The sequence below is a fragment of the Apteryx mantelli genome, chromosome 21, assembly GCF_036417845.1.
Source record: "Apteryx mantelli isolate bAptMan1 chromosome 21, bAptMan1.hap1, whole genome shotgun sequence".
Taxonomy (NCBI): Eukaryota; Metazoa; Chordata; class Aves; order Apterygiformes; family Apterygidae; genus Apteryx; species Apteryx mantelli.
The window spans coordinates 7443167-7573417 of record NC_089998.1 but is presented as its reverse complement, the minus strand read 5'-3'; the positions used below and the strand labels follow the sequence as shown (position 1 = coordinate 7573417).

The following is a 130251-nucleotide window of genomic DNA, read 5'->3' as shown; positions in this document are numbered from 1 at the left end:
TCCGAGGCATGGCCAGGAATGTGCCCTCCTCTGACACATGTGCGTGCACACTCACACATGCACACACTCGTCCCATTTGGTGAGGAAAGACTTGTAACAGATCACATTGTTGTTCAAATTCTAGTTACTGTAAAGGCTTTTTTAAAAAAAAAAAAAAAGAAAGAAAAAAGAAAAGGATTAATTGTGGTCTCTGTGACCAGAATGCATGCAGATGAGCTACTGGAAAAGGGAATTTGGCAGATTATAAGAAACCAGAAATGAAAGCGCCTTGCTTTCTTGCCCTGCTAGCATGGAGATGGCTGCATGGAGAGGGTGCTAGGCAGTGTAGCAAAGCTATACAGCTGCTTACTCTGTTTTCGTGGTTTCTCTACTCAAGTCAGTAGGTTTCTTTTTGTAGTTGGACAGACCACATATAGGATGTGAATTTTTTCACCCCTTCTCCCTTTCCCCCCAAAGGCAATTAAATTTGGATCAGGGCAAGAAGGGGTATGACAACACTTTGGTTTGGTTTAATGTAGGGAAGCATTATCGGATCTTTTGAGTCTGTGTAAAACAAAAGCTCTTTCACACTTGCTGATGTATTTAACAGTGATTTCTTCCTTCAGTCTGGGTAGGTTTGCCACTTGCTAGCAGGCTGGTGAGTTCCCTGCTTGGTCTGGGTGAGACGGGCGCTGTTCTTGGGATGCTGCGTGTTTGCAGGAGAGGGAGAACTGGCTGCTTTTCTCTCTCCCTGGGCCTCTGCCAGAAAGCTAGGACTGACCTGACCCCTCTGTTCAGGTTGGTGTGAGGGCAGTAGCACGCTCAGACAGTAACGTGCGTTGCTCTGTCTGGAGATAGCCATAGCGGGAGCCGAGGGGCAGGCTGCTCACAAGCACAGAGCACCTGCTGCTCCCCGGGGGCCAGCAAAGCCCTTCTGGAAATCAGGTCCAGCATGCTGTCAGTGTGGCAACAGCAAAAAACAGGCCTTGAAAGGGGCAAAAATAACCCAGGAAAGAGGCCAAGCCCAGCTCAGTTCTGCTGCTTTGCTTCTCTTCCCATGAAAAACAATGATAGTCACTGTCAGAGCAGTTGGGAACCAAGGGCTCTTTTTCTGGGCTCCAACTGGCAAGAGTCTGCTGCTTTGAGACGCTTGCTGCTAAGCACGTCATGAAATCCCCTGTGGGACAGAAGAAGGAATCTCTTTCCAGTGAGGCAAGAGGGGAAGCAGTTGAGCTGTTCGGAAAGTTGGTCTTCATCTTCCCCAGGCTGGTGGAGGCATAACTTGCTCTGTCACGTAGCTGTGGCCAACTTGGACACGTCTCTGGCTTCTCTTCCAGCAGCTTGGCACATCACTGCTTGTGTTTCTGATAACTGTGTCTCATAGGGTATCTCTTTCTTGTCTCCACGTCATTATTGGCTCCACAGATCCTGGTCTGTAAGTAGCTTTTTAGCTCTCCTACCCCTCATTTTGAAGAAGAAAGCAGCCCTAGTCATTCAGCCTAGCACAGCACAGCCAGGGCTGGAGTACCCCGAACAGACGGACCTGTGGAGAGAGGAAGGAGCAGTCTACTTCTATTTCTAGATTTCACGCTGAGCTCCAGCCACGCGTCCCATCGTGAGCGATGCCCGGCAGCTCCCGGCCGGTGGCGGGTGTACCTAGCGGTGCTGGAGGAGGCTGGCGTGGAACTGGGGCCGCTCGGCCAGCCGACTCGCTGCCGTCTCTCGGGAAGCTGCGCTCGCGAGCACTTTTTCCTTGTGGCATCGCTGCCATCTGTTCCTTGTTGGACTTTGAACATTTAAGAAGCGAATCAGTTTCCAGACCCAAACCGCTGGCTAGTTTCCTTTGGGTTTTTTTTTTTTTTGTCTTGAAGTTTATTGAATTTTTTTATAAACCCAGCAGGCTGGTGTTTTTTGACTGCATTATTGTTTCATTGATATTTTATTCCTGAGGGGCTGAGGGGGGACTTTGCTCCCCACGTTGTTTCCCTTCTCAGGGGATTCAGAGGTGAATTAGACAGGTAAAAGGACCTTATTGGCAAGACTCTGCATCCCCTGGGTCTCTGCCACTGGCGAGCAGGGCTGCTCACTCCCGGCTGACCCGAGGAGGGCAGAGCTGGCTCTCTGCTCCAGCCTTGGGGCCAGGTGAAACGTGTGGGCTCTGCTCTCCCAGTTTCTGGACCTCTAGTTGGTGGAAGCCCCTTGCAAAGAGTTGGGAAAATCAGTGTAATTTTTTTACTAACTTTTTTAAGAAACAATATAAAATGAGTGAATGTCAAAAAAAGATAGTCAAGGATCAGTGAAGGAGACGGGCTTCAGTTGGAAATGGTGATGGAGAAAAGGGGGAGAAGGATGTTGCTCCTACATCTTTTTTTGTATGGTTGGCACTTTAAAAGGGGGCCGTCATGCTGTCCTGACCCTAGGTGTAAGGAACAGCCGAATTTGTAATCTCTTCCCCCTCATTGCCACATCGCTCCGACCCTTACGGAAAGTTAAGTCCTTTTAAATGTTTGTTTCAGTTTTTAGAGGGTTCTGAACTGGGCTGAGACCCGCAGAAACAGATTTCATTCAAATCTTAATAGGAGGGGTTGACTTTTATTTATTTTGTTGTTGCTGTTTCTTTTTAAACTGGTGGTTGTGCAGCTGGACTCTGCACGCGTTGTTGTGAACCTCTGGGAAACCTCACTCCAGGTACGCTAGAGCACCTCGGCCGAACGCCCCTCCTGGAGAGGGGCCCCCGTCCTGCCCTCCCCTCGCTCCCCTCCTCGCCGCCTTTACCGCGGGAGCCGCGAATCCATCCTCTGCCCCTCCTTCCCCAACCCGCTGCCACCCCACCTCGTCTCTAGCTGAACGAGTTGTTGCTCTGGTGACTGAAGCCCTGTAGACAGGGCTGGTGCCTGGGGACAAGTTCCTGCAAACACTGCCTGGTAGCAAGTGTTTGTACCGAAAAGCCACTTCCTCGCTGGGGATTCATTGTGCAAAATTCCCCCCCTTCCCTCCCAAGAGCTGCGTTGTCCATCAGCCCACCTTCACCATCCTAACCCGACCTCTTCCATGTCGCGGTCACCCCTACGCGTCGGGAGGGAGCCAACATGGAAACCTGGGAAACAAAAGGAATTTGGATGAAGCTTTGGAGCTGGAGGTGTGGCTGAGCCTCTGAACTTGCCTCAAACATAAGAAATAATGGTAGAGCCCGTATTTTTGTGGGGGGAGGGAGGGGAAGGGGAGATCGTTTTATTTTCTTGAAAGTTATTGAGCTTGGTGATCTTCAGATGAGGTGCGCACTTGATTTATATCAGATTCTATAGAGAGATCACTGATATTTTTGGAAAGGGAATGGGTCTATGCAAACTTCCAAAATTGCTTGAAAGATAGTTTAACATTTTTTTACTTTGAAATCTAAAGAAAAATCTAACTTTTTTCTTAAAAGCAGAAGTGCGTTTAGAAAGAGAAGCTACTTCCACTGCTCTATTTTGATGATGATTCTTGGAAAGTTTGGGCTGGAGGGAATGACTATTTTTCACCATTTTTATCTTGCTCCTCTAGTTTTGTTTCTTTTTCTAATGGAATGCTGTGCCGTCTTTGATTCAACAGATTGTGTTTGTATTTTCTGTATCTGGTTCCTAACGTAGAGAAATAACATATATGAGGAAATCATTATAATGTCAAATGTTGTTATGGTTTGGGGGAAAATAAAGGTTTTTGGTACTTCACACTGATTCTTCTTGGTGGGTTTTTTGGTTTTTGGAGGGCTTTCTTTGTGTGTGTGTACATGTGTCCTTTGGTTTCAAAAATATCTGCTAAGGAAGCAAAGGAGTCAGGCACTGGCTCTTGGCATGCAGGGCCCAGGAACAGGATTTGGCTTCCACCCTCCAGGATTTCCTCGGCAGCCGTGTTGCGATGGGTCCGGAGACCCCTGCCAGCCGTCCCTATCGGCATGAGAAGGGGTTGGGGAGGGGGCACGGCCTGAAATCCAGGGGGGAGGTGAACTGGCACAAAGGCAAGTTGCCAGCAACATCTCGTGTGCCTGAACGCCATGTCCGAGCAGAGGCTGTGCTTGAAGGGCCTCATCCTACCGCAGTCCAGGACCTGCTGCTGGCTGCAAAGGCCGGAGGGGAGCTGTGGCTGGGGAGCGACCCCCAGGCAGAGGCTGGGGCAGTTTCACCAGCCCTGTCAAAGCCTCAGCTGTGTGCTCTGAACATCTGCACCTTTCGATCCTGTTTGGGGTCTCCCCCTTTCCCTCTGCCACCTGCCCTTCCCTGGAGGATCCCTGTTGGCCCTCAGCCGCTTGCTCTTGCAGTGCGTGCGTGGAGGAATCGCTCTGTGATGCAGGATGAAAGGATCTCACATTTTGGAGCTGTTTTTCAGCAAGTTGGCTTCGGGATGAGTCACTTCCATCAAAACTCACAGGCGTCAGGGGTTGGTGGAAATCAAAACCAGATCAACCTGCTGGGAAAGGAAAGGGAGGGCGGCGCTGGGAAACACCTCTGTCCTTTCCTTAAGCCAGGTGACGGCACCGCAGTCGCGCTACACGGGACCCTTCAGCCTCCTGCCACTGGCATTTCCATCCTCCCCCTCGCTCGCGTGCCGGCACGGCTCAGTCTTGCTGGGTGCCTGTGTGGCATTGCGCCTATTCCCGCAGGGCTGCAGAGGCTCGCTGGGTTTTTGCACGGGATTATCGACTGCCAGCACACGCAGGCCTTGGGCTCACTGCTGCCCCAGGCTGGGCTCGGTGGACGCCTGCGGGGAAGAGCTCGCCGCAGGCTGAAGAGCAAACGACAGGAAACGGGTCTCGCTTTTATGGGCCAGAAGCTGAAGTGACAGAGGTTTTCTTGGCTTTGTTCCTGTGGCAAGATGTAACGCAGGCGGCTGCGGAGCTTTTCCAACACATTATCCTCCTGTTTACATGTTCGCTTTCTTCTCATGGCCCTGTGCAACCATGAACCGAGGGGTCATTGGCAAAGTCCACTGCTTAAAGGTTAAAAAAAAGGAAAAAAAAATCTCTAAGTGGTAGTAGTTCAGGGTAGGGTTTTTTGGGGAATTTTTTTTTCCATAAATCCACTCACTTCCTCTGTGGTTGTGATCGCAATCCTGGACATCCCCTTGCTCAATGTATCCCGGCCAGGCCCAGCTCTGCCCGCGGCCGCGCGGGGGAAGCGGCAGGCTCGCGCTTCCCCTCCTCGCTGCGTGGAGGGAGGAGGATGAGCGGATGAGCGCGGCCGCGGCCTTCCCCAGCCTTCCTCAAAGGAAATTGCTAACTATCAAATTAAAAAAAAAAGAAAGAAAATTAAAATTTATATTAAAAGTGTTAATAAATACAATTGTGCTGATATTAAAATTAAAGTATGGTTACTGTACTAAACTGTAAATTCAAATGTTAAAGAACAGTAGCCTAAATGAGCCAAGGCCCTTGGCCAGCCCCCCGGACTACACCTCCCGTGATGCTCCGAGGGAGGCGCGCCTACATTTCCCACAATGCTGCGGGCCGGAGCCCTCCCCCGCTGATTGGCTGTCTGTCGCCGAGCGTGACGGTGGGCTCGCTCCCGTCAGGCCCGGCGGGAGGGCGTGGCTGGATCCCTGCCCGCTGATTGGCTAGCGCCTCCCGGAAGAGCGCTGCTGGCGGGGAGGGAGCCCGGGGCTGCCCGTCGCCATGGTGAGTGGGGGTGGGGGTGTCTGCTCCCCCCGGGCCGTCGTGGGGGGGGGGGGCCGGGGGGAACCCGCCATCTCGGGAGTTGTCGCCTCTTCTCTGGGGGCGTTGGGCGTCTCTGGGGCAGTAGGGGTGGGGGGGAGGTTATTGCCCCGCTGTGGGGGGGGGGTCTGTTTCCCCTCTCTGGGGGGCAGTGAGGGGTTGAGGGCGTTGTTGCCCCCTCTCTGTGGGGCCTCTCGTCCTGTCACTGGGCACCGTGTCCTTTTGTCACCCTCCCGTCAGATACTTGTACATACTGATAAGACTCCCCCTGAGCTTTCTCTTCTCCACGCTGAACAGTCCCTGCTCACTCAGCCCCTCCTCATATGAGAGATACTCCAGTCCCTTAATCATCTCTGTGACCCTTCACCGGACTCACTCCAGTAAACCCGAGTCTGTCTTGTACCGGGGAGCCCAGCCCTGGGCCCGGTGCTCCAGGTGTGGCCTCACCAGGGCTGAGCGGAGAGGAAGGATCACCCTTCTCAGCCTGCTGGCAATGCTCTCTCTAATGCAGCCCAGGATACCATTGGCCTTCTTGGCCACAAGGGTACATTGCTGGCTCATGTCCAACTTGGTGTTCACCAGAATCCCCAGGTCCTTTTCTGCAAAGCTGCTCTCAGGCTTGTTGGCCTCAGCCTGTCCTGGTGCACGGGGTTGTTCCTCCCCAGGAGCTGGGCTCTGCACTTCCCTTTGTTGAACTTCCTAAAGTTGCTCTCTGCCCGTTTCTCCAGCCTGCGGAGGTCCCCCTGACTGGCAGCACAGCCCTCTGGTGTATCAGCCACTCCTCCCAGTTCCTTCCCAGCTCCCTCACTCCTGTAGCTGTAGTGCTTGGCAGCCCAGGGTGACCTGGCTCCATGACGAATGGCCCTTGGATTTCCTTCAGAGGCAGTGAGACTCAGCGTGTCCATGCCTGACCCGCTGGTGTCACAGTGGAGCTGGGTCATGGCTCATCCTCGTAACACTGGGCGTTAAGAATGCACTGGGTGTTAAGGCTGCTCTGGCATTGAGGAGGGAGGCAATTTAGAAGGGGCCAAACTGAAATGTGGCCTGGAGAACCTGCCTCTGACAAGTACTGGGGTTTTCATGGTGTTAAATGTTCAGGCTCTTGACTTTGCTTGTTCCTCAGGAAATAGCCCAAATAGCACAATGCCTTCCTAAGCGTGGTGCTTTCTGCATTGCAGGCTTATGGATAGAGTCTGAACTGCCCCTGGTCCCCTGCAGTCTGTCTGGGCTTTTCCAAGGTTTCCATCTATCTGTTGAAGTGATCAGACCACGTAGCTTGAAGCCTGCTGAAGCTCAGCAGAAGGTTGTGTTGGTGCGGGCTGGGAGTTAGTACTTCAAAGCGCTTGGTCAGAGTTGCTGCAGTGTGCAACTTGTGTGTCTGCTGTAGCAGCAGGACGTGAAATCTCTGACTGCTCCAGAGGAGGAGGGCATGGCTGTTCTCACTGAAGCGTTTGTGATAAATCATTCTTGCTACACAGGTTTCTTCCCTTGCGTTCTTTTTTTCTTTCAAAACTGCAGCCATGCATTCTCATAAGCTGGGGCACAATAAATATCATGTGCCCATTAACTGTTCCTGCTCAGACACCACAAAGTGCTGATCCTGCTCTGACTCTCTCTTACTTCGCAGGCCACGGCAACAGACCAGGTGGTTGGATTTGGCTTGGTAGCCTTCAGCCTTGTTCTCTTTGTTTACTACACCGTCTGGATCGTCATACTGGTATGGGTCTTGCTCTGCCCGTTGCAATCTCAGGAACTTTGCTACTGCGTCTGCCTAGACTTTATTTAGGTGCTGATGTGTCCTCGTGTCTGAAAGAACTCAGCTTTGCCAGCTTCCTGGTGAAAAATGTCAGTGTAGAATTCCCTGTAGTTCACTGGTGCACACCTTGCCCTTTCTAGGTGTGCCTGCCCTTGTCCGGGTAAGATCAAGCTCAGACTCTGCCACCTGCCCTGCTGCTCTGAGTCGGACAGATTTGGCCAATGTAAGAGTTGAGGCTCACCTGAACTGTCATCGAGAGCTAAAGCCAAGCCATTCTGAAGGTGTCAGATAAGGATCGTTGTCATTAGTGTTCACTTTTGCTGTCTTCCGATTCCTGGTTTTGGTGGGAGGTGACAGAGGGAAATATAAAAAGAGATTCTACTTACTAAATCTGGGGCCCACTAGGGAGAAGAGTTTAGGGAATGTGGAGCTCTAGAAAATTGGTTGCGAGCCTGACAGTTTGTCTGCTTCCCTAGACACATCAGCTGGGGTGATGAGTGGTATCTCCCTGGAAATCCTGGAAAGAAATGTCTCCCTGTGAGCTTTCCAGGTGCAAGAGGTCTGGTTCAGCCTTGGGCTGATGTCTGAATTCCTAGCAGCTTCCCCTCTGAGATCTGAGAGTTTTGGATTCCCTTCTGCAGTCTGCTTACTCTGTTGTCTAATATATATTGATATAGTTTGTAATCTTACGAGCTCTATATGTATACTCTCTGCTACCTAGTAATCACTATACTGCTCTCTAGCGTCCAAAGTATTCCACTTTCCTCAGCTAATGAATCCTGGCCGGATCTCCATGAAACAAATCAAGTACTCTCTCTTCCCTTTTACAAACCCTAGAAAGTCCAGGGATTTGATGGGTTCAGCACCAAGCAGGAAGTCAGTCCCTGCCCAGCTTGAAACCCTGAGCTGCGGGGCTCCTATGCCATGTCCTGTGGACATCCCCTCTCAGGCTCTGCACTGCACTACCAACCGCTGAAGTACTTGACTGCCCTTTCATTATCGTGTTGTCTGCAGCTGCAGTGCTGTTGCACGGTGGCCCTAGCCACATGCAGGTCTGGTCACCCTTTTTTTAGGCCTCTTTTCTAGCCTCATGTTTCCATCCTGCTTTTAAAACCACAAGGCTGCAGGTGTTGGTGAGTGGCCCTAGCGCTGTGCCCACCTGCTGATGCGCCTCTGTTTCTGCAGCCGTTCATCGACAGTGACCATGGGATCCATCAGTACTTCTTGCCCAGGGAGTATGCCGTTATTATCCCTGTGGTGGCCGGGCTCCTGCTGCTGCTGTTTATAGGTGAGTGTTATCTCTGAAGTTCTAATTAGAGGTTTCTAAATTAGAAAGAGGGAAGAGGGTTCCTAGGGGGTTAACTGATGCATGACACTTGTGAGACGCTGCCTGTGGCTCTTGCAGCAAGAGCTCAGCGTAGCACTGGGTCTGTGGCATGGGCTCTGGTGGTGTGTGCGTGTGTGCGCGCGCGCATCTGAGACTCCAATTGTTTGAGCTTGTGGACGGTGGAGTTGTTTCTCTCCCACTCTGCTGAGGTTCTGTTTCTCACTACAGTGTGTTTCAAAAGCACCAGTAACTGGAAATTTTCTGATTGAACCTGTCCTCTTTCTCATGGTAGGCATTTTCATAGCGATTGTGATGTGGAAGAACAGGAAACCTGCAAAGAAACTGGACTGAAGGCCCAGCTGAGGGAGTTGAGGAGAAGGCATCCACCCCGCAACATCTTAGCTGGGGAAAGACTTTGCCTGCAGCACCAAGCGGACACCTCTTCCAAAGCTCTCTTCTGCAGTAGAAGTGCTGCTGAGCTGGCTGCTCTCTCTCCAATGTTCCTACCTGGAGAGGTGCGACCTGGTGTAATTTACAGCTTACGGACCAAAGGGAAGCAAAACTCTGACCTACAGGAGCCATCCAGAAAGGGACCATAAGTCCGGCTATGACGGATCTGCTCCTCAGCTGGGGCTACATGTAGCGGCGATGGCTTTAGCCCGTGCTGTGGGGGGGGAGCAGTTGGGGCACAGCGGCTGTAGCCACTGGAGTGTGAGCCTAGCTCTGAACTGTCAGGTGCTCAGCCTCTGGGGAGTTCTTCTCCTCTGCTCTTCCTGTGTCCAGTAGTTTGTTCCTTATGGTTTTTTTTTAACTGTTTGATGAGTTTTTAATTGGATTCAAGATGTAGAGGAAAGAAAGAAGACTCTGGGCTTGCGAAAGGCAGACTTGCATTTTTCCTTTGCCTGCTGGAAGGGCTAATCATGGTCCTGGTGGGCTTATGTTTAGGAAGAGGGACCTCTGTGAGGCTGACCTTGCAGAGGATGCAGCACAGTGCCATTTCTGCTGTTCTCTGGCAGGTCTGCCTGCATCCCAGCTGAGGGGATGGGGAGGAGGGTTGTGCCCTGGACTGCAAAGGAAGCATTTGGCTCCTCCACTAATGAATGCGGTTCCAACCACAGCTGTCAGCCACTGGCTTGGTTCCTGCCCTTGGCAAGGCTCTGCACACCAGCATGGTTGGGGCCGAGCGGACAGGCACTGCAGAGCTCCGTCCTCCCATTATGGGATCTCTTCTCCTGGCAGCAGCTTCTGCCCTTAGGTGTGCAACCCTGGCAGGTCCCTCAGACTGCAGTGAGCTGGAATCGCCCTCAATAAAGGTCTGCAAGATCTTGGTCTCTGTCCTCTTCCTATGTTGAGTGCAGAGGTGCAGTAGGCCTGCAGGGAAGCAGGGATGGATTCTCCTCCCCATCACCAGAGCTGCTGTGCGTGGCCCTGGCAGTGCCTAGTCTTGCTTGGAAAGGTCCTGCCAATGTCCACAGGTTTTCCTTGGCCCTTGTCCCACTGGTGCAGCCCAGCAGTGGGAGAATTGGGGCCACGGGGAGGTGAAGATGCAGCTGGATCGAAAGTACCTGCTGCCTCTCCCCTGCCTTTGCTGTGTCTGGCAGCAGGAGCGGAGACTGGTGCTGTCCCTTGGGAGCAAAGCAGTGGAGTCACGAGAGCCCGTCATAGGGTCTCCCATCCAAACACAATGACTGGGAGCCCCATGGGAGGAAGCGGTAAAACCCCGGTGTGGTGCCAGGCAGGAAGGAGCCAGAGAGAACCTGGCCAGGACCGTGAGTGACGTACGTGGCCTCGTGCGGACTTGCTGGCCCTGCCGCCCTGGGGACGGCTGCTTTACTCCAGCAGCCGTGATGCAACAGGAGGGCAGAGCCGGGGGCACTTGGATCCTTCGTGCCCATACTGTGAACTTCCCCTGTAAGGCAGCAGCGTTTCTTATCACCTCCCATCCTGCTCGGGAGCACTGCCGATTGCTAGGAGACCTCCCTGGGTACTGCAGGTCTTAGGAGCCTGGCTGTGGTTGAACCTGCTGCGGGGCTGGAGCTCGAAGGTGTTAAGCAAGACTCCAGCTGGAGGTTTCTCTTTCGAGCTCATGCGACTTGTGCAGAGGCTGCCAGGCTGCACGGCGGTCGTGCTCGTGTGCTGCCAGTGCCACCTCCCTGAGGCTGAGCACTTCGTTTTCCCTTGTCCGCGTCTTGCCGCTTCCCCTTCTCCCTTTCTGAAATCTCCAGCTCCTCTTCCCAGCCTCTTGGCGCACTGGAAATAGCTCCAGCCAGCCCCGTGCGGATGAGTTCATGCTGACACAGGGGTGCTTCACAGGGAGAGGAAAGCAAAGGGGGAAAAAAATCAGTCATGTCTCTTAGCAGTTTTCCCAGGCTGCCGGGTCCGGAGCTGTGCTGGGGTTAGTCCTCCCTCCTTCCCTCCCTCCTTCCCTCCCCCGCAGCTCTCCTGCCTCCGGCTGCCTCAAGGACTCGGTCCCCGTGCCTGCTCCCCTGGCCCCAGGGAGCCGGCGTGCGTCACCGCGGCCTGCCCAGGGGCACAGTTGGCAGCGCGGTGGGAGGCTCGGAGGAGCCCAGGTGAGAGCTGCCGGAGGGCTGAGGTGCTGGCGGGGCAGAGGCTGGGTCTGGGGCAGGCAGGAGCCCGCCGGGCTCCCGGCACTGGGAGGGTTTGGAGCAGTCGCTTCCCCTTTTTTGGGTAGGGCTGCAGTAACCAGTGGTCGCATTGCGGGGACCCCGCGGGGAGCAGCGGCCACTCGTGCCTGGCTACCCCGGCACCCGAGGGGCTGCAGCCCCAGTCCCCATCCCGGGGAGCACCACTGCCGCGGGCTCCGCTCGGGAGTCTGCCTGTGAGCTCCGGCTGGGGAGCGAGCGGGACCCCGAGCCCCAGGAGCCGCCCTGCCCCAGCCCCTGCGGTGCTGCCGCCCCCTGCCTCAGTTTCCCCGGTGCGGGGTGACGTTCAGGCCAGGCCGGGCTGCAGAGAGGAGGCGTTAGCACCTGCAGGGATGCTGCAGGGGAAGTGCCGCGTCTCCTCCGCGCTGCCCCAGCCCTTAACCCTTGCTTGCCTGCACCGTCCTCCCCCAGGAGCCCCCCCGCGTGGGCCTGGGGACGGGGCCCCCGGGCGGACAGGACAAGGTGCAAAGGGGGAAGGGGCTCCCCGAGGCAAGGCCCGCGGCGTGGGGCAGCGGTACGGGGGTCCATCCCCCCGGTTCAGGCCGTGTGGGCAGCCCTGCCCCCCTGCTGCATTGCTGGCGCTGCGGGGCGCCGAGGCCGGCTGATGTCACCCGCGGGCGCCTGCGGCAGGCAGCGTGCCGGAGCGGGCAGGGTGGGCGCCGGGCGGGAGCTTCGGCGGTCGCGAGGGACCTGCCGCACCCCCGTCCCCCTGCCACCCCCCCCAGTTGCCGGCGGGAGCAAGGAGCCAAGGATGCAGCAGTGAGCGGCCGCAGGAGGAGGAGGAGGAGGAGGAGGAGGAGGATGCGGAGAGGCAGGGAGCTGCCAAGCGGCTCCGGCAGGGAGTAACCCCGCAGGCAGGGGCCCGGGGGAGCGCGGCGGACCCCGCGGGTGAGGGCAGCTGCGGGCAGAGGTAGGTGAGAAGGTGGGGGCCTGCCCTCCCCGGGGTGCGAAATCCTCCCTGCAGGCATGAAAAAGAGAGGGAGCGTGTTCAGCCGCGGGCTGGAGCGGGAGCCGAGTTCCCGGTGGGTCTGATACTGCACAAACTCCGTCCTCGGGGCCTCCCCAGCCCATGGGACCCCGGGCAGCGAGCGGTGCCCCGCGGCGATACCAGGATGCTGCCCATCTCCAGGGTCCCCCTCCGCTGCGGGGGGCCGCCGGCACGGCTTCGCCTCCCCCCACTTTCCGGGGGGTCTCAGGACAGACCCCTGCTTGGAGTCCCCGTTTGGGCAGCGCCTTTCCCGCGGGACCCCCAGGGCTGTGCGAGGCGCCTATGGGTGAGGATGAGGATGGGCACCGGCAGCTCCGGAACGGCCCACGTGTGCACAAAGCCAGGTGGCTCCACGGTTCCGGAGCGCCCCAGTGGGGAGCAGTGGCCGTGAGGGTCCCCCGGGTCACCTCGTGCCCCGGCACAGCTTTGGGGTCCCCGCTTCCCCCCAGCAGCACCGCTGCCCCACGGTGCCCGTGCCCTCCTCACCCCCGTCTCCCACCCGCAGCATCCCCGGCTCCGGTGGTGGGACCTCGCGGGGATGACGGCACCTGGCGCAAGGACTGACGCCACGGAGGCCCGAGGCTGCCCCGGAGCTATGGTGAGCGGGTGCCACGTGGGCCGGGGTGGGCCGTGGGCTCCGCGTGCCCCCCCAAACCCACCCTGGTGCGCGCCCTGGGGGCTCCTCACCGGGACCCCCCCGGCAGGTCCGAGCCCCCAGCCCTGCTCCGGGCTCCGCTCCCGCCTCCAGGCATCGCCAGCACGGACACCCGAATCCCCCCCTCCTCGTCCCCGGGCGGCGAACGCGGCCGCAGGGGGTTTGGGTGCCCCGCTGGGCTGGAAGGGGATCCAGGGCTGGCTCTGGCCAAGCTCCCATGGGATCTGCCCCGCTCCGCCCTCTCCCACCCCGACCCCCCGCCCGGGGCCGCGGCCACCCCGGGCACCGGCGCTCTCGCCCGCAGGCGGCGGCGGAGGCCCCGCGGGAGAGGTGCCCCCGGGCCAGGAGGCGCTGGCTCTTCTGGAGGGTGCACCAGCGCTGGAAGCTCCTGGGCGTCTTCGAGATCGACCCCGAGCACGAGTTTTACGGGCTGACCTGCCACCTGCGAGCGGGGCTCGGCGCCGCCACCCAGGAGGCCATCGACCACCCGCCGGCGGTGAGCGCGCCGGCCGCCGGGGCTGCTTCCCGGGCCGGGGGGACTCGAGCTGCCCCACGGGGAAACTGAGGCACGGCGGGCGGGAGGACAAGCCAAGTCCTGCTGCCACGGCACGGCCACAAGGTCCTGCGCAGCCTGGCCGCACCCTTGGTCATCGTCCGGGGTGGGGGGCAGCAGTGCGGGACCCCCCCCGGGCTTTGCCCCGGTCCCGCGCACCCGGCCGGGCGCTCACCTCGCCGCCCCTCCGCCAGGACGTCCCCGGCGAAGGCGACTGCGTGGCAGTGCTCAAGCAGCCCCACGAGGTAGGAGACTCCGGAGGGGGAGACGGCGGCCGGCCCCGGGCGCCCGCGCGGCTCACGGCACCTCGCCGGTGCCGCCGCAGGGCTTCGAGCTGCGGACGTACGCGGCGCCGGCCTTCGCCCGCCTCCGGCGCTCGCTGGGCCTGGCCGAGGAGGAGTACCAGGCGTCGCTGTCCTCCCGCGGGCCCTACCTCCAGTTCATCAGCAACTCCAAGAGCCCGGCCGACTTCTTCCTGACGTGAGCGGCCGCCGGGAGCGCGGCGCCCCCGGGTAGCTCCCCGCGGCAGCGAGGGCTGCGGGCACCCGGCTCCCGGAGGAGTCCCAAGGGCTCAGGAGCCCCTGAGGCCCCCCGGGGCCATGGAAACCGGCAGCAGCAGGCGATAGCTGGATGGAGCGGACCTGTGTGGCGGCCTGCCGGGGTGCAGGGTGCTGCGGCACCCTGTGCAGCGCAGGGGCCCGCCGGTGCACTCCAGCACCCATCTATAGGTGCCCATGTCCATCCCTGCACAGCCATGCCCACATGCACACCAGCACCCATCTATAGGTGCCCATGCATGTCCCTGCACACATATGCACACCCCTGCACAGCCATGCCCACGCGCACACCAGCACCCACCTATAGACACCCATGCACATCCCTGCACACCCAAGCACAGCCATGCCCACATGCATGCCATTGCCCACCTATGGGTGCCCACACACATCCCTGCACACCAGCACCCATGCCCTAGCCCCAGCGAGAGGCAGTGCCCCGCTGCCTTCCCACCCAAGCCCTGGCAGCAAAGCGGGTGCCGGGGCCACTGTACACGGGGGTTTTGGGACCCCTCGCCCTCCGCCTCCCCCGAGCGCCCTCCACCTCCTCTCACCCCAGGCACGACAAACGCTTCTTCCTGAAGACGCAGAACAAGCGGGAGATCCGGTTCCTCCTCTCCAACCTGCCCCGGTACCTGCGGCACCTCGAGAGATACCCCCACTCGCTCCTGGTCCGCTTCCTGGGTGAGGCGGGGGGACGGAGCGGCGCGGGGGGTGGCGCGGGGGTGCTCGCGGCCGGCTGGCACCCCGCCCCGGGCCAGCGATGCCCCGAGCGGCGCTGAGTCCCTGCCCGGCCCCTCACCGCGTCCTGCCTCCCTGCCAGGGGTTCACAGCATCATCCTGCCCCGACGGAGGAAGGTAGGTGCCGCCGGCCGGCGCCGCGCGGCCCCGGCGCTGCCTGCGCCCGCCTCACGCCCGCCCTCGCCCCTCTCCGCCAGAAATACTTCATCATCATGCAGAGCGTCTTCTACCCCGACGAGAGGATCCTGGAACGGTGAGGCCTGTCCTGGGCGCCCGGTGTCCGTCTGTCCTGGGGCAACCGGCGTCCATCTGTCCTGGTGTGCCCCATGTCCGTCTGGCCAGTGGTGCCTGTTATTCACCTGTCCCGGTGTGCCTGCGTCTGCCTGCCCCAGGGTGCCCCGTGTCCCTCTGTCCCAGTGTGTCCAGTGTCCATCTGTCCTTCGTGCCCAGTGTCCATCTGTCTGTCCTGGTGTACCAGGTGCCTCTCTGTCCCAGGACACCCAGTGTCCATCTGTCCTAGGCTACCCAGTGTCCATCTGTCCCAGTGTGCCCAGCGCCTGCCTGTCCCAGGCCACCCAGTGTCCATCTGTCCTTGGTGCAAAGTGTCCATCTGTTCCAGGGTAGCTCGTGTCCATCTGTCCTTGGTGCCCAGTGTCCATCTGTCCTCAGTGCCCGGTGTCTGCCTGTCCTGGGACAGCCCGTGCCTGCTCCGTGCGGCGCCACGCTCCGGGGCAGGGGGCCGGGGTGGCCCCGGGGGGGGGTCGGGGGGTCCGAGCCGCTCGCCTGCCGCGCAGGTACGACATCAAGGGCTGCTGGGTGAACCGCCGGGCCGAGCCGGCCGCCGAGGGCAGCCCGGCCGTCGTCGTGCTGAAGGATTGCAACTTCGAGGGGAAAACCATCGCCCTGGGTAAGGCGGGCGGCGGCGGGGATGGGGGCGGGGGGGGAGCGCGGCACCGTCCCCCCCCCCCGGGCCGGGCGCTGAGGGTGCCCCCGCGCGCGCCCGCAGGTGCCCAGCGGGCCTGGCTGCTGCGGCAGCTGGAGCTGGACAGCCGCTTCCTGGAGGAGCTGCGGGTGCTCGACTACAGCCTGCTGCTGGCCCTGCAGCCGCTGCACGCCGACGAGAGGCGGCCGCCCGGCCTCGCCTTGGCCGGCCTCGTCGCCCGCGCCGCCCAGTAGGTGCCCGGCCTCCCCCCGGCCCCCCGCCGCCGCCGGGGGCCCGCGGGCACGGCGAGGCGCCGCAGCCCGCCGCTGACGCCCCGCCGCCGGCCGTCGCCCGCGCAGGTCCGTGGAGCAGAGCGGCAGCTCGTGGAGCGCGGCCGGCGCCGCGGGGAGCACGGACCCGGCATGTGAGCCGGGCGCCCGCGCCGCGGCCCAGCACCGGCGCCTGCTGCCGGCCAGCAGGAACCCGCTGCACGTGCTGGACGGGCCGCAGCTGCGCTACTTCGTGGGCATCATCGACCTCTTCACCGTCTACGGCTGCCGCAAGCGGCTCGAGCACCTCTGGAAGAGCATCCGCTACCGGGGCCAGTCCTTCTCCACCGTCTGCCCCGCCGAGTACGCCCGGCGGCTCTGCCGCTGGGTGGAAACGCACACGCTGTGACGGCGCCCGCCGCCCGCCGAGAGCCACCGCCGCGGCCCGGTGCCTGGGCGGGAGCCGCCGCGCTGCTGGTCCCCACCACCAGCCGGCACGGCCCGGGCTGCCATCGATCGCCCCCAAACCCTTCGGTTCCCGCGCCAGAAACCCTAAGAGCTTTCTCCTAAGAGCCGCACGGACCGGGACGGAGGGCCGCCCGCTGCTCTGGCATGCATCGAGAGGGCCAGGTCTCAGCAGCACCAGGAGTGCTCCTCCGGACCCAGCCGGCACCGCCAGGGACTATCGCGAGCCCTGCGCCGCAGCAGCCCGCGGGGACGTCCCCGTCCTGCCCCCAGGCTGCCGGCAGGGGAGCCCCCCCGAGCCTCTGCAGGGTCTCCAGCCCTCGTCCCCCGGCCCCCCAGCAGGAGGGTGCCAGGGAGGCCACACGGGGATCCAGTTGCCACTATCGGATAAGGCAGAGCGATGCCTGGGGCCTCGGCCAGCAGGGAAACGCCACGTCAGAGACGGTAGCACCCACGCACCTAAAAATAACGCTGTACCCGAGCAGCCCGCGGGGGTCACGTGATAACGCCGTGCCGCCGGCTGCGGCTGAAGGTCAGGACTCCTCGGCTCTTCCTCCACAAGCGTCCCGCACGACCCGCCGCACCGTCACCACCCTTCATGCCTCAGTTTCCCCCCGCCGACTGCCTCACCTGGCCGCAGGAGGGCCCGTCCCGCGTGGCCAGCGCCGGCCACATCCGTGCCATTCCCGGGTGCAGCCTCCGGCACCGGGCAGCGTTTCAGCCACCCCACCGTGTCCCTTCCCCGCTCGCCGTGCCCGCCCGGGAGGCCGGTCGTGCCGGGTGGGAAAGCAGGGACAAGGCGCCACGGAGAAGCTAAGCAGCCCCCCACGGCCTCGCTCCCGGCGCAGCACCGCTCCCGGCAGCCGCAAATATTTACCCCCAGAGCTGGGGCGCCCCGGGGCGAGAAAGCACCGGGTCTGGCTTTAAGTGACCTTATGGATTAAAAAAGATCTGCTGCGGAGGGGTTGCACGAGTGGCTGCTTATTTACTGTCTTGGCAGCCCAGCGGGCGAAGCGACGCTCCTCCTGCCGTGCAATGGCTCCCAGCTGCTGCCGCTGGCCGTGCTCCCGGGGGCGCGTTTCCTCCTCGCGGCACGTTCGTTCGGGGCGCGGTGGGAGCCGGGCGCAGGGACGCCCGGGCTTCGCCGCCTGCTCGGGGTGCGTCGCTCCGTGCCTCAGTTTCCCCATCCGTGGAAGGAAGCGCTCCACCCGCTCGCCTTGCCCGCAGCTGCCACCCACGAGCAGACGCTGCGGGCACCCAGCCCCAGCGAGATGCAAATGGCCGGGATTAAAAAAAGACGCTCGCGGCCCAGGCGGGAAGCAACGTGCCTTCGCCGGCCGGAGGGGCCCCGTCCCTCGCCCGGGGCCGAGCGCTGCCCGTCGCGCTGCCGTGCTCCGCACCCCAGCACCCACAGCCGGTCAAAACCACCCCTAAAGAGCTCAAAGGCCGCTGCCTTATTAAGCCGCTCGAGCACCCTGGGCACGGTTCCCCGGGCCCGCGGGGGCAGGAGGAGCCTGGCCGTGCCCCCGTCACCTCCTCTTTTTCAGCTGCTGGGCGCAGGGTGGGGACCGGTTTCAGGGTTGTTTCTAATATTTCTTTGGCAACAGCTAGGGAAAACATTGAGTGCTGTGCCGGCCCCGGGGCACTTGGAGAGGAAGCCAGCTCGCTGCGGGGACGTTTCTCGCAGGTGCTCTGCTGCCTGGCCCCGCCGTGACGGGACGCCGAGCAGCGGGGGCCAGCAAGGGGGTGGGGAGCAGGGTGCCGAAAGGCCACCCTGCCCCGGCCCCGCTCCGGAGCCGAAAGAGCTCCCGGGCTGTCACCGCCGTGTCCGTGCTCGCTGCCATGGGCTAGTCGGGGCGAAGTGACGCAAGGAGGTGAGAGAGGGGCATGGAGGGTCACGGCCGGGCAGGGCTGGCTGCCAGGGCGCCGGGCCCAGGGAAGCCAGGGAGGGCGGAGGAGGGTGCTGCCGGGACGGAGCGGGGGAAATGGGGGCTGCTGCTACCAGGGGCACGTGGGACGGCTGCAGGGTCGGTCCGGGGGGTGCCGGTACCAGGGGCACTCGGGATGGGTGCAGGGTCGGTCCTGGGGGTGCCGGTACCGGGGCACTCGGGATGGGTGCAGGGTCGGTCCGGGGGGTGCCGGTACCGGGGCACTCGGGATGGGTGCAGGGTCGGTCCTGGGGGTGCCGGTACCGGGGCACTCGGGATGGGTGCAGGGTCGGTCCGGGGGGTGCCGGTACCGGGGCACTCGGGATGGGTGCAGGCTCGGTCCGGGGTGCCGGTGCCGGGGCTCGGTGCCGGGGCTCGGTGCGGGCGCGGGTGCCGGGGCAGGGCAGGCCGGGCGCCGGGGCCCCGTCCCGCAGGCACGTGGCCGGGGCCGGGCGGTGCCGCTGCGCGGCGGGCGGGGGCGGTGCCGGTTCCGCTCCGCCCCGCTCCGCTCCGCCCCGGTGCGGCCCCGGCGGCGCAGCCCGGCGCGGGCCCGGCCGCGATGCGGGGCGCGGGGGCCGCGGGGGCCGCGGGGGCCGCGGAGCGGCGCCTCTGCGCTCGCCGCCGCCGCCACGGGGGCTCCCGGCGCGGTAGGTGGCGCCGGGCACCGGGGCCGCCGCTTGGCGCGGCTCTGCGCCCCCCTCCGGACCCGGGGCCCGGCCCGGCGAGGGGGAGGCCCCGGGGGGTCCCGGGCACGGGAGGGGGGGGGTTCCGGGAATGGGGAGGCCACGGGGGGGGCTCGGGCACGGGGGGTCCCGAGGGGTCCTGGATACGGGGGGTCCCGGGAATGGGGAGGCCACGGGGCAGGAGGCTCGGGCACGGGGGGTCGCAGGGGGTCCCGGACATGGGGGTCCCGGGCACGGGGGGACCCCGGAGGGGTCCTGGCTGGGGGGGCAGCCCCAGGCGTGGGGGTGCCATGGGCGCAGGGGAGACCCAGCTGGGGGCGGGGGGGTCCCGGCCAGGGCAGTTCCCCCAGGCACGGGGGTTTCCCTGTGCCCCGGGATTCAGCACGGCCGGCTGATCCTGCTCTGTGCACAGGGTGCGAGCCCGGACGCTCCGGATAACCCTCCGCTCCCGAAGGATGAGGACACTTGTGAGTAGCCTTCACCAGCCGGCAGCCCCCGGCACCCCGGGGATGGGGAGAGCAGGGCCAGGGCGGCGAGGGGCCGGGGTGACCCTGTAAGCGTTGCGGGGTCGCTCGCCCCAAAAATGATGCTGGGAGAGGGCCCGGCCCGGCAGCCGCCCCGCTGGGGCCGGCACCAGCCCTCCTGCCTCTGCCGCTCGCTCCCGCGGGCCGAGGCCGGTACCCGCAGCCGGGAGGGAAACCCAACCCCACCGGGTTTCCGCGCGGTGCCGGACAGCACCCGAGCACGGAGCCGGAAATGAGTCACGGCACCGGCAACGAGCGCCTCTGCACCACTCTCCGGCACCGCGGGCGCCTCCGGCATCGCTCCCGCGGCGGGACCTCAGCGCCTCTCCCCGCAGGTCCGGCTCTTCCTTGCCCTGGTGTCCCTGGCCGCGCTCTCCGTGCTCTACGTCCTGCTCTGCTCCCACGGCTGCCTGGGGATGCGCTGCCAGCCGGCCGGCGAGCCAGGGAGCCCCTCGTACGCGGCGCCCCGCGTGCTCTGCTTCCATGGGTACAGCCGCGTCCCCGACGGGAAGGTGCGTGGGGACGGGCCTGCGACCCACCCGTGCCTCAGTTTCCCCTCCTTAAAGAAGGGTAAACCGGGCCATGGTGACTCCCGCCGTTCCGGGAGGGAAGGGGAAAGCGTTAAACGCGGCTGGGGAGAGAAGAGGGGCTGCGGAGGGTTGCGGGGGCAGGACCCGGCGCTCCCCGGCCAACAGCCCGTCCCGTCTGCCCGCAGCCGCTGGTCAGAGCACCGTGCCGCCGCTGCGCCCTCGTCTCCAGCTCGGGGCAGATGCTGGGCTCGCGCCTGGGGAAGGCCATCGACGGCGAGGAGTGCGTGCTGCGCATGAACCACGCGCCCACGAGGGGCTACGAGGAGGACGTGGGCGTGCGCAGCACCATCCGGGTGGTGTCGCACACCAGCGTCCCGCTGCTGCTGAGGAACCAGCCCTACTTCTTCAAGCAGTCCCAGGAGACCGTCTACATCGTCTGGGGGCCCACGAAGAAGATGAGCCGGGAGAAGGCGGGCCCGACCTACCGGGCGCTGCTGAAGGTGATGGAGAAGTATCCCAGCCTGCAGATCTACACGCTCACCGAGCAGAAGATGGCCTATTGCGACGACATCTTCCAGAACGAGACCGGCAAGAACAGGTACGCGGGGTCCTGCTCCTTGCCCTGCCCCTGGGCCTCCCGGCAGGCATCTCCCCAACCTTAGGGCCGTTGCTGCTGGCCCTGCAGGTTTTCTTGGAGTGGGAAACAGCACTAAAACGGAGGTTCGGGCTGTCCTGCTCCGTCAGAGCCGCCGGTGCTGTGCCGCGGCTCAGGGCAGCTCTCGCCTGCTTCCCCGGTCCAGCACGGCGGTCGCGGGCTGCCCCGGAGATGCCTCCAGCGCCGTCACTGTGCTTTGCAGGATGAAATCCGGCTCCTTCCTGAGCACGGGCTGGTTCACCATGATCCTGGCCATGGAGCTGTGCGAGCAGATCTTGGTCTTCGGCATGGTCAACGATAACTACTGCAGGTGCGGCGGGGGGAGGCAGGGCCGTGCCGGGGGCCGGCGCCGCGGGACACCTCGGAGCCGCAGGGCATGGGCCCGGCCGGGCGCCCCGCTGAGCTTTGTGCTGCGCCCGGCAGGGAGAAGAACCACTCCAGCGTGCCTTACCACTACTTCGAAAAGGGCCGGCTGGACGAGTGCAAAACCTACCTGGCGCACGAGCGAGCGCCCCGCGCCGGGCACCGCTTCATCACCGAGAAAGCCGTCTTCTCCCGCTGGGCCAAGAAGAGGAATATTGTCTTCACCCACCCGTCCTGGGCAGGCGGGTAGGGGGCCCCGGCCGCGGCGCTGGCGGCGCTGGACCGGCGTGGCGAGCGGCGGGGCCCATCGCCACCGCTTTCTGCCTGCTCTCGTTCTTCTAAGACCCGTCTCGGCTCTGCCAGGGCCGTGGTTTAAAGCCTTTTTCCCTCCCCCGGAGCGGGGAGTTTTGGTCGCAGCCTCCGCGGGGCTGGGAGCGACGGAGGCCCCGAGCGTCGCTCCACGCTGCCGTCGGCTCCGAGCGTCTCCCCTCACCTCCGGCCAGGCTGGCTCGCGCCCAAGGCGATCGCGGAGGCTTTCCGCCTTCGACGCCAGGATGAATGTTTAATATGGGATTAAACATTTACGCTGTTAGGCCCCGGCGCGACGCAGGGCGGGCAAGGTTGGCCTCCTCCTGGGGCCTAAACCGGTGCCTCTTGCAGGGATGAAATTTCAGCGCGGTCAGTGCCCGTGGGGCCGGGGCGAGCAGGGAGCCTCCGCCTCCCGAATCCTGCCCTCCGGGAAGGGCCTCCAACTGATGCGTTTTGCCAGCAGGGAGGCAAACCCGGTGCTCGCTGAGCTTCCCGCTGGGGGACGAAGGGGACATTTCCCGCTGGAGATGGCGTTTCCCCGTCTCGGCCCGTCTTTCGGCCCATCCTGGGACCGCGCAGCTGGGAAGGGGACCCGCAGCTCCTGCCGCGGGCAGCGCTCTCTGCGGTTTTGGGTAGCCCTCTGCACCCGCCCAGCCAGGAGAGGCCGGGGCCGTGCGTGCCGGGAAAGCGCCGCGTTGCCTTTGTCACAAGTGCCCTTGGATTCAGACCAAAGCAAACGTGTCCATTAAAAGCATTTTTAACTCTGCGCGGGGCCTGTTTGTGCAAACGGGGTGTCTGAAAGCCCGGGGGCGCGAGGAGGTTATGGCCGAGCCGGTGGCGGGGGCTCCGCAGGATGGACCGCGGCCCCCCCCGCACGGCTTTTGGGCCGGGCACGGGGTACCCCTCGCTCCCGTGCAGCGCCGCCAACCTGGGCGGCAGCCAGGTTTCGCTAGCGGCTCCCGCGCGCTGCCGGGGCCTCCCGTGCCCGGCACCAAGGCAGCGTTTAAACGGGTAAAATATGCCAGGCATCCGGGTGGGCCGGGCGCTGCGGAGCCAGCACTCCCACGGGGGCCGCATCCGATTCGGAAGAGCTCCCAGTCAGGGAAGGGCAACGAGGATGCCAGGGCCGGGCTCCTAATTCTTTACCCAAAAGCTCGTGCCTCCTGCTCGCGCCCCGAGGTCCCCTTGCCCCACAGGGCCGACATAGCAAATTCCCACGGGGGCAGGGGAGCAGGTTCCCGATGAGGTGGCAACGGCAGCGAGAGCGGCCGGCAGCGAGGGGAAGAGAGGTTTATATTGGCTCCGTCTTTAGTTGAAGTCAAGTGACCGAGACGGACGATTCGGGTCTCCGCGCAGGGCTGTTTCTTGGGCTGATGCCAGAAAAACCTTCCTGTAGGCAAAAGCAAACTAAAACTTCTTTGCTCCCCTCTGCTGCTGCCAGGACGTCAGGCAGCAACGGGGATCTTTAATGCAATGGAGCCGAAAGCCCTCCAGACAGCCGTCAGCCGCCGAGGAGGGCGCGCGGGCTCCCATTAACACCGGCAGCGGAGCTTCCCGCACCCTGAGAAATCAGTGACGGGGCCCTCGGAGCAGCCAGGCACAGGCCATGTTGCCGGTGCCCAGAGGGCATGTGGCTGTGGGCTGTCAATGGGATGCTCGGGGGGAGGCACTGGCTTCCGAGAAACGTGCCCCTGCTCCCTGGCAGCAGGTTGGTGTGCCGGCGGCCTCAGCATGTGCCGTTTCGGGCTGCCGGGGTACGCTGGGCTGGGTGTGCCGCCGACGTTCCCGCGCGCTGCTTTTCCCCAGAGGAGCTCGAAGGTCCCTTGTGGGTGCTGAGCACCAAAGGGATGGTCCAGCCGGGAATAGCCGGCACCGGAGCACCCTGGAGCTGTCTTGCCCCGCGTGCCGCCGCCCAGGCCTCCCCGGCGCCGCCGTCCTTGCACGAGTAACCCGGGTTCTCCCCCCGGGAAAGCACCCTGGTGCAGCCGGGGAGCCGCCACGCCGGGGCTGGGGCCTGGGCGCGCTGGGCCGGGCGGCGGCGGCGCTGCGCGGGGGCGGCGGGGCCCGGCGCGGCCCCGAGCGGGCGGTGCCGCGGGCGGCGCTAGGACCCCCCGCACCCCGGCGGCGGCGGCCGGGCAGGCAGCGCGGCGCAGTGCGGGGCGGCGCGCAGGGGCCGCGGTGAGAGCGCGCGGGGCGGCCGGCGGCGGAGGGGCCGGGCCGGGGCCGGGGCCGGGGCTGCCCCGGGCCGGGGCGCCGCGAAGGGGCCGCGCGGCCCCGCTCTCCCCGCTGCGCGGGCGCGGCCTGCCCGGCGCTGCCGAGCGGGAGGCCGGGCGGAGGCGCCGGGGAGGACTGCGCCCGGGCTGCGGGGGGGGTTGCGTTCCGGAGGTGGGGGACGTTTGCACCCTGGGGTGCAGGAAGGTTTGCATGCAGGAGGCCCGGGGAAGGATTGCACCCCGGGGTGCAGGGGAATTGCGTGCAGGGGGTCCGGGGGAGGGTTGCACGCCGGGGTGCAGGGGGGTTTGCATCCCGGGGGTGGGGGAGGATTGCACCCGGGGTGCCTGGGGTTTGTATCCCGGGGGTGGGGGAGGATTGCACCCTGGCGTGCAGGAGCGTTTGCATCCCAGGGATCCGGGGGAGGGTTTCCGCTTCCAAGGAGGCAGGAGGATTTGCACGTAGGGGTGCAGGAGGGTTTGCAGCCCCAGGGCAGCACCCCCAGGGAGCGGGAGAATTCGCATGAAGGGGGAGCTGCACCAGGCCCTGGATCCGTTTGGATTTGCATGCCGGGGGCCTGGGGGAGGATTGCACCCTGGGGTGCAGGAGGGTTTGCATCCTGGGCGTCCGGGGGAGGGTTTGCACTTCCGAGGATGCAGGAGGATTTGCATCCGGGGGTGGGACTTGCACGTAGCGGGGGTGCAGGAGGGTTTGCACCCCAGGGGAGCAGGAGGGTTTGCAGGGAAGGGGCAGCTGCACCAGGCCCGCCCCGGTTTGCCGAGCTGCGAGCGTTGTTGGGAGCATCGGCAGTCAGCAGGCTGGGGGGAGCCGGCAGGGTTACACACGGCGGGGGGGCTTGCAGCAGGGGGACCCAGCCTGGACCAACTGTCCCGGCCTGGCAGGGGCCTGGCGGAGCAGCGATGTGACCCCCGGGGAGCCGCGATGGCCATGCCACCCGCGGGAGGGGCCTGGGACCACCACGCAGCGCCCGCGACGCGCGAGGAGGAGGAGGAGGAGGAGACGGTCCCCACCGTGCCGCTCGCCGCGCTCTGCAGATGAGACCCCTCGCCCAGGTAGGGCCCGCGGGGTCCCCGTTGCAGCGGGGGCTGGCTCTGCGTTTGGGGGGGGGCAGCCGATAGCCTGAACGCTGCTGAGCGATGGGGATGGAGCGAAGCCTGGGTGCGGGGCCATCCGGCGCCCACCCCGCGGTGCTGGGCGGTCGTGCGTTGCGCGCGTGCCCCGTGTGCTCTCTGCAGGGAGCTGCTGCCCTGGGGGGGCATGCGGAGGCCCCTTGGCACCTAAAAAATTCGCTTTTGCTTGGGCTGTCCGGGGCAGGTCTGCATCTGTCCGGCCAGCGGCACCTGCTTTGAGATAGCTGCCGCCTCCATGGTCCCCCGTCCCCTCCCGACGTGGGAGAGTTAAATCCAGGTTGCTGTGATATTTTCCATCCTGGCTCCTCCCCAGTCAATTAGTACAGAGGCCTTTTTTTTTTATTATTATTAATTTCCAATTGCTCTGAGTTCTACAGCAGAGAAACAGCAGCGACTCGCTAACGAGGACTTCAAAAAATAAAGTGGGTCGGCCTGTCTGCTGCGAGCCCGGGGGGAGCAGGTGGGGGCAGCGGGACGAGCATCCGTGGGCGTATTCGGGCAGTGAGGGGAGAAGAGGTTTCCTGGCAGCTTCTGGTTGGATCTGAGCCCACATGTGAGCTGAGCTGGGCAGGTCTCAGCTATGCCCGGGGGTGACAGGACACTGGGACGCGGCTGGCGGGCGGCCGTGTCGCCCACCCTCTCCCCGGATCCGTCTCCCCCGCATTTGTTTTAATGGGATTTTGCTTCGAGAGCCCGATCGACTTAGGAAGGTGGGGTTGAGGCGACAGCGGTGTCTCTTGGCACGTTTACTCCCGGATCAGGTATTTGTTTGAGTGGCTTTTGCTCGCGCCAGCGATGGGATAAGCTGTCCCTGGAGCTGAGCCCGGCTCCGGGATTTCCCCGCGACGGGCCGCACGGGCCGGCCGCGGTGGCTTTTCCCAGCCCTTTTGCCTCGCCGGCACCGCGGGTTTGACCTTCTCTTCCTTCCCCGTGAAAACGGGGGCCCCGAGCACCCCGCAGCCCCGCGGTGGCCGCCGGCGGACCCGGGAGCCCTGGCCGTGACAGCGCTCTCGCGTAACCCTCACTTTAATAAGCCGATCTGCCGGAGCTAATCCCATTTCGCAGCCGGCACCGGCTTTGCTGGCTCCCGGCGAACCGGTGCCCGTGCAGCCGTGGCGCGGGCGGCTCGGTGCACCGCGGCGAGGCCCCGTCCCCGCCGGCTTTAATTAACGGTGGAGGCGGGTGAGGGCGAGCGGGAGGAAATTCGGACAAGCCCAGCCCTCCTGGGAGCGAGGAGAGGGGGCCGGGGAGCCCCAGGCTAAGCGGGCACCCCTGCCGGGGAGGGGTGGCGATTTGGGGACGGGACGCCGCGGGCCGGCGTTTGGGTGGCGGGGAGGACGGCGCGTGGGAGGGCGCGCGCGGAGTGACCCCCTGCCGCCGTCCGTTGCAGGTGCTCGCGTTACGCCGGCGATCGCTCCGCACTGAGGTCGGCAGAGAGACATGAGTAGCAACACGGTGAGTCCTGGTGGGCGCCGGGCGGCAGCGAGCTGCCGGCTCTGGGGCTCGACGGAGGCACCAGGGTCCCGCCGGCTTTAGCTCGGGTCTTAAAAGCAAGACTCGAGTTTGAGGGTTTAACTGGTTTCTGTTCTGGCTCATCATATGAACCCCACACTGCAGGAGGGCATGTGCAGACCTGGTTAATGAGTTGTGTCCGTGCTCAGCCTCGGCAGCAATGTGGGGCAGCCCCTGCAGCTGCCGCTTCACCTTGCACGGACTCGGAAGCAAATCCTCCGGGGCTGTCGGGATCGCGGCAGCCAGGGCCGGTTTGGCCACACGGCGCTCCAGCGGCGATGCCAGCCGCAGCCTGTGCCTGCCGCGGGAGCCGCTGCGAAAGCAGGGACAGGGCTCCCGAGCCGTCCGCCCTGGCAGCTCCCGCGCGAGGACAGCGTTTCCCGCGCCAGCGGCAGCACTGCCGGCATGCCGAGCCGATTCCCCTCGTGCTGGAGGGGCGCCGGGGGGGCTCTTCGCGGCAACGAGCACTTTCCTCGCGCTTTCTTTTCTTTCTCTGCTCTGCTCCTCTCCGGAGTGGCCGTTTTGTCCGGCGCCTTTAACGGGCCTCCCTGAGCTGGGCCCTGGCGGGGGACGGCTGGGAGCTGAGTCACACGCGCCTGAATCCTCGGATGTGCGAAAACGGCCTCCGAGTGTCTCCGGGGTCTGGGAGGGGACGGGCAGAGCCGGCTCAGTCCGCGCTGGAGCCTCCCCCTGTCCTGTGCCAGGCTCCCAGTTCCCAGGAACGGCCGCTCCGGGTGCGGCAGTGCTCGGCCCGCCGTGCTCCGTGCGGGACAGCGCCCGGCGCGGCAGGAGCAAGCCCCTCTCCGTGGGGGAGGCAGCGAGGCCGGTTTGCTTTCGGGGAGGGTACGTGCCATTTGGTGCCGCCTCGGGGCTCTGGGCCGCGTCCAGTGTTATTTTTTAATATCCCGAATCAGCTGAGCACGGGCAGAGGAAGGATTCGAGGAGCTGAGCGTCGGAGGCGAAGGGCCAGCTGAGCTGCCGTCCCCCCGCCGCCGCTGCTGCTGGGAGCAGCCGGGTTTTGGCGGGGAAACTCCCGTTTGCAGTAAAATCCGCTTCTGGCAAAGCGGGCGCGCGGGCCGCTGCCGGGGGCGAGAGGGTTTGGGTGCCGATCCGCCCCCTTTCCAGGGCGCTCTGCGGAGCAGGCCGATGCCGGGGGTGCCTGGGCAAACCTGGCGCGAAAGGAAAGCCCCGCGGCGCGGAAAGCGGTGACGGGGCACGGGCCGTGGCCGCGCGGAGGGGTCCCCCGCGGCGTGGCGGCTCTCCCCTTGCGGAGCCGGGAGGCAGCCGGGCCGGACGCCGCTCTCGGCACACGGCTGGGCTCGGTGCTCCCCGTGCTCCCCCTTCCCGAGCAGCTACAAGACGTGAGATGGCGGCGGGGCGCCGGGTCGCGGCTCCTGACGCTCTGCCTCCGTGCCCGCAGGGCCAGCGCGCTGCCGTCTTCGTGGTCCTCTTTGCCCTGATCATGTTGCTGATCATCTACAGCTCCAGCAGCGGGAACGAGGTCTTCCGCTACGGCACGCTGCGGGGGAAAGCCCGCCGCCCCCCCAACCTCAAGAAATGGGGGGTCAAAACCGGGTACCTGCCCGTCTGCGGGAACAAGGTGCGAGACGGGGCTCCGGGCTGGCGGTTCGGGGCTCCCTGCCGGGGCTTTGGCCTCGGCCGAGGGTGCAGAGCGGCAGCGGCGCTGGTGCCGGAGCGGAGCTCGCACCGGGACGGGGGATCCGGCCAAGCCGGGGCACTTGCGGGCCAGCGCCTGGGAGGGGGTGTCGGCCGTGTGCGCTTTGCTGCCCTCCGCCGATGGCCAGCCGAACTGTCACACATCCCTGTGTCCCCTCTGACGCTGCTGGCGCCTGGCCGGGATGGCAGATCTGCAGGGGAAGGTGGTGCCGTCTCTCCCCAGCACCCTGTCCCACCTCCATCCCTCCCCGTCCCACGGCAGCGGTGGCCTGAGCACAGCCTGGCCTTAGGGACACCAAATTCACGTGTTTTTTCCGCGTCCTGGGATGCAGATGTAAAGTAGCCCTCGGTCGTGCAGGGGGTGGCCCAAGGATGCTTTGGATCAGGAGACTCCTGCAACGCTGGGGAAGGGTGGTGACAACCCACAGCCGCCGAGCCAGGGCTCACGGCACTCGTCTTCCCCAGACCCTGACTTCCCACTGCCACCAGTGCGTCATCGTCACCAGCTCCAGCCATCTCCTGGGCACCCGCCTGGGCTCGGAGATCGACCAAGCCGAGTGCACCATCCGCATGAACGATGCCCCAACCACCGGCTACGAGGCGGACGTGGGCAACAAGACCAGCTTCCGGGTGGTGGCTCACTCCAGCGTCTACCGGGTGCTGAAGAGGCCGCAGGAGTTCGTCAACAAGACCCCAGAGACCATCTTCATCTTCTGGGGGCCTCCCGCCAAGATGCAGAAGAGCCTGCTGAAAATCATCCAGCGCGTCAGCATGTCCTTCCCCAACATGACGGCCTACGTTGTCTCCCCGGGGCGCATGAAGCAGTTTGACGACTTGTTCCGGGGAGAGACGGGGAAGGACAGGTACCTCGGAGAGGCTCTCTGGACCTCGCCGCCTGCTTTTCCGGGGCCGGCAGGTCTCCGTGGTGGAGCCAGCTGCTTGGATTGCTCCGCGGGGCGGCTGGCCACGAGCTGGCAGTAGCTGGCCTGGGGGTCCTAGGGCGGGTGAGGGACCTGGAGGGGTCACCCGTAATAACGTAGCTCCATCTCTGCCGCTCCTTCCCCCGTTTCCTCTCTCCGCCGGGCTCCAGGGAGAAGTCGCGGTCGTGGCTCAGCACCGGCTGGTTCACCATGGTGATCGCGGTGGAGCTGTGCGACAACGTCCACGTTTACGGCATGGTGCCGCCCAACTACTGCAGGTAAGGCCAGCCCGGCGGCGGTGGCACCCGGCAGCGGCGCGGGCTCCGCCGGCCTCACGCTGCGCTCCGTGCCCCCGCAGCAACCGGCCGCAGCCGCGGCGCATGGCGTACCACTACTACGAGCCGAAGGGCCCCGACGAGTGCACCACCTACATCCACAACGAGCGGAGCCGCAAGGGCAACCACCACCGCTTCATCACGGAGAAGCGGGTCTTCGCCAGCTGGGCCGGCCTCTACAACATCAGCTTCTCGCACCCGGCCTGGGCGTAGGGGCCGCCCCGGCGGAGCGGCGCCGACGCCGCGAGCCGCGCCGGCCTTGGGCGGAGAGGAGGTCCCCGCCGGAGCCGCGTGGGGGGCCGGGCTCCGGGGCGCAGCCGGACGGGACGGCCCGCAGCCCTGCCGGACTCCCCGAATCGCAGCCCCGCGGCGCCCGCCTCGCTCACTGCCGGCGCCGGGCTCCCCGGAAACAGCCGACCCCTTCCAGCAGCCGGGCTGCAGCGCTGCTCTCCCCCGTCGCTTCCGCGGGGAGGCACACTGCCAAAACCTTTTCTAACCAAGTAGTGGAAGTTTTAATCGTTTGGGGTTTTTTTCTTTTTTCTGCCCGCTGGTCCTTGTGTTTGTACCGCTTTTTTCCTACGGAAACCTCAACTTGCCGTGTTAATAGATGGAAAGCGAGCGAGCGCTGCGGGCAGGTGGGATCCCCGGTGCCGGGAAGGAGCAGTAAGCGCGGGGCAACCAAGTGGGGTCGGCAGCAGCCCGCCGGAGCGGGTGGCTTTTTCCTGCTGGGAGAAGCCGTTAATCATTTATGAGCCGCTTATAAAGTATTTAGCTCGCGCGAGCGGCGAGGGCTGCGGAGGAAGCGCGGCAGAGCTGCTGGCCCCGCTCCCGGCGCGAGCGCTGCCGCCTTCAGCCCTCCCCAGCCGGCGAGCAGGGACCTTTTCCATCCAAATCCCTGGATTTGGGGCTGAGATGGGTGCTGCTCTCCGTAGTGCCCTCTCCTTGCCCTGACCCCCACGTTTGCACCCCGGCGTCGGGAAGGGGCTCGGCCCCACCGCTGCCCGGGCTGGGTGCCGGCAGGGGGGCGGTCGGAGACTTTTTATATTATTATTAATTTCTCAGCAGCGGAGAGGTGGATTTGGGGAAAATTAAGCTATACGGCACCTCTCGGGCGGTGAGGCTCCCCGCAGAGCTGGTGCGAGCGCAGCCTTGCTGCCGGCGGGCAGCTCCGTGCCTCAGTTTCCCCACGTTAGATAAGGACCCGCTGCGAGGCCAAGGAGCGCCGTGCGGCTGCCCCAGCCCCGGCGGGCGGCTGTTCGGGGCCGTCGGCTGCCAGGACTCAGAGGCAGGTCCGTGCCCCTTCCAAGCCGGAGGCAGCGGAGGATCACCAGGGCCGGGGCCTGGTTGCAGGGGGCCGGGGCCTGCAGGATGCCTCTGCCCTCCGCCGGGCCGGCAAGGCGCCCGCGTTTTGTAATGATTTGTACGGGAATAAATATTGCTACAGTCTGTCACCTTGGGCCAGGCCTCCGGGCTGGGTTTTTGGGCTGGGAGCAGGGCTGGCGTGGCCGAGCGGTGCCGGGGGGCTCCATCCCACCACGGCCCCGGCGGGAGAGGGGGCTGGGGGGGTCGATGCCAGCTGGGCTCCCTGAACACAAGCGATATCCTCCAGCAGCCTTGCGGCACAGCGTGCCGCCGCGGCCGGGTGTCAGCCCGGAGCGTGGCTGAGGCCGCCCCAGCTCGTGTCACCCGCCACGAGGGTGACGCTGGGGTCTGCCAGTCCTGCGGGTGCCTCCGCTGCGCCCCGGGGAGCGCCGGCGCCGCGGGGCAGGCCCTCCGCAGCCGGCCCCTGTACTCGCCTGACAGCGCAGCCACCGCCAAGGGAGGAGGAAGAGGAGGAGGAGGAGGAAGGGCAGGTAAGGCCACACCATGGCTGCCGGGCTTTGCCCACCTCCCCGTCGGGTTTTGCAGGGCAGGGGCGGAAAGGGGAGCTGGGGGAAAAGGGGGGCAGCCCAGGGGCGCTGCAGGGGCAGAGGGTGCAAGAGCCCCGGGAGGGGGGAGGCGTCGGGATCCCCGGAGGTACGGGGGTGTCTTATAGACCCCCAAAGCCAGCGGGGCTCAACACCTCCCCGAAGGTCCGGAATACCCTGGAGCCCCTGCAGCGTCTCCCTGCCTTATCCTCGCCCTGGGATCCCGGTGTCACCCGCGCAGATGTCACCTGCCCGGCTCCCCCGCCTTGGCTCCGGGCGGCTTGGTGCCGGGGAAACCGAGTCGCGGAGGGCAGGGGGTGGCCGTGGGGCACCCGTGCAGCGGGGACCCTCAGCCCTGCCCCGTGCTGGGCACCCCCAAGAGGGGTCTGCACCCTTCCGGCCATGTGAGAGTTAACTGCCCCCCCCATGGCCTTAATTTGGGGTTCAGCCCCCCCTGCGGCAATGAGAGCACGTTGGGGCCGCTCCAAGGAGAACCGGCGACTTTGCCCCCCTTCAGTGGGGGAAGCGATGCGCTTTGGAGGGGGGCTCGGCGGGGGGGCAAGGGAAAGGGTGACGGGGCTGCGAGGCGGCGGTCGAGCCCCCCCCCCGGCTCGCGCACGCGCCAGGCCGCAGCGGCAGCAGGATGCAGCCCCCAGCCGTGCCGCTCGCCGCCGCTCCTCTCCCCCCCCCGCCGAAGCCGTTGCCATGCAGCTCACATCCCGGGAGTCGGGTGTCTCCGCTGCCCGCTCGGCGGCTGCGAGAAATCCCCCTCCCGGCATGCACCGCGACGGCAGCATTATATATATAGCGGTAAAAATAGCCGGGCAGGACATGCAGGACGGGCGGCTGCGGCGAGCCCGGCCCGCCGCTCGCTGACCCCCGGCGCGGCTCCAGCCCAGCACCCAGAGGTCAGTGGCCAGGCCGTGCCGTGCCGCCCGGCCCGGGCGCGGGGGGCTGCGGCGGCGTGCCGGGGCCTGCGGAGCCCTCCCCTCCTCCCCGCGCCGCCCCCTGCTCCCCGGCGGCCGGTGCGGCCCCCCGCGGCTGCTTCGGCCTCGGCTGCCGCATCCCCGTCCTCCTCGGGCGGCCGCGGGGCTGGGGGCGCCGGGCCGGGCCGGGCTGGCTGCCGGGGCAGTGTCGCGGCCCACCGGGCCCTGCGTCGCCGCCGGCACCGCTCCGGCTGCCCCCCGCGTGGCGACGGGTCGTTGCTCCCTCGCATCGAGTGTTTGCTCCGGCCACTGCGCTTGCCGGCTCCGGGGCCGGCTCCAGGCCAGCTCCGGGCACCCCCGGCGGGGGATTTGGGATTGCCAGCCTTGGGCCTGGGCCGGGGTACGGGCGCCCGTAACCTTGGGGAGGTCATTTGAGCATCCCTGCCTCAGTTTCCCCATGCGCAGAAGGGCGGCTGCCCCCTGCCTCCCTCCCTGCAGGCCCCATCTCCAGGGAAGCACTCGTTCCTCCACCCTAATTTCGGTGGGGGGGGACGGCACGGGTTGGGGTCCCCGCGCCTGGCAGCTGGCCCGGCCGGGGGGCAGTGCTGGGGGTGCTGGGGGCCGCCCCATCCAGGGTGCACTGGGGGGGCTGGCACAGGGTCGGGGATGGGGGTCCCGGCCGGAGCCGGTGTGAGCTCGCAGGACCCACACCAGGCCGGGATGGCGTTTGCTGGGAGCACCGACCCACCGGCCTTCGGTGCGGCTTCTCCCGCCAAACCCACCCGGGGGGGGCACCCGCCTGCCCCCGCACCCCTCCCCGAGCACGGCGCCCTCGCCGTCACCACCGCCGCCTTCGGGGCGAGCCCGGGGCCGGCGCAGGGGGGGACGTGACCCGGCCAAGATTTACGCCGGGCCAAACTTAGCCCCCTGCCCTTTGCAGGCTGTAAGGCGAGCTGGGCCGCGGCGGTGGCGGGGCAGGAGGCCGCGGCGGCGGGGCAGGAGGCCGCGGCGGCGGGGCAGGAGGCCGCGCGGGCCGGTCGGGCTGGTTTGGGGAGGCTGGGGCGACGCGGGGCGGCTGCCGCAGGGCTGGGCGTGGGCACGGGCACGGCGGCCAAAGCGCGGCCGAGCAGAAGGGGTGCGAGCGCGGCAGGGACGGCGCTCCGGTAGAGCCGGCCCGGGGAGCCCTCGCCGCAGGCCGAGCCACCGAGCCAGGTAGGAGCCGCGGGGTTCAGGGTCCACGGCAGCATGGCGGACGCGAGCAGGGGACGCCGGGCGGCATCGCGCCTTCCCTTTACATTTCGGGGCCGAGGCAGGGTGCCCCGGAGCGGGCGCAGGGGTCCCGGCCATGCAGCAGGGCCGAGGCCGAGCAGGTGCAGCCGGGGCGGGCGAGAGCTGCGTGCGGGCGGCACCGTGCTGCACCCGTCCCGTGGGCCCGGCACGCGCCGACGCGCACGGGGAGGCAGCGCCGTCGTCCCAGCGACGTGCCCCCGGGGAGCCGCGCCGCACCGCTCACCCCGCTCCCCTTCCCTTGCAGCGCGCAGCTCTCCGTCACCCGGACCGCGGCACCATGTCGGCAGGTGAGCGGGGCCCGCGCCGCCGGCCCTCCCCCGGGTCCCTCCGGCCCCCCCCGCGCCCCACGTCCCCCGGCCGGTGCCTCGGCTCCCGCCCAGCCCCGGGGATCACCGGCTGCCCGAGGAGCTGAAATTTCAGAAGGCTGAAACCGGGAGAGGGGCAGAGCAGCGCCGAGGCGCCGCCGCCTTATTTTTAGCTCTCCTCCTTCGGCCTCGCTGCGGCCGGGAGTTGCCCCCGCGCCGCGGCCAGACGGACCCTGCCAGGTGGGAAAGTGCCATTCCAGTGCTGGGACGCTCCGGCTCTGGGATGCTCCAGCACTGGGATGCTCAAGCGGTGGGATGCTCCAATGCTGGGACACTCCAGCACTGGGATGCTCCGGCGGGGACAGGGCTTTTAGTGCTCCCCGTCCCCCGTCCGTGTGTCCGCCCCCAGGCCCGCAGACCAATTTTGGGGACGATCAGGGTGTCGAGGCAGCGTGCCAGCTTGCACCATGCTATGCCCAGCGTGCCACTGTGCCGGGCAGGATGGCCCTGGGAAGTCCTGCTGGCCCCTGGCCCCGCAGCACCCCTCGGCACGAAGCCACCAGTGGTGACCGTCACTGCGGCGCCGGGGCGGCGGCAGGATTCCACCTTGGCACGGCCAAGCCGGCAGGGCCGGCGGGGACACGGGCCAGGGCGCCATGGGGGCAGTGTGCTCCTGCCTGGGCAGCTCGGCTGCTCAGGCTGCCCGAGGTGACGGGGCCAAGGGGGGCACGCGGCTGCTTCCCGCCCCGCTCTCTCCGCGGGGGCTTGGCGCCGGCCCCGCCATCCCGGGGGGACACCCGCCGGCCGGTTCGGCAGCTCGCTCCCCCCGTCGGTCCTGGCGTCTGCTTGACTGAGTCTGGTTTTTCTATTTTCTTTTTTCCCCAGAAAAACTCAAGCATCACAAAATCATCTTCGTGGTGGGTAAGTCGGCGGCCGGTCAGTGTGGGGAGCCAGGCTGGCTGCGGAGCCCCGGCCTCCTGCTGCGGGGATTTCGGGACCGAGGGGAGCAGCCCGCTTTGCAGGGGGTGCTCGAAAATTTGGGACCTGCAGAAACCACCGGTGGCCTCTGTAGCCCCATGGGCTCCAGGGTGGCCACGGTGCTCCCAGACCGGCTTCCTGGGGCGGCCATGGGGTGGCAGCAGCTGGGGCGCCATGGGGTGGGGATGCCCTGGGTGCCAGGGCTCAGGGACCTCATCTCGCCGGGTGCCGGAGGCTTCCTGCAGGTCTGCGCTGCTTTTTCCAGCCTCCCCCCCCAGCTCTTTCACCCTGGGCTGGGGAGTGAACGTGGCCCTGGTGTGACTTGCAGGTGGCCCCGGCTCGGGGAAGGGGACCCAGTGTGAGAAGATCGTGCAGAAGTATGGGTACACCCACCTCTCCACCGGAGACCTGCTGCGCGCCGAGGTCAGCTCCGGCTCCGAGCGGGGCAAGAAGCTGAAGGTCATCATGGAGAAAGGCGAGCTGGTGCCCCTGGTGAGCCTGCACGGCGGAGGGGCCCACCAAGGCACCCCAAAACGGAGGGGCAGGCCCACAGGTGCTGGTGGTGGGAACGCTGGTGGTGCAGACGCCGGTGGTGGGGACGCTGGTGGTGCTGGTGATGGTCAGCACTTGGCCTGGGGATGCCTTGGTCCCCGTCGCCCCAGAGCCCTGGGTTAGCAGCAGGGATTGAGGGGTGCTGGGTGATTGGGACATGTCACTCCTCCTGATGTCTTGTCCCCCCCCCCCGGCTCCCAGGACACGGTGCTGGACATGCTGCGGGATGCCATGTTGGCCAAAGCAGATGTGTCCAAGGGCTTCCTGATCGACGGCTACCCCCGCGAGGTGAAGCAGGGAGAGGAGTTTGAAAAGAAGGTGAGGGGCTGGGGACGGGTACCTGGGTGGCCCTGCTTGTGGGGACACCACCACGGACCCGTGCGGAGGGGGACATCCATGCCCGCAGCAGTGTCCCAGCCCCCGGTGACACCCGCCTCCCCCCTGCCCCCAGATCGCCCCCCCGACGCTGCTGCTCTACGTGGACGCGGGGAAGGAGACCATGGTCAAGCGGCTGCTGAAGCGGGGCGAGACCAGTGGGCGGGTGGACGACAACGAGGAGACCATCAAGAAGCGCCTGGAGACGTACTACAAGGCCACGGAGCCCGTCATCACCTTCTACAAGAGCAGGGGCATCGTCCGCCAGGTGAGCGGGGCCCGGGGTGCCGCGGCCCCCGTCACCCCATGGCTGGGTTCCCCACCACGGCGTGGGCTCCCCGCCTCCTTTGGAGGTCCCTCACCACATGCTTGGCCCCCCAGCTGGGGCCATCAGCACCCCTATGGCTCCTGGCGCCGAGACATCCTTTGGGAGATGTCCGCACCGCCCCGTTGCCTTAGCTGCACCCTAGCTGTCCGTAAGCCGAACTTGGTCCCCGAAAGAGATGCCCCGTCGGCAGGCGGCTCGCCGGGGCCGGGCACCGCGGCGTCCCCGAGCCTGACCCCGCTGTCCCCCCCGCGCAGCTCAATGCCGAGGGCACCGTGGACGAGGTTTTCCAGCAGGTCTGCTCCCACCTGGACGCCCTGTAGCGGGGCCCCGCGGCCGGGCTCCCCGCACCGCCCCGGCCCGCGGCCCCACACGCGCACGCACTCCGGCTCGGCGGCAGAGACAGCGGAAGTGGCTTTATCCTGTTTTCGTGGACAGAGCCGCGCGGAGGAAATTTCAAGGACATTGTGTTTGGCTCTTTCCCGTCTCTCCCCAGTAAAGTTCACTTTAATGAGCCCAGACTTTATCTTTTTTCTTCTGCTGCAGGAAATGAGTTTTTCTTTCCAGAAATTTTTTTATCCCCCCCCCCTTCCCTCCGCACACCCCTTTCTGAGGCTGATTAAGGGCAGGAAACGGGCTGTTTATCCCGCCCGGTGGCATCGCGGCCGGGGGGAGTGGGATGCTGCGCTCAGAGGAAGGGAGGGGAGCATCCCGGCTGCCGGCTGCCTCGGCCGAGCCCCGGGGCTGCGGGGGGCCCGCGGCTGCCTCCTCGCAGCCGAAGCCCCTAGCCGAGCCCCCGTACCGCTCGCTGAAATCCCAACCCACATCCCCATGTGCATCCCGTCAGCCGACAGCCCTGGCTCCCCCCCCTCCCGAGGCCAAGGGAGCCGGGTTCAGGCCAACGCCGGGGGTCCCAGGGGCCCTGGCGTGCACCCCCCTCCCTCCAGCCCTGCCGCTCCCCAGGATGGGGATTTCCACCACTTTCACACCCCCAGCTTCTGCCCGCACCTCCACCTCAATGCTCCCTTGCATCTCGCCGTCGGGAGCCGTTTGGGGGAACCAGGGCTCCGCTTCGGGTGCACGGACCCATGGGGAGAGTTCAGGGGGTGCCGACGTGGGAGACGGGGGCGTTTCGGTTGCAGGCTGCCCGGCCTCCCTGGGGTGCAACAGCGGCACCGCGGCTGCAGGGGGGCTCTGGGGCCGGGGGGTTTGCCCGGATGCTCTCCAGGCGGGTGGCTTTCCCGGACGCGGCGCGGGGCTGCTGCCTGCCAGGTTATGGTGAGGGCAGGAGGCGGCAGAGCCGTGACCTCGGCCTGCCCCGGCTCCCCCGGCACTGCTCGCGTTCGGGCTGCCGTAAATCAGGCGAAGAGCAAAGCGAAGATCGGGAGAGAGGAGGCTGTTTGGAAGCAGCCGAAGCTGCTGAGATGGTGTCGAGGAAGGAAGCTACCCGGGGAAAAAAAAATCCCAAAGGAAAAAACTAACCCTGCCGGGTGCCCGGGGGCGAAGGAGCCTGGTTGCAAACAGGGACGGCCACAGGGCCACCCCGTGCAGGGGGGCAGGGGGTTTGGGGAGCCGCCGGGGGCTCTCGGCAGGCTGCGCCGTGGGACACAAGCCCTCTCCCTTGTGCCTCCATCCCGCTTTCGTGGCCTCAGGCAAGGCGTGAGCGTGCCTCAGTTTCCCCTCTTGGAGAGCAGGGCCGGGGCAGTGGGGCTGGGATGCTCTGCCCTGCTCCCCAACGCAGCTCCAGCCCCGGCGGCATTTGGGCACATTCACCCCCGAGCTCTCCCCGGGGCCCGTCACCCCGAGCCGCGGCCACCCCACGCTCCGTCACCAGGGGCCTCCGCTGGACCCCGCACCACGGCGCCGCGGGGAACAGGGCGCAGGAGGGCAAGGGGGTGCGGGGTGCTGGTCGCCGGCCCCGTCCCACCGCACCCGTCCCCGCCGTCCCCAGGAGATGGCAGTGCTCCGTCACGGGAGCCATCCGCCTGCTCGCTCCAGCCTGGGGGACGTGTCCCAGGGGACATCCCGGCTGGCCGGCACAGGCCTCGCCGTCTTGCTCCCTGCCGCTCTTGCTGCCCGGGCTCCCTCCGGCCCCGCTGCCAGTGTCACCCTCCCGGCGCCCGATCCCTCCCCGGCCCCTGGGCAGGTTTCCTTGCAACGGGTCTCACGTCGGGGAGCAGCTCCAGGGGGCTCAAGCCCAGCTGCCCGGCTGCCTCCGTACTGCGCGGGGAGCAGGGTGGAAACGGCCCCCGTGCCACCCAAGTGCCCGCCGTGCTCCCAGCCACCTGCTCGGACCCCCTCCCCGGCTCGGCGGGCGCCTTCCCGGGCGGCAGCAGGCCATGCTGCCGGGCCCGTTCCGGGGCGAGCGTCCTGCCGGGCAGCGGGGCCCTGGGGTCTTCCCAGCTGTGCCCACGCCAGCACCTAGGTGGATGGGGAAACTGAGGCACGGCGCTGGGCCGCGGCTCGCCCCAAGTCGCCCGGCCGGGGGAAGGGGGTCCCAGCCGGCAACGCGGCCCCGAATCGGTGCGCGGTGGGCAGCCCTCGGCCCTGCGGCGGCGGCGGCGCGGCTCCCCGCCGGCCGGCCCTCCCTGACCTCCCGGCAAGGCTCCAGGCCTCCGCGAAGCGGCATTTCCTCCCCGGTCTTGGCAGGCGTTCGGCTCCGCGGACCCTCCTCTAAAAGGGAGTTGATTTCCTGCCGCCGCAGGTCATCAGCCCGAGCGCGGCGCCGGGCTCGCACACTCGGGCGCTGCCGCCGCTGCCGCCGCCGCTGCCGCCACCACTGCCGCCGCCGCCGCCGCCGCCGCCGCCACCGCCGCGCACCCCGGCCGCCGCCGAGCCCCCCCGGACGCCGCCGAGGCTGGAGCGGGGAGACCTCCGCTGCCTCCGCCTCCGCGTCCTCGGCCCCAGCGCCAGGCCGCGCGGCCCCCCGGGGACGCCCGCGGCCCAGCCCTCGCTTTTGGACACGGGCTAAGGGGAGCGCCGGCATGGGCGCCCCGAGGCGCCGCGTCCCCCCGCCGCCGCCGCTGCTGCCGCTGCTGCTGCTGCCGGCGCTGCTGTGCTGCGCGCCCGGCCGCGCCGGTGAGTCCTGCCGCGCGCCGGGGGGACGGGGCCGCCGGGGGGGGGACGGTGGCATCTGTCCTCGGCCCCCCTCTCCCTGCGTTTTCTTGCCGGCGCCCCGGCTCTGGGTGCGCCCCACCGTCCCCCCTTCCCGGGTGCTCCCAGGCGCCGGCGAGCCCCCGGAGACACCGCCACGGGACAGGATGGGAGGGGACGGGACGGGACGGGACGGGGTGGAACGGGGCAGGTGGCAAGCGCCTCCCCCACGGCCGAGGTGCCCCGGGGTGGGGACATCGCGGGCGAGCAGGGCCTCCGCGAGGTCCCGGCACTTTGGGGGCGGAAAGCCCGCTTTTGGAGCCGTCGGTAAATCTGTGCTGCCGGAGCCAGGCCGCCGAGAGCCGGAGTTTCACAGCGGAAACGGCATTGTGCAATGCCGGGAATAGGAGGGAGGCAGGCAGAAGGCGCCGAGCGCGGCGCCCCGGCCCCCGTCCCCACCCCAGCGCCGGAAAGGTCCCCGGCAGCGCCGCGGCGGAAGGGGAATGGAAACTCGCCGCGGCCCAAGGCGCCCGGCCGCGCAAAGCCCCGGGGGTCGGGGTGGCGCCGCGGCGGCTCCCTCGCCCAGCGCCAAGGCGCCGGGGCGTTTCGCGGCCCGCGAGGCACCGCAGGGGTGCCGAAACCCGGAGCCGAGGAATGAGACCCCCCACACACACCCCGAAAACCCCGTGGTTGCAAACAGCCGTGGGGCTGGGGGCTTCTCTGCTGGGGGAGAGCCAAAGCCACCGCGGTGCCCCCGGTCCCACGACCCCAGGAGCTGTGGGGACGCGGGGCAGGGGACAGGCCGGTGCCACCCTGCTGGCAGGTGGGGAGATGCGCCGGGAAGGGAGCGGCAGCCGGGGCCAGCGGCAGCAGGGTTGCGGCTTGGCGATCTGCCCCACGGGGAGCCGGGCACCACGCTGGCGTCGGGCCCCGGCCGGGACAGCCCTGCTGCCAGGCTTGGCGCACCGTCCCCGCCGGCTGCGAGCCCCGGGAGCGGCTACGTGTTGACCCGCAGTGGGGCCATACGGTCTCTGTCCTACATAGCTGTGCCGTATGGACCCCATCCTATGTAGCTGTGCCATACAGTCCTTGTCTATGTAGCTATGCCGTACGGTCCCTGTCCTACGTAGCTGGGCCACACAGTCCCTGTGCTGTAAGGTCCCTGTCCTATATAGCTGCACCATACAGGTCCCATCCTATGTAGCTGGGCCACACAGTCCCTGTCCCATATAGCTGTGCCATGCAGTCCCCATCCTGCACAGCTGTGCCTGCAGACCCTGTCCTGCACAGCCGTGCCACAGCCTTTGCTGTACATCATAGCTGTGCTATACAGTCCCTATCCTACGTACCTCTGCCGTACTGTCCCTGTCCTATGTTGCTGTGCCGTATGGTCCCCACCCTATGTAGCTGTGCCATACAGACCCTGTCCTACGTAGCTGTGCCATACAGACCCTGTCCTATGTGGCTGTGCCATAAGGTCCCTGTCCTATATAGCTGCACCATACAGGCCCCATCCCACGTAGCTGTGCCGTATGTAACAGAGCCATACAGGCCCTGTCCTGCATAGCTGAGCCATATGGGCCCTGCTGTATGTATCCGTGCCATGCCATCCCTGCCCTACGTAGCTGTGCCGTATGACCCCCACGCTACATAGCTGTGCCATACAGTGCCCATCTTATGTGACTGTGCCATATGGTCCCTGTCCTGCGTAGCTGTGCCATACGGGCCACGTGCAGCCTGGCTCGTGCCTTTGAGCGGCTTTGCCCATCGGGAAGCCTCTGAGCTGAGGATCCCCAGCCCGGGAAAGGCAGCAGCGCCTCCGGGGGGCTGGGGGGGTTCGGCACGCAGCGCGCTCCCCCCGGCAGCCCCTTCCTTCCCCGCACTGGGACACGTGGGCTGGGATCACGGTGCGGACACCCCCCCCCCCCCCGTCTCCTTTGCATCCCGGGGTCAGGATGCCCGGGGGGGGGGGGGGGGGACCCTGCTGATTTACAGAGGGGCCAAAAAGATACTGAAGGGTAAAGGGAGGGTTTTTCCCCTTTATTTGGGCCTGGGGGTAGGCTGCCACGGGACAGCGGTTCCCCGAGCAGCAGGTCCCTTGGGGACCCCCCTGCCCTAATGATGGGGATGGGGATGGCGCCTGCAGCCACCCTGTCCCCTGCCAGCTTGGGGCATGGGGACAGCAGGGCTGGCGGTGACAGCCAGGTGCCCCTGCGGCTTCGTGCTCTTGGTCTGTCCGCCCGGCATCTCCCCTCCACCCGTCGCGGTCGTCCCTCCAAAACCAAAGCGCTGGGTGAAGCGGAGGGGAAGGGGCCGCTGGGACGTGGCCACCCCAGCCCCAAAGCGCGGGAACCCCAGCGAAGGGTTTCCCAGGATCGAACTGGTGGAGTATTTTTCCCCCATAGTGATGAGTTCCTTACGTCAGAGTCTCACTGGGTGCAAATAGGGTCAGGGATCCCCGACAGGCACGCTGGATCTGCCGGAAACCCTGGTGCCGGCTGGGTGCGTGCCGGTGACGGCACGTCTGCCGGGTTCAGGAGAGCCCCAACGCCACCTCCGGGCAAGACAGCGCCGGCTCCGGCGCGGGGCGACAAACCCCCCACGCCGGGTTGCAGTGCTCAGCCCATCCCTGCTCTGACACGGGCCGGGCTGAGGCCTGCCAGCTCGTGTCACAAGTGTGCCGCAGCAGGACCCCGAGCTGCGTGGGGAGGCGGCCGGTGCCGGAGCTGCGCTGCCTGGCCCGCAGGGCATCCTGCGCCGCCGGAGCCAGCCCGGGCGCCTGCCGCGGCGCGCCACCCCGGCCACACAGCCGCCCGGCCTGCGCCCCACGGGCATTGTTCTCCCTCCCCTTTGTTTGCGCAGGGGCCCTTTGATGTGGTGCAAAAAACAGGAATTTCCCCCCCCTGCACCCCCCCCCCGCGCCCCGGTCCCGTCTCGCCAGCCCCGCAGCCACGCGCCGGGGAGACGCGGCAGGACCTTCCCAGGTCCCTATTCTCGTCTGGGCAGCAACGAGGCGGGGAAGGAGACTGGAAAAAAAATAATGTGGAATTTCTTTTTTTCTTTTCTTTTCTTTTTTTTTTTTTTCCTCTCGAGTACAAAAATAAACGCGCCCTTATCTGATTGACCCCAGGGCCGCAGGCTGGGCCCAGCTGAGCGCTGTTATCTGATCATTACATAATGCTGGAGACGGGCTGCCTCCCCGGGCGACGGGGACGGGGACGGGGACGGGGACGGGGACGGGTGCCCCAGGGCCCTCCGCCAGCATCGCCGCCCCGCGCGAGGGGCGAGCCCGGCCGCGGCCCCCGCCGCGCACCCCCGTGGCGCCCCGCGGCAGGCGTGACGAGTTGCGCCTTCTCTGCGCGGCTGACGCTGCGACTTGCCACCGGCGAGAGGGGGGCGAAGGGGCGGCTGAACGCGGCGAGGCGCCTCCGTTTCGGGGCGCCTGGGGGCCACGGCCGCAGCACCCCGGGGTGCCGAGCGCGGGGCTGTGCCTGGTGCCCACGGCGCTGCCCTGCCGGGCCGGAGCGGAGGGGAAGAGGGACGCTGCCTGCGGCGCCCAGATAAGCGGCTGTTTATCTTCCTCCCGATGCTGCCGGCCGCGCGGCCGCTCTCCGTGGAGCCGGAGGAAGCGCGGGACAATAGGTGGGCAAGAGGCAGCGTCACCGAGGACGCCTGCGCCGTGACCCGGCCGCAGAGGCCTCGCCACCGGCGGGGATGCCACAACGGGCACGGACGCACGCGGCCACCCCGGCTCCTGGTGCGGGAAGATCCCGCGGGTGGGAGCTCGGGCTGAGCCGGCGGGCGGGCGGCTGTGCCAGGCTTCGCCTGCCCTCGGTGCCACTCAGCCCTTCCCGGGCTGCTCTGCAGCACGCTGGGGACACACGGGGACGTGTCCAGGGCTCTGCCCAGTGCCGCGGGCGCTCGGGGGGCAACAGCATCTCCGGAGGTGGCTGGGAAGGGCAGGAACCACGTCGGAGCAGCATTGCCAGGGCTCGAGCGGGGCCACGCACAGCGCTGAGGGCCAGCAGGGCTGAGCCCTTCCCAAACCCGTGGGGGTTCGTCCAGGGGGGCCCCCGTTTCCACCACCCGCGCGGGCCGTCTGTCCCCATGGCCGAGGACAGTGGCATGCTGGGTGGCACCAGTGCCCCGCGCGGATGCGGCTGGGTGCCCCGGCGCTGGCACATGGCCCGCCGGCCTTGCCGATGCCTGGAGCCGCCGGCGAGGCTCCGGGGAAGGGACGGGACGGGAAAGGAAGGGAAGACGCTCAATGGCAGGCCACCTCTAAAGCAAACACGGCGCGCCGAGCCGGAGCCCCCGGATGCCTCCGCCGCCCCCGGGCACCGGGTGCATCCCGGCGGCGACGCGGTGGTGGCGCCGGCTGCTCCCTCCTCTCCCCGCCACCCTGCAAGGGAGCACCCACGGGTGGCAATTCCCCCCCACCGGCACGGCGCTTTGCCCCCACAGGTGCAGACAGCATCCGCGCCGCCACCGCCTCCCGGCGGAGGGTCCGGCCCGGCCGCGGCAGGGGAAACGGCCGAGGCGAAGGAGGCATTTGCAGGCTCGGGGCTTCAAACGGCTCCCTGCATTCAGGATTTCCCTTGGCAGCGGCGCGCGCGGCCGCATCGCCGGGCCCTGCTCGCTCACCGGCACGGGGGGGGGGGGGCGGCTCCGCGGCACGTCGCCGTCACCACCCGCCGCCGACCTCGCGCCTCGGCGGGCTCCAAAGGGGATTTTTAGCGCCGTTTAAACACCCGACGGCTGCAGCTTCCTGCCGCCGCGGTGCGGAGCCGGGGGCGCGCGGGGGAGCAGCCGCCTCCGCCGGCCGATTGTTCGGGGACGGCCGAGCGTGAGGTTTGGCACGAGGCGGTGCCGAGCGGGGACAGTGGATTTTTCCAAACCGGATTCGAGGTTCATTAGCGCGCGCTCCTGCCGGGGGGGGGGGGGGGGGGGGGGGAGGATCTGGCCTCCCGACACCTCTGCGGAAGCGGCAAAAAAATCCCCAAGCAAACAAACGCCAGATCATCCCAGGGCAGCTGCGACACTCCAGCCGGGATGGGGGGGGCAGAGGGGGCCCGGATGGCGGAGCAGGGCGGGGGGGCAAGACAGCCGCCAGCGCTGGCGTTGCAGGGGTGCATCCGCCTGGATGCCACCTCCAATTTGGCACCCCGCATCCCGGCCCCCCGGCCCCTCCCAACCACGCCGATAGTGACGGTCGCTTGTTTTCCCGCAGATCCCGGGAGAGCCACGGGCTGTGACCTGCAGCCAGTGACGGCGGAGCCGCTCGTCACCCTGTCCTACGCCACGGGCACGGTGCCCAGGGGCTGCGTGAGCAGCAGCTCGCTGAAGACGGCCCAGGAGGTGCACATCCTCAGCGTCACCGCGGCCAAGGTGAGCGAGCGGGGCCGGCGGCGGCAGGGCTCGGGGCGCGTCACCCCGGTGCCACCCCGGTCCTACGGGAATGCGTCACCCCGGGCTCTTTGCATCCTTCCTTCCCGGGCCAGTGCTGCTGAGTCCTGGTGCAGTGCAGAGCTGGGGAGCACCATGCACCCGGACACAGTGCCGTGCTGAGCCGGGGAGCACCGTGCACCCGGACACGGTGCGGCATGGAGCCGGGGAGCACTGTGCACCTGGATATGGTGTCGTGCAGAGCCAGGGAGTGCCGTGCACCTGGACATAGCACCATGCGGAGCTGGGGAGCACCGTGCACCTGGACATGGTGCGGCACAGAGCCAGGGAGCGCCGTGCACCTGGACACAGCGCCATGTGGAGCCAGCAAGCGCCGTGCGCCCGGACACGGCGCAGTCCGACCTGGCTGTCAAAACTGCAACCGTTTCCTCTAAACGAGGAGCAGCACGGGAAAACAGATTGACCTTTTTCTTAATGCTTTTCCCTTGCATTGCTGCACTTCCCTCGCAGCTGAAGCTGGGGGTGGTGGCGGGGGGGGGGGGTTGTCACTCAAGCAGGGGATTTTGCTTTTTCAAGGCCACTTTTCTATCAGCCCCCGCTGCAGGGCCTGTCCCCTGCCCTGGGCATCGCGGGAACCCCCATTTCAAGGGCCCCGAGATGGTGCAGCAGAGCCCGGGGCTGGCGGCGTTCACCCGCCGCGGGGCGATAACCGCTGCGGCGTCGCGGCCGCGCCGGCGGCTGGCAGGCGAGGGAGGTGCGCGGCGGCGGGCCGGGGCTGGCACGTGGTGCAGCCAGCAAGAGGGGCTGTTGGTGGGGAGGGAGCCGAGGGCTTCGCGGCACCCCCGCGGCAGAAGCCCGGGTCGGGGGCGGCACGAAGCCCCGGCGAGCGCCCGAGCGGCGGGGAGGCAGCACGGCTGCAGCGCCGCGGTCCTTCCCTCCGAGCGATGGCCGCGGCGCGTTTGGCCCGGCCCCGAGGCCGCCAGGCGCCGGGAGCTCCCGGTTCTGCTTTTCGGGGCCGGGGGAGGATGGGAAGCAGGACGAGAGGTCGTTGCCCGCGGGGCCAGGGGCGCTGCTGCGGAGGGGCCATGCTGCGCACGGCTCTTTCGGCACGGCGGAGGCGCGCCGGGTGCTTCCCGCAGCGCCGCGTCCCCCGCAGCATCGCCTCCTGCCGTCCCCAGGGCTCGGCATCACCCCGGCTCTGAGGTGCAGCATCTCCACGTGCTCCCCAGATAACCAACCTCTTCCTCTTCTCTTACCCCATTTTCCAACCCCGCTTGGCCTTTCCAGGCCGGGCCGGAGCACCGGGCAGCACTGTCCCCCAGGAAGAGCCGAACGCCCCGTGCCCAGGCTGGCTTTGTCCCTGGCATTGCGCCCAGCCTGGGGCGAGACCCCCTGCGCCGCGCGCGCTGGGGGCAAGGTTGGCCCATGCAACGCAGCCCCTATCGCCTGATTTTTACCGTTTCCTGCTCCCTGCACCCCAGGGAAGGGGTCCTGCCCAGAGGCCGCCGGTGCAGCGAAACCTCGGTCGGAGGCAGTGGCATGGAAATAAGCAGCGGGGCCGGGGTCCCCCCGCGGCGGCGGGGGACGAGGACTGATGTCAGGGCTGTGGCATTCAGACAGCCGGCACCGAGCCCTGCCGCGCGCGGGGGGAGCCGGCCGCGACCAGGCTCCGCTTATAGAAGAATTACTGGAAGCCGGTTTCTATAAGCAGATATTGCCGCGAAGCGAAAAAAAAAAAAAAATACAAAATAAAGGCCGCACCGGGCTAAAAGAAAACCTCCCTCCGCTCGGCGGGCGCGAAACAATGGAGCCGCAAAACACGCGGCGGTAAAATAGCCGCCGGCTCCTCCTCGCGGGCCGCCGGGGCCGCCCGGGGTCCCCGGCCACCCACGCGGTGACGTTCGGCCGGGCCGGCCCGAGTGGGGCCGCTGGTGGCCAGCGTGCCGGCCCCGTCCCGCATCACGGCCGGCTGGGCCACTGCAGGGGCCGCACGCGGGAAGCGCGGAGCCCACCGGCCCCACGGGAAGGCAGTGGGCACCGGCGCTGGCGGCCGGCACCGGCGCTCCCTCCCGGCTCATTGTTCGGCCCCGGGTAGTTTTCCATGCCCGCCGCCTTGCTCAGCACTTTGCGAGCGGTGATTCAGGCGGCCGTTTCCAAACTTAGCGCCTGGCGCTTCGGCTCCCAGCCCGGATATCCGGCTCGAGGCGGCCGGGCAGCCACGGCCCCGCCAAGCTGCGGGCGCTGCGGCTGCACCGCGCGGCCTCCCCGCGGCTCCAGCAAAGGCGGCACCGAGCCCTGCGGGGGGTCCCGGGGGCCAGGAGCAGCCGCGCGATGCTGGGTGGGAGCGTCGAAACCCGCAGGGGGATGGGACAGCAGGGATGTCCCTGTCACTGCTGTTGGGATGCTCCAGTCCCCATGAGGATGAGCCAGTCCCCAGTGTGGGATGGCCTGATCCCTGGAGTGGGGATGCTCTGGTCCCTGGTGTGGGGATGCTCCGGTCCCTGGTGTGGGGATGTCCAGATCCCTGGTGTAGGGATGCTCTGGTCCCTGGTGTGGGGATTCTCTGGTTCCCGGTGTGGGAGATGCTCCAGTCCCCATGAGGACGCTCTGGTCCCTGATGTGGGATGTGGGCCTGCGCCTCGTTCCCCGCCGTGCCGCAGCGATAACCCTCTCCTCGTCCTCCCCCGCAGGCCTCCGCATTCACGCTCAACGTGTCGGTGGTGCCGCGAGCCGGCGGCTGCACGCGGCGAGCGGTGCTCGTGCTCCACTGCGCGCGGTGCTCGGCCACCGTGACCTCGCCGTGCCCGAACCTGCTCATCCGCACGGTGAGCGCAGCCCCGCCGGGGGCCGGCAAGGAGCAGGCAGCAGGGCTGGCGTAAGGGTGCTGGGGGGGGGGGGGGGGGCCGGGGTGCAAAGAATCCTCCATCCTGTGGGTGCTTTCCTGGTGGGAAGAGGCTGGAAGGGGTGCAGGATGGGGCTGAAGCAAGCGGCATCCCTGGAGATGTTCAGGGCACCCACGGGGGGAGAGGTGGTCCCGAAAACGCAGGGGCGGTCGCCAGTGCCGGGCCGGGGGAGGGGGGGGGGGGATGCTCTCGGCAAAGACGCTTCCTCTGTCGCCGGCGGGGGGCGAGGGGACGGCAGACGCCGCCTTCCCCTTTCTCGCCGCTCGCCGCCCCCCGGCACGGCCGGGCCCGGGGGACGAGGGGCCGCGCCGGGCGCTGGCCGCGGATCTGAGCGCGGGCAGGCTGGGCGGCCAATGACGCACAGCACTTGAAAAAGCTCCCGTTTCCTCCGGCTGCCGGGAGGAAGGTCAGGGATGGGATTTGGCTCCAGCGAGCGGAGCCGGGGCCGGCGCTTTGTTAGCAAAATAAACCTCCGGCTTTGTCTGCGGCTAATAATAAAGCGGGGCCGAGCTCCCGCGTGCCGCCGGCCTCCCACGCTGCGCCCAACCCGCAGCCACCCCCAAATCCCCGCTCATCCGGGTTGGGGGGGGGGGGCCCCCCCCGCGCCTCCCTTTGCAGGAGGCTGCCCAAAGCTCCGGAGCCACCTGGTTGCTTTGACCTCAAAACAGCATCCGTTGTGCAAGGGAAAAAAGAAATGCATGGCGTTCGCGCGCGCAGGTCCCCCGGCACCAGGGTGGGTGGCCCCACGCCCCCCCCCCCCCCCCCCGGCTCACGTTGCCCCTCGCTTTGCAGAACGCCAACCTGAACCCGGCGGCCAACGCGTCCTCGCTGGGCCCTGAGCTCCCCGAGGATGCTGGAGAGCAGGAGCTGCTGCGGTGGGCCTGGGGCACCTACGGGGGTGTCACATCCTACAGCGAGCTGCAGGACCCCCGCTGGGTCCTCCTGCGCCTGGGCGAAGGTGCGTGGGGGCCGGGAAGGGGGGGTGGGAATGAGCAGCCGGGCTTTTTCTGGTCCCAAATGATGAAAAGCTGCCGCAGTGCAATGCAGTCAGCGGGGAAGGGGCTCAAGGGAGCTGCCGCGGGCATCCCCGGCATCGGCCAGCGCGGCACCTCCGTCTCCATGGCTGGCCGGAGCAGCCCCCTCCGCCGCCGGCCCCGCTCCGGCTTCGCCAGCCGCCAGCGCCGCTCTTTCCCCCGCAGACAGCGGCAGCCCCGAGGAGTGCGTCCCCCAGGAGCGCTTCAACGCCACGCAGCACCTCGAGACCGAGGTCTTCTTCCGCGGGGTGAAGGGCTGCTCGAGCGGCACCGCCGAGAGCACCAGGGCCGCCCACATCGTCCGGCTGCAGCCCGAGCGCAGGTGCGGCACCGCCGGCAGCGCCCCGGCAGCCCCGCGAGGCAGCGCTCTCCCGGCTGACACTGGGGCTCTCTTGGTTTCGCAGCTCTGCCATCACGGAGGTGAACCTGTCGCTGAGCTGCGCGGAGGTGGCCGTGAGCAACCAGATCCTCATCCTGCAGAGCCAGGCCAACCTCACCTGGTCCCTGTCCGTGAACAACTGCCACATACAGTTCCTGGTATGGCCGAGCTGCACGCGCCTCTTCGGCCCCCGTTGCCTCGCAATCCCCCCCCACCAGCCTCTGGGAAGGGTGTTGCAAGATGCCAAGAAGATGCTTGCAGCAGGGAGGGTGGTAGGACAGGACATGACAGCACCCTTGGGAGACAGGGCACAGGGATGCGGCAGCGTCCTGGGGAGCATCCTGCTCTGCATGGGGCCAGCACGGAGCCCGAGGAGGGGGCAGTGCCGTGGGCGAGCTCTGTGCCGCACACCCGCATGGTGGTGATGCTGGCTGCCCCCGAGGCCTGTTTCTGCTGGAGGTTTCCAGCCCCATGGTGTGGCTGCCCCAGGCTCTCTGGGGCGCACCAGCTGGGTTTCCTCCTCGGTCCCTGCCTCTTCCACCCTCTCCCTCCCCAAATCCTCCATGCACCAGTTCGTCCCCTGCCTTGGCAGCTATTTCTGCCCCATGGTGGAGAGGAACCAGATGAAATCCTTGCCATGGTCCAGCTCCAGCCATGGCAGCTACTCATGGCCTGATGCAACTTCAGCATGGTCCCCATCCCTCCTGAATCCCCACTGCTCTGTCCCCTGCAGGTATCCGGCACCTACAAGATCGCAGCCATGTCCACGGAGCTGCTGAAGGGGGAGGTGCTGCCGGACACGGAGCAGGGCCTCATTGCCAAGGCCTTCGAGAAGAACTACAGAGTCATCGCCTCCTACTCCACCATCCCCGTCAGCACCCGCGTGACCCTGGAGATCCAGGAGCACGGTGAGCCCACTGGCGCGCCGGCCAGGGTGTGGGGTGGCCCGCTGCCGCAGCTCCCTCCTGCTCAGCCCCCCCCGTCCCCTTCCCACAGAGGTGGCCCAGGAGCCCCCCGCGACGCCGACCCCCACGTCGCCCCCCTCCGACATGCTGTCCCACACCCTGCTGCTCATGCTCCAGCCCTGGAAGTGCACGGACGACACCATGGAGATCGTCATCGCCCGGTCCCACCTGGAGGTGAGGGGGGAGAGGGCCTCCCCACCCCTGCGCGTCACCCTAGGGCATGGCCCGTGCACGGCTGCTGCAGACCACCTTTAAGCTGCTGCTTGTTGTGGTCGCTGGGGCAAGAGGAGCATCCCAGCACCTCTCCAACGCAGCAGTCACAGGGATGCATCCAGCATAGTGCTGGCACATTGGTTGGTCATGGCGATGTGGTGGCCAGGCACGGGGCCACCCTGAGCCGGTGGGAAGCTGCCAGCCCCAGGCGAGAGCTGGAGCTGGGGCATGGCCAGGGCTGCTAACGTGCCCCCGGTGCTTTGCCCTCAGCCCATCAAGGACGTGGTGAACATCACCCTGCGGGACATCAGCTGCCAAGCGGAGAAGAACGCCACTCACTTCATGCTGAGGACGCCCCTCAGCCACTGCGGCACCTCCCTGGAGAGCAAGGGCCATGCTAAGAACGAGGTGAGCGGAGCCCCGCCACGGTGCGGCCGGAGGCCCGCCCCGCCCCGCGCAGCGCCCGGCGGAAGCCGCCCTTGACGCCTTCTCCCTTCCCTCGCAGCTCATCCTCAGCCTGTCCAAGGGCTCGTCCCTGCGGAGCGTGCCGGTAAGAGCGGAGCGCGCGGTTGGGTTTGGGGGGGGGGACGACATCCCCGGCGGGGGCTCAGCGCCCGTCTCTGCCCGCAGGTGCCCTTCCAGTGCAAGATCCCCCGGGAGCTCTTCCTGCGCCTCTTCCCCACGGCCGCCTTCGAGGCGCCGCAGACGGAGCTGGAGGTCAACAAGGAGGCCTACCTGCAGGTAACGGGGCGCCGGGGCGCCGGGGCCGCCGGCGGGCCTCACTGCTGGCGGGCCTCGCTGACGGCGCCCCGGTGCCCGCCGCAGGCCTCCGTGCGCTGGGAGGACTACCCCGGCCGACCTGCAGCTCAAGGAGTGCTGGCTGGCGGCGCCGGGCGCCGAGCCGCTGCTGCTGGTGCTGGCCAACAAGGCGCAGGGCTCCGGCGTGGCCGCCCTGGACGGCTCCCCCAGCAGCCGGGTGCGGAAAGTCTGGCGCTTCCGCTTCACCTACGCCGTGCCCGAGGGCGGCCCGCGCGCCCTTCTCCGCCAGCCTCACGTGCAAAGCCGGCTTGCAGGTGAGGGCGAGCACACCGCCGCGCGCCTCCGTTTCCCCAGCGGCGGCGGGACCTCCCCTCCCAAATCCCCTTGCCCCGCGCTGGCCCGCCGTGGGGACAGCCCTCGGCCCGGCTCTCACGGTGCCCCTCCACCTCCGCAGAACAACACCATCTTCGAGAAGGTCTTGGAGGTGACGGTGAAGGACGTCTGGCGGCCGCCGAACAGTGAGTTTGGGGCGGGAAGGGGGGGACGGGCGAGCGCCGAACGGGGAGCCCTCCCCGGGGGCACGGGGCCCCCGTTCGGCCCTGACGGCGCCCGTCCTCCCTGCAGACCGGGGCCTGGGGCTGGCCGCCGTCCTGGGCATCACCTTCGGGGCCTTCCTCATCGGGGCGCTCCTCACCGCCGGGCTCTGGTACATCTACTCGCACACCCGTGAGTATCCGCCCCGGCGCCCCTGGGCTCCCCGTGCTGGCGGGGTGGAGGGGGGGTGAAGGGGGACCTGGCGGGGGGGCGGGGGGGGGGACATTTTCCCCGCTGGGAAGCTGATCCTCCCTCCCCGGCTTGAATACGCCCACGTGTCCGGCCGGCGTCGCCGGGCCGTCACATCCTCATCGTCCGCGCCGCCTGAGAACGGCGCCGCTCGGCGCATCCCCCGAGCCCGCCTCGGTGCCAGAGGGGGCGCGAGGTCGGCGCGCCGCTGCTTTGGACACGGAGCGACAGCCTCGCGCCAGGGAAAACACAGGGACGGGGCTGCAAAGGTCACGTCCAGGATGCGCCGGCACCGGCCCCGCCGGCACCAGCTGCTTGGTGCCATGGTTCTTCTTTTTTTTTTTTTTTTTTCCCCCCCTTCATGGTTTCTTTTCCCCCCCCGGCCCCGCTCTGACTTGCGACATAATCCAGGTCCCATCTCCAAAATGCAGCCGGTTTCCACCACGGCGCCAGCCTCGGAGAGCAGCAGCACCAACCACAGCATCGGCAGCACCCAGAGCACCCCCTGCTCCACCAGCAGCATGGCGTAGCGCCCGCCGCGCTCCCCCTCGCCCGCCTGCCCGCCGCCGACGGCTGAGCGCCCCGCCGGGCCCCCGCGGTTTCGGCAAAGCCCCGCCGCCGGCGGGAAGACGCGCGGCTCCCGGGCACGGGACTTTGGAGCACGGCGGCGCTGCCCGGAGCCCGCCAGCCCCGTTAAGGCTTTTTTCTCCCCCAAAACTCAGGGGCCGAGACCGGAGGGGGCCCCGCCGCCGCCGTCCCCGCCGTTATTCATTCAGTGAATGGTTTGGCTCCGCCAGGGCGGCAGGCGCCGGCGGCCCCCCACCCCGCCGAAGCGCCCGGGGCCCCTCCGGGGAGGCGGATGGGGAAGAGAGGGGCAAACGGGCCCCTCGGTGGCGGCCGGGCAAGGGGGGCCGGCCCGCCCCGTTATCGCGCCCCAGGCACCGGCGCGCTCCTCCGGGGGGTTTCCCAGCTCCGGCGATGCCAAGTGCCCCCCCCCCCCCCCCATGAAGGCACCGGCCCCGCGCTCGGAGCAGCACAAGGTTTATTGGTTTTGGACAGCAGCAGGGCAGGCGTCACGTCGCGCCCCGCCGCCCCTCTCCAAACTAGGCCATTCGTAGAAAATAAAATATATATATATTAAAAAAAACAACAACTAGGCCTCCCACCCAATCCATCTTCTGGTCAAGGTTGCAAACTCTTAATAATAATAAAAATCTACCCCACGTTAAATTAGTCACGGCTCCGTAAGGTTTAAACCTCGAAGCATCGTCTGCGATTCCTGCCTACCGCTGCCGGCGGCCTCCCCCCAGCCCCACAAGCGGGGCTCGAGCACCGCCGCGGCCCCCCCAAAACCTGCCCCAGCCCTCCTCGGGCACCGGGACCCCAGCAAGGAGCAGTGGGGGCAATACGGTCCCCCCCCATCGCCCCCGCAGCTCCTGCCGCCCCCATGCTGGGCTCTGCCCCGGGACCACCAGGCCTGGGACCCCCCCTGAGCCGAGCTCACCCCAAAAACCCGGCTGGAGAGCAGTCGTGGCAAAGCCAGCACGGCGCGCCGGCGACGAAAGGCACTGGGTGAAAGGGGGTGCAGAGACCCCCCCGGGGGGCGCGGAGGAGAGGGAGGAGCAGCCGGAAGGCTGAGCCCAGCCGCGGCGGTGCTCCCACAGGGCTCCTTCCCGGAATGCCCCCCAGCCGCCTCCGTGCTTCATCCAGGGAAGCGGCGGCTATTCAAGTAAAAGGAGGTGCAAAAAAGCCCCGGCCCCCCGCTACTGGGAGAGCGCCGGGTCGAGCAGCTTGAGGACGCCGCCGACGAGGTGCAGGCTGCCCGTGACGAGGACGCGGATGACGGCGGCCTCCTGCAGCAGCACGGCCCCGCTGCTGGCCACGGGGTGCGGGTGGGCCCCCTTGGCGGCGGGCGCCGGCACGCAGGGGTCCCGGCCCTGCGCGATCCACTGCAGCGCGTGGGAGATGCAGGGGAAGACGAGCGAGTTGGAGTTGAGCGGCCGCTCCGCGGAGGGCACGAGGAGCAGGGCGCCCCGCACGGGGTCCGGCTTCAGCAGGCTGCCCACCTCGAGCGGGGCCGAGAGCCAGAGGTCCTGGCCCACCTTCTCCTCCATGAGCTGGGTCCACGTCTTCTGGTTCTCCAGGCAGCGGGTCAGGGCATTCTCCAGCGTCACGTTGAAGTTCTGCTGGTCTGCACGAGGCGGAGAGGGTCAGGGCCTCCTCGTCCCAGCAACGAAGCCAGGCGACTGCCACGGGGGGCCGGGAAGCGCCAAGGTCCCTGGCTCTGCCCACGCAACGTGCCCCACCACCGGCCTCCTCTGCAGCGGCCCCAGCTGGCTCCAAGCACGGCGCCCCGCAGACCCGGACACTCACCCGCGTTGCCCACCACCGACACCTCCGCGAAGTTGGGGCAGAAGACGGCGTAGTCGAACTGGCAGGGCTGGGGCGGGAGAGAGGGCGGTCAGCACGGCGCGGCAGCAAAAGGGAGGGAGCCGCAGCGGAGCGGGGGGCTCGGCTTGTGCTCCCAGTGCCGTCCGCCGGGATTTGCGCCAGGAACGATCTGAGCCCAGCAGGGTTTCTCAAAAAGTTTGGTCTGGAGCGGGCAGCCGGGACACCAGGGCTTTCCAAGCGTGGTGGAGAGCAACCCGTCCGCAAGCCCCTGCGGTGCCGGACATGCGGCCGGGGTCTCCTGCTGCACCCAGGTCCAGGGTGCCCAGGGAAGGGCAGAGGGTGCAGGGGCAGCACCAAGCACGGCAGGGGACAGCCGGACGGAGCGATGGACAGACGGACAGCGCAGGGCGTCAGCTCCACCTCGTGGCGCCAAGCAGGAGGAAAGCGGGTCCCGGTGGCACTCGGGGCCACGCGCTGTCCCGGCGCCGCCGCCGGAGACGCAGGCAGCCAGCACGGAGCACGCCGCCGCCAGCGCAGCCCCTCTCCGAGCCCCCTTTCCGCCCCGCGCGCTCACCAGCAGCAGCTTCAGCAGCGCCGCCGTGTCCCGATCCCCCGTGGCGTTGAAGAGCAGCACGCGCACCTCGGAGCCGCTGCGGAGGACGACGGTCTGCTGGGCGCCGGCCTCCCGCCGGGGCCCCGCCAGCCGCCAAAAGCAGCCCCGCGGGGCCCCCCGGGCGCCGGCGCCCCGCTCCCCCTCGCCCTCCGCCTCCTTACTCCTGGGGCTTGTCCTCGTTGAGGGCGGCCTGGCGGAACCAGCGGACGCAGGCCTGCACGCTGCTGGTGGTGTGGGCGCCGTCGATGTACCAGGTGACGGGGCCGTGGGGCAGCACCTGTGTGCGGCCCAGCCACTCGGCCTCCCGCAGCCCTGGCGGCAGAGGAGCAGGGCTGGGCGGCCGCGGAGCCCCCGCCGCCGGGGGGGGGACCCGGGCCGGCGCCAACCTCAGCCCCGGCAAGACGCAACGAGGCAGCGGCGCCGGGCCGGCGGAGGGGCCGTTTCCCACCGCGCGCGCGCACCGCAAACCCGCCGGCAGCTCCCGGCGCCCCCGGGCCACGCGCCGCCCGCGCTCTACCTTGGACCATGGCAACACTGGGGCGAAACGCAGGCGCCAGGGGCACCGGCCGGCCGGCCTCGGCGCTCGGCGGCAAATCCTTCGGCTCCCCGACACCTGCCGGGGAAGGGCGCCCCGCTGAGACGCGGCCCCGGCGCTCCCCGCCGGCGTTTTTTTGGGGACGCGGGGCGACGTCTTACCCTCGCGGCCGCGGCGCTGCAGCCAGGCCCGCGCGAGCTGCAGGGCCAGCGCGGCGTTGGAGCGCTGGTGGTCGCCCGCCAGCCCCAGCGCCAGCGCTCGGCCACCCTCCTCGAAGGCGTCCAGCTCCGGGCACAGGTAGAGCGGGCACTGCGGGGAGCGGAGGCTGAGCGCGGCCCGCCGAGGCGCCGAGCGGGGCCGCCCCGAGCGCGCCGCCCGCCCGCCGCACTCACCGCGCGCTCGCGGGCACGGTCCCTCAGCACCTCCAGCGGCCGCTCGGGCTGCGCCACCGTGAACGCCGGCACGCCAGGCTGCAAAGGACACGCGTGCACGGTCAGGGCCGCCGGGGCCCGGGAGCGAAGCCCGCGGGTGGGGGTATCGGGGCTGGCTACCTTGAAGATGCCCCCTTTCTGCCAGGCGATCTTCTCCAGGGTGTCCCCCAGGATGCTGGTGTGGTCGATGCCCAGGGAGGAGACCCCGCACACCACCGGCTTCCTGCGGACGGGCAGCGCCTGAGCCGCCGGGCTCCAGCCCCGCTCCGCAGGAGGCGGACACCAGGCTCGGGTGCCCCCGGGGACGCGCGGGAACCGGGCTCGGCTCCCCGCGGCGCTCCTACCTGATGATATTGGTGCAATCATAGGCGCCACCGATGCCGACCTCCACCACCGCCAGGTCCACCTGGAGACAGACAGACACAGGAGCGGTTACGGGGCCACCAAGATCTCGGAGTGGAGAGATCTCAGCTGGATTCGGCCTTGGCATCCCGCTCCATGGTCAAACCAGCTCTGCCCCGCGCCACGGCCGGACCTGGACCCCCAAGGTCCTGGCCCACATGAGGTCCGTGTTGCGATGCAGCCCCTCACCACCTACCTTCTCCTGCAGGAAGACGTGAAAGGCCATGATGGTGAGGAAGCGGAAGTAGGCTGGCATGCTGGCACGCGCCGGGTCCTGCGGGAAACGGGGGTGTGAAGGAGAGACACGTGGTGGCAGCGACCCCAGCTCCGCTTCCAAACCAGAGATGCACGGCGAGCTGGGGATCACCCCAACGCCCCTTCTCCCAGCCTGCGTGGGGAAACCGAGGCACGGGCCACGAAGCGGCTGCAAGCAACAACTTGGCCAAAGCTGACGCTGGGAGCAAACAGGGCCGGGATGCTCCCAAAGGACTGGAAACCCCGAAGCAGCCAGCGCAGGGCACCTATTTCCCCCAAAACGACGTCCCCACCTTGGTCTCCTCCAGCCGGTTGTAGACGAGCCAGAAGTACTTGCTGAAGAGCTCCTTGCTGATGGGCTGCCCGTTGATGCGGATCCTCTCGCGCACTTGCACCAGGTGGGGGGAGCTGGGGGGAGCGAGGACATGGTCAGGCCCGGCCCCCGGCGCCCCCCGGCCCCCCCGGCCGCTGCTGCCCACCTGTAAAAGCCCGTCTTGAGCCCGTAGCTGCGGAGGACGCGCTCCGCGAAGGCGCACACCGAGCCCTGCAGGAGACGGCAGCGTCAGCCCTTCCCAGCGCCGCCGGGGCCCCGAGCGCCCGCGCCGCCGAGCCCCCACCGGGGCGCCGGAGCCAGAGCCCGTCCCGGCTCAGCCCGGAGCGCCCGCCGGCCTCACCTTGCCCTTCGTCCCCGTGACGTGGATGATGTTCAGTCGATCCAGGTCCTCGACCTGCCGGAGGTCAACGAACCCGTGAGACCCCCCTTTGCAGCCGGGGCCGGGGCGCGCCGGAGCGGCACACACCGCGGGACGGGGACGCGGCGGCCGCTCTCACCTTCAGCCCGCTGCGCTCCAAGAAGCCCTTCATGGCCTCCAGCTGGGCCCGGGGGTCGCCGCGCTCCCGCTTCACCTGCTCCAGGTAGCTGGCGTTGGTCTGCAGCGTGTTGAGGGTCCGGATGGCGTCCTGAAACGGCGCCGGGCGGTCAGGCATGCGCGACGGTGGCACCGCGGCCGCTCGGGCCATGCCACGCAGCTCGGCCCCGGCGTCCGGCCCCGGCGGCAGCACTGTCGCCTCAGCCATGGCTCCTCTCGCCGCCCCGCGAGCGCTCCCAGGGCCGGGCTACTTATCTCGGCGGGCAGGCGGGCGGGCGCTCGCCCCTCCTCCGGGTGCCCGGCGCGGGGGGGCCCGCGGGGGCAACGGGCAGCGCTGGGGCCGCACCGCGCAAGCGCCGCCGACGCCGGGGCGAGACGCCCCGTCCTGCCCCCGGGGCCAGGCGGCGGGTGGGAAGCGGCGGCGCTCAGCCCAAGCCCCCCGCACCCCGCGATCGGATGCTCCCGCCAGGCAACTTGGCTGCACATTGCAGCTGCTTTCAGACACGCAGCAAAAAATCATCCGTGCAGCAACACCGCAGCACGTGCTCAGCCCACGAGACCCAGAGCGAGGGCTAAAAGCGACACAGAGAACGAGGGGGGACCCAGGCATGGACCAGACATGACCCGGCATGGGGCAAGCCCGCGCGCCAAGCCCAGCTCAACGGCACGGAGCGGCGCTGCCGGGCGGCTGCGAACAGGACAAGCCGGGACGCGGCAGCCTCCCCCAGTCCCTCCCAGCCTGTCCAGCGAACGGCAGCGCTTGCACTGGCTGCGCTTCCGGCTCCAGCGAGCCGCAGAGGTAGAGAAGCCTCTTTTCCCCTTGGCTCGCCTTGCAGTCCCTCGCGGCCGGAGGACAGCCAGCGTCCCGGAGATCCGCGTGCGTGCGGCCCGTGAGGCTACGTGCAAACGGCCCCAACCCCTGAGGACGCCCTGGACTCCATAAGGGATTTGCAAGCGCAACCTGTTGCTGGCGAGCCACCTTACGTGCCAAGGCTTGAGTCACCACAAGCAACAGAGGTTTGCGGGGTGAGAGTCAAGCACTAGCTCTCGCCAGCGGAAACAAGTGAAAAATTAAAAGCACTGGTTTGCACAATGCCAGGAGCTCAGGGTTCTCGCGGCAGCCCCGGAGCAGGCAGTCCTGGGAGAGGGGCATTCCCAGAGGCAAAAACGCAACGGGCGCATTCCCAGCCAGGCCTCCTGTGCCAGGCGGCGTGCAGGGACACACGCTGCACGCGAGCTGCTGACACCGGAGCCACCCGCCAGTCCCCCACCGCCGGTCCCACAGCCACCGCCTGTCCCAGAGCTGGCCGTCCAGCCCCCCATCCACCCCATGACCATCAGCTGCTCACAGGCCTTCAGTCTGGGAGCAGATTCCCCCCCTATCCTGGCATCGCAGGGACCTTTCTGAGGGGTACAGAGCTACATGGACCCTGAGGAGGGGCCCTGGGGAGCCCCGTGGCCTGGCCCTACCTGCCAGCCCCTGCAGCACTGCAGGGCAGAGATGGGGCGGTGCCCTGGGGAGTGAAGCCTGCCAACCCCTTCCAACAGCAGCAGCAGCCCCCTGTGAGGGCCTGCACGCTCTCTGCACTACACCAGCCTGCAGGACGGCCCTGCCCCATGCAATGCTCCTGTCCCCCATTGCACAACCCTGCCCCATGCAACACCCCTGTCCCCCACTGCACAGCCCTGCACCATGCAGTGCTCCTGTCCCCCACTGCACAGCCCTGCCCCATGCAACACCCCTGTCCCCCACTGCACGTCCCTGCACCATGCAATGCTCCTGTCCCCCACTGCACAGCCCTGCACCATGCAATGCTCCTGTCCCCCATTGCACGTCCCTGCACCATGCAATGCTCCTGTCCCGCACTGCACAGCCCTGCACCATGCAATGCTCCTGTCCCCCACTACACGTCCCTGCACCATGCAGTGCTCCTGTCCCCCACTGCACAGCCCTGCCCCATGCAATGCTCCTGTCCCCCACTGCACGTCCCTGCACCATGCAGTGCTCCTGTCCCCCATTGCACGGTTCTGCCCCATGCAGTGCTCCTGTCCCCCACTGCACGTCCCTGCACCATGCAATGCTCCTGTCCCCCACTGCACAGCCCTGCACCATGCAATGCTCCTGTCCCCCATTGCACGTCCCTGCACCATGCAATGCTCCTGTCCCGCACTGCACAGCCCTGCACCATGCAATGCTCCTGTCCCCCACTACACGTCCCTGCACCATGCAGTGCTCCTGTCCCCCACTGCACAGCCCTGCCCCATGCAATGCTCCTGTCCCCCACTGCACGTCCCTGCACCATGCAATGCTCCTGTCCCCCACTGCACGTCCCTGCACCATGCAGTGCTCCTGTCCCCCATTGCACGGTTCTGCCCCATGCAGTGCTCCTGTCCCCCACTGCACGGCCCTGCCCCATGCAACACCCCTGTCCCCCACTGCACAGCTTGGTGCAATGCCCCCGTCCCCATTGCTCATCCCCTACCTGCAGAACAACCCTGCTCCGTGCAGCGCTCCCGCCCCCCATTGCACATCCCTGCCCCACGCAATGCCCGCGGCCCCCGGAACGGTCCTGCCCGGTGCATTGCTCCCGGCCCTCACTGCCCAGCCCGGTGCAAGGCCCCGGTCCGGTGCGACCCCCCCCCCGCCCGGTGCACTGACCCAGGACCCCCGCCGCCCGGCCCCGGCACCTGGTAGTCCATGGCGGGGGCGCGCGCCGGCCTCGTGCTGTAGCGGCGCCCGCCCGCCGCCGCCGCCCGCAGCGCCCAGCGCAGCGCGCGGAGCCCCCGCGCGACCATCGCGCCGCGCGCGTCCTGCCGGGAGGCGCCGCGCGGCCGCACGGCCCCACGTGGAGCGGGGGGCGTGGCTGCCCCGGGGCCATCTTTGAGCGGGGCCGGGAGGGGCGGGGCCGGTCCCCGCGGCCACGTAGGAGGAGGGGGGCGGCAGCCAGGCGGCCGCCATCTTTGAGAGGGGCAGGGGCGTGAGGGGGACGGAGGGAGACGGGGGCTGCGGCCCTCGCCCCCTTCCCGCGCCCCCCCTCCGCCCCGGGGCCGCAGAGCCAGCAGGAGCCGGCCGCAGGGCGTGTGTAGCGCCGGGAGCCAAGGCTGCGCCCCGCCGAGGAGATGGAAACACCCCCGGGCTGAGCCCGGAGCAGGGAAAGCGCCTTGGCTGCGGGAGTTGAAGGCGCGGATACAAATGGAGGCCACAGCTCCCGCCACAGCCACGGCCCGGGCAGCGCCACCACGCCTGCGGCGCTGACAGGCGCCAGACTCCCCTCCAAGCGCCAGCAGAGATGCTCCAAAACAACCAGGGCTAGGGGGAGGGCTCCCAGGTGGGCACAGAGCACATTTAGAGACACAAACTGGTTTTTCTCACACACACCCCCTCACAAAGGTGCATTGAAAATGCAATGCTTAGACTGTGCAAGCACGGGATAGCGAAGGGAAGGCATCGCAAACAGCCTCCCGGAACCGCAGCGGGGAAGCGCCTGAACCCTACGCTCTCGAAACACTGCTGCAGCTTTAGTCACATCAGCAAACAGCTCCAAAATTAAAAAAAAAGTCACCACCATCCTTATTTTTGCAATGAAAGAGCAGCTGAGCTACACTGAGACGGAGATTCAAGAAGCAATCCCAACTGACTGTTTTTCTGTCTCAGAAGCTTTGGTCCCTACCCGGTAATCCGTATTTACGCTGTGCTCGCCCGTAAAGGCCAGCTGCAGACCAGTGCCACCTTCTCCCACTTGATGGGAGACAAGCCAGTTTTCCAAGGGAGACAATTCTTCCTCCGAGGAGCTTTCACGGAAAATGAGTTGCAGGCTCAGGCCAACAGCCACCCCACCGCAGTCACAGGGCAGTCCTGGACATAGTGCCAAGCTCGCCCTGGTTTTCGGTGCTTCGGAGCACGAGTGCAAAGGGCCCAGGAGAACCAAGACCCCAGCTCTGCCCCTCGAATTTCTTTCCTGAGGTGCCACAGTTAAACATTCGGGCTCTGGAAGAGCAAAGCAAGCTGCCCCACGGCGGCAGAGCCCATCCCACGCCGACCCACCTCGCAGCCCAAGGGTGACGTTACTGGCGTTCAACCTCACTCCTGCGGTGAGCGGGGGCACAGGGGAAGCACGAGGGGAATTCTGGCTGCCTGGTCTGCTGTGCCAACAGGGGTAGCAGCTCTTAATGCTCAATTCAAGCTCTGGGACACACAAGACACAGGAGCTCTCAAACCCAGAGCTAACACGGGCACTCACAGCGCTACCTTTACCCAAGCCAGGCACACATGGCAGACCAGCTGGGCTGCTTTAACAAAAGAAATACTTCAGTTAATGCTACCTTTGCTGCTGTATTAATCCGCTGCAACACCTGCACTATTCACAGCTAATTGCAGTAAGCCTCCCACCCATTAAAGCCATTTTCTGTGTCAGCGCAAGAGCAGACAGAGTCAGGCAACTCATAAAAGGGAGCCCTGTCAAGGGGAGTTATGCTTGTCTGAATTTGAATCTGCTTGCCTGTCTCAGCAGATCAAAGATGTGCTGTTTCACAGCACTCTAGCTGTCTTCTCCATTTAGGGGGAAAAAAAAGAATTACACAAGGGAAAAATAATGATTTGGAGCAGGAGCGTGTTTATTCATAACTGGCAGAAGTAATCTGGCTTATTGCTTGCAACCAACTTCATTTTTCCAAACAGAATGTGTCCCCCCAGCTGGACACTATTTCAGAGCCCCACATCAAGAGAGATTTACCTTATATACGTCCTTTATCATCTTCACTTTCTGTTCTGAAAACAGTCCGCTCACCACCGCTTCCTGCCCCAAGATCTCATGCAAGCAACGTGGCTTTTGCCATTAGTCTAGTTAACGGACAACCTATCAAATGCCAAAGGTTATCGTCCACTGCGTTTTGGACACGTTACTCATTTAAAAGACTTGGGACCCATGTGGCTCACAGAGAAGATACCCAGCTGCAGCTGACAACTATGGAAGACTAAGTGTTCAGAGTGAATTCACTGGCCGCAGCAGTCTGAAGGAGCACTTGCTACCTACACATCAGTCTTAACAAGCTCTGGCAGGACACGGTGTACACACACCATCACAGTGTGCCTGTCTAACCTCTGCATCGGGGGAGGCAGTGATCTTACTCTAGACTCACGTAAAGAGCTCCAGGACAGAGGAGTGGACACGCGAGCATTTGTAAGAACGGCTGCGCTCTCCTGGCCTGGCTTTGCCAGCACTATCACACCATCCTAAAACATCTACAGGCAGCTGGAGAGCAGACCTGCGCCCCTGGAGCACCCATCCCCAGACCGAGGGCAGCACTTCCAACTCCCTTCTGGATCTCACCTCCTGCCACAGTTAGCGCTGTGGGAAAAGCATGCGGAAGGCTGGGTGTGCTGGACAAGAATCTTAATTGCAGTTTACAACCAAGAAAGCATGGCTACTGAGTGCTGTTACTGAGACTGATGATCCCACCCTAAATCCTGGCTGTATGGAGCAACCAGCTCTGTTACCCACCGCTCTGGTTTGCCCAATAAGTCCCTTTCTGGTCTAGAGCCCAGACTCCAGTGAGAGTTAGTCCTACTGTCTAGAGTGACTCTGCCCACCCCATCCACATTAGTCAGAGGCACCTGCCTCGTCCTACATCAACCCTTCAAACAGTGCTCAAAGGATATGCCATGAAGAAACTATAACCAACTCGGAGATCTGAGACAGTCCCCAACAGGGCCCCGTCTGGTCCATGGCAGCTCTTCCCCCAGTCCTGCTGGCCACAGCACCATTTGCTGAGAGCCTCAGCGCTCCGGCAATGACTGAGCCACCTTCTCCATCACTGGGTCCATAACAATTGATCCACAAAATTCACGTAACCAATGCACAGATTGTTTCAAGGGGGCCAAGGCTCTGTGCCAAAGCAGCAGAGAAACAACCCTGGGCTTGCACGCTTCACCTCCCCACTCACACACACAATCACACAGCTCGCCTGCCGCAGCTCCTCTGCGACAGAGCTGCTGTGCAAGGAGAGGAGACAACAGAGCTTGGTTAAAACCAGCAGGCACTTTGCCTTGAAGTAAGTCCTTTCCCTGACAGACCCTGCTGGGACGTCCCCGTTCAACGCACCCCATAGGGGAGCCCCACCAGGACCCCGCTGAGGAAGTCCCCACTCAAAACACCCTGTCAAATTCGGTCTGGTTGGTGGCAGCAGGGTTCCTGCCCTGGTTAGCTGGCTGCTGGGGCATGTGCCCGCCCCTCCTGCGCGGTGGGGCCAGGTACTCAAACATGGACTGGTTGTGGGTGGACAGCATGTTTTTGAGGTCCGAGGGCATAGGGTCCGACCAGAAGAAGTCATGGTTCAGTGCGTCGTCACTGTCAATCCTCTGGGCGGGATCCAGCACCAGCAGCTTGTCGATGAGGTCGAGCGCATAGGGGTCTTTGACGTAGGCTTTCAGGCGATCCTTGACCTTGCGCTTCTGGCCCTTGGGGAGTTCCAGCTTCTGGTACAGCTCGTATTTGTCCACGTTCGGCCAAACCTGGGGCAGGGGGTGTGGGAGTGGGAGGGTCAGGGAGAATTAGTTACAGAGAGGACAAGCTGGTTTTGATGCTAATGCCCTCAGGCAAACTGGGGCAAGCTCTGCTGAGAGAACAATACTATTTTATAACCTCCAAGCCAGCAGACTTTGTTCCCACAGCGTGAAGGAGGCACTTTACTGCCAAGGGAGAGGGCAATGCACTCTGCTAAAGCCTGGAGGCACGTGGACAAGAACGAACAGAGTCCTGCCACTGCGGGAACAGTGTACAGCACAGCACTTCTGAGGACGTTCCAGAATTTCCCGATTCTCACACCACAGAGCTACTAGAGAACGTGGTTTAGGCCAACTACGACATCCAGAAAGGTCAAGGGACAATACCTATTGCTAAATAACAACCTTTTATGTGGCACCTATTGCTAAATAACAAGCTATATGTGTGTGGCACCTTTAATCCTTCAAAAGGAAAGCCTGCTGCAGTCACCACTATTTATCTCAACCCACTCTGAACACAGGAAGTATTTAAATACAAAAGAAAGCATCTTAAATGCATGTAACAGTGGCATCAGGCCTCTGCAGCTGGATGCGCATCAAGGCCTGCCTACAGCAGCCCACTTGATTACAGCCCTGGCCAAGAGGTCTCTTTAGGCTCGATCTCCCACAAGAGGGCAGGACTAGCTACCACTAAATAAAGAGCTGTTCCAAGAAAGGGCTGACCACCAGGACCAAGCTGATGCCACGTATCACAAGTTAGAATTACAGAGGTGACTGTTGCAAAATACGTCAGACAGACCCCTCAACACAAAACAAAAACCCCCTTCTTTATCTAACACGAAATACTGAGGGTGTTTATCTAAGAGACAACCCCCAAACACAGATTAGAACAGATTCCTGCACCTAATCTTCTGTTCCTTCACGCTCTGAGGGGCCAACATCCTCTCTGTATCCTGATCCCTCCCCGCTCTAAAACAAGGACACCACTTCCCCATCTCAAAGGAGGTCTGGGAGGCCAAATTCACCTTTTTACGCCTGGGAGGTGGAATACAAGTAACAGCACAGTGGGAGTTTACACACAGCAGCAAGCAGAGTGCAGTGTCCGGCCAGGCACTCGGCTCACAGGAATAAACAGTATTTGTGGGAGGAGACGCCCCGGCCTCCAAGCCAGCAGCAGGCACACGCCAGCGCTGGGTTCACACAGCGGCCAGCGCACAGGGCAGGAAAGAGGACCAGGAACACCAGATCCCAACCCCTGCCCACACCACTACTTCACAGCTTCTTCCTCCTCCCTCCCCTGGCCCCCAAATTCCCCCTGCTGTCGCCCTCGCCTCCGGCATGATGGATCCGCAGAGCTGGCTGATGAGGGCGAGCTGGTGCTGCTCCGTGTTCCCCTGCATGATGGGGCTGCGGGTCCACATCTCTGCCATGATGCAGCCTCCGCCCCAGAGGTCAATGGGGGGGCCATAGTCTCGCTCCCCTAAACAGAGACGCTGCGTTAAGTCACTTGCGGGAAGAGAAGGGGAGAGAAGCCGGTAGAGCCCATCACCTCCTACCTAGGAGCAGCTCTGGCGGGCGGTACCACAGAGTCACTACCCGGTTGGTGTAGCGGTTTGGCTGGCTGTTTTTAGCCAGGCTGAAAGCTCGAGCCAGCCCAAAGTCTGCTAGCTTCAGGACTCCATCCCGCGTGATCAGGACATTCGCAGCTTTCATGTCCCGATGCAAGATCTGTATGAGAACAGACACGGGAAGGTTAAGGCATTAAGGTATCCTCCTGGGGCACCCCAGTGCCAGCAGGACATTCAAACTGTAGAGGCGAAGGACAAGGAAGGATCGCCCTCCAGCCTGAGCCAAGACACCTGCTCCTTGGAGGCCACATGGAGAGCGGGGTGGACCTCAGACCACGGCACAGATCTGGCCCATTACCTTGTTCCTGTGGATGTAGTAAAGTCCATTCAATAGCATCTGCATAACTTTCTTGATCTCTGAGAGTGTGAACTTGACGTGGGCGTTGCTGAGAAGGCCAGCCAGGTCATGCTCACAGAAATCAAACACAAGGTAGATACTTCCCTTACAGCGGTTGTATGGAGAGGCTACAAGAGAGGCAAGGAAGGACTATCAGTGAGGGACCCTTGTTCCCATCACAGCTCCTCCTGACCTCCATCCATCCTCAGCGCTCAAGCAACGCTCACTAGATAAAACCTCAGGGCACAGGAGCAGAGAGGAACAGAGACACCCCACATGCCTTGAGGATCCTTTATAAGGAACCACTAAGACAGCAGAAGCAGCAATGAAAGAACAGGGGATAAGGATCAGAGTACTCAATGGCATGAGGCAGGCAAGGGTATGAAAACCCTGCAGCCTCATACAGTATAACAATGGAGTGATAGAGATCAGAATGATTTAGATCTCCAATTTCAATTTCAATTTAAAGTCAATAACAGGAAACCTCAAATAAAGCAATCAATTTCAGTCTTGTTCCTAGAGCACATGTGCAAAAGATTATGAAAAAAAGGCTGATTTTCATCAGCTGTAACCAGCAAAACATGCTGATCAGCAACTAAAACCGGAAAATGAGAGCCAAGTTTAGCCTTCACAGTAAACACAGTGCTTTCCTCTGCTAACCAGGAGCGTGCACAGTAGATGAGATATGTAGTTCTTTACACAGGTAAGGTGTACCTTAATACACCTTTCCAACATAAAAAAGAAAAGCCTGAAGTTTGATAACAGTAAATATAACATTTCTATTTTACTTGAAACTGAGGTCAAGGTAGATTTGGAAGGAAACTGGAATTCAAACCAAAAGCAAACAATTAACATGTCTACAAAATATATTTATCTTAGGCAGGTCAGACACACTATCAACTGCTTTAATCACACAGCAAATAAAACAAAAAAAACCCAAACACTGTTAATGGTGAATGATGTTTCTGCTCATATATGTTAGCTCCCAAATCTCAGCCAGTAATCTACACGCGATGGAGTACTGGAGTGACTTCAGGCCAGTGACTTTTACCAGTTCAGTGACTGGACTTTTTAAAAAAATGGCATCAGCAGACTCACACCATTTTAATTTTTATTTAACTGAAATGACTGACTAGAGCATCTCAGCCTTTAGCATCAGCTATCACTTTCAAAACTATTTTTCCAATTCAAACCGTGTAAGAAAATGATATATAAAAATTTGCAATTTTTTTTTTAATACCAATTTCATTAGAAATCAAGCAAGGCCAGGTGCACTAAGCACACCAGTCACACAGAGGAGGCACGCTGCTTCCCTCAGGGACAGCCTGTAATGCAGGGGGTGGAAGAACAGCTCAGCATGCAGTGACTGAGCTGCTCCGCGTTGAATCAGAGTGCTTTGAACGCAGCCCTCAGAGTATGAGCAGTTACTGTCACGCACAAAAGGAGAGCAAGAAAGTCTCCAGCTGGTGCTGTGTCATCAGCTCAAAGCTATCAAGAAGTGTCACATGCAAACTCAGAGAGGGACGGCTCCAGCTCCTGGCAGGGCATCAGCTACGCACAGCCACAAAACCAGCTCCAGGCCGAGGACCCTGCGCTTCACATTTCTCTCCAGCGCTAGTTTATTTAAAGCCTCTCAAACAGGAGTTTCCCAACGCGCACTGCATTCACTGCCACAGCACAGGCATATTCTCACAGGACTGACAATAGTTTATTCCAGCCAAGCTGCGGCACAATCCTCTCTTAACTCATTCGGAAACACTGTTTTCAAAGACAGGTGTACCGTCACCCTAAATCACAGATGGGGAAAGAGGCCCACGCTCAGCCAAAGGACTCCACTCCCCCCAAAACACCAGTTTGCTCAGCGAAAGAAAGCCAACAGCCACTTCAGCAAGAAGTCAGTGCAAGAAAGACTGCTGCGCGCTACCTTTGGTCCTGCAGATTTCTATGAGGTTCACCACATTCTCGTGTTTGAGCAGCTGGAGGATTTTAATCTCTCGCAGGGCTGTGATGGGGAACTGGAAAGGAGAAATACAGAACACAGGTTAGGAGCGTAGAAGAACAGGAGGAGAGATGTGATCACAGCAGCACAGCAGGGGACCTGCTTGAGCAGCACCCTGATAAGTCCTTTAAGGGCAAGCAGATCTTTAAAAGACAAAGCCAACATTGGGATTGTCATAATTTATTCCCCATCACACCAGATTCTGTTCTCTGAAGAGTATTTCAGAAGGCTGAGCCTGCTGGGTACAACTGCTTTCAGCACCCAGAGGCTGCAGCACACCAAGTCCCCGGAGGACAGGGCCATCGCATTACAAACACCACAAGACTAAAAGATAGACACCTGCCTGAATGCTGCGTCTCAGAAATTTGGCCACAAGACCGAGGTTTCTGGGTGACACCAGAGTGAGATCAGCATGCAGACACCCCTCCTCTCCTCACTTTGCATTTCCGTAACAGGTTGCTGCGTACAGCCCCACACGACCCGTGCAGCGGCCGCCCTAGCCCGGGCCGTTCGCTCAGTTACTGTCTCCCCAGTTTGCCCCATCTCTCTGCACACTCTCAGCACGTGCCTCTTGCGTGGTCCCTAGCACGGCTGCGACAGTCGGTGCCTTAGCCAGTTCCTCCACGAACAACAGCCAGCACAAAGCCCCGAGCTGGGGGTGACCAGGTTTCGTACAGGTGTATGAGTGCGTGCGGAGGCGTCACCTCCCAGCAGCCATCGGGGGCAGCTCAGCCACCCTGCAGCTACCACGTCGTGCCCGGTGTCACGCAGCTTTGTGGCCAACAAGACGATAACAGGACCTACCCTTCAGGGACAGGGCAGCCACGAGACGCAGTGTTATCGCACTATCAGCATGAGAGGAAAAAGGCCACAGGGCTGAGATCCTGCCCACATCCTTAAGGGTTCAACATCTGGCACGTTAGAGCAGAAAACATTGCTAAAGAAGTACAAGAGGCGCTGATGTCCTACAGAGCGACCACGCATCTCTGCCATCCCAAAGATTAGCCTTCAGCTATGAGCTCTCCAGTCCTTCCCCAAATACAGCACAGCTGTGCTCCCCACACTTACCCCCTCCTTCTCATTTTCCATCAACACTTTCTTCAGTGCTACTTTCTTGCCTGTTTGACGATGTTTTGCTTTGAAAACTTCCCTGTAAAAACAGGAAGAAATATATGAGCAGCATAGCGAGAAGAGAAGGAGCCAGGTGCTACCTACAGGGAACAAGACCAGACAAAACACTTTATAGCTCCCCGGAGACAGCTCTGTGCTGAGCCACCATCCCACCCAGCCAGGTCCCCTTCAGGCCAAGGGCCACCAAAACTGCCTGGGACGATGCAGAGCCCAGAGCAAGGGCATGCACAGCTCCCACGTCCCCAGGAGAACGGCGGGCAAAGTGTCTCATATCCCCAGGCCAGTGGGAGAAACAGATGAATGTTGAAAAGAGATTTTTCACACTCCAGGCAAAAGAGATCTCAGATATCGTGGCAAAAAAATTAGGTGTGATGCTGGACTCTCTCAGAAACTGCAGGAGAGTGCTCAAAACAGCACCACAGCAAAATGAGGAAAAAGTCTCTGCTCCTCCCTGCCCTAGGCGTCTCCGAGGCCAACTCTCTTCTGCCACCAGCAGGCCAAAGCCTAGGACAGAGAGGGGACCTGGGGTGGGAGAAGGGGGCTCAGGGGCCACACTGCTTCCCTGGGGCCAGAAGGGTGACCGGGGAAAGGACACCCCAGCTGGGGGCACTCGGAGCCCAGCTTCCCCAAGAGAGAGCGGGGGAAGACCCTGCTCCCCGGAGCAGCTGGGCCGCAGAGGGGAGCACAGGCAGCAGCCCCGACCCCAGAGCCGGGGGGGAGGGGGCACAGCCCTGCGCGGCGTCCGGGGGAGAAGCGCTGGGGGGAAAAAAGAGATGAGGACCGGGGGGGGGGGGGGGAGGGGGGGACAGGCCGGGAGAGGGGGCCTGGTTCCGGGAGAGGCTGGTCCCGAAGGGGGGGTGCCGGGGAGGCAATGCCGGGGGCAGCTGGGGCTAGGGGGAGCCGGCCCGGGGGAGGACGAAACTGCCGGGCCCGGGGGAACGGGGGGGGGGGGGGGGGGGGGAGGAAGAAGCGGCCGCGGCCGGGGCCCGCAGGCCCGGGGCCGGCGGCGGGGGCGGGCAGGCAGGGCGCGGCGGCGGAGGGCGGCGGCGCTCACCCGAAGGTGCCCTGCCCGATCTTGGCCAGCTTCTCGTACTTGGACACCTCGTCGCAGAAGGGGCACTCCACCATGTCGTACTGCTTGGCCATGCCGGCCGCCCCCCGCCACCGCTCCCCTCCGGCTTCCGCTTCCGGCCCGCCCATAAGCCACGCCCCTTCCGCCCGCCGCCGCCGCGCGGGCCCCTGGGACTTGTAGTCCGCGGGGGGCCCGCCATGTTGCGGGGGAGGCCTAGCCCCCTCCACCTTACCTAGGGAAAGTCACACCCAAGCAGCCCAGCCCAGTCCAATCTGCCCCGCTGCGGGGCTTCTCCGTGACGGTGCTCGCCTGAGGGGTGTCGCAGCCCCATGGCCACTTCGGTCCCACCCCATCTTCTCAAAGATGGGGGCCATGGCGCTGATGAAGCCGCACACGTCAGACTGTGCCCAAGTGCCCCGGCCCGGGGGCGGTGGGATCCCCCTCGTCCTCCCCGCGGGTTTTCCAGCGGGCGGTTGCTGCTGGGCCCACGCCAACGCCATCCTGCTGTATCATTTCCCCCACGCCACCAGGGCCGGGGCGCCGTGGTGCTGGGCAGGCACGAGCTGGGCACGTTGTGGCGCCGGTGGCATCATCCCCCTCGGGCAGGCGGCCCCAGGTCTGCCCGTGTCTTCCATCCCAACCAGCGTCACCGCACCCCCATGGAGTCAGGGCCACGGCACTGCCCTGGGCCACCCCCCCCGAGCAGGGCGCACCCCTTTGCCTCGCCGTGTCCCCATTTCGGAGCGTTTCCTCCCGTTTCAGGACCTGCCAGGGAGCAGCGTCCCCTCCACCAAGGCAGGGGACCGAGCCCCGGCGCCGCGGCAGGGCAGGCCGCTCTGAGCAGCGCCCGGCGGCACTGCGGGTGCGCAGCGCCTCCAAGTTCCTCCGGACAGACGGTTTTACTCTAACAACGGTGTTGTCTCATCCTCCAGGATCCCACTTCGCCTCCGAGAAGCACCTCCCTGGTTCGGCCGCCATCACGCGCTGCCCCAGGAGCGGCCGCGTCGCAGCTCAGCTCCCTCAGCCCGAGCGGCGACACAGAAATGCCGGCAGAAAAGGGAATCGGTTCGGGCCCATGGTTTTGCGTGTCGTGATCTGGTGGGAAAGTGTGTTAAAGAGCTTAGAGACAGCCCGGCCTTTCTGATTTTGCCATGCAAAGCATGATGGCAGAAGCAGACGGGCTTCGTCTCCCGGCTGCGGGGCCGGCACCTAGCCGAAGGGACGGAGCGGCCGCGGAGGCATCCTTCCCCCGGATGTGCCAGCAAAAATATACGGGGGAAACCACAATCCTGCCTCTGGGACCTCTGCCCGTGGTGATGCCCTCATTCGGGTGCAGAACAAATTACTCTGGGGTTATTTTAAACTGCTCCCAAAGGTGGGGAAGCACAACAGGAAGCATCCGGGCCGGCGGGAGCGGAGACATGGAGATGGCTCCTGGCGTGCCCAGCGGCGGGAGTCCATGTGCTGCCTCCCAGAGAGAAGCGGGAAGCCGGGAAAAGGCTCCGGTGGGTCCTTGCCAGGCCCGGGACCGCCCTGCGCCACGCAGAAATGCTTGCGTGTCCCCAAAGGGGCACCCAAAGGTCCCCCGAGGTGGGAGAGCGGCCAGTGGCTGGGGGGCTCCCGCCACCGGTGACACCAGTGACGCCGGCCATCACCCGGGGGGCCCAGCCAAGGGCCCTCACCCGGGGCCAGCATCCTTGTCCGGGACAGCATCCTCGGCCGGGGCTTTTTTGGGTGGCCGCCACTCGCTTGCGTGCCAGGTGGGCACGAGCGGGGGCCGCAGGGCGCGCGGGGGCCGGGAGCAGCCGGCAGCGGTGGGGAGGAAACGCTGAGTGATCGAGAGAGCGAGCGGGAGGCGGAGGGGACAGGAAGGGAGGAGCGGGGCAGGGAAGGGCTTGAAGTTTACAAACTTGTCCCTCCCGGTCCCCGCCGCCGCTGCCGGCCGCCGCTGCCATGGCCGAGAGCCAGAAACGAGGGGGCTTCAAGAAATTCAGTGAGTGGCCGCGGGGAGGTGCGGGCGGCCGTCGGGGCGCTCACCGTGACGGCCCGGCAGGGATGGGGCATGCAAGTGAGGGCGAGTGCGAGTGCGAGTGTGAGTGTGTGCTCACGCTCCCATGGGTCACCATGGCTCCGGGACTTTCGGAGGCCAGGCAGGCTCCGGTTTCATCCAGACTCGGGTGGGGGCGAGAGGATTTGGGGATTTCCATCCCCATGGTGGAGAGCACCTCTGGGGGCTGCTTGCTCGGGAACTGGGTGCTGGGACTGGGACCAGTCTGCCACTGCCCAGCCCCACACTGGGACGTGGCGGGGGCAAGGCTGGCTCCGGTCCCCCATCCCGCCGTATTCACTCCCCAGATAGCACGTCTCTGGGAATATTTACCCCCGGGTGCAGGGGTGCGGGTGCAGCAGGGGGGTGAGAGTGGACGAGCTGGGCTTCGGAGGCTGGGGGCGAATCCTCGCGGATTTAGCAAGGATCCCACCCGGAGCCGCACACGGGGCCAAAATGCTCTCGGAGGAAGCTGCTCGGTGCCCTTCGGGAGCGAACTTTGCTCTTTCTCACAGACCTCGGGTTTTCCCCAGAGCCCTCGGAGGCGGCTCCCGCGAGCTGTCAGCCCGCCGGCCCCATGCGCTCCCTCCCCAGCGCGGGGCGGGCGCCGGAGCCGGCCCTCACTGCTGCTCCCTGCATTCCTGCCGGCTCCACATGCTGGGAGCCGCGCAGGAGCTTCTCTCTGCCGCTCTCCTGGCCTCTTCCCACGGCCCGTCCGAGCTGGGATTTACCTTGGCGGCGGGAGACGGGGGGAGCAATTCTCTCTTCATATTTTTTAATGGCGAGGCCGTATTGTTTCTGCCGTGCAGACGTGCCTGCGCTGCCCCCTTCCCCCCCATCGAGGCAGGGGCACCCGCAGGGCGACGGAGGCCGCGGCACGGCTCCGGCGGCCCAACGGGCCCCTGGGGCACCTGGGCAACTTGCGCGGCTTTGCTGCCGCTTACGGCTTCCTGTCTTGACAAATTCGACTTTCCTGGAGGGGAAGAGGCTTTGCAGAGCCCTGCCGGGTAAACGTTGCAAAATCCCCAGAGGCACCCAGAAAACCAAGGCTCCAGGCGTAAAAGCCCGGCCCGGCAAAGCTGTGGCCGGGAATGTGGCCCGGAGCACCTCCTCCGGCTCCGGCTCCCCCGGCCACCAGCCTGCGGAGGGTCCCCGAGTCGCAGGGGCCGGCGCCAGCCGCAGGGTTGCAGCTCGCCAGCCCGCGCAGCCGAGCCGGGGAGCGGGGCCAAGGTGTGAAACGCGAAGGCAGCCCGCCGCGGTTATAAATACATCTCCAGCTGCGCGCTCAGCTCTTGCAGGCGGCTGCTGGGAGCCGCAGAGAGGCTGCGAGGGGCTCGGCACGCGCTCGGCTGAGGAAGCGGGGAGGTCGTCTCCCACCCGCCATGCCAGCGCCGGCTGCAGCGGCGCGGCGCCGCGGGGCCTCGCACCGGCCCTGGCGCCAACCTGCCCGCGAGAGCTCGCCCGCGCCGGGATGGACCTGTGCCTGCGGGCAGCATGGACCCCCCGTGCCTGGGGAGACGCTGCACGGCCCCGCACTTTGTCCGGGGTGGGGTATCGCCGGGGGCACCCTGCCCTGCCACCCTAGCTGCCCCCGTGCCGGCGAGGCAAGCAACCCCCTGGGGATGGGAGAGGTCCAGGTCTGGTCCCGCCACCCGGTGCTCCGAGGGCTGGGATTTCCCAGCCGCGCCGCCGCCGGGGCTTCCCGAGCACAGGGCTCTTCCTCCCCCCGGGCAGCTGCAGCAGGGAAACGCCACCGCCAGATTTGCCGGGCTACGGGGGGACGTTTGCTCCCAGGGTTGCCAGCAACGATGCCCCGTGCAGCACCCCTCGCAGCGAGGACGGCCCCGGCCGTGGGACCGCGGCCGTGCCGGCTCCTCTCCGCTTCCTCTGCTTCACAGCAGGCAGAGCAGGGCCCGACCGCAGGGGGAAACTGAGGCACGGTGGGGAGAGCGAAGCGGCACTCAGCAGTGAATCACCAGCAGCGCCGGGAACGGACCCACGGCCACAAGGCGGTGCAATGAATGGCGCTGCCTTCGCCTTCACGCGGGGGCTCCCAGGGGTTTTGGGTGACGCAGGGTGCAACGGGGCTGCCCCACGCCGGCGCTAACCCCATTTCCACCTCTCCTCTCTCCGTGCCAGAGTTCTTCAAGTTCAAGGGCTTCGGGAGCCTGAGCAGCATCCCCCGAACCTTCACCCTGCGGCGCGTGTCCGTCGCCCCCAGCTCCCCCGAGAGCCTGGGCCCGGAGCTCCCCGCCGCCCACGGCTTCCTGGAGGAGCCCTTCGACGGCACGCAGGATGATCTCCACGCGATGCCCAAGAGCCCCGCGCCCTACGCCAGGTCGTCGGACATGTACAGCCACATGGGCACCATGCCCAGGCTGAACCCGGGCAAGGCGGGCAAGAGCCCGGGCAGGGCCAGGGGCTGCCGGGAGAAAGGCACCGCAGGCAGCAACCCCCCCGGCACCTCCGCGCTCCCCATCCCCGAGTCCCCCGAGACGCCCAGCGCCCCCAGCACGGACCCGCGCCTGGCGGTTGGGAAAGCGCAGCGGGAGGAGGAAGAGGCTCTGCCCTCGGACGCGTCGGGGGCAGCCACGGCCAGGTGCGACCAGGAGCTTTTGGGGACCATCTCCCACCCCGGGCCGGTGGCCCAGAGCTCCAGCCCGGCCCCGAGCCCCGCCGCAGCGCCTGGAGCGGAGACAGCCGGAGGCGACCTGCCGGAAAAGGGGCACGAGCATCCCCGCGAGGGCACCCCGCGCAGGTAAGGGGTGCTCAGCTCCTGGCCACGGTCCTGCCCGGTGGCACACGGCTCTCAGCCCCCCGCCGTGGCCCCGCTCGGGCGCCCGGGGCAGGAGCGGGGGGGATTGGCAGGGCTCGAGCTGCTGCCGGGGAGCGCGGGGTCCCCGTCCCCCCCTCGCCTGCGGGATGCACCTGGCAGACGCGCCGCGGCCCGGGTCGGAGGCTCCATGAGAACAAGGTTTCCTGTGGGATTTCTGCTCCCGCCCGTTTCCGGCCAGGGGGGAAACAGCTCGCAGCCTCGCTTGGTCTGGGCTTCCCGTTGTCCTGCCGGCAGCTCCCTTCCAGCTCCGGTTTCGCCGGGGGTCTGGTAGCGACACGTACCAGTGCGGAGAGCTCCAGTTTGCACCCTCCGCTCTCCCTCCATCTCATTCTCCTCTTTTTCCTTCCTCCCATCCTTCTTCCCCCCCCGAGCAGCACTGGAGCAAACCCCAGAAACCACCCGCCATTCCCACTTCTCTCCCCGGCCATAAAACCCCTCTCCAGCTCAGCCCAGGGAGGAGGCATCCCAGCGGGCGCAGGGGAGCCCTCCTTCCCCGGCCCGGCTCTGTGGCCAGCGTGTGGCCCCCGGGCTTTGCGAGAGGAGGAAACTGCCCCCCCAGAGCCGGGACCCGGCACCGCGTGGGGGCAAAGTGCGAGTGTGGAAAGAGGAGCAGAACCGAGGGCCGTGGGACTCTGCCCCTCACGTCTCTGAGACGGGCTGGCTCGTTCGGAGGGTTTCATCCTCAGGCTCAGTGGAAGGGTTTTAACGCCCTGCCCATCACCTGGGCGTCTGGGCATGAGGGGTCCAACCCGTCCCCAGCGCAGCAGCACGTGTGAGACCACACTGGGGGCCGACCTGCCTTTCCACCCCCAACGAGGGCCCTTTGCCCTGACCCGTCTCTCCCGTAAGCCGCTTTCCCCCCGCCGCGGCCCAGGCGCCCCGTTCCCACGGCTCCCCGCGCCGCAGCCGCTCGGGTGGCTTGCGCTGGGGAGGCTCCGCGCGGTGCCAGGAGCAGGGGGATGGAAAGGAATTTCTCCCGGCGGTGGGAGCCGGCATTCCTCGCCGGGCGCGAAGGGAGGGCCGGAGGAGGGCCGGGCCGGGAAGGAGGAGGGTCCGCTGCCGCCGCTGCCGCCTTGCGCGCCCCGAAGTCCGGCGCTCAGAGCTGGGCAGGAGCGCGCCCGCGAGAGTTTCTCCCCGTCTAGCGCGGAGGCGTCCGCGGCGCTCGGCAGGGCAGATGACAGAGGTGGGCAGGAGGTTTTGCCCCCTGGGCCACGGCAGGTAAGCCGCCCGGCCCGCGGCAACGGGGCCGCGTCGCCCCCGCGCACAGCGGAGGTGCCGGGGGGGCTGCGCCGGGGGGCAGCGGGGACGGGGCAGAGGGGCTGCGGGAAGGCGGGCAGGGGCTTTGCTTGGGGCATGCACAAACCCGGGGGACGGCTCGCAAAGCCGCGGGGGGGCTGCGATGCCGCCGGCGCCGCCGCTCGGCCCCCCGGCCCGCGGCGAGCATTCGCTCATGGAAAGAACAAGCGCATCGGCTGCGGCCGCCGAAACCGCAGGCAGCCGGGCCCCGGCGCCAGGGCCGAGCGGGCTGCGAGGAGGGGGGACGAGCGCAGAGGCCGGGCAGCTCCGCGGGAGCAGGGAGCCCCCGAAAGTCCGGGGCCAGGCGCCCCTTTGCGTTGCCCGGGGCTGCCCCGAGGAGGAGCACGGCCAAGCCCCTTGCTGGGGAAACCGAGGCACAAGAGCGTGCGGGGCAGGGCTCGGGGTCGGGGGCTTTCTGCCCCCCCGCCCTGCGCGGAGCCCTCCGCCGCGGTGCCCCGGAGCCGCCCGGAGCCAGGCTGGGGCGAGGGCGCAGCGACACGGAAAGCGTCGGCAGACGGAGACACTCGCGGGGCGGCCCGCTCGCAGGGCAGGGCAGGGCAGGACAGGGAGCGGACGTGACTCGACTTCCCTCCGGGCGAGGGCTGCGCACGGGATATCCCGCTTCCCGCGGGGTGCAGGCAGCGCGCCCGCGGCCCCGTGCCGCTGCGGGGGCCCTCGGCAGCATTTTCGCCCGGGGAGCCCCAGCGAGGCGGCTCCGGCCTCCCGGTGCGGGGGGAAACTGAGGCACCACGTGGCCCAGCTTGGCTCCCCTGGGCGCAGCGGCGCTGGCGTGCGAAGGGCAGCGGAGCCGGAGCCTGGAGCAAGAGCCGGGGCTCTGGACCACGCGAGCACCCCAGGACCATCCCCCCAAGCCGGCCTGGTGCTTAGCACGGACGGGAGCACTTGCAAGTCCCCGCGATGCCTCTCCGAGCCCAAAAGCCGCTGGCTGTAACCCCGAGCCCCGGTGCCATGCCGGCAGCGCAGGTCCCCAGCGGCTCTCTGTCCCCTCGGCCGTGTCCCCGGCAGAGCAGCACGGCTGCGCTCCAAAGGCAGCCCTGGAATTTCTCCCCGGCGCTCAGCTGCCCCCAAAAATGCCGTTTTCTCCAGGAATGCACCGAGCCAGGGGCCCGGGCGCCCCTGCCCTCGCGCCACAGCTGCTCCCCTCGGCCGGCGAGGGCCCCGTCCCCAGCAGGGCCTCTCCTCCGCGCCGCCACGCAGGGCGCTCAGCGCCGCTTCCCAGCTGCTCTCATGCTCCCGATTTCCTGCCCGGAGGCCCCCCGGCCTCCTGCCCCTTTTTTCTCACGGGTTTCCCGTGTGAAATGCAGGCAGGCTGGAGAGGCAGCGCCGGGGCCGGCCATGCCGCCGCGGGGAGCCCACGGGCTGCCTGCGCCCCCCGCGCTCCCTCGGGTCCCCCCCAAACCCCCCTGTGTCTCTTCCACCCTAAATGAGCAACTTCCAGCCCCGCTTTTCCCCTTCCGAGCGGGACCGTGAGGGAAACCCTCGCTGCAGCATGGGCTCGGGGAGGGAGAGCGGGATTTGCCGGGGGCCGGGCAGACGCCCTGGGCACCACGGCTCCTGCCGGCGCGGCGCGGGCAGCGGGCACCCGCTGCAGTGCCCCAGGGGATGCCCAGCGGGGTCACGTCTAGCAGCCGTCACCTTGGTGGTCCTGTTCCCCCTCGGGCCCGGGATCTCCGACGCCATCCGCAACCCTGAGGGAGCCTGCAGAGGAGCCGTTTGGATCCCCAGAGATCCCGCCACCCCAGCAGGGCTTGGTCCCCTGCGCTCCCGCCGGCCCCACCAAGCCAAGAGTTTCCCCATTCCAGCCCCGGAGCATCTCCCCAGGGCCGGCGGACAACGCGGGAGGAGCACCCTGCGCCGGGCTCCTGCGCACGGGGCGCGCAGGCTGGCTTTGCACGCGGGGCTCCCAGTGACTCCCAGTATAACGCGGGTGCCCGGTGCTGGTGCGGCCACGGCTGCACTGGTGGCTGTAAGCACTAGGTGGAGCGAGGCAGCTCCTGGCAGGGACGGGACGTCCCGGAGCGGTGACGCCGGTTGGATTCGGTTATTTCTTAGCCGCAGCTGCCTGCTCTTGCGCTGGCGTCCTGCCATCGAAGGGCCGTTGCGGTGGCCCCGTGCTGGGGTAGGGGACAGGGTTCTGGTTAAAGAAGTCTGGATTTTTGTGTTTCATTCTTAAAGTTGAGACCTCAGGGGAAAACATCAGCTTGTTTGCAAATCCCAGCTCCGAGTGTTACCACCTTTCTCCCCTTGAATTCTGTTTTTCCCTTTGGACTCATCCGTACTGAGACATACCTGGAGCCACGAGGGGTTAAAAAGCAGTAGCAGCATTGCTACGTCATCGGGAAAGAGCAGCAGTCTTCTGTGGCCCCCATAAAGTAACGGCAAAGAAGCTGCCAGATCAGTTGGACCTCAAAGCTGTTGGGTTAGTTGTCAGTAGGGCTAAGAGTGAACATGTCACTGAGGAGAACAGGGGTTTCTGTTGCATGTATGCTGGGGAGAGCGAATCTACTTGCAAACTCAACCAGGATGCCGCAGTTCTCCCCAGCTTCAGTGAAAGTTTGATTTCTGCAGGGTTGCGCGAGGCTGTAGAGAAACAGCCAGAAACCTGATGCTCCGCGCGACCCCGATCCGCACCCTCCCCGCGGCTCGTGGCGCCCGGCGGGACGTCCGGGGAAGCAGAAACATTTTCCTGGACAGTGTGTCCCAAAACACCCTGTGCCTGGAAGGGCCATGGGAACGCAGGGCTGCCGGGAACGGGGCCAGGTCCTCCCCGCCTCTGTGCGCCCCCCCGGGACCGGGACCCGTGTGCTCCCTGCCTGGCCGCTGGGTCTCCCGCCTCGGCTCACATGGTTCCAAGCCGATTTGAGGCGAGATCCTCAGAAAAGGCCTCATTCTTCCCTGATCGCATTAGGGAGGCTAAGCGCTGCCCTGAGAGCAGGCGTGCAGCAGCCAGGGAAGGTGCTGGGGCTCCGGGAGCCTCTCCCAAGAACATGGAGCAAAGCCCACCTTGCTCACCCCCCGCTGTGCCACCGCCTCCTTAACCCGGCCTGCACAAGTTACTGCCATTTACTTACTTGTTTTTATTTTTCCTCCTTTTCTAGCCCTCATGACGGCCTGGAGTCCGGCAGCGAATACGTGAAGGTAAGACACCGTGTGGGGCCACAGCCTCTCCCAGCCGGGGGGGCCCTTCTCCATGGGTGTCAGCGGTGGTGGCACACACCCCAGGGACAGCCAGGTCCTGGTGGCTCTCCATGGGTGTCAGCGGTGGTGGCACACACCCCAGGGACAGCCAGGTCCCGGTGGCTCTCCATGGGTGTCAGTGGTGGTGGCACATGCCCCGGGGACAGCCAGGTCCTAGGTCAGCTCTGCTCACTTGGTCCCACCATGCCACCACGTGCCTGAGCCCCGCGCGGCGCCCAGGTGTCAGCACAGAGCAGCTTCGCAGCCAGAGCAAAGCCCAGGCAAGATGCGGGGCCGGAGCCGGCACGCAATCCAGGCCTGCCTGTACCCCCAGAGCCAGGCTCTCTTTGGCCATGGAAAAAATTTCCTGCTAGAAACAGCAACACGGGGGGAGGCAGGGGAAACACAAGCCACGCGTGGTCCCGTCCAGCCCGACGTCGCTCCCGCAGGAGCTGCCCGTGTTTCGCGCTATGACTTGCTACGGCAGCAGACGCCGGGGCTGCCTCCCGCTGCCACCCCCATGTAGGAAAGGAAGGGTCTGGGCCACTTTCGTAGCCGTCCCATGAAAGTCGGCGTAAATCTCTCCAAATCTCTTGCTTATCCTCCAGCAAACTATTAACATTCCTGAGGACTCTTCATGTCTGGCCAGAAATTCATTAGCGAGGCGCCTGGCTCCGGAGGAGAGCAAGCCTCTCGCAGGAGGCTGCTGGCACGTTGGTGCGGGCAGGCGCGGCGTGGTGGTCACAGGGACACGGAGCATTTCGGGGATGGACTGTTTAAATCCTGCCAGCTCGGTGTGGCACTGCCATGTGATGGTCTTTTGGGGGTCTGTTCGAAAAGAGCTGGCGCCTCTTGTGTCCAGTTCCCTGGTGGGGACGTGTTTCCTTCACACAAAGCCACCGGCCAAACAGTTTGGCTGTTGACTGGACATGCCCTGCTTGGGTGGCCAAGTCGTCACAGAGCCCATCTCTGGGACGTGGGTCCCTTGAAGATGGCTGCAGCAGGACATCGAAGGGTGGAAACCCACAGTGCTGGCACCAAACAGCAGGCTCAGGAGAGCCTTGACTGGACCCTGAGCCCATCTGCTTCTGCTAAGGGTGGTCAACCCCAGCCCAGGTCCAGCCCCGTTACTGATGAACCTGGGAGCGCCCACGTTCTAGGTCTGTCAACCTGCAGCCACTGGCAACAGGTCAGATGTGGTGGCTTTTTGACGTGGTAGTGGGACCTCGTAGTACAGCGATCCCCCAGGCTGGGGTGTCCCTCCTCTCTGATGCAGCCTTCAGGGAGGTGGGAACGGCGGGCCATCACTGGGAGCTCACGTGGCTGGAAATGAGGCGCCTGGGTGAGAGGAGGCTCCGACCGTACTCTGCTGGCTGGTGGCCTGGTGTGGGGCACTCTGGGATGTGTGGGGAAGCCCCCGTTCACGTGGGCAGGTCCTGCGAGGGCAGGGGGGTTGAGCTGCACCTTTCGGTGTGGTTCCCCTTGTTCTATCAGTGTGTGCACCCAGAGACGGGCGCGTTTTACGGCTCATGAGTTAATGGACTAAAACAGCGCAGGTGTGGAGCAAAGGGACTTTAGGATCAAGCTGTCTTGGTGAGCCAGGAGAAGTCCCTGCTGTCCAGGCAGATGCCAGCTGAGCGGAGGCACTAGTGGACGTGCTCCTATAGCTCCTGGAAGAGGAGCTGAAAAGGCAACTCCGCTCAGTAGTGGCAGACAATATAACGAAAGGCAGCGGCCAGAAACTGCAGCCTGCGAGGTTCACAGCAGGCATTAGAAGAAACTTTCACACTAGGAGGGCAGGGCAGCACCCTACGGTCACCCAGCGGTTGGGGCATCCCATCCTTGGAGGTTTCCAAAATTTACCTCACCTAGCGTGGGATAGTCCTGCTTCGAGCAGGGTGGCAAGAGGGACCTCCAGCGCTCCCTTCCCACCGCCAGCACGGTGGCCCTGTGCTGGGCCACGACCCGCTCGACAGGACCCTCAACACAGGGCTCCCATCTCCAGCAAACAGATCAGAGGGTTCCTCCAAGGTGGGAGTCAAAACCCCGGCACTCTGGCACTGGCCTCCATTTCTCACCCGTCCCGGTGGTGTCCGGACACCTGTGGACACCGCGTGTGATTTATCCCCCCCTTCCCTTCAGCGCTGGGAGCAACTGACGGCTGCCGCGACAGCAGCTATTTTAGTCAAATAAATAAGTGATTATTTAGAGTGCGAGCAATCGAGATGATGGGGGCACTCGGGCTGATTGCAGGCGCTGTGCTTGGCCGGGAGCCCATGTCCTAGTGTGGCCAGGGGTGCTCAGCACCTGGCAGCCTCCGGCCTGGGGGCCCGCGGGATCGGGGTGGGAAGGTCTCTGCTGGCTGCGATGCACGGGGTGGCGTGGGAGCAAAGGGGGAGGTGGGCTGTCCCGGGGCCCGGCCCTGGAAGAGCTGCCGGGAATTGCTGTCTGCTAGGAGGGAAACGAGCCGAGTGCTTAATTCACAGCCCTGTTTGCTCTCCTTGTGGTCTCCTCCTGCCGCGGGTACCACCGGCTCCGTGCGGCACGCGGAGCAGCGCAGGGAGAGCAAAGTGGGCACAAGGACCTGGCAGCTAGGAGCCAGGGACACGGGGCAGCCGGTGCCCAAACCGAACCCCACCGCGCGCCCCCGCGTGCCCTCTCTGGCAGCGGCACTACGGCTGCGGTTCGGCGCGCCCGGCCCCAGTTGTTTAAGCCCCAGTTGGGTGCAGATTTGCCGCAGCTCCGGCCAGCCTAGCCTTGGCGCTCATGGACACAACGGCAGGGAGCTGTAAAACCACGTTACCTTCGGGAGGGCTGCGGCCGGTAAAGCCGACGCGCGTCGCAGTGAGAAACCTATGGAAGGTGGCCGGCTTCCCTTGCGCCCATGACATCTCGCGCTTCTGGCCAGCCCCAGACCGGCCCGAGAGGTGCGGGCAGCCGGCAAGGCTCCCGCTTGGGCCGTCAGTGGGAAGCCTCCGAGCTGCTGCGGGAGGGAAGCAACCAAACCCATTGCGGAGGAGAAGCCTCTGCAGGAATATGATTCACAGGCAGCTTCGTTCGGAGCGGCCGTTCCCAGCACGCTGCCATCTGCTCCGTCCCTCGGCCCCGCGCCAGGCGAGAGGAGAGCCGGGGCTCTCCGCTCCTGTCCCGACTGGGCTGGAGATGCTGGTGGGGATGCGCCAGCATCTGCCGTCGTGTTCACGCTCCCTTCCCAACTGCTTTCTCCTTGCCCGGGGATGCGAGGGGCTCATTTAAATGAATTGACGGGGAGACTTTCCGCTTCCGTGGGTTGCAGCAGGTGAAATACCTCCGAGCTTGCAGCATCTTCCAGGGCAGGGGCTCACCAGGGAAGAGGGAGGCATTGGTACCTTCGGGCCAGGGCTGTGCTTTGCAGATGGCTCTCGCTAGCAGTTACCGGAGTTTTTCTCCGCTGGGAGTGGGGATTAATCCTCCTGCCTTCTTTGGGAGCTATTGGGTTGAGTGCGACAGTCCAGGATCGTCCTGTGCTCCCCAAGGCCAGCGCAGCAGATGGGTTCGCTCTTGGGCGCGGAAGAGCTGGGAGCGCAGGGAGACGGGATGGGGCATGCAGAGAGGTGACCCTCGGGGACACTGCTAGATCTTTGCTCCGCCGAGTCCCATCCCGAAGGGCCGGCCGGGGAGGCTGACCTTGCAGGCAGTCCCATGGAGACCCCAGTCTCCCAGGAAAGAGGGCAAACCCGAGCTGGAGACAAGCAAAGGAAGGACACAGCAAAGAGACTGCCTTTGCCAGGGCCGAGGAGCGATATCGGTGCGCTGGAGCCAGCGTGGACAAAGCCATCGCAGGCAGGCGTCCCCAGTCCTGCTCCCACCGTGACGTGGGCAAAACCACCATTCCTAGAGCCAGGGCTCCCTGCCGAAACCAGACCAGAACAGAAAGGCCAACAGGGACGAGGGGTCTGATGGCAGCGACGCCAGCCTGCGCCTGCCCGGGCAGCGTTTGCAGAACTGCGCCCTCAGCAGGCAGAGGTGCTCAGAGGGGGTCTGCGGAGATCTGGGAGCGTGGAGACATGCGTCACCTAGAGCAGGTCTAAATCCAAACAGTGCTGGTGCAGGATAGACCGCACAACTGAGCGGAGACCATCCGGATGTGGGCAGGGACACGTGAAGCTCATTGCTGGGCGCTGGAGGATCCCCCGGCCCTAGCGCATCCCTGCCCTCACCTCCTTGCTGCCAGCGCCTGAGCTAGGTGTGGGCAGACGGGCGCTGGGCGGATGGAGCCGACCCCGCGGGGCTCTTCTTACGGTCGCTAAATCCAAGCCCAGGCCAAGTGGGGCTGCGATTTCGGGTTAGGGAGCCGGGCGAGCACGTCGACGTTTTCCCACCCCCCCACGCTCCGCCGCAGCCTGCTGGGCGCGAGCAATGCTTTGAGTCATCGGCACTGCCGTGTGCATCCCCTATCGTGAAACCGTGGCCTTAATTAAACCAAAGCGGAGCCTTAATTAAACGCAACTTAGACGTGGCCTACGTGGGAAGCAGACAGGTGGCCCCCTGCCGCGCATCCGGGGTCTCCCTCCCCCAAAATGCTGCCGGGGGGTGAGCAGGACGGGGACATCCCCGGGGAGAGCAAGGAAGGGGAGAGGGACGAGGAGGGCGAAAGGGGCCGGGGCAACGAAGGAGGCCAAGGCAGGCAAGAGGGGACAAGGCAGGGCGTCCCCTACCCTGCGCGTGCCGAGGGGGGAGAGCGGGCAGATGCGGGATGGGGCGATGAGGCGTGCTGGAGCACCTCGGGGGCGTGCAGGGGAGCCGGGGGTGCCGGCTCCCTTCAGGGGTGTGGGGAGATGTGGGGTGCCAGGACCCCCCAGGGTTGGGGGGGCCGGGGTGCCGGTTCCCCCCGGGGTGCGTGCGGGGCCGGGGGTGCCGGTTCCCCCCGGGGGTGCCGGGGGTGCCGGTGTCCCCGGTGCCCCCGGGCGGCGGCGGCGGCGGCGCGGGGCGCCGGGCCCGGCGGGGCGGGGAGGGGGCCGGGCCGGGGCGGTGCTGCGGCCGCCGGCGCCGCCCGCCGCTCCCGACAAGGGATGAGGTAATCGGGGAAGCGGCTGAAATTGAAGCCCGGCGGCGGCGGCGGCGGCGGCGGCGGCTGGGCAGCCCGGGCCGGGGCAGCCCGGGCCGGCGAGGCCGCGCCATGACGGAGCGCTGCAGCCTCTGGAGCGCCCTGTCGGCGGCCGCCTGCTGCTTCTACCGCGGCTCCTTCATGCAGGTGCAGGTGAGCGGGGCGCGGGGCCGGGGGGGCCCGGGGGGGCGGCCCCGCCGCCGCCGCCGCCGCCGCCGCTCGCTGCGGGCATCCCCGCCGCCGCTGTCCCCGCAGGGATGCGGACGGAGCCGCGCGGCGGCGGCGGCGGCGGCGGCGGCTCGGCGAGGGGGCTCCGGGGCCGCCCGCGCCTCGCAGCGGCGCGCGGCCCCCGCGAGTCGCCCCCACGCGCCCCGGGGGGGGGGGGTGTCGCGCCGGGCCGCGGTGCCGTCCGACCCCCCCCCCCCCCCCCCCCCGGGCAGCGGCTGCGGCGGGGCAGCGCTGACCTTGGCCGGGCCGCGGCCGGACTGCGGAGCCGGCGGCGTGCGGGAGCCCGGTGCGAGCGGGGCAGCTCTGCCGGCGCCCGCGCCGCTCCGCGGGGCTGCGCCCTGCCGCTTTCCGAGCTCCCCTGAAAGCCCAGCAGAGGCTCGGAGCCTGCGGTGACCCCGCTGCTGTCCCCTGCTGTGAGCACTCCCTTGCTCAGGTGCTTTGCCCTCCGCTCAAACGTCGCCGCTGGCATTCAGGCGCTTGCCGATCACGCAGCTGGACGGGAGGAGACGGCCCGGGTGTATTTATAAATGCAAAGTGAGGGTGCATGGGATTAGCCAGGCAGCTGGGTCGGAGGGCAGAGATGAGCCCCCTCCAGAGCCAGCAAGGGCCACCGCCTGGGGCAGAGGCCACCGGAGCCCGCCTGGACCTGCGCGTCTCACCAGGGTGATGGGAAGCACAAGCGTCTCCGAAGGGAGCCCTTTCACCCACAGGAGAGCACGTGCAGGGAAGCGTTTAGCTTCCTCTGAAAGCCACAGTGCAGCTCCAGGGTGTTCTGGGAGCATCCGCCAGGCACAGAGGAGGGACTCGGACCAAAGGAAAACACGGGTCCTTGCCTCTTCAGTACGTGTGCTGCACTGCACAGGTTTGACTTTGGTTCGAAAAAGCCAGCATCTAGTCCTGTGACGCTGTGGCACCTGTCCTGTGACACTTCCAGCACTGGTACTGTCTAGGCACAAGTCTAGGTGTCCTATTTTTGGACTCCTGCATTTGCACAGGTTGAGGAAGAGCAAAACACCAGGAACTGGTTGCTTCGTTCCCACGCGCACCAAGTTAGAGCGAAGGCTGAGCAGAGCTGTTGAGGATTGCAAGAGCCAAGCAGGCTCCGGTCTGAAGCAAGAGCTATCAGCATGCTGCAAGTTAAGTGGGTGAGAAGAGCCCAGAGCAGACAGCCAAGCGAGCTGGCACTCTCGTTCAGTACTCCTGCTCAGTGCTGTAGGTGCGGAGCTTTAGAGATTATGCCGGGTAGGACGGAGCCCAGAAGCAGCATTTCAAGTCTTGTCATGATTGTTGCTGATCTCAGGGTAAAGCCGGGCACTTTGATCACTAGCGGGGGGGAGGAGAAAAGCAGAAGAGCTGCTTCTGGTTGTCCAAAGGCCACCGAGCAGCAGAGGGGGAACGTGCCCTAAGACAGCAGCGCCGGGGCTCAGCGGCATGGGGGTTAGAAGGGTGTTTTGAGCGAGCTGCTGCCAGAACAACGGAGAGACAGGTGGGCGCCTGATTCTCGCGCAGGGATGCTAGAGGGGATGACAGGCGCCCCATCCCGGCCACAGAAAGAGTCCAAAGCGAAGCCCTACATGCTCACCTGGCTCCGCCACATCTTTTGCCATCTATTTGTGTCCAAGCGTGCACAGCAAACACACACTGAAGTCCCCATGAATGACTGGAGCGCTTCCAGCTGACAGCCGCATCCCTGCTCGCCGCCAATGGCAGTGCACCCAGCCTGGGAAGCACTGACATCATTTCTGGCCAATAGCAGCTCTGAAAAGGGATGCAGCAGCCGCGGCCGCCGTCTTGGAGTGAGATAACTAATATATAGATGGATGGAAATGTGTGTACACACACGCCCCATCGCTGCACCAGAGACCTGCTCCCCCAGGGCAGCCTCAGCACCGCACGCTCCACTGGCCAGCCGCACTCCCTAGGGGCGCTCGTCCCACCTTACAGCACCCAGATGCTTCCGGCCACCAGCACCCAGCTGCACCCCTCCCCTGCCAGCCTGGCAAAACTGCCCCAGAGCTGCCGCAAAGGATCAAGGTGGGGGGAGAGGAGACCCATGGGGTAGCCAGGACCAGCCCTGGGAAGGGGTTTGAGTGCCAGGACAAAGCCCTTGAACCAGGGTCCGCCTTCACCAGGGAGCAGTGGAGATGTGGCAGGCGCAGGAGGTGCATTCGGTGACCCACAGCAGGGACAGATGGGTTGGTGCCACCTTAGAGGCCATTGAGATGCCCCGAGTCATTGTGAAACAGGACAGAAGAACAAGCTATTTCTTTCTCCTGTAGGCACCGAGAGAAGTAGGACTGACTAGTTCACGTGGCCCAAGAGCGAGCCCGTACCAACTAGAGGTTTCACGGCGGCTGCTTCGCGGTGGGGTTTCCTTGTCATGGTCTCTAGGGATGGACTAGCGGTCCTTGGGCACACGGAGAGGTCGGACAGTGCCTAGCGGGTGGCTTGGTGAGCACGGCGCTCCTGCACCGGGCAGCACGTGGACCGGTCGCTGGGTTTGCCGTGACGCCAGTGGTCTCTCAGCGAGGAGGTTTTGCTGTAAGACGCGTCAGAACGAAGTAGCCTGTCACCAAGGGCAGAGCGAGGGGGAAAAGCGGGACCCTCGGCCCGATTCTGGCGCTTTCCCCACGCGCCTGCTCCAAATGGCTTCTTCCTCTTCTTCCTCTTGATTCTGCTTTCTAGGCCCTGTATCTGCTGTCAGCAACAAGTTGGGGGGGAAAAACTACAGAAGGGGCCAGGATTTCCCTAGCGAGGGTCCCCGCAAGGGCAGGCGCGAGAGCAGGAGGGAAAGCAGAGGCATTTTGCGCCTTTAGGTTAGCGAGGAGACGCGAGCAGCGGCCGGGCTCGGGGCAGGGAGCAGAGGGGGGGTGAGGTGCACCTTGCTCTCCCAGCCGACTTCAGCTGGGGCCGTGACTCCAAGATTTGGGAGAGGAGAGCAAGAAAGCAGACTGCAAATCCCTGCTCTTTCATAACAGCACTTTTATAAGGCCGGTGCTGGCCTTCGAAGCTGTCCTTGTACCAGCCAGAGCCACAGCTGCCGTTTTAGCCAGACCGCCGCTGCTAGCATGCCCCGGCCCCCAACTCGCGCCCTCTGATGAGCAGAGGGATTTGCCTCCTCGCGCGGGCTGCCCCCGTCGCACGGCAGCGCGGGAGGATTCCCCGGCCCCGGCACTGCAAAAGAGCCCGTCGGGGCGCCGAGCACGACGGAGGAGCTCTCCTTTCTCAGCCAAGCCATCTTGGCTGCTGGTTGGGATTCCTCAAGCGGCGCTTGGCATGGTCTCTGGCAGCTTGTGAGCTGGTTTGTCTAGTGCGGCTGGTTCGGAGAACTGCTCTAATCTCCAGTTCTTCCCACTCAGCTGGAAGAGGCCTTGGGGCTCTGCGCAGGCTGAGCGAGGGCCCAGTACCACGCACTCGATCTAGGTGCTGAAGGCAGCTGAGTCTTTTCGCCCGCATCCACCCCGCTATCATGCAGGACCCCACATCGGGCCGTGCGTCTTTTGATGTCCTCTTGGCGCAGCCACGAGTGCCAAGTGGTGCCCTTTTCAGCTCGGCACTCGAACATCCGGTTACACGCTCCCGCCAGCGCTCGGCTGGCCCGGACCGCCTTGCCTCGCTGCTGCCCGCGTGTCGGCTCCCGGCCAGCTGGCACGTCGGCCCCCTCCGCGGCTCGCTACCGAGCCGAGCGGAATAAAGTCGATTGCTGCCGAAGGGCTCGGAGGCTGGAATAACGGAGCATCCATCCATAGCGCACGGGTTATTCATACCGGTGGCTTTGGGCGAGCTCAACTCCTGCACGGAGCGGGGAGCAGCCAGGCAACTTGGGCAGCAACCGGTGTGCGTTGGCAGAGCGCTAGAAACGCGCCACGAGCGGCAGCCCCCGGACCGGCATCGCACCCAGCGTCTCTCAGGGCTCCAAGCAGTGGCTTTTCGGTGGCCTTGTGAGTCAGCTGGGGCTCTCGTCCCCCAGCCGCAGGGCTGAAGGGCCGGTGCCTTCCATATGGCTGGAGAAGGTGGCTCACGGCGCCGTCTGCTCACGGCTGTCCTCCCTGCCCGGCGGTGAGATGTGGCGTCTCCTGCGCCTCTCCCCAGCCTCCTGCTAGCTTAGCACCTGGCTGCTGGCACCAACGCCAGCCGGCTGCTGCCCAAATCCTGGCTTGGAGACGCCGGGCACCGCTCAGCTGGTTTTGTTTGTTATCCTGCATATTTGCATGGGGAGGATTTGGGGAAAACCCAGCTGTACAACGTGGTGGAGCGGGCGCTAATCCCCTCTCCAGGGGCGGCAAGGGGGAACAGCAGCTCAAAACTGCCCCGGGCTCAGCTCGGGCGGCTTTTGCCAGCTCGTTACCCGGAGCAGACCGAGGGCACGAGCACAGGCTCTCCCGGAGGCAAGAGGGAACTAAAGCGACAGTAGCCGTCCCCCGTGCTCAGAAACACGGCGGCACCTTCAGGGTCAGGGACCCTTCCCAGCTCAGAGCCGGGGCCAGGCCTGAGCCAGCATCTGCCCCCGGAGATGCTCTGGGGTGGAGCGGAGGCTCCCTCCGCCGCCGGAGCTCACGCCGCAGGGGAGCGGGTACCTGCTGGGGGGGCCGAGCGGGGGATTGCCACAGCAACAGCATCTGCTCAGCCCCGGCCCCCCGGGAGGCAGCTGGACCTCGGCTGCAGCCACCGGCACCACTTGTTTTTAGTGGGGTTCAGTGCGCGGTGGCAAGTGCACGGGTGCCTGCAGGCCCCGGGGCTCTCGTTCAGCGGGAGACACCCTGGTCTCTCCCGTTTCAGGCCCCCTCGGGTGCAGGCGGGGGGACGCTCTCGCGGGGAGAGCGGCGGAGGTCCCCGCTGCAGGGGAGCGCGTCCAAGCCGGCGGCTGGTCGCTACCTCTGCCTGGGCAGCCTGGCGGCAGGTAGCCAAAGTCAGAGGAGCAAGTCTGAATCCGGTCCTTAGCGCTTCCGAGGGCTGCTACCACCATCCCGCACCCCGAGACTCTTTGGGTGGGAAGAGAGAGTGGCAGAGCGGATCCAGGCTGGCAAGGGCAAGCCCGGGAGAGCTCGGCTGCATCCGCGGCCGCTCGCAGCCTGCTTCCCCATCCCCAGGGAGGCATCGCTGTAGCAGCTTTCCCCAGCCGAGCCAGACAACGGGGAGCACTGCGTCCCTGGGGTCCTCTCTAGCTGGGGGAGAGCCAGACGTCCGAGACCTCCAGGGTCAGCAGCTGCCCCGTGGAGGTGGATAGTGGGGAGAGAAACCTGCTGAGGGACTTTGTTGAACTCCTGGGAAGAGGAACAGCCTCTGCACGGCAAGCAGCTGAGTACAGGGTAGGGGACAAGTCTGAGGGTGGAGACCCTTGTGCCTTCCCTGGCCTTGCTCTGCTCCCCACTGCTAGAGGAGTGGGGGAAGGCAGCGTGGGGTGGAGAGGAGGAGGAGGAGCAGCCAGCTCCGAGGCAGGTCCCCAGGCCCTGTTTGCACAGGGGTCTGCAGCCCCTGATGCTCCAGGGGACCAGCCGCCGCACAAGGCTGGCCACAAGCACCAGCCTGTGCCTTTGGCAGCACCGGAGCAGTGTCATCAGGCATCGGTTTCAAGCCCGCGCCCATCCTCAGAGAGGTCGGCTTGATCCTGCCTTAATGGGGAGCCGAGGAGTTGGGCCAGCACGTGGTCCCTCCTCGTGCTGGCACCACCACCAGAGGTGGGGCCTGGCCACAGCCTGCCCAGACCCACAGGATCCTGGCCACGCACCCTATGAAGTGGTTGGTGGACACGTGCCTTGGAGGGCTTATGGGCCACCAGCACAACGGGGCACCCCGGGAGCCCCACTGAGCTGCCCTGGCCCGTGGTAGCACCGTGGTCCTCCTCCCAGGCCAGCAAGCACGCGCCAGGACACGAGTGGATCCCAGGCGTCCTGGCTCCACCGCGCAACGTGGCGCTGCCAAGGCATTAGCGTTCGCAAGCCTTGGCAGGGCCCGTTTCAAGGCTGGCCCTCCCAGAGCGGTGGCCTAACAGCGAGCTCAGGGCTGGTGCCTGGCTTGGAGCAGCCCCGGGTGACCCACATGCCCGGGAGGAAGCACGAGCCCCATACGTTGCGCTGGGCGATGGCACTGCATGGGGAGCATGCAGCCCACCTGCCCGCGCGCAGGGACCCCAGGCTGATGCTCGTGGCCCCGGACAAGCATCTGGGGACTTGCCATCCTCGGCTGCCTTCTGGGAATCTTCTCCCCTCTCCTTGGTGGAGAGAGGGCAGCAGCCTGGCCCCAGCCGATGGGGACATGACGCCATCCCTTCTCCCTCTGGGGAAGGGAGGGGGCAGATCGCATCCTTTAGGCTCAGGTGCACCAGCGCCGGTAAAAGCTCATTTTGATGCAGAAGGTTCCCTTTACATTTGTCATTACTATTCATGCCACCATCAGGCTAAACACAGCCGAGTTAACCCTTTGGAGGAGGGACCGTGGCAGATGTTTCCAGGAGGAAGAAGATTTCCTCCTGGAAGAGCGTTCCCCGCAGTGGCTCTGCCCTAGGGATGTGCATGTACGACAAGCAGCTGGGCAGGCTTGCTAGCTGCTACCACCAGTGCTCAGGTTCGGGACAGGCAGCATAGGGAAGGGGTCTGGACGTGATCGTGAGCATGTGGTTTCACCTGCAAAACGGGGACCACACTCAGCTCCAAGCTGGGGCTGAGGGAAAAGCTTGTGAGGGACGCAGTGGTCAGGCACGATGGGGACACACTGACAGATCCCCTAGAGCCACAGGGGGAAGCTCCAAGTGCTCCTGGTAGCGGGACCCAACCTTCCACAGTCACATCACCACCCACCCTCCTCCTTCGCCGTGAGCGAGCAGGCGCGTGGGCAGAGATCCCTGCACGGCTCCGAGTCACCCGTCCCCCGGGGGACACATCTGCACCCGTCTCCAGGCAGGTGGCATCACCAGTCCCTGTGCAAGAGAGGATGCCCGCGGTCCCAACGCGGGAACCTGCCTCCTCGCTGCTCCCTGCTCACCCCGGCTCGTTGCCAGCCCCATCCCGGCGGACGGAAATAGCCCGTGACGGCAGCCCGCCGCAGCCTCGGTGGCAGAGCTGCCAGCGGTCGCGCCGCGGGGGAGTGCCAGGTGGGGGGGACTCAGGGGACATGTGCTGGCACCGAGGAGGGAGGGAGGGAGGGAGGGAGGAAGGGGAGCGCTGGCGCATCGCTCCTTCCCGAGCGCCCTCCAGGGAAGCGGCTGCCTGGCTTCGCTCGCCGACGGCTCTGCTGTCCCAGCCAGGCTGGTCTCAGCCCTGATGCTGCCTCTCGCCGCCTTCCTGCAGGGGAAGGGTCTCACAGGGATGGTGATGTCCCTCAGGGAGGGCAAGGACCCCACCTGACACTCTCTCCTCCTCTGCAGTTCTCCAAGGAGAAATACATCCTCGACTCATCACCGGAGAAGCTGCACAAGGAGCTGGAAGAGGAGCTGAAGCTGAGCAGCACCGACCTGCGCAGCCACGCTTGGTACCATGGCCGCATCCCCCGAGAGGTGAGGGCAGGAGGACGGGTTGCTTCGGGCTCCCCTGGCTTGGGCTGCTCTCCAGGAGAGCGCCCCGAGGCCGTGCTGAGCCACCACCCCTCCCAGGCACCTTCCTGCTAGGGGCCTGGGGGACACAACACCAGCCCGACCTCCCAGAGAGGATGCGGGAGATGGGCCATGAGGTGAGCAGCAGTTTGGTACACTTGCTCATGTGCCACCAGAAGAGCAGACCACACAGATGCCAAGCCCAAAGGCCTCTGGCCCCTCATAGAGAGACAAGCCAATGCTCCAAGTTGCAACAGCGTATTCCTTGGTGGAATATCCACCTTACCTCCCGCCCAGTCCCTACACCACAGCCCCACACAACCCCAGGGTCCCAAGAGCAGAGTCACGCCTGAGCTGCTGTGCCTTGCCCCTGCCAGGTGTCGGAGAGCCTGGTGCAGAGGAACGGGGACTTCCTCATCCGTGACTCGCTCACCAGCCTGGGCGACTACGTGCTGACGTGCCGCTGGCGCAACGAGCCCCTCCACTTCAAGATCAACAAGGTGACGGTGAAGTCCAGCGATGGCCATACCCGTATCCAGTACCTCTTTGAGCAGGAGAGCTTCGACAATGTGCCTGCCCTCGTCCGCTTCTACGTGGGCAACCGCAGGGCCATCTCAGAGCAGAGCGGGGCCATCGTCTACTGCCCCATCAACCGCACCTTCCCGCTGCGCTACCTGGAAGCCAGCTACGGACTCGCCAACGGGAAACATGGGGGGTCCCACAGCCCCACCACCCAGAAAGGGGGGCACATAAAGCGCAGGAGCATCACCATGACGGACGGCCTGACGGCAGACAAGATCACCAGGGCTGAGGGGTGCCCAACCAGGTGAGGACACGGTCTCACCCCAGCTCAGCTGGGCTGAGGATCAGCCCCTGGGGAAGAGGCAGAGCCACCAGCTGGTGCCATGCAGCGACTTAGGGCTTGGGCATGGAGGTTGTGTCGCAGCTCAGGCACAGAGGACCAGGAGAGGCAAGGAGGAGGAACTAGTGCCCAGCTGGACCCGGGGGGGTTCTCCCAGGCCAGCCACACTGAGCTACCACAGCAGACACCCAGCAAGCAGATGTGACTTTAGCATCCCAGGCCATAAGCCAGAGAGTTTTTACAGTCACCCAGTCCAGAACTAGCAGCGTGTCGGGGCTTGTCGAAGCGAGGCAGTAGCGCTTTCCCAGGCAGATGCGAGGGGAGCCAGCCCCAGCCACCCAGGCACTTCGCTGGGCTGTTTTTGAAGGGTCCTTTTAGTTTTAAGGCCCTCAGTTCAGCCTGGAGCATTTGCCAAGAGTTACTAAGCAGAGCTGAAAGCCTACAGGCAGGAGGAACCTGGCTGAGCTGCACCGACAGGGGTCTGCGTAGCCCACCGGAGCCTCCCGCGGGGCGGTCACCAGCCCACCGCCCTCCAGGAGGTTCAGGCAGTCCAAGCGTGCTGCACCCAAGGGCCGTGTTTTTTCAGCTCGGCTGTCACTAGTACAAAGTTTTCTTTAGAGCAGCCCTCTCCAAGTGCCTCTCAGATCTGCTCGTGTTAACCCTGAGGCAGTTTGGGCTTCTCCTGAGCTGGAGGAAGACACTACCTGTGCATGGCTTCCTTTCAGCAGCCCAGATCCCCCCAAAAGGAAGGGGAAGGCAGAGAACCACAAGTACATAGCTGCAGAGAGGCCAAGGAGGGTCTCCCACATCCATCCTGCATCCCCATCCCAGGGCCAGCTATGGGAGCAGGCCCTCAGCCTCTCCTTGAATCAAGCTGCTTTTTTCACCCCTGCCCCAACCTTCTCAGTCCAAGCGCAGGGTAAAAAACAACAGCAGGAGACAATCAACCAGTACAGGAGGGAAAAGAAGAACACTTAGGTTTCCAGAGAAGTGCATGTATTTCCAGCAGGAGAGCCCAGTTCCGTCAGTCTTTCCTCATCACTCATTTTTCCCCAAACCTCTTATTGCCACGGCTGCTCCCCTGGCATCCTCCCACCGCGGGGGTGCAGCGCTCAAGACCCAACACATCACGGCAGCCCAGGCCTCACCCACGCCGGGGAGGGCAGCGTAATTACCCGCCGTGCCGCCTTGCAACACTGCTCTTGCTCAGCCCACCGTGGCAGCAGCCTCTTTTGCAACAGCCCCGGCATTGACTCACGGTGCCTGTGCCAGGCCACGGCCGCAGCCCTCCCCGCAGGGCTGCTGCGGGCCCGCGGCGCCCCGTTCGCGCCACGGCTGCCCGAGCTCACGCTCTGCCCCGTGCCACGCTGCAGCTCAACGCCACGAGCTGCCTCTTGGGAGCCGACCAGGTCACGAGCATTTTCCACCTCTCCCAAAATTTGGGTCACGGCAGCAGCGCTAGCCTAGTGCCTCACACAGATCCCAGGTGGAAACACAGAGCAGCACATCCCCTGTCAGACACCACCTCAGAAAGAGGACTGTCCACAGCTGCTTCTCTCCCCAACCCATGTCCCCACAGCACCCCAGAAAGCAGGGAGCCCCTACCCACCGCCAGCTCTCCCACAGCAGTACCTTTGCCTGAGGGCACCTCTTCCCTCCTGCTGCCCTCCAGCCTTCAACCTCCTCCCCCTAGGGCTGGGTCATCTCCAGTTTATACAGACACAGACCCCTTCCTCTCCCAGCTGCCCAGAGGGCCCCGTTCATTGCTCCAGCTGAACTCGTTACTGGTTCCCAGTGCAAACAGCCCCCCAGCCCAGGCCGCCAGCACCGCCAAGGCGTCAGGACCATTTGGAGTCAAGCACCAGTTCCCGTCTTGTTGCAGGAGCACTTTGACTCAGAGAACCCGTGTCAGGTCCCACAGCTGCGGTAGTGGGAGGAGGGAGACCCGTGATGCCCCCAGGGGGGTGGAGAGGCAGCGAGCCCCCGCGCCAGCCCCTCGGCGCGCGTCCGGTCCCTGCTTGCAGTGACTAACCCATCCTGTCTCCCCCCGATCCCCAGCGTGTCCCTGCCGCACCACCGAGACATCATTCGCAACTGCGCCGTCAGCGTGGACCAGATCCAAGACCTCCACTCCCCGATGTCCCCCATCTCCGAGAACCCAGCGTCGCCCGCCTACAGCACGGGTAGGAAGCGCCGCTGCGTCCTCCCGGGGGGACGGCGGGGACGGAGGTCGGGCAGGGCTGGGCGTTGGTGTGACGCCAGGGGCCTGGGGAGCGGATGGAGCTGCCTGGCAAAGACAAGCCCCTGGGCATGGAGCGCTGGGCTAAACACCTGCTCCGTAGCGCTCCCCGGCCTGCCTCGCTCCGAAATGCCATCCAGCTCTTTGCACAGACCGGCTGAAAGTCCTGCCGCAAGGACCGTTCGGACAGCAGGGCTTTCCCTGCGCGCCCCATCCCCGGGCTGCTGCATCCTTGGGTCCTGACCTGCTCCCCCATGCGCGTGCCTAGCTCCAAGCTCTGCTAACAGGGTCTCTCCCGCTCCTTCCAGTTACACGGCTAAAGCCGCATACCTGCCAAGCAGCCGGGATCGCCCCAGCCTCTCCGGTCATAAGAAGATCCAGCGAGCCCCAGCTGTGCCCAGGGACCAACAGCAAACCTCTGCCAGACCCTGCCCACAGCACCCACTCCACTCCCTGCCACGGGTACGCCCGCGCCTCCCCCTCACCCTCCGTGAACAGCTACAGCGACCCGGACACGGGGCACTACTGCCAGCTCCACCCCACCTCGCCCATCAGCAGAGAATGGCCAGCTCACGACACCAAGCAGCTCCCAGCAAAGAGCTACGTGGAGAGGCTAAAGGTGGAGGAAGGACAGAGAGGGACTGTGGAGAACGGCTCTGGCGAAGCAGAGGCAGGGCAGCGGCTGAAGGGAGAGCTGGACTTCATGGGCTTTGTGCCGCCCACCATGGAGAAGAGCTCGTCCTTCAACCCCGCAGCCTTCCAGTCCCTGCTCATCCCGCTGGAGAACAAGCCCCTGGAGATGGCTGTGCTCAAGAAGGTCAAAGAGCTGCTGGCAGAGGTGGACGCGAAGACGCTCGCCAAACACATCACCAAAGTGGACTGCCAGGTACGGCCAGGGCCAGGCAGGAGGGACGGGCACCGCTGCCCGCCGTTTGCTCCATCCCTGCCAGGGGCTCAGACACCTGGAGCCGGCGGCAGGGTTGGCGTGGGACCGGAGCATCCCCTGAGCCTCGAGCATCCCCCAGCATCGAGCTTCCCCCAGCATCGAGCATCCCAGCGCGGCTCTGCCAGCCCTGCGGCAGGCGGAGGCCAGGCTGGGGGTGAAGCGGGGGCCGGGAGGGGGGCAGACTGCCCGAGGCCCCTCCGGCCTCTCCTTAATTAGCAGAGGCCTAATCTGCTCTCCTCGTTCTTGCCAGGTCGCTAGGATACTGGGTGTTACCACGGAGATGCAGCGGCTCATGGGGGTGAGCTCCGGCATGGAGCTGCTCACCCTGCCCCACGGCCACCAGCTCCGGCTCGACCTGCTGGAACGGTACGGCACAAGGGACGCCGGCCCCGGGGCCCCCGCACGGCACGGCACGGCCCTGCCAGGGCTCGCGGGGGTCCCACTGCGCGTCCCGGGGTGCAGGACCCCCCCGCCGCGCGGGGCACCGGCGCCGGGACGCAGCTCGGAGTCGGACCCAGCCCCTCCACGCGCCGGCGCTGACTCTCGGTCTCTCCCCGCGGCAGGTTCCACACCATGTCCATCATGATCGCCGTGGACATCCTGGGCTGCACGGGCAGCACGGAGGAGAGGGCAGCCCTGCTGCACAAGACCATCCAGCTGGCCGCCGAGCTGAAGAGCACCATGGGGAACATGTTCAGTTTTGCTGCTGTGATGAACGCCCTGGAAATGACGCAGGTACCGGCACGCTTTCATCCCCCATGACCTGGGCTCAGCCCCCTTCTCCCAAAATACATCCCTGTCCCGGTGTCCCGCAGGCTCCAACACCTTCCCGCCGGGGTGGGGGAAGGGAGAAAATGTCAAGGGAAAGGCGTGGGGCCACATCCGCTGGGCTGTAAGCAGAGAAGGGAAAGCGCTGTCCCCTCCTCGGAGCACGTCCCTGTCCCGCCGGGACCCAATTGTTTTTTGGCGGTTGGGTTTTTTGTTCTGGGCTGGGCTCTGTTCCTGGGAGGAAATGAATCTGCCCTCCGGTACAATACAAATCAGTCTCAAGGCTGCGGCGGCGGCAGCATCTCCGGGCCACACTGCTCCCTTTGGAAGATGAAAGGAGATTAAAATCCAATTTTAAAAGGAGCCCAGCTGGGAAGTCTTGCTTCCTGCCCGCACAGAGGAGGTGGAAGGGCTGCCCTGGCCCGCTCCCTCCCAGCGGCTCATCCTCAAGGCCGCTGCGGTGCAGGGAAGCTGCCGTCCTGGGCTGTTGAGGGGCAGAAATACTGAGCCCAACCTCCGTGCCAGGGACGTGCGAGTCTCTGGCCACGAGGCTTCCAGTGCCGGTGGGAAGAGGCTGGTTTGGGCCCTGCTGCGTACGCCGTTGGGGAGACCCCTGGCAGCCGAGGGCCGTGCCGCCCGCTGAGCGCTCTCCGTCCGTGCCGCTTTCAGATCGCCCGGCTGGAGCAGACCTGGATGGTGCTGCGGCAGCGGCACACGGAGGGGGCCATCCTCTACGAGAAGAAGCTCAAGCCGTTCCTGAAAAGCCTGAACGAAGGGAAAGGTAACGGGAGCAACTCCCTGCCTCTCGCCCGCCTGCTCCTCCCCGGTGCTGCCGCCGGTGGGGCACGGCCTCGGTGGAGGGGGACACATTCAGATGTTCTGACCTTCTCCCGGCCAGAGCCAGGTGCTTCCCTCTGGGCCGCAAACCAGCCTGGCACGCTGGGCCCCCCATCCCCACCGGAGCAGGGGCCGACTGCCTGCGTCCGCAGCAAGCCTGGTCCCAACCGCGGCAAGCGCCACCCGGGCTGGGACGGGAGCGTTGCAGCAGGCCAGGCTGGGAGGATCCGGTGTCGCATGAGGTGACGGCCCCGGGCACAGAGCGATCGCCAGATCGCCGGGCCTCTCTCGGGAGCGCGATGGCAGGGCCGGAGGCAGATGGGGAGGGAAGCACGGGGGGCACGGACCAGCCCTCCCACCTCGCTGGGACATGGGCCAGCGAGGGGACTGCGACCGGCGCTCAGCGCGTCTCTCTCCGCAGAAGGGCCGCCGCTGACCAACACCACCTTTCCTCACGTCCTGCCCCTCATCACTCTCCTGGAGCGGGACGACGCTCTCTCGAACAGCCCCGAGCCCTGGGAGAACACGGACAACGGCGTGGAGGTGGTCATGGCCCACCTGGAGGCGGCGCGGATGGTGGCTCACCACGGGGGCCTCTACCACACCAACGCCGAGGTGAAGCTGCAGGGTAAGCGAGCATGGGGATGGGTCGGCAGCTGCGGCCGGGCATCACCTGGGAGCCCCTTCTTCACCGCATCCCTCGGGCAGGCGAGGAAGATGAGGGAGCATGGGGTTCACGCTGCCCTGGGTGCTTCTGCCCCACGCCACGCACTGGCCCACAGACCAACTGGTGGGGATGGAGTGGGTGCTGCGCAGCTCTGCTCCGGCTGTGTGGTTTATCAGGGTAATTTGGGAACGGATGCAAGGGCAGCAGCCCCCTACTAGCCCCAGGACAAGGACACAGTCAGGTCTGTGCTGTCCCTCTCCCTCCCGGCTAGCTGCGGTCTGACAGGCAGGTCCTGCAGGGGTGTTCGATCTGTGTTTCAGGCCGTGACGCCTCAGTGTCTTTTTCTGAGTGAGGCCAAACTGAATCGCAGAGCAGTTGGGGTGGGCAGGGACCTCTGGAGATCACTTGGTCCAACCCCTGCTCCAGCAAAGTCACCTAGAGCAGGTTGCCCAGGGCCACGTCCAGTTGGGTTTTGAATATCTCCAAAGATGGAGACTCCACAGCCTCTCTGGGCAACTGGTTCCAGCGTTCAACCACCCCATGGGGTTGAGCCTCATTCAAATCCCTGACAAACCCGTCTTACTTCACGCGCCCGGTCCCAAGCGCTTCACTCCCTGCCCACCCACTTGGGCGCGGGTCCCCGGCCCGTCCCCGCCGCGCGTGGGCCTGACTCGTGCCCTCCGCAGGTTTCCAGGGCAAAGCCGAGCTCCTGGAGATCTTCAGCACCGAGTTCCAGCTGCGGCTGCTGTGGGGCAGCCGTGGGGCCGAGAGCAGCCAGGCCGAGCGCTACGAGAAGTTCGACAAGGTCCTCACGGCGTTGTCCCACAAACTGGAGCCTGCCGTGCGCTTCAGCGAGCTGTAGCCCCCCACCACCACCCCGGGGACAGGGGAGAGACTGGGGCGCCGTGGGGAGCACCGCAGGCCATGGCTCCATCCCTGCCACAGCTGTGGGGAAGGGCCCGGGGACCGCACGCCCCGCGAGGCGCGAGGAGGACGAGGGGTGTCCGCGGAGGGCGGTGGGACACGGAGCAGCGGGTGGGGGGTGAAGCGGAGGGTGACTCCGGAAAGGCGTTTCACACCGGCGGCCCCCTCCGCTCCGCAGCCCGCCGGGCCGGCGGGGACGGGCCGCCTCGGGAGCGCTGCAGCTCCTGGACAGGATCCACGTGGTGCCCCTCACCGCACGCAGCCCCCTGCCCTTTGGTTTCGGTTCTTTTGAATCTCCGTCTTGGTCAAGGCCTCCGAATCCTGCTTGTAAATACGTTTCCACGACCGCTTCGCGATGTACAGACTTGTGCGGGACGTTCCTTGTTGTAAATAATTAGGCTCATTCGTTTTGTCATGTAAATACGTGTACATACCTCATGGGTTTGGTTCTTACATACAATAAACTTTTATGCTCTTCCTCAAGAGGATTTCCTCTCCTGGTGGGGGGGGGTTAATTTAAAGGGGGGGCCGGAGCCGCCTCAGCCCAGAGGTGTCGCCCCGGGGGGCTGGGGGCTGGGAGGAGTGGGCAGACCCCCAGGGTGCCCCCATGGCCCCCCCCGGGCCCCCCCAGACCCCCGCAGAGCCCAGGCCCCACTGCTGGGGGGGCAAGCAAGATGGGCCCCTCCCGGCCAAGCCCAAGGGCGTGGCCACGCCCCTTGTCTCTTGGCCACGCCCCATTCACTCCGCCCTCTCCCTAATTGGCCGCCTCAGCCCCGCCTCCCCGAGCGCTGCCCTCTGCCTTTATGCGCCGGGCGTTTGCCGACTCGGCCTCCCTGGCCACGCCCCCTGCTGCCTGACCACGCCCCTTTCGCGCCGAACCCGCTCCTCGGCACCTCCCTAGCCCCGCCCCGGTCACGCCCCGCGCGGGGCACGCCGGGAGCTGTAGTGCGGGCGGTGCCGGAGCGGGGCGGCCGCCATGGCCCCCGCCGTGGGCCCGGGCGCGGCGGCCGCGCTGGCGCTGGCGCTGTTGGCGGCCGCCGCCGGCCCCGCCGCCGCCGCCTGGGACCTGCGGGCGTTGCGCTGCAGCTTCTCGGCGGCCTGCGAGTGCGGCTTCGAGCCCGACCTGCGCGGTCAGCGGGGACGCCGGGCCCTGAGGGCACGGGATGGGGGGACGACCGTGGGTGGGGGGTCCCTCGGGTGGGGGGAGTCCCTGAGGCGCAGGGGATGGGGGCCCTCGGAGCGGGGGGCGGTGAGTCCCCGGGGTGGGGGAGTCCCTGGGGTCCAGGGGATGGGGGTCCCTAGGGGTTGGGGGTCCCTGGGGATGGGGATCCCTAGGGGATGGGGTTCCCTAGGGACCAGGGAGTCTCTGGTGTCCAGGGGATGGGGGTCCCTAGGGGATGGGGGTCCCTGGGGTGGGGAAGTCCCTGGGGTCCCAGGGATGGGGGTCCTCAGGAGCAGGGGGTCCCCAGGAGCAGGGGGCCCCTGGGGTGGGGGTCCTTGGGGTCCAGGGGATAGGGGTACCTGAGGTGAGGACGATGGCAGCTGGGGGGATCCCCGCGGGGGGGGGGGGGGGGGTGTGAGATGGGACAGGGCGTCTCTCAAGGAGACCCTTCCCAGGGGGGCACCTGCAGAGGCTCCTGGGCAGGGGACGCCCCCAGCCCTGGTGGGGATGGGGAGTGGGCATGAAGTGCTGCACAGAGAAGGACTCAGGGCCTGGCCCCCCGCAGAGGGGCGCATCCAGCCCGGTGCAAAGGGGTGCCAAGGCATGGAGCAGGGCAGGGTGCCGAGGAAGGGTTTGACAACTGCCCTGCTCTCCGGGGGGCTCCCAGAGGGGCAGTGCCCATGGATTAGCACCCTCGGCCTGGGGTAATGTCCAATTTCTGCCCTTTTGTGAGGCAGTTCTCCAGCCTGGTTCAGAGATGGAACTAAGGAAGCACCCCTCAGAGACAGGGAGAGCCGCATTACTGCGGCCACAGTTTGAGGCAAGAGCTATTAAACCTGCATTTTCTAAATCTTGGATTTCTTCCAGGTCTGGAGTGTGATTTGGCGATGAATCTGGTGGGGCAGCCCCTGGTGAAGCAGCAGGTGATGAAAGGAGTGAGGGAGTTTCTGGAGAACCAGAACCCCATGAAACCCCTTGTGATGTCCTTCCACGGCTGGACCGGGACTGGCAAAACTTACGTGAGCTCCATGCTCATCCGCCACCTCTTCCGGGATGGGCTCCGGAGCCCATATGTGCACCAGTTCTCTCCCATAGCACACTTCCCTCATCATGAGCAGATAGAGCAGTACAAGGTAAAGGTTGCCTCTCAACACCATACTACTTGATTTTCTCTGGCCGTGTCTATCATGATCATCAGTACAGATGCATTAAACCTGTTTCCTGAAGTGCAATAGGAATAAAGCTCTTTGTCTCACTCTCTCAAACAGACATGGTAAAGTGAGTGGCTCCATGAACCAGCTGAAGGATTCACTAATAACTGTGATGCACTCTGGCACTCAGTTATCACTTCCATCTTCCCAGCAGCAGTCCTCACCGTGATCATGGTCTCATTCTTTAAATATTTACACAGCCCTTTGAACACACATACACACAAATGTGCTTCATGCAGTGGCTTTCATCTAAAGTTTTCCCATTGCTTTCCAAACAGCTCAATAGCTGTGAATACCCATGCATCACTAGCCTTTTAATTCTCTCCTCACACAGCAAGCAGGTTCCTAAATACAATACCAGCTCTACGCTCTTAACCATTCCACTATACGTCTCTTAATCCTGAGAAAGGCCAGAAATCAAACCATGAAGGTTGGCTGATGAACTCTTAACAGAGTGGGGAATCAGTGTACCTGGACATTTTCTTTTCTGGGCATTAGGAGAATTTATTTGTTCTTTTGAGCCTGTAAAAGAAATGCATTCAGTAAGGTAAACATCACACTGAGAAAAGTCCTTCAATTAAGACTTACACAAGCCTCCAGGAAACTTGAGTATTTATGCACGGGTTGGCATCTGTACTGGAATAGCTTCAGCCATGATAAAGAGAGCCAGGGCTCTTCTGGTTCAGTGGAGGCACATGTTTTTGCACCAGAAGAGGAACTGGCAGAAAGCACGACTCCCCAGTAGCACTCAGTAGCTGGGAGCTGTGCAGATACACAGGGAAAGAGAAAAGAACATGTGGAACTGTGGGAGTCTAAATATTCAACTTTAGTTTGCTGCCTCCTTCATACTGCTTCTTTAAATCTGTAATAAAAGATCTATAATCAGCTGATAAAGCAGGTAACAGTTACCGTGCCAAATCTAAAATAGAGGAGGTCTCCTCAGTCCTAGTTGTTCCTGCTCCAAGTAGGTGGTGCTGTGCAGGGACAAGCTGCTCTCGGCAATTACTGTTTTCAGCACCATCAACTCAGCTTGAGCTCATGTCTCAGCTTTTGCTCTGTGGTAGTTCAAGTCTCCCTCACTCCCAGGTACATCAATGCCTTATGGCTTGGTGGATATTTTTCCTAGGAGAACCTGAAGCACTGGATCCAAGGGAACCTGACAAAGTGTGGACGATCTGCTTTTCTCTTTGATGAGATGGACAAGATGCACCCGGGTCTGATTGATGTGATCATGCCATTCCTGGGACCCTCGTGGGTTGTTTACGGGACCAACTACCGCAAAGCAATTTTCATTTTCATAAGGTAAGAGAGGCCCCTCTGTGTCAAGCATAGCAAAGGCCCGGGGTATCCCAGCACAATGCTTCTAATTTGTGCAGAGGTTGGTAAGTACTTCAGAGCACACTTTTGTTTTGCTTTTCCTTCCCCAAGCCTTGAGCCTCTGCAAATGGCAAGAGACCCTGTTTCGTTGTAAATAAGCAAAAAGCAGAGAGTCTGAAAGCACTCCGCTGTTCCTGTTATTTGGCTACCTGTACGGGAGTTGCTTTAGGCCAGGCAGCTGCGAGTACCTAGATTGCACACACAGCTGCTGGAAAGAGTCAGACACTGCCTCTGTCCTGCAACACCATTTTCCTGGATATGTCAAATAAGCATCTTATTCTTTTGCAGTAATGCAGGAGGAGAACAGATTAAGGAAATGACACTGGATCTCTGGCATGCCCACAAGGATCGTGAGGAGATCAGCCTGCAGGACATGGAATCAGCCATCTCAAAAGCCATTTTTGAAAATCCTCAGAGTGAGTGTCTCAAAGAGATGTTTTCTGCAGGGAGCAGAGCCCAGCAGAGGGAGCCAGGCCCCATTCCACACAGCCACTGACACTGTCTGGCATATCCCAAGCAGGGAGAAAGGGCTGGGGGTTGAGGAGAGGGAACTGTGATCACCTCAAGGTTTCTTGATGGAGGGAAGGAACAGCCCAGATTCCCAAGCCAGCAGACCTGTTACCACGCTTAGCTAAGTTCTTTGGACAGAAGGTGCCTTCACAACCAACAGATGGCAAAGTGTGCTCACTGAAAAAGTACCAAGTACCACCAATACCCACTGCCTACCTAGATCTCCTTGCTTCGCCCTTGTCTAGGCAGGGTCCTATCACAGGGAGAGGAGCTTGAAGTCTGACTGGTCAGGCTAAAACCCACCATTTCTGGAGAACAACAAATCTCTAGTTTGCAGCGGGGGGCAACAGATGGGTACAGCTCTTGCCTTAGACAAAACTGGAGCAGCAGATCTGCCTTCAGCTGAGTATTTTGGCTTCACACAAAGCAGCTCTTTGAATTCCAAGGACTGCAAAGACTCTCTGGTAAAACCTTTTGTCTGTTCCTTTGCTTTTGCAGGTGGATTCTGGAAATCTGGGATCATTAATGAACATCTCATTGATTTTGTTGTGCCCTTCCTCCCACTGAAGCACCACCATGTAAAGCAATGCGTCATCAACGAACTCATACAGCAAGGCCTAGAAGTACGTCAGGATGTCGTCGAGGAAGTGGCTGACAGCATCCCCTACTTCCCAGAGGAAGAGAAAATATTTTCATCAACAGGCTGCAAAACAGTAGCCTCTCGGATCAGTTTTTTCTTGTAGCCACTGGCAAGGACTCTCCTCTGAAGCAGCATGTGGAGTCTATAGCAGATCAGACATGACCAGCCCTCAGGAGACAACGTACCTGCGGCCTTGCTCAGATTCATAGGATTTAGGATGTATATCGAGCTGTAAAGCTGCAGAGCCCAGGACTGGAGGGATAAGCATGAGGAGCTACATGTTACCTCCCAGTAGCATGAGTGCTCTCCCTGCTGAACTCACCTCTCCAGCCCCAAGGTGGCAGCTGCAGGATACAGTTGTGGGAACAAATGCAAGTGATGTGACTTAAAGCACTTTATTGATTTATTCTTTGGCCAAGTCAAGGTGGATACTGAACAGCCCAGTGCACCACCCAAGACATGCTGTGACAAAGAAGGGAAGATGCCAAGAGGGACAGTAGTGACAGGGAGGTTTCTCACCTGTTCCCTCTCAGAGGCATTCATCTGTGGCTCTCCCCTCTCCTGGCAGCTATTGAGATCTAATCCATCAAGGTTCTGAGCCCAGAAAAGGCTTTTTTTTTTTTTTTTATATCTACAGCATTTTAACAATATTTATTTTTTTTTTTTAGTGTGACTGTCTGCCTCAGTTCCTTCACACAATGTGAAAATGCTGGTGTTCTGACACCTGCAACACTGGCCCATGAAGACCTTCAAAAATACAGTGAAATGTGCTTTTCAAGGAAGTTTTAGAGCCAACTTCTTTCCAGTTTCCTTTCACTGTGATTAGGTGCTGGTAAAGTCCAGCTTCAGCATCAACCAGAGTGCAGGTGTAATGAGGGAGATGGCAACATCTGACCTGCCGAGAGCCCAGCTCTTCCCACCTTCCCACCATCCCCTTGTCCATCTTCCCCCATAAGGCCTAAAGGATTTCCCTGCAACCAACTGGGGGACGAGGGGGTGAGACATCTTGCTGTCTTCCCAGCTACAAAAAATTTGAGTCCTACCTCTGGAGGAGACTGCAGTGTCGCTAAAGGTTTTGAAAATTCTTTTTATTCAGTGATGATTTCTCCAGCAGGCTGAGAAGTTCTTGCTGTGGTGAACTGCTGAGCCTCTTGCACATCCTTCTGCTGGCCAGATCCCACAGGCTTTGGCTGAGCCAGGATCCATTCAGCTTCTGGAAAGTGCCACTTACAATGAGGGCACCTGGGGATAACTCGGAGAAGATATTAGTGCTGTTGAGCACTGGGCACACAGCACTGCTGGCCTTTGTCCCCTGTTTTAATCCCCCCATGTAAACGGTTACTGGGGTACAGGTCAGAGGAAACAGAATCATTCACTCTCTGGGACCAAACTGCCCGATGGATGGGTGAACAGGCACATTTATGAAAGTCACCAATGCTCCTCTTGGGCCCTGGGTCTCTGCCCTACTCTGAAACAAGCTGCCAGCATTTGGGACTGTTCCAGCCTCCCTCCAGGGCCTGAGCTTGGGGACAGCAATGTCAGACACTATCCAAATGCTGCCTGGGAGCCAAGCCACGGACAGATTCAAATATCCTGCCTCTTTCAAAAATGTGACGCATTTCTAATTTTAAAATAAATCCTTTATGAAATAAGTGGTTGGGGAACAGTCATTGACTTGGACTGTAGCTAGTGCAGAAGGACTTAAAAGACATGCAGTTGCCCGGAAACAGCTGCCCAATGCGCTAGGATTTGGGGGATTTAGGGGAGAGTTGGTCTCTAATTAGGTAACTAGAAACAAGCCCTTTCCCTGGGGAGGAAAGGAAATTGCAGTAACTGTCAGCTGTACTCTGCAGAGGAGCCAGTGTAGGTACAGGAAAGCTGCTGGGTCTCTGCCACAGCTGCACAGAGCCCCTTTTCCCCTGCAGAGTACACATCTGGGTGTCACAGAGCAGCAGGAGGCAGGAGCTGTGGCATCTCCTTCCCAGGGAGAGGCCCTTCGTGGAGCCTGCCCCGCGGCTGCCGCCTAGCAGCCCCGCACCCTCTGCGCGGGGAGCCGAGGTGAGGTACTGGGGAGCCCCGCGGGCAGAGCAGCTTTGCGCAGCAGCTACTGCTGTCACTCCAGAAGCTCTCTGGGCGCTAGATCAAAGCTGTGGCCAGGCTCACGCACTGAGCGGAGCCCGTTTGCGGCCCGGTGCAGAACGCAGCAGGTTCGATTTCAGCCCTGTGCCAGTCTCCTGCTAGAAATGAAGGGCCAAAGGCTGAAGAAGGCCATTCATTTACCACTGGCTTCCAGTGGAGCAGAAGCTGACTGGAATAACCCCCAGGCAAATGGTTTTTGCCAGAACTGGCTTGCTTTCTCTGGAAAACAGCACTAGGCCAGGGCTACACCAGGCAGGAGTAGACCCTCACCTCCATCCTCGCAGGCAAGGCACAAAAAGGTGTACGAATGCATCCGTCTCCCACTGAGCCCCCTGCCTGATACCCCGATAGCCTGTACCCCCCTGCCACCACAGCTCCCCGCGTGCTTGCTCACTCACACGGGTCGCTACCCCTCCACAGGTGACCAGCTCCTCATACAGCTCGTAGTCCGACATGCAGCGGCTGATGCTCTTCTCACAGCCCTGCCAGGCTCCCCTGGCCTCCTCTAGCTCTACTGCTTCCTTCAGATCATCCTCTAGTGTGATCAGGGGCCTGGGGACAAGTATCAATGCAGAAGTAACACCATAGCCCAATGGCAAATACCCAAACAGACACTTTGTATAGAAGGACTCAGTAGAAATGAGACTCCTGCTTGGAACAAATTTCCAAGGCCACATGTAGATGTCCAGCAAGCCACTGTCACCTTTTAGGAGCAAAAAGGGGCAAAACCAGCTTTTGACAAGACAAATTCATCAGTTGACTCTGAAGGCAGCAGAAACATGTCACTTCATTCCAAAATAAACAAAACCTTCACTCTCAGGGGTTGAGCAACCCCCTCTTGGAGTCAGCAGCATTAGCAGACTAATGCCCAAGACGAACTACCTCCCTCTGGCACGCACCTACTGCGTCTGTTGCACTGGGTGAGATCAGCCAAAACGGGGGGGTTCTGGAGGGCAATGAAGCTTTTTCTCCAAGGTTTCTTTAGCGAGGCGTCCAGTCTCACTCCTAAGCACAGCCTGGATAGTCTTTCTTGGAAGGAGGTAGTGTACGAGGGAAAGGACCTGCAGTGGCAACAAGACAAGACCTGGATCTCCTCCCAACATGCCTGCACTCATGGAAAAACTCTTCTCCACAGTCAGTGCTAAGCACTGAGCCCTTGGGTTTCCACTGCCACAGCCAACCACCTGCCTTACGCCATCAGCAATGGACTTGCCAGCCTCACCGGGACCTGCCCGGCCAACACCTGCCCAAACGGGGAGCCTGGGTTTCATTGCAAAAAAATACCGAATCTATCAAAACCAGCCGGGGAAAACCATGCTGCTGCCCTCAGCTGTGCCGCAGTTGGCAACAGCAGTGTGGGGACATGCTCCTCTTATCACAGCCAGCTGCAGGAGGGCTTCTGCCCTGAATTAGGTTCAAAGAAACAGGAAAGTGAAAACAAGCAGCAGGAAAAATGCCTTCCTGATGGCTTTAACACATTAATGTTGTAAAACTCAAGCTATAAACATTATTGCTTGACTTGGACCTGTACCCTGGTAGGACCCTTGACTCCAGCTGCCGATTCCTGATGCAGAACAGAAATGCCACGCTTGCCCCAAACTGCCTAACAGATAGCCAAGGCAACAGGCTGGGAGGGCATCGGGAAGCGGTGCCAGGGTTGTACCTCGCTGTCAGTGGGGTCAAGCCACAGACTTAGCGCAATATCCTCCTTCACACCCTCCACGCCGCCTCGGCACACACGGGTCCTGGCCCAGCACAGGTAGTACAGCGGTTTGTGGGGGTCATGCTCGATGGCCGCAGAGAAGCAAGCTTCTGCCTGCTGGTACTGCCTGCGAGGGGACAGGGGAGCGCGCTCCGCAGCCTGGCACACCACGAGCCCCCCAGCGCCATGGGAGACCGCACCGACCCTCTGCTCACCTCGCCGCTAAGTCCTGCTGGCCCTGCTCATGCAGTACCATCGCAACCCGTCTCCGCACACCCCAGTCCCCTGGGCTCAGCTCCAGCGCCTGCTGGTAATCTGCTAGTGCATAGGCCAGCTCCCCCAGGCAAAGGAAGCAGTCTGGAGCGAAGCAATGTCAGCATCTCAGGAGATGGGAGCAGCTGGGATCCAGCTGCCTGCCCCGGGCTTTGTCTAGAGCTCTCTGCACCCGTGGGAAGCATGAGCACCTTGTGTCCAGCCCGCCCCAGCCACAAAGGTTGCAGAGTCATTAGACAAATGCTCAGTGCTCCAACAGTCGGGAGACGCAGCCCAGTCTGGAAGCGAGCAGCCGTTCTCGGCTGCACCCTGGCAGAGACCACGCGGAGAGTGAGCAGAACCACCAGTGGCAAATCCCAGCACACACGGCGGGAGGCAGAGGGATGGGGGCGTAGCAGAGCCACACCAGGGCTCCCACACGCAGCACAGGGCTCTCCCTGGTTGAGCGCGGCCACCCCAACTCCCCTCATTCTGGAGTTCATCAGCTCTGCCCGCAGCTCCTGGTAGCTCTCCCCACTGCTCACAGGAAAGGTATGTCCAAGGGCACACGGCTGTTATCTGCAGCCACTTCCCTGAGCCGGGAACAGGACCAAGGGAAAACCCAGGGGTCCTAGTTCCCATTTCAGCTGCTGTTCCCCAACGCAGGGCCACAGAGCGGGGCCTTCCCCTGCGGACACTCACTGCCTGAGTGCCAGGTGCTGCTGTTTGACACTGCACAACTGCACAGCCCTCATCCTCGGGACCCTGCTCCAACCCCCGGACACACTCAGCCCTGGCCCAGCCACCTGCCTCCTCTGTTGACGTAGAGGCCCTTCTCCCTCTTCTCGTCTCGCAGAGCCTCGCCAAGGAGCCTCACAGCCTCATCGAAGAGGCCCAGGGCGTAGCAGCGCACAGCGCAGTCGTTGTGGGTGAGCACCAGCTGCCGCCAAGCCTCCCGGGCCTCAGGGCCCCCCTCAGCACCCAGCTCCCTCGCCCTGGCAAAATCCTCACAAGCCACGCTGAAGTTCTTCAGCCGTCGGAGGAGGGTCCCTCTGCGAGAGAGGGACAAAACCAGCAGAGCTAAGAAGCCAGTGGCGCCAACCAGCTGCAGCCAGGACCAGGGCAACGCACTCACTACCTCAGGATGAAGAAGTCGGCAGTCAAGGGATCGTTCTCGATGGCAAAGCTGATCTTGAGCAGGGCTCCTCGCAGGTCCCCGCACAGGGCCTTGGTCACCGCCTCAGCCTTGGCCTCCTGGCCTCATCTCAGCAGCCTCTGCTTCAGAGCTTGGGCAGCTCCATGCTGTGGCTCCAGCTCCAGGGCCCACTGGATGTCCTGGTGACACAGGGCCAGCTGCCCAGGAGATCAGGTACCATCAGGGCCTGGCACTCTCCAGAGCATCTCCAGTCACCAGGAGGTTACCCAGGGTCCCTCACACAGATCTGGCCAGTCCAGAGTTCAGTGTGACCCAAGTCCACCAGGGCTTTCTGACAGAGACAGCTCTAAACCCCAATCTCAGCAGGGCAGGAACCACCTCACCCAACAGGCCATGAGGGGACACCATTGCTGACAGAGCATGGGTCAGACCAGAGTCTTCCCAGGTCTCCTGCTTCCCTGGCGCATCACAGCTCCCTGCATGAAGGCATCCCATAACTCCAAATCCAAACAGCTGCTCCAGATGCCCCAGCGGAGGGGAGCAATGCCCCCTGGCAGAGAGTCCCTGAGCAAGGCTGACACAGCATCACATCCCCTTGCCACACAGGGTGGGAGGGACCAGAAGGGCCGTACCTGCCCAAAGCGCTCATAGAACGAGGCACGCAGCACGTACAGATCAGGGTTCCTCACATCTTCCTCCAGATCTCTGTTAACCATCTGGAGGCACTCCGGGAACTTGTTGAGGGCAGCAAGACACATGATGCTGCAAGACAAGATGGGCAAGGCTGGAGGGGAACCCACAGCAGCACCAGCCCAGATAAACGGCTTTGTGCCACCTCTGTTTTACCTCCTCTGGCAAAACACCCTGCAGTGAGGCTGCAGCTCAGCTGCCCTTGTGAAGGCCTCCAGGGCCTCACAGTAGAGCTCCTGGTCCAGCAGACATCGACCCTGCAGAAACACCCCACCAGTTGGCCACGGGACAGGACCACGGATGGGGATAGGGAAGTGGTGGCTCACTTGTAGGTCAAGGACCAGGGCCAGGCGTTCCAGGCAGGGCTGCTGCTGTGCAGGAGACAGCGTAAGCACCTTCCTGAAGATCAGCATAGCCGACTGGAAGTCACAGAGCTGGAGGAAGGCCTCTGCCCGCTGCTGGTACAGCTCTGCCTGCACCATGGACACCCTCAGTGCATGCTGCCCCCAGCCTAGCCCTGCTCAAGCTACCCAGGACCAGCCCAGCGAGAGGATAACACCACAGCGAACAGCATCCTGGAGCCAGACACTGGCGTCACAGCTGGCCTGAGCCGTGCTGCCTCCCATCCCCTGCTCCCAGCCTGAGGAGTCTGTCCCCCGGCCCGGTGGGGATCCTTTACCCTCTGTGGATCCAAGCTGATGGCTTTCGAATAGCAGGTGATGGCTTCCTCCCACTGGCCATGTGAGGAGAAGTCCAGCCCTTTCTGCCAGCTGCAGAGAAGAAAAAAGTCATAAGCTAGGTCCAGCCACGTGCTAACAGGCTGGGGGAGCATCATGCAGCCTCCACCAGGAGCTGAATCAAGCCCTGCTCCATAGGCAGAGCCAGGGCCCACCCAGGCCTGGGGGTGGCCAGGGGACCACATGACCTCACTGCCCAGATGTCCCCTCAGGACCTGACCACTGCCAAGGACAGTTTGAGAGTGGGACATAACAGGTACAAACAAGGGAAACATGGGGACTTACTGCTCCTGCATCCTGTCCCGCACAATCACAGGGAGGTATCTCGCCTCCCTGGGGCCCTCAATGCTGCGCAGACACTGGCTGGGCCTGAAGATCCTCTCCAAGGACTTCTCCCAGCCTTCCTGTAGCTGCTCTTCTGGCACCGCAGTTGCAAACAGCCCCCCTGCTTCCATCTCTGTCCCACCTGGAGGGACAGTGCTGCTGCTCACACACTCTCCCCAGGTGACCTCGGTCCCCAGCCCCACTCTCAGGCCCCAGTAACCCCCCCACAGCTCACTCTGGCTTTGCTCCTTCCACTTTGCCCCCCACCCCCGGGCCCCAAAACTCCTCAAACCTCCCTGTTACCAGGCTGGCTCTCAGCAGCCCCCGGGGCTGGGGAAGGAGAGGTCTCACCTCGCTCTGCCCAGGCAGGGCCAGCCGCCTGGGGCCCCCCTGCTCCGAGCCTCTCCCAGCCGGCCACCTCCCGGCATTGCTAGGCAGGAACGCGGCGGGTGCAGCCCGGGCAGGAGCCAGGGCAACCCGGGAGGGGGGCAGCACACGCCCCGCCACCCCCCAGGCTCACCCACATCTCAGAGAGCATTCCAGTGACCCCCAGGATAGGGGAGAAGGGGCAAGGGAAAGGCCACAACACCCCTGACAAGGGCAGATTCACAGTCGAGGTGCTGCAGCACCACCTGCTCCCGTTTCTACCCCCCACCCCAACCCGAGGCCCCACGGGGCGTCCCGCGGCCGGGCCCCGCCAGCAGGCCCGGGCACCTAGAAGGCGGCTGGATGTATTTGCCCAGTGCCACAACGTGCGGGGTGGCCGCTTCGGGGCGGCCCAGGGCCGGGAAGGGGCCGAGCAAAGCGAGGTAGCAGCGGTTGGCTTGACCTCGACACAGGCTGCCCCAACAGTTGGGCCTCAACCACCGGAGAGGGGATGCGGGGCACCCCGGGGCAGGGGGACAAGGCGCTGGACACCGAGGAGCCATCGCAGAGCAGGGACGGGACGACCCTCACCCCCATCTCGCCCGCAGACTAGCCCCAACCCCGCCCGCCCTTAAGCAAGATGGCGGCTCTGCCCTTAAGCAAGATGGCGACAGCGCGCGGGGCGGAGCGGCGCTCGGCCATTGGCGGCGAGGGGCGTGACGTATGGGCGGCGGGCGGCGCGGCATGCAGGCGGCGCGGCTGGCGGGGCGCGCGCGGCCCCTCGTGAGCCGGGCGGGGCCGCGCGTCCTGGTGGGGCCGCGGGCGGGGGCGGGGCTGGGGGCGCCGGGGGGGCGGGCGCGGGGGGAGCGAGGGCGGGGGGAGCTCTGCGGGATCGGGGCTGGAGGGATTGGGGCAGGGGGAGCCCCGAGGGATCGGGGCTGGAGGGGATCGGGGCAGAGGGAACCCTGGGGGATCGGGGCTGGAGGGATCGGGCCTGGGGGAACCCTGGGGGATCGGGGCTGGAGGGATCGGGGCGGGGGGAGCCCCGAGGGATCGGGGCTGGAGGGATCGGGGCAGGGGGAGCCCCGAGGGATCGGGGCTGGAGGGATCGGGGCAGGGGGAGCTCTGGGGGATCGGGGCTGGAGGGGATCAGGGTGGGGGGAGCTCTGGGGGATTGGGGCTGGAGGGGATCGGGCCTGGGGGAACCCTGGGGGATTGGGGCTGGAGGGGATCAGGGTGGGGGGAGCTCTGGGAGATCGGGGCTGGAGGGGATCAGGTCTGCAGAGGATTGGGGCTGAAGGGAGTGGATCTGGGGGAGCCCTGGGGGATCGGGTCTGCAGGCGATCTGGTCTGGAGAGCAAATGGGTCTGGGGAAGCACCTGGGGGATCTGGTCTAGAGGGGATCGGGTCTAATGGGAAGCAGATCTGGGGGATCGGATCTGGAGGGGAGCAGGTCTAATGGGAAGCAGATCTGGGGGAGCACTGGGGGATCGGGTCTGAGGGAGAGCGGGTCTGAGGGAGAGCAGGTCTGGGGAAGCACCTGGGGGACGGAGCCGGGGGGAGCCCGGCTGACGGCGCGGCGGTGGCACGGGGCAGGTGGCAGGCCTGGGCAACTACGGGCTGCGAGGGACGCGGCACAGCGTGGGCATGGCCGTGCTGGACCGGCTGGCCGGGCGGCTGGCGGTGGCCGACCGGTGGCGAGCGGACGGGCGGTGCTGCGCTGACGTGGCCGTGGCCGCGGCGCACGGCGTGGAGCTGGTGCTGCTCAAGCCGCGGAGGCTGATGAACCTCAACGGGCTCAGCGTCGCCAGCGCCGGTGAGCGGCTCGGCAGCGTCCCCGGGACCAGCCCGAGGGGGCTCGCAGATCCCTGGGATCTTGTGGGGCTTCTGCTACCTTAGCCCAGGGCCCCGCTTTCTGCCCTGGGTCTGCCGTGCCCCTCAGACGCCCCTTGCAGGGGTTTTCTCTGTACGGCCACCTCCCCTCGGCTCGTAGCTCCTCCTGGACACGGTCCCCAGCTAGCTGCTGGGTGGCCCCGGCAGTGCAGGGGAACCGGCCGGTTGCAGAGCAGCCCAGGCTCCTCCACGCACCACCACGCCACCAGCCCCCGTGACAGCCCTGCCGTGTCCCCTGCCCTGCGGCACAGGGTCCCTGCAGCCCCACTCTGTGGGCCTGGGGCGCAGTGAACCAGTGTCCCCCCTCACTTTTTGGGCTGTATTTGTGTTTCTAAAGCCAAGATGTACAACCTGAGCCCAGAAGACATTTACCTGGTTCACGACGACCTGGACAAGGCGCTGGGGAAGGTGGCCATCAAGCTGGGAGGCAGCGCAAGGTATGGGGGGAGAGGGAGGGGAGAACAGCAGCGTCCCAGCGGCTCTAAGCCACTCCGGGTGGCCCAGGCTCTGCCTGTGCGAGCTGCTTTGGGGCCTTGCCCTGCCCCTATGGGCACCAGGGCAGTTCCTGGCCCCATACCACCAGCCCGCCAGTGCTTGCAGCCCCCCCAGCGCCAAGCCCTGGGCCTGATCCCAGCTACAGAGGCAACAGCTGGCTGTTTGGGCAGCCTCTCAATTCCTGCCCTGGCAGAGAAAAGGCAGGAAGCCTCCTGGAGACGGCTGTGAGCTGGATCCAGCCCATCAGCTGCACCACATGGACTTTATATAGTACTCCAGGGCCCGATGCCTCCACTCCGCCAGCCCAGCGTCAGCTCCTGAATCAGCCCCGAGACGTTTAACTTAGGAACTCTTCAGCTGTGGGCTGGGGTGCCGATGGTGCTGGAAACTGCTCCTATCCTGGTTGCAGCAGGATTGCTCAAATTCAGCAGCTGCTGCCCAGAAGGATGCTGGGCCACGGCGCTCAGTCGCACGTGCACCAGCTGCAGTAAGAGCCGAGATGCCCAGAACATGCTGTCCCAACCCTGCTTCCCCTCGTTCCCCCCACAGCCGGCCCCTCTCAGCCCCAGGGAGCTCAGATGTGCCTGCAGAGTTAGGGCACAGGAGCTGCACCCCCAGGTTGGGACAGACCACGGCCCAGAGTCCCTGCAGCGAGGGATCCCAAGCACTATCCCGTGGCGGGGGGGTCTCTCACAGACTAACGGTGGGTTTTGTTCTTCCCTCCCCAGGGGACACAACGGGGTCCGATCCTGCATCAGTGCTCTGCGCTCTGACGTGAGTGGGCTCCTGGGGAAGGGGATCTGTCCTGCCCCTGCCTTGGTGCTGGCTTGCCACCCCCCGCGCCCCTCGGACGAGCCCCAGCCCCCTTCCCTCCACCCCTGTGCTCGCCCCCCCCTTCCCTCTGCCCCTGCTTCCCAGAGGGCCTGATGTTGGCTTGGCCCCAGTCGAGGACATGGAAACAATTAGCTCAAGTGGATCCGCCTGGCCTGGCAGGAGCCTGGGGCCCAGCCGAGCCCGACAAAAGCCTCTTCCCAAACTCCTGGTTTTTGGAACAGGGCCTGAAACCACCCCAGGGGAAGGTGGGGAGGCCCGTTTCCCTCACTGTCACCCAGGCCATCGCCCCCATGCAGCACTGTCCCTCGTCCCCTCAAGCTGCTCAGAGCTAGCTCCAGGGCCTCCGGGCTCCGCTCCCGACCTCTGTGCCAAGGGCCCACAAGCCTCTGCCATGCTGATGTGCCTGGGGGCAGCTCCCCTCTCAGCCTGGCCCCTTCAGGTGCCTGCTGGTGGGGACCAGCCACCAGCAGCTCCTCCAGTCGCTCCTTCTTCCTCAACAGGAGATGACACGGCTCAGGGTCGGCATCGGGCGGCCGGAGGGCGGAACGACAGTGACCTGCTACGTCCTGGGCCCATTCAGCAGCAGGGAGCAGGAGATGCTGCAGCAGGTCCTGGCCCAGGCAGCCACTTGCCTGCTAGAGCACATCCTGCAGAGGAGAGCACCCAGGGGAGAGCCAGGGGACAGGGGGTGACGCTAACCCTGGAGGACCTGTGTGGCTGATGGCTAGAGCACTCTGGGCTCTCCTGGGTGACCATGGTGCTGAGCAGAGCGGGGTTTGCCAGGCGTCCTGGCAGGACACTAGGACAGTCCCAGTCCAGCCCCATTCTCTTCACCTGTACGGATCCAGGCAGCTCCTCTCCTGCACAAACCTCTGCGATGGCTTTATAAGGCGGTTTTGCACAGACGTGAAATAAACCCACAGCCCCAGCTCTGCCCTGCTCCTTCTCCTGCAGGGCTGGGTCCCGTTGTGCTCTCCCCTGCGCCACCAGCTGAACTCCGGCTGTCCCTGACTGCTGGGCTGGTCCTGGCTGGAACTCTGGGCATCGTCCTGTCCATCTCATGGACTAGAAGTTGTCATTGGCTGTAGACACAGTTCAAATGTGACAGATAGCCTTAGAGAGCCCAACCGCGTCCCCTCAAATCCATGTTCCTGTCCCTGTTCCCCCAGCCCAGGCTGGAGGGAAACTTGCAGAGGGGAACGGATGAGTAGCAGGAGCCAGACTCTGAGGGCTCTTCCTGGTGTCTCACCATCAGGCTGCGGCAGGGGCATGGGTGGTTCCAGAAGGGGTAGCTTGTGAAGGTGGCCGGAGCCTCTCAGTCTAGGCATGAGGTGGGTCACAAGTAGCTGCATCTTGAAGGGCACCTTGCTAGAGATCCCAGAGGAGTCTCTTGGGGGCAAGACTGGATGCACCTGGCTAGAGCTGCAGGGCCAGAGGGGAGAGGAGGCGCTCAGGGAGGGAGGGGATGGAGGCAATGTGGCCCCAGTGTGCAGGATTTGACCCCTGCAGAAGGGGCCTGAGCAGGGCCCTGCTGAACGTGCCAGGAGGAGGAAGGCTGCATGCATGCGGGAGAGGGATGCAGTGTACCTCCTTTTGGGTGCGTTTAGCTCATGGGTCTTGCTATCCTTCAAAGCCAGCAGCTCCTGCATCATCAGCCTGTTCCGCAGCATGGCCCAGTGCTGGGATTTTCCCCTCTTCTCCAACGGCCTCTGCACAGGAACAAGAGGGAAATGGCTGGGTGCCTGCTGCGATAACCCTTGGGCTCCAACCCAGCAGGCTACAAGGCAAAGTCACTGGTTCCATTGGGATCCTGGGGGCTATTTCCTGCTCAGGAAGATGGGATCGCTGCCATACAGAGAGGGAAGAGATGCAGGGTAGGGCACAGCTCTGCGACCGCAACTGCTGTGGCTGGGGAGGGAACATCATGTCCTGGGGCTCAGCCCCAGGGGCTGCAGCCTCTCACCTCCCTGAGGTCCCTGCTGCTAGCGCTGCTTTTGCTCAGAATACTCTCCATGCTCCCCATGTGCTCCATCTCTTTTGAGGTCCTGGGCTGGCGCTGCTGTTCAGACATCATCTTCCCCACCTTTGCCCGTGAGTCCTCCTCCTCCTCACAGCTGTGGGAGCAGAAAGGACAGGCACATGCATGGCCTGGAGCAAGGGAGCCACCAGCACCCCATGTCACATCTAGCTTTGAGGTGGGCAATACCATGGAGGTGCTGAGCCTGGCCAGGTTGGGGGCAGAGTTGGTGCCCCCCTCATGCCCAGGTCTGCCTTTCCTTGCTTCCTCCACTCCAGCTCTTCGCAGCTATTTCTCCCTCAGGAAAATGCTAATCTTAAGGGCTTTAGAAAAGGTGTGTGGGGGGGGGTCCCCTTTTGAGTGTTGTGTCCCTCTTTTCACCCTCATGGTGATTTTCCTGTTCTGACTTCTGTAGGCTCCAAAACCACTTTGGCTTCGTTGAAAAACAGTGGAAATCAAGAGCCTCCTGGAATTTTATACCTCACCAACACATGAGATCTGCTCTCACTGAGCTGAAGCAATTGGCTGGGAAGTTTCAGGGCTGTCTTACAGTTTTGGAGTTAGATTTTTTTTTTTTTTCTTCTCCAAAACACTGGAGTTTTCGACAGATGGGGAAATTCTGGCTCTTCCTGGCAAGAGCTGTTATAGGTCTCATGCCAGACAAGGCAGCCCAAGGAAGAGTTTCTCCCCCCAGCACTGCTGCTTCCCAAAGGCCCTGGGCTCTGCTTGGCAGGTCCTGTCCAGGCTACTTAGCCTGTGAGGTCTGCTGGTGCAGCGCCGCAGAGCGAGCAGCCTCTCACCCACCTCCCAGGAGGCACTGGAATGGACCTGGGAGCCTTGCTGGGTCACACATACCGCAGCGCCGCTGCTGCTTCCTTCAGCTGCTCCAGCTGGCACTGGACCTTCTTCCACCCCGTCTCGTCCCCTAGCCCCTGCAGCATCTCACATAACGTGGTTAGCGTCGAGATCACCTGCAACCAGGAGACAGGCAAAGAGGCAGAGGACAGATGTCCCCAACCTCCCATCACCTTTCCACCCTGCCATGCCACACTTGCCTACACTCACTTCCCCTCCCACACACACTGTCTCCCCACTGCAAAGCTGCTCCAGTGCTCAGAGCACCCCAATACCGGCTTCCCGGGGAGAGGGGGATGAATGCTGCACATGGCTATATGTCAACCCCTTTGCTCCCCAGCGATCCCTCCCCGGGATGGGGGCTGGGACCTTGTGGTTGCAGACCATGCGCCTGGCCATCTCTTTCTCCCTGTCCTCCAGGAGATCCACTTGGATCTTCAGGTCACGCATGACCACCTGGAGCTGCTCGTTATCCTTCAGGAGGTCCCTGTTGCAGTTGTTCAACCTGCCCAGCTGGGCTCTGAGGGCCGTGTTCTCCTGGATGACCTGTTGGATGGTCTCAGACATCCTCCTGTGCATCTCAGCTGCCAAAGCATCCACCCGCTGCTCCATCTCCTTCATCAGGCTGTGAAGAGAAGGGGGCACAGCCCCCCAAACCGTGGGTGAAACCCACCTCTGCAGGGCTAAAGCTGCAGCTACCCCCAGGTGTACCCACCACCCTGCCAGGATGGAGGCTCACTCCATCCCTCGCAGCACTTTCCCGAGCACCTCCATGTCACCCACTCTTCCAGCCCTGATTCTCCTGATGACCTGGGCAGCCTGGGAAAGCATTTGCCCACATCCCCAGTTGCAGGGAAACTGAGGCACAGTAAAGTGACAGGAACAGGCAGGAGCAGGGCTTGGGGAAGCCTCTCATCTCCAGACAGACCTCTCCTTGTCCAGCATTGCTTTCTGCTCCAGGATCTTGACTATGATCTCATGCTTCTCCTCTTCCTTTTTCAGTTGCTCTTCCAGCGATGTGATTTTGGCCTTGAGCTCTCCGTTTTGTAACCTGAGCTCTTCCACCTGCTCACCTGCCAAAGAGACCCCGAGAGGTCCCTCCTGCCGGACATGCTGCAGGGTGCCAACAGCCACGGCAGTGACGATGCTCGCAGCGAGCTGGAAAGCTGCACCCACCCTGAGGACCGTGGCAACCAGGGTGCCCTCAGCACCCACCCAGCTGCTAGTCCGATGCCGAAAGGGGCACCCAGGTGCCAGGCAGGGGTGGAGAGAGGGTGGCACTAGGGGCCTGGAAGGGAGCTCAGATCTCCCCCAGCTCCCCTGGACAAGGGTTGGTTGCAGCATTTCTAAGGAAACTGCTCCTCCACCCCAGGCAACCCTTGGTTTTCAGCCGAACATTGCCCTGCGGGGCATTTGCTTGCTCCGGAGAGCTGAGGTTTAGCACCACACAAGCAAACGCCTCCCCTCCGAATCTGGCCGCAGACCCAACACGGGCTGGTGCCCAGCAGGTCTCAGCTGCACGCGCTGGTGCTCAAGCTGCTGTTGGGCTTTTGGCTCCAAGGCCAAAGCCTCTGCTGGAAACACCAGCACAGGGGAAGCACTTCCACCAGCGGTGCCCGGGGAAAGGAGAGCTCTGCAGAAACGCCACCCGCCTTTCCAGCCCCGAGCCTACGCCTGCGCCCCGGGGTCCTCCTGGCTGCGTCCCCCCGCCGGCACCAAACCCACCCTGACCTCAGCCCGGAGCCCCCTCCAGGCGCTCCGCACCGGACGACGCGGGACGCAGGGGGGGGGACGCGCAGCCTCGCACGGGGAGGCTCGGCCTCCCCCGGCCCCGAGGAGGAGCCGGGGCCGCGGCGAGGCGGGAGGGGAGGGCAGGCCCCCCGCGGCCCCCCGCACGTTACTTAGCAGCGATTTCTCCGCTGTGAGCTTTTCCCAGAGCTCCTGGGTGAGGCGGTACACCTCGGCGAGCTGCGCCTCCAAGGCCTCCCCGTGGGGCTCCCCGGGCTCCTCCGGCAGCGGCCGGCAGTCGCGGAGGGCGGCGATGCTGTCCTCCCGCCGGCACAGGGCCGCCGGCAGCGCCTCCTCCACCTGCCGCTGCTCCTCCAGCGCCCACTCCGGCTTCTCCAGCGGCACGGCCTGCCCGCTCGCCATCGCCCGGCCACGCTGTGCCGAGGGGGGCCGCGGGCGAGGGGCACGATGGCTGAGCCCCAGCCCTGCCGCCCCACCAGCCGGCAGCAGCCTCCGCAGCGACGGCCCCGGCATTCCGGCCCCAGCATTCCGGCCCCGGCAACGCCACGCGGGGCTGCCCGGCCAGGCCCGGTGCTAGCTCGCAGGGGTCATCCCTGCATCCTCCTGCTACAGCTCCAAGGACAGGGGTGGGATGTCCTGGGAGGGCGAGGGAAGCACGGCCACGCGGCGCCACGGCAGCTCCCTCCTCCTCCTCCCACCCCGCTTTCCTCCCGCCCTTCCCCCTGGATGGGTTTTGCTCCCCAGTGGACCATCACCTGCCAAGGGACCGCCAGGCCCTCACCGAGGGACACGATGGGGAACGCCACGTGGGGCAAGGCCGCGCAGTGGAGCAAACCCCCCAGCACAGCAGCTCAAAAAAAAGTCTGGTTTAATCCTCCCTGGGCTTCAGCCCCAATGTGACACCGGCAAGGGACAAGCCCAGATGGCAGCAAGGGACAAAGCCTGCCACCTCGTGAGCGTCCCCCCTTTCTCCAGCACCTGCAGATCCACGTGCAACGTCCAAGGAGTAACGAAAGAACGGTAACATACAGCCCGCGCCCCGGGCTCCACGAGCAGCCGGCTCTCGGAAGAACAACCCCCAAAGTCCAGAGGGGCAGGAGACGGTGGAGTTTCGTATTGCTCTGGACTGTCCTTCCCTCCCAGGGAGATGTGTCCCCAGGAGGGATGGAGCGCCGTGGTCCACAGGTCCACAAGTCCCTCCGTCGAGCACGGAAAGAGCTCTGGGGTCTTGCTCGGAGCCCATGGGACAAATCCTGCGTCGGGGCCTGATGTGCACAGTTTGAAGGACCCCGGGGGGGTCCAGCCAGGGCGGCTGAGTCGCTCAACCACGAACGGGCAGGACCGGCTGCGGGGCAGCAGCCTGCAACACTCCCACCTTGGTCACGGTGCCGCATCCCTAGGGAGAAAGGAAAAGCACCGCGTTAGTGGTTAAGGCCAGGCTGGCTGCAGAGGGACAACCGACCCCTGCCACCCCTGTCAGCCCTGCCTTCGATCCCGGAGCCACCGCGGCACTCGGTGCCAGCAACCCGCCGCGGGCGATCGCCTGCCGAGCCCATCGCGCCGGGGCTGGAAGCTCTTCCCACCTTCCCACTCTCTTTGGCTCCTCCGCCAGCCAGCCAGGGTCATTTCGCACGGCCAGCGTGAAAAACCAAACTCCCCGGATGCCGCAGCATCCGCCGCCCCGGCTCTGCTTCCGAGGGGGCCCTGGCAGCCCCGACCCCGGGAAGGAGCCACCGGGTGCGAACCGGGATCCTGCCGGCTTGCTAACCCCGGCACCCCCCGGGCTGCCCCGGCCCTCCGACGCGTTCGCGCCTGGAGGAACGGCCAAGGGCGGATTGCTTCGCAGCCTCCCCCGGCCTGGCTGCTCCCGGGGCGGCTGTCGCTGCCAGCACTAGCAACCTCAGACAGCAGGACCGTGTCAGGGGAAGCGTGGCCCAGCGTTAACCGTGGCGGCGCCGCCGGCGGGCGCAGCAAACGCTGACGCCGGGACGCTCGTCTCCCCGCACGGTCTCCCCTGGGAAACGCGGACCTCCCGTAATACGTGCGGGAGGGCGAACAAGGACCAGGACCTTCGGGGTGAAACATGCCCCTACGAGAGGCCCCAGCACTCTTCAAACTAGGGTGGCTTTTGCAGAAGGTGACAGAGTTTTATCCCTTCCTTGCTCGACTGATGGGAGAGAGGCACGGAGACGGGAACAGCAGGAATCTGGTCTCCTGGTCCCCTCTAGCCCCACTCAGGACACCTGGGTCCCCAGCAGGGACTGCACAGCCATGAACTGTGCCCTTGCCCTCTCTTGCCTCAGTTTCCCTGCCTGGAAGAGAAGGCGCCTTGTCTCAGCTTCCTGGTGCTTCAAGGCCAATGGGAAGAAGTCAGGCAGCGGAAAAAAACAGGAGGCTGAGATGCATCCAAACACAGCGCTCACAGGGAGATGCTTTCTGGCTGCTCAGTCCCCCACCCAGCGCCACGTGAGCCGGCAGCGAGGAGGAAGGGATCGGACACGTGTCCCGCGGCCGCTCCCGGAGGCCTCGCTCACCGTCAGAGCTCGTCGCGAGCGGCCGAGCGGATCGAGTGACCCGCGCCGCCCCGCGAGTCCTTCAGGGTCTTCTGCGAGCCGTTCCAGCCCGTCTTCTTGGAGTCGTCGTCCCAGATGGTGGAGGTCTCCGTGTCGCTCAGCCAGTTGGTGTCCCCGGCGTAGTGGGTGGGATGCACCAGGAGCGGGTGAGCCGAATACACCAGCAGGTCCCGCGGGGCAAAATGCCGCTTGTACTCCTCGCTGGGGAAGGCAGAACAGACACAGGAGAACACATCCAAATACGGAGCATGGCTCAGTGGAGAGGAAAGAGCTGGAAAAGGAGGACTGACCACCTGGGGCTGCGGAAGCCACCGCCTGGGGCAGGCGATGGGGAGGAAGACGCTCGCCGCCGTGCTTGGACAAGGGGTCCCGGGGAAGGCAATGCGCCCGGCTGCACGGCCTCCTCCCTCCTCCCCGGCTCTGAGGGAACGTCTCAAACCGCGGCCAACGCGCCGCGCCGGGGCCGGCCGCCTTAAAACCCGCTGCCCCCGGCCGCGGCGGGGCCAGGCCTTGCCAGGCGCAGCGGGGAGCCGCGCGCCGAGCTCCCCCCCCATCACCCTCACCGTGCCCGGGGGGATGCGGCCGGCCAGGGAGCATCGCCCAGCTCCGCGGCACAGAGGGAGCGCGGCGGGGGACACGCCAGACTCGCCCACCCCCCAAAATCACCTCTCCCCCCCCCCGACCCCGGCCCAAGGGGCAGGGGGAGCCCCTCAGCAGGGGACATGCCAGACCCAGGGGTCCCAGCGCCGGGGGGCTGCTCCCCCCCAGCCGCGGGGCTGAGATCCCGGCTCCGTCGGCGCCGCCGCCGTCCCCCCGCCCCGCGCCGGCACAGGGCCATTTTCCAGCGGCCGGCGGCCAAGCAGCGTCCGGGGGGGAATGAGCTCATGCGCGCAGATGTTTTCCTTCGGCATGAGTAACGCCGGGGAGGACGGGGCAGGGGGGGCAGGCGGCGGCAGCGGAGAAGAAACACATGTCCCTCGGCCCCGGCGGCCCCCTCCCGCTCCTTACTTGGGGTGCTTGTCGTACATGATGGGCAGGAACTCGTCCACCGGCAGCATTTTGGAGAGGGGCTCGGCGGCCAGGAGCTTCCGGGCGCCCCGGCGGGAGATGGCGTAGGCCAGGGTCCAGTAGGAGTAGCTGGCCACCACCAGGTTTCGCACGCCCTCCACGGGCGCCTCGTCCTCGGCGTTCACCTGCTTCCGGCCCAGGTAGCTGCGGGGGGCGGCGGGCGAGCCGTGAGGGCCAACGCGGGGCCCCCGGCCGCCCCCCGCGCCGCCCCCCGCGCCCCCGCCTACATGAGGTCCCAGTCCCGCTGCGCCCGCTCCAGCTCCTCCATCAGCCGCCGCAGCCGCGCCGGGAAGGAGACCTCGAAGCGCACGTCGTCCTCGAAGACCACCGACCGCTCCAGCCCCCGGGAGGCGATCTGCGGGGAGGGCACGGAGGCGTGAGCCCCGCCAGCCCGCCCCGGCCCCCCGGAGCCCCCCTCGGCGCCGTACCTCCTTCCAGACGTTGTAATGGCTGAGGAAGCAGCCCACCTCGCCCTTGGTGAGCGTGCGGCCGGAGAAGGGGTCGTAGTAGCCCGGCAGGAGGTCTACGCCCAGCACCTTGATGTCGCTGCTGTTGAGGGCGCTGCGAGGCGAGGGGCCGCGTCGGCGAGGCGCCGAGAGCCGCCTGCGCGCCCCGTCACCGCCCCCGGCGCGGGCACGCGCGCTCCCCGCCACGGCGCGGTCACCTGCCGTCCACGGCGTCCACCACCCGCGGGGCGATCTCCAGCTCCCGCAGGGAGTCCAGCATCCGCCGGCGCCGGTCTGGCCTCCGCACCAGGTTGATGAGGAAAATCTGGGGAGGAAGCGGAGGGTCCCGCCAAGGGGTGCCGGGGACGACGCGCGCGGCCGCGGGGAGCCCCCACGGGGACTGACCCGGGACACGGGGGTCCCTCGGGCACTGACCTCGTCGAAGCCCATCTTGGTGAGCGGCTTGGGCAGGAGGGAAATGTGCCTGGAGCGCTGCATCGGGGGGCCGTCCACTGCGGGGAGACGGGACGCGGGGCTGGAGGGGGCAGCCGGAAAGCCCTGCCGCCGGGACCGACCCCACCGGCAGGACCCCCGTGCAGGGGGCAGGCGGCCATCCCCGGGGGTCCGCTCACCCGCAGGCGCTCACCCATGGCTTCCAGCGTGAGATGTACAAAGTTGACACGCTCGTCCTCCAGCGTCTGGTGGGCCTTCACGGGGACGTTGATGTAGCCAAAGCGCTGCTGGTTGCACACGTGGACCTCCACGCCTGTCGGATGGAGCGGGTGAGCATCTCGGGCCAACGGCCCCACTGCCTGCCCACCCTCGCGCCGCCACGACCCTCCCACGGGCCCCCAGCGCCTCACCGGCAGCCTGGCACGAGTAGGCGAAGACAATGATATCGTCAAAGGACCAGGTGTAGTTGGGGTGGGGAGGGTAGAAGGCCAGCCGGGACGTCTCCTCCTTCCGCAGGTCGATCAGGAACGTGGCGTAAACCATGGGGACAGCGAAGCAGCCTACGCGCTGGCGGTTCTTGGTGGGGAAGTAGTCGGCCGTCCGGCGGTAGTACCCCTACAACACACACCGGTGTGATGCCTCGACCATCCCACGGGCTCCTCCATCCCACGCTACAGCACACGGCAGCAAGGGGAGCTGCAGAGATGCCGTTCCTGAGGACACGGAGCAGCATGGGGCCGGGGAAAACACCAGCGGGGCTCTTCGGGGCGAGCAGCAGCCCCGCGCAGCGAGCCAGGCGCCCGCGGCATACCTGCGGCGTTATCCCGCACCAGAAGTTGGAGTAGTAGGTCTGGGAGTCCAGCATGGGGGCGACCACCGACTTGTTCTGTGCCATGAGGAACTTGAGGGTCTGGTTGTTGGTCAGGATGCTGTCCGTGTCCACAAACTAGGGGCAAAACACACATCCCCGAGGTCCGGATCTGCCGCCCTCGGCCACAACTCCCGTCTGCCACCTTCTACACGGCGGCATTTGCCCCGGAGCTGGGGGGGACCGGGATGGCTCTGGGGGGGGGGTGTCTGGGGCAGGGTCCCGCTCGCCCCGTTCCCAGTTTCCTCACCAGGATGTAATCAGCCCGCTGCTCCCGGGCGAAGGTCAGAGCCTCCTGCTTGAGCCGCATGAGGTTTTCGTAGCGTTTGTCGCTCCAGTGCTTGGGACCGAGCTCGTCAGGGTAGGAGCTGCGCCGGGGAAAGCAGGGGTTAACAGCGGTCGCTGGGAACGTCTAAACTCGGTGCGCACCGCGTGCCGGCTGGCTGAGTCAGCTCAGCATCTGCTTCGCTGCGGGCTCGTGCTGGCAGCGGCCGCGCTCGGGAGCGGAGGGATTGGGTGGGTGCCCTCTCCCGGCCCCCCAGCCCCGGGCCCGTCCCTGGTCCCTGCGGGCAATGCGGCTCCGTGCGGCTGCCCAGGCAGCGAGAGGGGGAGAAATCCGAGCCCAGGGCGGCTTCGCGTCGCGGCGGCTTCCCCGGCAAATGCATTCCAGGCGGAGGGGCCGGCTGGAAACAGGCTCTCGCTGTCTGCAGCTAGGTACGGGGCCTCCCACCCCGAGCGAGCCTGCGCCGGGGCGGCCCCGCGCCGCGCGCTGTGCCGGCGGCTCCGGAGCCTGCCCTAAACCAGGCTGGAGCCACCCCAGGCTAGAGGAGGGAGATGGAGCATCTTCTGCAAAAAGCTCAGGGGGGTCAAGCACCCCCACGTAAGGAAATGCAACAGGGAGAGGCTGAAGGAGGAGGGGGCGCAAGGCGCCGAGGTCTCACAGCCTGCATCTTGCAGCCGGCCCCTGCTCCGGGCCCTTCCCCGGCAGCCGGGCAGGGAGCGGGACGGGGCCCTGCAGCCTCACCTGGGCTCCTCCTCCGCCCGCCACTGCACCGAGTGATAGTCCTTCCCCACGGCCGCGAGCCATTCCCGCAGCATCTCCGTGGTGTTGTCCGAGTTGTGGTCCGTCACGCACCTGCGGAAGAGGCAGAGGCGTCAGCTCGGCTCCGGCCCAGCCCCGTATCCCGGCCCCAGACGGCCCCCCTCCATCCTGTGGGATTTGAGGAGGCCCCTGTCCCGAAAAGGAGTGGATGGGGCTCAGCACCTCCTCCCTACAAACACGCGTCACCGGTCCAGCGAGCAGCAGGGTGAAGAGACCAGGCTCCCGGGTCTAACGCCCGACGCACAAGGCGCCTGGGCTCCGGGTGCCTCAGTTTCCCTCCGTACACCTTTGCAAAGGCAGCCGCGAGCCAGCTAAGGGGGAGAAGGCGGCGTACGAGGCAATGGGCAGGTTGGCGCAGGTACGGGGGCAGGATCGATGCACACCACAGCCCCCCTCTCCAAACAGCACCGGCAGCCCAGAGCCGCAGCTGCCCCTTCAAAGGGAGCCAAACAAGTCCCTCTTCCCAGAGCTAAAAACGCTTCTAGAGCCGAGGCGCTGACACCAGCAAACGAAGGAAGCAGGATTTGCTTGGAAAATTAACATGTAATTTGAAGTAATCACGACTGCGCTTGCAGGAGAGGGCGCGCAGAGGGGTAATTTCTTCCAAATTGCTGCCTTGCCGGCCACAGCTCCAGACGGCGCGCGCCAGCCTGGGGCCACCGGCTCTCGTTTCTCCCGGGCCGAAATTAGCTCATGCCGAGCTTCGCCTTTCCAGTCCCAGCCCTGCCACCTCCCACTCCCGACCGGCGCGGGCTGGGGGAGAGGACGGACGCTCCCTCCCCGTCCGTCCGCGCACCACGTTGCACCGACCGGCTCCAGCCCTGTTTGCCCAGGAGCCGCTCGGCGGGGACGCTCCGACGGGGCCGAGCCCCCCGTCGCGCCGGCGGCGGCCCCCGAGTCGCCAGCCCCCTGCGAAGGCACCCGAGCGGCCCCAGCTCTCCAGCGGACCACGCTTTGGGGTGCCCCACAGCACCCGGGGCCGGAGCCATGGGGGGGACCCCCCGGAGCATGGGCAGAGCCGGGGCCGCCGGCTCCCGCGTGCCGCTCGGCCTCCCGCACGGGGCTCGGCGGCAGCGGAGAGATGCGCACGGATGGCAAAGCAATCGGATGCTCTTTAAAAGCACCATATGGCCCAGCCGGCCGGGGGAGGCTCCTGGGGGCCCCGACGGAGCGGACACCCCTCGCCGGGCACCCAGCACCCACTGGGCGACTCCTGCCGGTCCCCAAGCATCCTTCGCCCCCGCCGCCGGGACCCTGCTCCCGGCCAGCCCCTGCCTTGCCCCCCCGCCCCGAGAGCGCCCGGAGGAAAGTTTCCGATGAGCTCAGGCGGGAGGCTGCTGCGAGGACGGGCTGAGCCGGGGGGTCGGGGCCCCTGCTCCCCCCGCCGCCCCCAGCACGGTAAAGGGGTTTGGGGGGATCCGTGGGAAAGGGGAGGGAGGGGGCCAAGCCCCGGGGGGGGAGGCAGCGTTTCATGCTGATGTGGACAGGGCCCCCCAGGCTCCCTTCCCCTCGCCGGCCCCACGGCTCCGGCAGGGGAAAGGCAGGGGGCTTCCCGCCTCCGTGGCCGGGGGGCTTCACCGGGGGGCAGCCCCCCCCCCCGGCAGGTCCCCCACCCCGCGCCTGGCGCATCGCCAGCCCCCGGAGGGGCACTAACCATCAGGGTCCCTGCTCCCCACAGGGAGTCCCGTTACCTACACGAGTCCCCTTTTCCCCCCCAGGGTCCCCATCCTCCCCTGCCCCTCCAGGGTCCCTGCTCCCTCCAAGGATCCCTGTTACCCCCCCCAAAAGTCCCCATTGCCATAGGGCCCCCCATGGTCCCTGTTACCCCCATGGTCCCTGTTACCCCCCAGGGTCCCTCCAGGACCCCCACGTCCCACAGGGTCCCCGTTACCCCTGTTCCCCCAGGGCCCCCCTAGGCTCACTGTTACCCCGGGGTCCCCGTACCCCACACGGTCCCCATTACCCCAGAGTCCCCCTTCCCCCTAGGGTCCCCCCAGGCTGCCCACTGCCTCCCCAGCCCCCCGACGGCCCCTGTTACCCCCAGGGTCCCCCCAGGGTCCCCCCAGAGTCCCCAATGCCCGCCAGCCCCCCGACGGTCGCTGTTACCCCCGGGGTCCCCCCAGCCTCCCCAGCCCCCCGACGGCCCCTGTTACCCCGGGGTCCCCGCCGCCCCCCGCCGCCCCCGGCCCCTCACCAGAGGGCGGTGCTGGCGGCGGGGAAGTCGAGGCGCTCCAGGGCGCCGAGGCAGTGCGGCAGCGAGTGCTGCGCGTTGCGGGCCAGCAGCGCCAGCACCAGCCGCGGCGGCGGCGGCGCGGGGCCGGGGGCGGCGGGGGCCGCGCCGGGGTCCGGGGGGGCCGCGCCCGGCGCCGCCGGCGGCAGCAGCAGCAGCGGCGGCAGCAGCAGCAGCAGCAGGGCGCAGAGCGGCCCCGCGGCGCCCATGGCGGAGCGCGGCGGCGGCGGCGGCGGGCGGGGAAGGGGCGGGCTGAGACCCAGCGCACTCAGCGCACCCCCCGCCCCCGGCCCGGCCCCCGCTCCCCTCCCTTCCCCCCCCCCCCCGCCGGGACCCCCGTGGCGCCGCGGACCTGGGTGCGGCGGAGCCCGCAGCAGGCTTGTGCCCGCCACGCCCCCACCTTTTACCCCCCAAAAGAATAAAAAAAGATATAAAACGCCCCCAATTACCCTTCTGTCCGGGTGGGACTCGCTCTCCGGCCGGGCAGGGGGGGCAGCCGGGGGTGCACGGCACCCCTGCCCGCCGGCGGCCCCTCAAGCATCCCGGCGCGGCGGGTCGGCGGAGCACGCAGCCCCCCGGCCCGTCGGGGGCCCGCCGGGGACGTGGCCGAGCTCCAGGCGGCCCCGCGGCCTTCGAAACATCTGGCCCAAAGCGCTGGTTACCCGCCAGATCCGTAAACAGCGTCGGCAGCTCCCGGAGCCAGCGCGGGCCGGAGGGAGGGTGAATCCTGCGGGAAAGAGCCGCGTGCCCGGCGCTGCGGTGCCACCGGATCCCCGGAGAGACGCGGGGCTGCGCGCGGCCAAACCTCCGCACCGATCCCGCTGGCTCCGGCTCCGGCTCCGGCTGCCCACACATGGTCTTTGCCCGGCTCCCGGCGATCTCTGGAAAGGCACCAAACAAAGTGGTCAGGGAGGGCTGGGCAGGAGGGAAACTTCCCGCAGCCCCTGGGAGACGCAGAACCGGCAGCAGGAAGGGAAAAGGCGAGAGGGAAGCGGCCGCTCGCAGCCTGGGGCACGCCGGGGCCGGGATGCCGCCTTCCCTCCCTCCCTCCCTCCTTCCCGCTCGCCCCGAGGAAGCCGGCAGCTCCATCCCGGGACGGGAAAACCCAGCCCCGCGGCTCCGGGCCGCCCTTCGCAGCCCACGGAGAGGCAGGGCACGGCCGGCGCTGGAGCGGGGCCTCGTTTGCTCCCCTCTTGGCTCGTTAGCGCAGGTGTGAGGGTGCTGGGGGGGGGGGGGGGGCTGCACCTTGCCCCACGGCAGGGCCGGCGGCAGCGCCGCTCCCGGGGACTCAGTTTCCCCATCCGCAGTCAGGGATGGGGAGACCCCGGGGCGGAGGCACCCGCAGACAGGCTCCTTCGTTAGCGGGGGTTGATTGTGCCCCGAGGGGAAGTAGCGGGGCGAAGGGGGAAACGGGTCCTTCTCCCTCCTCCATCAGCGTCCCCGGGAATGACGATGCTCCCAGGGCCGGCGGCAGTGGGATTTGCAGCGGGCTCCCGGGCACCCCGTCGGCTCCAGCGGGGGCCCCTCACCCAGCGGTGGTGCCGGGGGGCCGGGGGGGCCGGGAGAAGAGCAGGGACCTCCGCCAGGGCTGCCCGTGGGGGGGGGGGGGGTCCCATCCCATCCCATCCCATCCCATCCCATCCCATCCCATCCCATCCCATCCCATCCCTGCAGGCCGGGCAACCCTCCGGCCCGCGCGCAGCCGGCTGCTGCCACCTCCTGGCCCCGAGCGCCACCGCCGCCGCCGCCGGCTCGGCCTTGCTGGGACGCGGCACTGGGGCGACCGGGGTCCGACACCCAGGGGCCCGACCCCCCCCCCCCCCCCCCCCCCGCCGCAGCCCTAACCTGCGCCCCGGGGGCAGCATTACTGCACCCCGCCGTGGGGAAACTGAGGCACGGACAGATGAAGTGACTAGCACACGGACGCCGAAAACAGGCTGCTGCCAGCACGAGAAAAACAGACCCAATGCCTTGCCTTGCCCAGCTGAAATCACAGTTATTCCCGTCAGAGAATAATTACAATTTTCCCCCTTTTTCTGACAAAGACGGAGGGGGGGGTGGAGCTGATGGTACATGGGCACAGATACACCCCGTGTGCATGTAACACCGCATGCCCGCACACCCCCATGCGGCCCTGCACACACACCCCACGTGCACACCCACACACATGCACACCCCACGTGCACACACACCCCACGTGCACTCACACTGCGTGCACACACTGCA

At 65.1% G+C, this 130251-nt stretch overlaps 13 protein-coding genes across 22 annotated transcripts in view; 10 read left to right on the top strand and 3 right to left on the bottom strand.

Annotated features, from left to right (window-relative positions):
- EEIG1 (estrogen-induced osteoclastogenesis regulator 1) overlaps positions 1-3695 on the top strand; it is a 39655-nt gene extending 35960 nt beyond the window's left edge. The window contains exon 12 of the mRNA XM_067308916.1: positions 1-3695. This exon is cut by the window's left edge and continues 1614 nt beyond it. The gene's annotated coding sequence lies outside the window, so the exon portion shown is untranslated.
- Positions 3696-5539: 1844 nt separating this feature from the next.
- DPM2 (dolichyl-phosphate mannosyltransferase subunit 2, regulatory) lies at positions 5540-10072 on the top strand. Its single transcript, XM_013955775.2, has 4 exons — positions 5540-5629; positions 7293-7382; positions 8607-8709; positions 9041-10072. The coding sequence occupies exons 1-4, from the start codon at positions 5627-5629 to the stop codon at positions 9097-9099; spliced, it is 255 nt and encodes an 84-aa protein (XP_013811229.1). The 5' UTR covers positions 5540-5626; the 3' UTR covers positions 9100-10072.
- A 992-nt stretch (positions 10073-11064) lies between these two features.
- Positions 11065-17519, top strand: PIP5KL1 (phosphatidylinositol-4-phosphate 5-kinase like 1). Of its 3 annotated transcripts, none has more exons than XM_067309043.1 (11): positions 11065-11318; positions 12905-12997; positions 13359-13550; positions 13802-13852; positions 13933-14087; positions 14721-14845; positions 14985-15019; positions 15100-15155; positions 15697-15809; positions 15909-16074; positions 16184-17519. In XM_067309043.1, exons 2-11 carry the CDS (start codon positions 12938-12940, stop codon positions 16500-16502), a joined length of 1272 nt encoding a protein of 423 aa, XP_067165144.1. In that variant the 5' UTR covers positions 11065-11318; positions 12905-12937; the 3' UTR covers positions 16503-17519. The 3 variants fall into 3 exon arrangements, with proteins under 3 accessions (XP_067165144.1, XP_067165145.1, XP_067165143.1); XM_067309044.1 differs by lacking the exon at positions 11065-11318 and adding an exon at positions 12232-12321; XM_067309042.1 differs by lacking the exons at positions 11065-11318; positions 12905-12997 and having other exon boundaries at positions 13087-13550.
- A 1603-nt stretch (positions 17520-19122) lies between these two features.
- Positions 19123-22316, top strand: ST6GALNAC4 (ST6 N-acetylgalactosaminide alpha-2,6-sialyltransferase 4). Its single transcript, XM_067309045.1, has 6 exons — positions 19123-19133; positions 19582-19636; positions 20029-20205; positions 20409-20821; positions 21081-21188; positions 21302-22316. The coding sequence occupies exons 2-6, from the start codon at positions 19625-19627 to the stop codon at positions 21489-21491; spliced, it is 900 nt and encodes a 299-aa protein (XP_067165146.1). The 5' UTR covers positions 19123-19133; positions 19582-19624; the 3' UTR covers positions 21492-22316.
- Positions 22317-23654: 1338 nt separating this feature from the next.
- Positions 23655-29650, top strand: ST6GALNAC6 (ST6 N-acetylgalactosaminide alpha-2,6-sialyltransferase 6). The gene is made up of 7 exons (XM_067309122.1): positions 23655-23728; positions 24664-24834; positions 26303-26367; positions 27845-28024; positions 28567-28964; positions 29192-29299; positions 29380-29650. The coding sequence occupies exons 3-7, from the start codon at positions 26353-26355 to the stop codon at positions 29567-29569; spliced, it is 891 nt and encodes a 296-aa protein (XP_067165223.1). The 5' UTR covers positions 23655-23728; positions 24664-24834; positions 26303-26352; the 3' UTR covers positions 29570-29650.
- Positions 29651-32063: 2413 nt separating this feature from the next.
- On the top strand, positions 32064-36528 carry AK1 (adenylate kinase 1). The gene is made up of 7 exons (XM_067308953.1): positions 32064-32171; positions 33724-33766; positions 34670-34705; positions 35091-35254; positions 35516-35632; positions 35766-35957; positions 36272-36528. Exons 2-7 carry the CDS (start codon positions 33757-33759, stop codon positions 36335-36337), a joined length of 585 nt encoding a protein of 194 aa, XP_067165054.1. The 5' UTR covers positions 32064-32171; positions 33724-33756; the 3' UTR covers positions 36338-36528.
- A 2292-nt stretch (positions 36529-38820) lies between these two features.
- On the top strand, positions 38821-52782 carry ENG (endoglin). Its single transcript, XM_067308913.1, is given in 17 exon segments — positions 38821-39092; positions 44338-44495; positions 47204-47338; positions 48209-48374; positions 48616-48772; positions 48855-48987; positions 49563-49737; positions 49826-49968; positions 50278-50415; positions 50513-50557; positions 50638-50748; positions 50833-50856; positions 50858-51031; positions 51033-51080; positions 51221-51284; positions 51391-51492; positions 51961-52782. Coding segments are annotated over 17 exon segments (1986 nt in total). The 5' UTR covers positions 38821-38998; the 3' UTR covers positions 52080-52782.
- On the bottom strand, positions 52575-59841 carry FPGS (folylpolyglutamate synthase). Of its 5 annotated transcripts, XM_067308912.1 has the most exons (15): positions 57008-58289; positions 56851-56904; positions 56656-56720; positions 56470-56584; positions 56118-56195; positions 55864-55925; positions 55640-55742; positions 55481-55558; positions 55250-55397; positions 55071-55166; positions 54715-54865; positions 54515-54590; positions 53923-53989; positions 53616-53740; positions 52575-53498 (listed from the first exon to the last, which is right to left on the bottom strand). In XM_067308912.1, exons 1-15 carry the CDS (start codon positions 57251-57253, stop codon positions 53313-53315), a joined length of 1650 nt encoding a protein of 549 aa, XP_067165013.1. In that variant the 5' UTR covers positions 57254-58289; the 3' UTR covers positions 52575-53312. The 5 variants fall into 5 exon arrangements, with proteins under 5 accessions (XP_067165013.1, XP_067165010.1, XP_067165011.1 ...); XM_067308909.1 differs by adding an exon at positions 59734-59841 and having other exon boundaries at positions 52575-53740; positions 54715-55166; positions 57008-57136; XM_067308910.1 differs by having other exon boundaries at positions 54715-55166.
- A 1797-nt stretch (positions 59842-61638) lies between these two features.
- CDK9 (cyclin dependent kinase 9) lies at positions 61639-69807 on the bottom strand. The gene is made up of 7 exons (XM_067309100.1): positions 69697-69807; positions 68580-68661; positions 67437-67527; positions 65474-65640; positions 65104-65275; positions 64879-65027; positions 61639-63556 (listed from the first exon to the last, which is right to left on the bottom strand). The coding sequence occupies exons 1-7, from the start codon at positions 69786-69788 to the stop codon at positions 63191-63193; spliced, it is 1119 nt and encodes a 372-aa protein (XP_067165201.1). The 5' UTR covers positions 69789-69807; the 3' UTR covers positions 61639-63190.
- A 5898-nt stretch (positions 69808-75705) lies between these two features.
- On the top strand, positions 75706-99659 carry SH2D3C (SH2 domain containing 3C). 3 transcript variants are annotated; one of them, XM_067309017.1, is made up of 11 exons: positions 75706-75815; positions 79013-79052; positions 91769-91897; positions 92311-92759; positions 94854-94978; positions 95343-95920; positions 96231-96346; positions 96544-96715; positions 97418-97529; positions 98007-98213; positions 98939-99659. In XM_067309017.1, the coding sequence occupies exons 1-11, from the start codon at positions 75772-75774 to the stop codon at positions 99112-99114; spliced, it is 2148 nt and encodes a 715-aa protein (XP_067165118.1). In that variant the 5' UTR covers positions 75706-75771; the 3' UTR covers positions 99115-99659. The 3 variants fall into 3 exon arrangements, with proteins under 3 accessions (XP_067165118.1, XP_067165120.1, XP_067165119.1); XM_067309019.1 differs by lacking the exons at positions 75706-75815; positions 79013-79052 and adding an exon at positions 84244-84324; XM_067309018.1 differs by lacking the exons at positions 75706-75815; positions 79013-79052 and adding an exon at positions 84244-84330.
- Positions 99660-100229: 570 nt separating this feature from the next.
- On the top strand, positions 100230-105728 carry TOR2A (torsin family 2 member A). Its single transcript, XM_067309101.1, has 5 exons — positions 100230-100306; positions 101206-101471; positions 102676-102851; positions 103215-103342; positions 103935-105728. Exons 2-5 carry the CDS (start codon positions 101226-101228, stop codon positions 104177-104179), a joined length of 795 nt encoding a protein of 264 aa, XP_067165202.1. The 5' UTR covers positions 100230-100306; positions 101206-101225; the 3' UTR covers positions 104180-105728.
- Positions 105729-112723: 6995 nt separating this feature from the next.
- Positions 112724-115592, top strand: PTRH1 (peptidyl-tRNA hydrolase 1 homolog). Its single transcript, XM_067308965.1, has 4 exons — positions 112724-113258; positions 113673-113772; positions 114559-114604; positions 115165-115592. Exons 1-4 carry the CDS (start codon positions 113090-113092, stop codon positions 115354-115356), a joined length of 507 nt encoding a protein of 168 aa, XP_067165066.1. The 5' UTR covers positions 112724-113089; the 3' UTR covers positions 115357-115592.
- A 6200-nt stretch (positions 115593-121792) lies between these two features.
- Positions 121793-128595, bottom strand: CERCAM (cerebral endothelial cell adhesion molecule). Of its 2 annotated transcripts, none has more exons than XM_067309115.1 (12): positions 128475-128595; positions 125718-125828; positions 124944-125061; positions 124637-124771; positions 124236-124440; positions 124019-124138; positions 123808-123884; positions 123591-123697; positions 123355-123487; positions 123154-123281; positions 122867-123070; positions 121793-122059 (listed from the first exon to the last, which is right to left on the bottom strand). In XM_067309115.1, exons 1-12 carry the CDS (start codon positions 128564-128566, stop codon positions 121822-121824), a joined length of 1668 nt encoding a protein of 555 aa, XP_067165216.1. In that variant the 5' UTR covers positions 128567-128595; the 3' UTR covers positions 121793-121821. The 2 variants fall into 2 exon arrangements, with proteins under 2 accessions (XP_067165216.1, XP_067165217.1); XM_067309116.1 differs by lacking the exon at positions 128475-128595 and adding an exon at positions 127990-128249.
- Between the last annotated feature and the right edge of the window lie 1656 nt (positions 128596-130251).

What these genes read in the sequence shown, in the direction of transcription:
- AK1 (XM_067308953.1), top strand. An exon ending in AAGGCGAGCTGGTGCCCCTG is followed by an intron (nt 35,255 to 35,515) that starts GTGAGCCTGCAC and finishes CCCGGCTCCCAG; the next exon opens with GACACGGTGCTGGACATGCT. An exon ending in GAGAGGAGTTTGAAAAGAAG is followed by an intron (nt 35,633 to 35,765) that starts GTGAGGGGCTGG and finishes CCCTGCCCCCAG; the next exon opens with ATCGCCCCCCCGACGCTGCT.
- TOR2A (XM_067309101.1), top strand. Translation starts at nt 101,226, where the DNA reads ATGAATCTGGTGGGGCAGCCCCTGGTGAAGCAGCAGGTGATGAAAGGA. An exon ending in AGCAGATAGAGCAGTACAAG is followed by an intron (nt 101,472 to 102,675) that starts GTAAAGGTTGCC and finishes TATTTTTCCTAG; the next exon opens with GAGAACCTGAAGCACTGGAT. An exon ending in CATTTTTGAAAATCCTCAGA is followed by an intron (nt 103,343 to 103,934) that starts GTGAGTGTCTCA and finishes TTGCTTTTGCAG; the next exon opens with GTGGATTCTGGAAATCTGGG.
- CDK9 (XM_067309100.1), bottom strand. Translation starts at nt 69,788, where the DNA reads ATGGCCAAGCAGTACGACATGGTGGAGTGCCCCTTCTGCGACGAGGTG. An exon ending in CCCGCCAGAGCTGCTCCTAG is followed by an intron (nt 65,028 to 65,103) that starts GTAGGAGGTGAT and finishes GTCTCTGTTTAG; the next exon opens with GGGAGCGAGACTATGGCCCC. An exon ending in GCGGATCCATCATGCCGGAG is followed by an intron (nt 63,557 to 64,878) that starts GCGAGGGCGACA and finishes CCCCTGCCCCAG; the next exon opens with GTTTGGCCGAACGTGGACAA.
- PIP5KL1 (XM_067309042.1), top strand. Translation starts at nt 13,272, where the DNA reads ATGGGATCTGCCCCGCTCCGCCCTCTCCCACCCCGACCCCCCGCCCGG. An exon ending in TCCTGCCCCGACGGAGGAAG is followed by an intron (nt 15,020 to 15,099) that starts GTAGGTGCCGCC and finishes CCTCTCCGCCAG; the next exon opens with AAATACTTCATCATCATGCA. An exon ending in CTCGTCGCCCGCGCCGCCCA is followed by an intron (nt 16,075 to 16,183) that starts GTAGGTGCCCGG and finishes TCGCCCGCGCAG; the next exon opens with GTCCGTGGAGCAGAGCGGCA.
- DPM2 (XM_013955775.2), top strand. An exon ending in CCGTCTGGATCGTCATACTG is followed by an intron (nt 7,383 to 8,606) that starts GTATGGGTCTTG and finishes CTGTTTCTGCAG; the next exon opens with CCGTTCATCGACAGTGACCA. An exon ending in CCTGCTGCTGCTGTTTATAG is followed by an intron (nt 8,710 to 9,040) that starts GTGAGTGTTATC and finishes TTCTCATGGTAG; the next exon opens with GCATTTTCATAGCGATTGTG.
- FPGS (XM_067308908.1), bottom strand. Translation starts at nt 57,253, where the DNA reads ATGGCTGAGGCGACAGTGCTGCCGCCGGGGCCGGACGCCGGGGCCGAG. An exon ending in CTCAAGACGGGCTTTTACAG is followed by an intron (nt 56,585 to 56,655) that starts GTGGGCAGCAGC and finishes CGCTCCCCCCAG; the next exon opens with CTCCCCCCACCTGGTGCAAG. An exon ending in ACGTCTTCCTGCAGGAGAAG is followed by an intron (nt 55,926 to 56,117) that starts GTAGGTGGTGAG and finishes GTCTGTCTCCAG; the next exon opens with GTGGACCTGGCGGTGGTGGA.
- ST6GALNAC4 (XM_067309045.1), top strand. An exon ending in AACGAGACCGGCAAGAACAG is followed by an intron (nt 20,822 to 21,080) that starts GTACGCGGGGTC and finishes TGTGCTTTGCAG; the next exon opens with GATGAAATCCGGCTCCTTCC. An exon ending in GTCAACGATAACTACTGCAG is followed by an intron (nt 21,189 to 21,301) that starts GTGCGGCGGGGG and finishes TGCGCCCGGCAG; the next exon opens with GGAGAAGAACCACTCCAGCG.
- CERCAM (XM_067309116.1), bottom strand. Translation starts at nt 128,234, where the DNA reads ATGGGCGCCGCGGGGCCGCTCTGCGCCCTGCTGCTGCTGCTGCTGCCG. An exon ending in AGCGGGCTGATTACATCCTG is followed by an intron (nt 124,772 to 124,943) that starts GTGAGGAAACTG and finishes TTTTGCCCCTAG; the next exon opens with TTTGTGGACACGGACAGCAT. An exon ending in CCAAGATGGGCTTCGACGAG is followed by an intron (nt 123,698 to 123,807) that starts GTCAGTGCCCGA and finishes CTTCCTCCCCAG; the next exon opens with ATTTTCCTCATCAACCTGGT.
- ST6GALNAC6 (XM_067309122.1), top strand. An exon ending in GGAGAGACGGGGAAGGACAG is followed by an intron (nt 28,965 to 29,191) that starts GTACCTCGGAGA and finishes GCCGGGCTCCAG; the next exon opens with GGAGAAGTCGCGGTCGTGGC. An exon ending in GTGCCGCCCAACTACTGCAG is followed by an intron (nt 29,300 to 29,379) that starts GTAAGGCCAGCC and finishes GTGCCCCCGCAG; the next exon opens with CAACCGGCCGCAGCCGCGGC.
- SH2D3C (XM_067309017.1), top strand. Translation starts at nt 75,772, where the DNA reads ATGACAGAGGTGGGCAGGAGGTTTTGCCCCCTGGGCCACGGCAG. An exon ending in TGCCCCCTGGGCCACGGCAG is followed by an intron (nt 75,816 to 79,012) that starts GTAAGCCGCCCG and finishes CTCCTTTTCTAG; the next exon opens with CCCTCATGACGGCCTGGAGT. An exon ending in GTCGCCCGCCTACAGCACGG is followed by an intron (nt 94,979 to 95,342) that starts GTAGGAAGCGCC and finishes CGCTCCTTCCAG; the next exon opens with TTACACGGCTAAAGCCGCAT.
- PTRH1 (XM_067308965.1), top strand. Translation starts at nt 113,090, where the DNA reads ATGGCCGTGCTGGACCGGCTGGCCGGGCGGCTGGCGGTGGCCGACCGG. An exon ending in GCTCAGCGTCGCCAGCGCCG is followed by an intron (nt 113,259 to 113,672) that starts GTGAGCGGCTCG and finishes GTGTTTCTAAAG; the next exon opens with CCAAGATGTACAACCTGAGC. An exon ending in AAGCTGGGAGGCAGCGCAAG is followed by an intron (nt 113,773 to 114,558) that starts GTATGGGGGGAG and finishes TTCCCTCCCCAG; the next exon opens with GGGACACAACGGGGTCCGAT.